This window comes from Taudactylus pleione, unplaced genomic scaffold, assembly GCF_031769625.1.
Source record: "Taudactylus pleione unplaced genomic scaffold, aTauple2 ptg000217l, whole genome shotgun sequence".
Classification (NCBI taxonomy): domain Eukaryota; kingdom Metazoa; phylum Chordata; class Amphibia; order Anura; family Myobatrachidae; genus Taudactylus; species Taudactylus pleione.
The window spans coordinates 5,224,803-5,368,981 of NW_028284619.1; the positions used below are offsets into that span (position 1 = coordinate 5,224,803).

The 144,179-nt window shown below is 43.6% G+C and overlaps 1 protein-coding gene across 1 annotated transcript; it reads right to left on the reverse strand.

Annotated features, from left to right (window-relative positions):
• Positions 1-31,445: 31,445 nt before the first annotated feature.
• On the reverse strand, positions 31,446-93,248 carry LOC148517430 (uncharacterized). The gene is made up of 4 exons (XM_088478714.1): positions 93,124-93,248; positions 84,961-85,027; positions 32,580-32,648; positions 31,446-32,387 (listed from the first exon to the last, which is right to left on the reverse strand). Exons 1-4 carry the CDS (start codon positions 93,246-93,248, stop codon positions 31,833-31,835), a joined length of 816 nt encoding a protein of 271 aa, XP_088334840.1. The 3' UTR covers positions 31,446-31,832.
• Positions 93,249-144,179: the final 50,931 nt, after the last annotated feature.

Here is a 144,179-nt window from a genome sequence, read left to right on the forward strand (position 1 = left end):
TGAGGTTAGGTCAACCACTATTATACTAATGTGTTTGATGGTTCTCGATGTTACCGATGTTTCTGCTATCTTGCGGAATACTCAGGCTGTGATTAAAGGGAGGCGTCATTATATATTGCTGGGTGTCTGAATCTTGTGCTGCGGTTACCATGAGTATGAATTGATTAGCATATTTTCTCAGTGGCTGGGTGTGTGCATTCACTCACTTGTGTTCTTTGCTGAATCAGGCCCTGTGTTCACTAACTTCACATAAGCACTGCGACTCCAAACAGTGTCAGTTTAAAAAGACAGTATAAAATAAACTTTAAAGAATAAATTTGATTCTGTTTTACTTGTACTGTTCTGTGTGCTGTACCACAGTGAGTTTGTTCATGTACAACAAAGTCCTTTGAATCCCAGCATTGGGAGCTGAGCTGTGATTTGAAAAATGGATAACGATCAGTTTAGAAGAAAAGAGCAGGAGCCCCAACCAAAGACTTTTGATGCAGCTGTTGTCATCAGTCATGATGATACTAGTCCTTCAACATCATCTAAAGCCAATGCCCAAGGGCATAAAGGGTTTATGCAAAAAACATAAAATTGCCAATATGCCATTCACCACATGAAGTGGCAAGGAAAGGCTAAGACCTTGGTCTTTATTTATGTGTGGTGGTTCTGCAACTGTCAGTGAGGCATGTTCTTCTGTCTCTTAATTTGATGATGTAAGCGCTTCTCACTCTTGAAGAGGTATCAAAATAATGAAAACCACTAAGGCACAGGAACCACTGTGTGCTCAGAGATGTCACAAATCTCTGAGGAGAGTCTAAGTGTGTCCGTGGGTAGAATGTGTGAGCCTGATCTTTCTAGTACTGTACTCGAAGAGGAGCCTGCTTCCACCATTTTTGCACCCTTTGCAAATGCGGGAATGAGCAGCACAAGACAACATGCTGACATAGAAATTGAGTATGCTGCTGTGGAAGTGCACCAGGATGAGGAGGATATTTCTGTAGCTGATGAGGATGTTGATGATGATGCTGTTGTTGATGAGGATGTTGTTGATGAGGAAGTTATTTGTGTAAATCAGGCACCAGTGGAAAGAGTTGTTGCCCATGATAACAAAAAGCCCATTGTCATGCCTGGGCAAAAAATCCACCTCTTATGTGTGGAATTATTTCTACCCAAATCTGGACAACAATTGTCATGCCATCAGTAAAGCCAGAGAAAGTAAAGGTAGGGACCCTAACCAGCTAGAAAACTCCTCCTTGTTACGTCATCTGCAGTGCATTCATTAAAAGTTTTTACCAAATTCAGAAACCTTAGCTAAAAAACTAACAACAAGCAATTCGGCATCAGCTAGCTCCCTTCTCTCTGCTAGATACAAACACCTGCCATCTCCACCACCAACACCTTCATCAACAATATCCTCAATCACGATTGGAAGTAGTTCGGCATCCAATTTGATAAGGCTAACAGAGTACTCCCCTATGCAGGATTCCTCAGAAGAATCCTTAAACGCTACACCTGCTGCTGCTGGGAGAGTATCTTCAACCCAGAAGGGGACTAGGAAGGCTACTAGCAGTAGTTTTAAAAAAATTTACTTTTAAATGATCCTTTGCAGGAGGGACAAGTATGATATCAGACATCCAGTTGCACAGCCGATCACTGATGCCATAACATCTATACTGGCATTAGATGTGTGTACAATATCCGCCATTAATTCAGTGGGTTATAGACAATAAATTGAGGTCCTTTGTCCCCACTACCAAATCTCAACTAGATTCCACTTCTTTTTATCAACAATTCCCAGTCTGTACAGGGACAATAAAAAAAACATAATTAGTGTCCTCTAAAATGCCACTGTACCCACTATCCACTTTACCATATATATGTGGACAAGCAGAACAGAGCAAACTAAAGATTACATGACTATGACAGCCCACTGGGTGGGTGTATTGCCTTCAGTGGCACCAACAGCAGCAGCATCTAAGAAACAGCAGCTCCTTCAGAGGCAGGCTACTCTGTGTATCATCTGTTTTAAGAGGCATACCACTGACAATCTTTTAGAAAAACTCAGGGAAGTCATTGCAAAATTGCATAACCTGCTTGGAATCTCCTCGGGATTTGTCATTTCTGGCAACACCACCAATATTGTGAGAGCATTATAGCTGGATGAATTCCAATATGTCCCATGTTTTGCTCACACAATCAACTTGGTGATGCAGAATTAAAAAAAAATGACAGGGCAGTGCTGGAGATGCTCTCTGTGGCTCCATAAATGTCTTGACAATTTTGACATTCAGCAGGTGCATGTAGAAGATTGCAGCACCTGCAAGAAATGTTGAATTTGCCCTGCCACCAGCTGAAGCAAGAGGTAGTAACAATGTGGAACTCCACCCTTTATATGCTTCAGCGGATGGAGGAACAGCAAAAAGCCATCCAAAGCTATACAACGACCTAGGAAGAAGAGGTGGAATGTACCTTACTTAAGCTCAGTGGAGAATACTTTCCGTGTTGTGCAAGGTGCTGAAACCCTTCAAAGTAGTCACCTGTGAAGTGAGTTCAGATACTGTCAGCTCGAGTCAGGTGATTCCCCTAATTAGACTGTTAGAAAAGCAGCTTGAGAAACTGAAAGAAGAGCTCAAACAAAGTGATTCCGCTAAGTATGTCGGACTCGTACTGTAGATCAAGTCCTTTATTTGCATCACCAGGATGTAAGGGTTGTAAGGATCTTCCAATCAGATTTAATACATTTTGGCGACTGTGCTTGATCCTAGGTTTAAGTCATACATTGTGTCTTTCTTCCATATGAACACAGATCTGAAGAGATGTATAGAGCTGTTGGTAAGCAAATTGTCAGCTCAAGTAACGTGATGCAGCAATATCTCCTCCTTCAGTTTCTCCAGCAAGTGTGGCTGCCAGGAAAAAACTAAACTTTCCCAATAGACCCACTGGTGATGCAGATGAGTCAACACAACCAAGTATTGACATCTATGTGGGTCTAAAAGAATTGCCTGTAATTAATGAGACCCCTACCATGACTCCATCTGATATGGTCACCATTCAAAGAATGGTTGAGGACTATTTTAATGATAGCATTCAAACAGGCATGTCAGACAGTCCATTTGACTAATGGCATGAAAAAAATGCAATTTGGAGGCCCTTGCACAAACTGGCTTTGTTCTACTTGAGCTGCCCACCCTCTCATATGTATTCAGAAAGAGTTTTCTGTACAGCTGGGAACTTTGTCTGTGATCAACTTAGGAGGCTACTTCTTCAAAATGTGGAAAAGATGATGTTCATCAAAATGAACTACGAATTCCATGAGGAAGACATTTACCACCAATTAGTCCGAAAAATTCAATAGGCACTTGTAATGGTGGATTCCAGCGGCAATTAATTAATATTGTGTTAAGATGATGTACACTACCCACTGATGAGTGAGAAAGGAGGATGATGGCAACAACATCTTGTCTCTGTAGAGCCAGTTTGTGTACATAGAGATCATTGCCAGCAATATCAGCTGTCCATTGGTAGCTTGTTTTATGGAGACCCAAACAAACCAATCACTTCAGCATCCATCTGTCGGAGTTCATTACCGCTAAGAGACTGCACAAACTGCAGGATATTTACAACCCTGCTGAATATTGCTTTCCTCTCCCCGAATTACCAAGTGGTACCGGTTACTATGTGTGCTATATGGAATTCGTATACAAATATTTTCTAAGTGACTAAGGGGCATATTGATTAAACCTAAAAATTCTCTGGAGATAATTAGCTTTAGAACTCGCATGGAGTTCTACCTAATTATAGGTGGAATTCATCATTCCACCTCTCCATAAGTATCTATTCCCGAAAAGCTGTCATTTTTGCGATGACAGCTTTTCGGGAAATAGATACTTTTCCCTGCCTACACTACCTTATCGCATCTGGAAACAGTGCTGCGCATGCGCTGTTACATCTGTAAAACCAGCGCATGCGCAGCACTGCCTACAGATGCGTTAAGTTTGTGTACCCCACCTCCCCCCCGACTTACCTGTCCGCGCAGCAGCCTCCAGCTCCATCCTGCTGGTCTGTCATGTGGTTTCCCAGCAGACCACATGACAGATTAGAAAAAAAAAACTTTTTTTTTTTGTCTAAACTTTCTTGTGCTCTGCTCTGGAGCACACATGTCCGACCAGCATCCGGAGCCTGAGGACGGAGCAGAGCGCCGGAGGGACTCATCGGGGGACCTGCACACGCGGATACAGGTAAGTTTCACCTGCTATTTGCCACCTCACAGTGGCGAATAGTAACTGCATCAAATTCCGAAATTGATAATTTTCGGAATTTGATGAATACCACAATTTCCTCATCCCCATACTAATGTGTGGGGAGTGTGGAAATTAACGCAGGGGAACTTAGCAAGGAGATATCTGTGATATCTCCTGTGCTAAGTGGCTACATGAATACCAAAATAACATTATTTAAGGAAAATGTCCTTAAAAACGTTATTTTAGTGTTGATGAATAGGCCCCTATGCTTGTCCATGGGACTTTCTTGCTAATTATCCAATAGTGATACATGATTATTGTGAACACTTATATTATTATAATGTTTCAGTGTGTATGTCCTATTGACATTTTATGATTATTGATTGTGGATATTAAAATATATTTTATTTTACAAAATCACAGGGCTCCTGCAATGAATGTTGTTTATGGTTTATTGTGAGTTAACCTAGTAACAAAGAAATTTAATATGGTATATTATACACAACCTGTGTGCCATTATACATTTTTCCAGTGTTACAGAAATATGAGCAGCAGCACAGAGCATCTTCTTGCCAGGATGTGCGCAATAAAGTAAAATTATGTTTAATACAAAAATGAGTTGTGTATATTGGTCAGATACATACATATTTACATGGTGCATACTGTGCGTAGAGCAGACTGAGGTAACCTGAGGCACTCCACCATTGACAAACAACTTGCAGCAGGCCCAGAAAACAACATGGATGCTGGGAGTTGTAGTTCAGCCGGAGAGTCACAGGCTGCTTTCCTCTATTGTAAACAGCAAGTCTTGGTCCCATTATCCCCAACAACCTCCCTAAGCACAAAGTAAACATCTGTTTACAGTGTGTACTATTTAGCAGCACCTCCACAAGCAAGACCACAGCATTTCTATTAGATGTATAAAATATACAGCGTATATGGGCTGAATCAATATTCAATGAGGATGTGGCACATAATGGCTGCCCTCACAGTGTGTTAGCGATGGGTGCTCTGCAGGAATCAGTATGTTATACTGCCGGCCGCATGGGTATATTGAGGTTAATAATACTGTAGGAACAAAACCAGGCCCAAATTATGTGATTTTCAGCTGTTTTTATGATTTTTTAGAAATAAATACAGATCCAAAACCAAAGCCAAATCACGCAAGAGCGGTTTTGGCGAAACCAAATCAAAAACATGAAGGCGATACAGATCCAAAACCAAAACATGGAGGTGGCGCGATTCTCTAATATGTGTGTGTGTATATTACTCTTACAAAAACTTTTTATTTCCTCTTTATTTTTATTAATATTTAATTATCTGCACATACAATTATTTGTGTGTTTCTGTTTTCTCCTACCGTAACACTATATAGAAACTGTGTTATCTTTTGCAGAAAAGATTGGATAAGAGAAGATTTTCTAGGTCCAGGGCTGGGCATTGATCTGTCAGTCAGTCAGGATTCAAATAGGGGAGCTACAGCAACTGTTTGAAAAGTGACAGTTGGGAGTTTGGGAGCTGATTGGCTGGAGCACCATTTATCACATGCAACAAGAATTATCACTCATTGTGTATAATAAAACTCATTGATAAATTAAGCCCATAGTTTCTACTATTTTAGATGAGGCACAGGCTCCTCATCATGTGGCAGCAGCCCAGCATATAAACTTCTTAAAAGTTATACACATCTGTGTTTGATTATTTTATACTAGAGCATCCTAGGGGAGTGCCTGACTATTTGTAATTGTGGTACATTTCATATGCATTATGTATAGCAGCGAGTGATTCAGACAAGGATATTCTCATTGCAAAGAGCAACAGAATATGTTAGTGCTACATGTAATGTTAATACATTAATAAATATTACAAATTAGCACAAAAGTAAAAGAAGAGCAGTTTCAGGGGTGCACAGAGACCAATAATTATTTAAAAGAATAAATTCTTTATTGATATGCTTTAAAAAGATATCTTATTGATATCATAAATATGGTGAAATATTAAAAACATAACGTGTGAAATTAAGATAACAAAATAGTGTGTATTAAAATGTATACAACAATTGTGACTACTGTCTTAACATGTTCTTATTACTCATTACCAGTTCTTTAAGCTCAATGGCTTATTTGTAAGTATTAGGTTATCAGTTATGACCATCCCATCTGTTAAGGTACAGTAAGTACACCTCAATTCTTAATGAGACATTTCCCAATTTAATGTATCCAATCCTTGCGGTTATACTGGAGACACATTAAGGTTCCATCAGTGTAGTTATTTTGATACAGTGTTTCAGAATGTTGCATTCATTACTACTTGTCCCATCTCAGTATTACAAAACACCACTAGATGTCACACTGTGTTATTCGGTTTTGTTATCAGACATACAGATAGCTCTGTTAGTAGCTGTTAAAACCCAAAATCTGATCAGTCTGAGAGATTAGGGGATTCTCACCTCTTGTCCCCAATATAGTGGAAATTTTGGGGGATTAGAGTCCACACTAGCTGGAGAAAATTCCTAGTCTGAGATATAGGTTGGTACACAGTTTCTTTTTACCAAACAGAAGGAAAGAGAATAAACTAGTGGGCTGTTATAAGTGTGGACAGTGCAACACCTGTAGATACATCAAACCTACAAAAGAAATTCAAGATCATTATGGTAAGAATGTGAAGATATCACGATACATCAACTGTAGAACCATAGAAGTAATTTATTATTTAATAGGCAGGTGTGGAAAGTATTATGTAGGCATGACGAGCAGACAACTGAGAATCAGGGTAATAGAACACATCAGAAATATCAGAAAAGCAAAATCAGACCAACTGAGATTTAGAAATCTCACAAGTATTGCAAGACACTTTCTCAAAGAACATGATGTAACCCTGATCACCTATCTGCAATTGGTTTACAGAAGATACATCTAGGAATCAGAAGGGGAAACGTAACTAAGAAACTCATCAAAAGAGAAACCAAGTGGATCTTCAGAATGAATGGTGTTGCACCGAATGGAATAAATTAATACAATCAGTTCTCTTATGAAAATATCAATCTAGTTTATGATTTTTTTAGGTTATAGTAACAAACGAGACCTCTATCCTAGGTTGAGAAATTATACAGAAATATTGAAGATTAGGTCATATCTTGGAGATGGACGGAACTATAAACATCTTCAAGTAAAGGACACCATTAAAGACAGGGATCCCAGAAATCCTGGAAGATAAAAAATGTAGATATGTACATAATGAACAATAAAATAACTTTGGAATAATATATGGTGATTTTAAAGCTCTATAAATGTATTTACTATCAACATAAATGTTCCCTTTACATTGACACTAATACCATCCATTTTTTTATGTACCTCTCACCTCACTATTTCTTGAATATCTCTTTCATGTACCCCATCTGTGTCACACCTGTTTGTCTGCCCCTCCCCTTTAGAATGTAAGCTCTTACGAGCAGGGCCCTCTACCCTCTTGTGCTTCTCCTTACTTTACTTTCATTCACTGCTTACTCCCCACTAGGGCACCTAACACTTGGTTGCTTTGCTCTGTTGCTTATCTGGATGTTATGGTCGCTAATGTAGCAATCTATATTATCCTTGTTCTCATCCTGTATTGTATTGTACTTTAAGTCACTGGTCAACCTATTTGTTTATGTACTTTGTAAGGCACTGCAGAACACTTGTGGCACCATATAAATAAATAATAATAATAATAATAATATATTTAGTAGGATAAGATAATACAATTTTACACTGCGGCTGATTACATATAAGCTTTTGATTTTATCACTGTTACTCACATAGGTATTTTATTTATTTTCATTATCCTCAAATATGTTTTTGTTGTTATTATTTGTACTGTAGTTTTGAGTGAGTGATACACTTTTTAGCACAAATATTTTGGATGCACTATATGTTAATATTTTTTATTAATTTGTGGATGATCATCATAAGAAATCATTGTATTAATAATTTAGCACTGTACAATAATGTGTACACATGTACTTTGACACTTTTATTGTGATAAAGGGACTTATTTTCTTTATTAATGAAGGATTAGAAATACTATATAAATAATTGATCAGACATATGATGGATATCATGACATCATATATTTTTATTGATAAGGTGACCAGGATATATGAGGTTTCTCTGTGGCAATGGATAAAAAGTGGAGGATGGAATGTCCATTTCATATTTAAAAATGATAATCCAAATTACTTTTAGTGTACTATTGTATGTGTAATAGATTTGGCCACAATATAAATTAATATCAGGTGATATCTAAGGTCATTGGGATATTAAGATTATAGTAAATAAGGTAGACCAAATGGGAATAATTAATGTAAATATGGTATATACATATTCAGGTAATTTAGTAATCTAACTGTTTAACTATTTCCTCTTAAAAATGATAATATATAACACATATCACGACTGGTTTGAAATAGAGATGAGCGGGTTCGGTTTCACTCGGTTCTTTTTGCCAAAATTTAGCAAGTTCGGATTAGTTCGAATTTATTTTATTGGCTATCCAAAACACGTGATAGCCAATAGCCAATAAAATGCAGTTTTTGAGATCCGAACATATCCGAGTAAATCCGAGTAAAACCGAACCCATACATCTCTAGTTTAAAATAAGGTTAGGAAACAAACAGATAGTAATTATTTATTAACAAAAAAATCTTTATTCTAATGGATGATGTTGGATACAATTTAAGCATTTTTTAATCAATTACATAGTCCAACGGCTCTAGTGGGGATGACATCATTTGAAATTGAATATTGTGAACAATCAGGAAGGAGACTATCCTCTAAATACCAGCGGAAACAAGACATTGGGTTGATGCCTTCAAAAAGCTAAGTGGTGAAACGGCCGTCGGTTGAATAGTGGCCGCTGTCTATGTACTTAAAAAAATTATGTAATATCAGTTGAAATCCTGTTATTATGAATCAATATCAGCTTTAATACTGCCACATGCAGAGGGAAATGTATAGCAATCTGCAAAACTTATGGTAAAATAGAGGGATGTGTTAATATCACAGGACAAGTATATGTGGAGCAGACTGAGCCGCTCGGTGCAATACAGCCGCACAGTAGTAGAATGGCAATACTAAAACACACTTGACTTATAGGACCTACAGTTGCTATTGAAAAGGGATAAGAATACCCATTTAATTGAGAGAGCCACGATGTATGATGTATATTGCGCAGAATATAGCTTTGAGATGGCTGTGTAAAGAGAGACAGTGACTATACCATAAACTACCATGCTGATACTGATATCCAATAATGATTAAACCAATAAAGACACACAGATGAAGCTCGAAATTGGACTATATGCCATGCAGTATAGCTCATGAGAACACACTAGAAGTTCTGATATTGTACATTTGACATGAGGGATTGAGTGATGCTGATTTATACTATCTATGAATGAACGTGTTACATGTGATATAAAAACAAATTTTAATATGCAAACCAATTGAGACAAAACCACAATCCAAGCGGCATACGAATACCTGCTTGTAATCTATTAGTAGCAATTAAATCCCACAAGATAAAAGGACAGAGTCCTGGTAACTAGGGGACCACCAGTACCTGATTCTGTATGATTAAAAGATGGGGGTTTCTTTCTATAAGCTACATAATATGTAAGATAGATAAATCACTGATCAGAAATCGGGTAACAGAGCTATCTGTATGTCTGATAATAAAAACCGAATAACACAGTGTGAGTGTGACATATAGTGGTGTTTTGTAATACAGGTTGAGTCTCCCATATCCAAAATGCTTGGGACCAGGGGTATTTTGGATAACGGAATATTCCATATTTTGGAATATTTGCATAAAATAATGAAATATCCTGGGAATGGGACCCCAATATACACACAGAATGCATTTATGTGTTATATACACCTTATACACATAGCCTGAAGGTCATTTTATACTATATTTTTAATCTTTTTGTGCACCAAAAAAAAATTGTTTAAATACATGAAATTAATTTATGTTTCATATACACACAGCCTGAAGGTTATTTTATACAATAGTTTTAATAATTTGTGCTTTAAACAAAGTTTGTGTACATTAAACCATCAGAAAGCAAAGGTTTCACTTTCTCAGTCATGCTAAAAATATTCCGTATTTCGGAATATTCCGTATTTCAGAATATTTGGATATGGGAGACTCAACCTGTACTGAGATGGGACAAGTAGTAATGAATGTAACATTCTGTAACACTGTATCAAAATAACTACACTTACTCCAGTATAACCACAAGGATTGGATACATAAAATTGTGAAATGTCTCATTAAGAATTGAGGTGTACTTACTGTACCTTAACAGATGGGATGGTCATAACTGATAATCTAATACTTACAAATAAGCCATTGAGCTTAAATAACTGGTAATGAGTAATAAGAACGTGTTAAGATAGAATTCACAATAGTTATATACATTTTAATACACACTATTCTCTTATCTTTATTTCACACTTTATATTTTTAATATCTCACCATATATATGATATCAATGGGATATCTTTTTAAAGCATATTAATAAAGAATTTATTCTTTTAAAGAATTATTGGTCTCTGTGCACCCCTGAAACTGCTCTTCTTTCTCTTTTGTGCTAATTTGGTATGTTCATTCTGAGGTATGGGTAACACCTCTTGCAATAAAACTGATTCTTTGTCTGAAAAATAACAGACGGATACACAGTACAAAATAAATAAAGTATGAAACCAAAGGATAAAGGATAAATATAGAAATACCTAAGTGCTGGTGCACGATTGATCTTGTCTGTGATTAATAAATATTAATTTAGTTGCAATCGTCTCTAATAGAAAATGATACAGTAGTATAAGAATATTTAAATCCAATTTACTGTACTTTGATGATATTATTAACAAGTTCAACCAGTTGAACTAAATCATGTGTTTTTATACAGTATGAAGCTAGTAACTGAAAGGACATACAGTATATAGGTTTTTCATGTGTTTATTCTTCAGTATAGTTACCTTACTCCTGAATGTCTGGGTGCTGTCTGTAAAGTTCTCTTACATTCTCTGTGGAGCAGCTCGCTCCTATTTATAGGGAAAATTTCTAAGCTAGTTTCAGTTTCACTGAAAATGCATTGAAATCAGCCCATTTACGGGAAATCGCAGGGGAATAATATATACAATGGAGACTTCCCCCAGGTGTGTGCACTGCACAGTGTTACGTGATAATGGAGGTAATGCATGCTGTGCAGCCCTATGCCTGCTGGAGCGCCCCCTGACCCATCCGTCTACAGACTGCTGGGGACTGGGCAGGGATCATTTTATAACAACCAAGCTAATCCCGGGTATCCTGGGAATCCTGGTATTGAGTTTTTTCCAATCCCGAATCCTAGGATTGAAACAATGGCCCAGGACTGGCCTCCCTACCTGCAATATTTAAAACATCTGGCTCCCCAAAATACCTGTCCTACTCAGGCCCAGCGACAGGAGGGTACAAAGGTAACCCCGTCCTGGGCCCCCCGAGGTTCAGGGGGCCCCAAGTAGCCAGTCAGCTAAATTAGATCAACAGCATATATAGACTGCGCTGTATGTCCGGCATGGCGAAATTAGATAGAAAAAGTAACAAACATGAAGCCACCAGGGTTAATCTCTCTGGTAACCTGGCCCTTCCCTGGTTGGAGTGCTGTGCACTCCACTGTGGCTGCCTGGCTGGCTGCTCAGTGCGCATGCATCATAGTAATGAATGAAGCCACTGCCGCGTCATTACGTATAACGTTGCACCCACGCTGGCCCTTCTATCCATGTCTCCCTCCTTCCTGCAGTGGCCTCCTAGGAAGGGCATGAGGAGGTAAGCCCAAGCTGACAGCTACTGCACTAGAAGAACCACTCTGTGCTCAGACATTGACTGACGACACCCTCTCCAGCCTAGAGGCAACTGAAGTACTGTCAAAATAGTTTTGTAGCAAGTAGATTTTTACTTTATTTTTATTTAATTCCTGTTCTAATTAAATATGTGTATATATATATATATATATATATATATATATGTGTGTGTGTATATATATATATATATATATATATATATACACAGTGCATCCGGAAAGTATTCATAGTACTTCACTTTTTCCACATATTGTTATGTTACAGCCTTATTCCAAAATGGAATAAATTCATTTTTGTCCTCAAAATTCTACACACTTTACCCCATAATGACAACGTGTACAAAGTTTTTTTCAGATTTTTGCAAATTTAATTTAAAAAAACCCCTAAGAAATCACATGTACATAAGTATTCACAGCCTTTGCCATGAAGCTCAAAATTGAGCTTAGGTGCATCCTGTTTCCACTGATCATCCTTGAGATGTTCCTACAGCTTAATTGGAGTCCACCTGTGGTAAATTTAGTTTATTGGACATGATTTTGAAAGGCATACACCTGTCTATATAAGATCCCACACTTGACAGTGCATGTCAGAGCACAAACCAAGCATGAAGTCCAAGGAATTGTCTGTAGACCTCCGAAACAGGATTGTCTCGAAGCTCAAATCTGGGGAAGGGTACAGAAAAATATCTGCTGCTTTGAAGGTCCCAATGAACACAGTGGCCTCCATCATCTGTAAATGGAAGAAGTTCGGAAACAACAGGACTCTTCCTAGAGTTGGACCGGCTGTCTAAACTGAGCGATCGGGGGAGAAGGGCCCTAGTCAGGGAGGTGACCAAGAACCAGATGATCACTCTGTCAGAGCTACAATATTCCTCTGAGGAGAGAGGAGAACCTTCCAGAAGGACAACCATCTCTGCAGCAATCCACAAATCAGGCCTGTATGGTAGAGTGGCCAGATGGAAGCACATGGCAGCCCACCTGGAGTTTGCCAAAATGCACCTGAAGGACTCTCAGACCATGAGAAACAAAATTCTCTGGTCTGATGAGACAACGATTAAACTCTTTGATGTGAATGCCAGGCGTTATGTTTGGAGGAAACCAGGCACCGCCCATTACCAAGCCAATACCATCCCTACAGTGAAGCATGGTGGTGGCAGCATCATGCTGTGGGGATGTTTTTCAGCAGCAGGAACTGCGAGACTAGTCAGGATAGAGGGAAAGATGAATGCAGCAATTTACAGAGACATCCTGGATAAAAACCTGCTCCAGAGTGCTCTTGACTTCAGACTGGGGCGACGGTTCATCTTTCAGCTGGACAACGACCCTAAGCACACAGCCAAGATATCAAAGGAGTGGTTTCAGGATAACTCTGTGAATGTCCTTGAGTGGCCCAGCCAGAGCCCAGACTTGAATCCAATTGAACATTTCTGGAGAGATCTGAAAATGGCTGTGCACCGACGCTTCCCATCCAACCTGATGGAGCTTGAAAGGTGCTGCAAAGAGGAATGGGCGAAACTGCCCAAAGATAGGTGTGCCAAGCTTGAGGCTGTAATTGCTGCCAAAGGTGCATCAACAAAGTATTGAGCAAAGGCTGTGAATACTTGTGTACATGTGATTTCTCAGTTTTTTTTTTAATTTAATTTGCAAAAAGCCCAAAAAAACTTTTTACATGTTGTAATTATGGGGTATTGTGTGTAGAATTTTGAGGACAAAAATTTTTTTATTCCATTTTGGTATAAGGCTGTAACATAACAAAATGTGGAAAAAGTGAAGCACTGACCACTGAAGCGCTGAAAGTGTGAATACTTTCCGGAAGCACTGTATGTTTGTGTATATATATATATATATATATATATATATATATATATATATATATGGTGTGTGTATATAGTCAATATGTAGATAAAGGGGCACTCACCAGAGCAACTTGCAGGTAAGAGCATGTTTAATGCTTACATATATATTCCAGAGAACGTGTTGACGTTTCGGTCAACCATAAGCTTATTCAAGACCACCAACAACATACTAGTGCAACAAAGTCAGCATAAATCCAGGAAACAGCACCACAAACCTCCTTACCTGAGCCCCCTTAAAGAGCCAACATAACCGCGTGTCACATAACCACATGTCATGTATATATAAAGATATATATATGTGTGCGTGTGTGTATATATATTTACTGTATAAATGGGATGTAGTCAGCATCCCAGTTTACAGGATGCAGACGGTCTCATTACTGGTGCCTGAATCCTGACAGCTGTCAGGATCCCGGCTCCAGAAGACCAACCGCTTGCATCACGAAGGTAAGTATCAGGGGGTTAGGAGAGGGTTAGGTTTAGGGGTTAGGCACTAGTGTTAGGGTTAGGATTAGGCACTAAGGGGTGAGGTTAGGTTTAGGCACCAGGGAGGGAGGGTTATGGAAGGGAGAGGGGGAAAGTTAGCATAACAAACAAGTGTCGGTATGCTGCCCTTTTGGGATGCCAACATTAGGATTCTGACAGCCGAGGACCTGAGTGCCGGCATCCCATACCCAACCCTATTTATGCATATACATAAATCCCAGCATTGTGGCCACTCACCAAAGTCCAAGGTGTAATTCTTCGATAGACTCACCCATACTTATGTCTCTGTAAAGATGTTTCAAATCAAAGCAATAGGGCACAGCATTAAACAAAACAGAGTAAGATCCATCAACCTGCAATCTATGAGAGTCTATCTAATAAATACATCTTGCGGTGTGGGGGTTCAGGATTTTTAGGCGGAGGGGGAGTGGTGTTGGGGTAGGGGGGTTTCATGGGGGAGACCCCCAGAGACATCAGTGTACTGGGCCCTATGATTTCTGTTGCCCAACCCTGGCTCTTTCTACAAACGTGACTTCACACCTCTGGTTGGCTAAACCGAAACCTTTGCTGATTGTCTATTGTATACCCAATCGTACTTGTATTTCAGTATTAGAGCAGTGCCGCAGAGTCGTGATATTTGTAAAGTCCCCTGCATTCCTACAGGATGTTGCCGCCCCACTACTTTCCACCACCTTTTAAATTTTTACCCTAAAAATGACGTGTCATTATTGGCCCAAATAAGCTAGTTAAAAAATAATTTTTTACAGAAAAACAATGGTTATGTGCTACCTTTCTGAGGGTATATAATCACACTCTTACTGGTTACTTAATAATCTTTTAAATCTGTGTAAAATAATATATCACTGTACAATAGACCCACTATAGGTCTAATCTGTAGAATTTAATGTCTAAGATTGTAAAGTCCTTCTGTAATGGCCAATCTAATATTACCAGCCCATCATCCACAAAAGCATTTCCTCTTCAATACGGTTACTTTTTGATTTTTTTCGGTCTTCCTGTAGTGATGAAACATCCACCAAGAACAAGAAAGGAACAAGGAAACAAGAAATCTCAATAGTGAAATTAATGGTGCATACACACGGTCAGATTTGTCAGATGAACGATATCGTTGAACGATGATTGATCTGAACGTTTTGAACGATTTGTCCAACGATTTGTCCAACGATTTGAATGATTCTTCACAAACGATGAACGATATTGGACAAATCTGACAATATTTAAATGAAGAAGAATTCCAATGACAATGATTGGTCCAAACAATTCTTGAGGGGTGTATACTGGGCAGATGTGTGTCATATGGTGGGAGGGGCTTCCAATGAGGGAATAAAAAGGTGGGGGCCACTTTAAAACTTTGCATTTCTTGCTCTGTGGCTAGTTTGGTTCGGTTTATACCAGCTAAATGTCGTTGCATTGCTAATTTCCTCGTTTTGTTTTTGGCTTGCCTTTTACCAAGTGTGTCTATTGTGTTATTCTGACATGGATCCCATTTGGGGTGCAAAGTTGTGGGAACCCCCGTGCAGCCTTAGGACAGTCCCCCAAAGGTAAACTGTGCTATTAAAAGTTTTAAATAAAGCAATGAACACCTCTACAAATTGACGATGGGTGTAAAAGTACAAAGTTTGGGGGTCAATCCGTAAAACTTGCAAAATTGTGTCCAGGGGGCCCCTAAGTATGTCTCATGTTTTTTTAAATTTGCATGTGCAAAAATGCCTCAATGCTATTCTTCACCACTTATTCTAAGATGCTAATTAGTAGCTATTGCCAGCACTTATGTACCTAAAATACCTTCAGCAAGGCAAATCTGGGGGAATCCATACTGATCCCCCATGTCAGTACAGAGCCGGCCCTTGCCAATTTGGTGCCCTAGGCAAAATTTTGACTGGTGCCCCCTACCTCTACACATATATATACAGTATACATATATATATTTACATACATACATATATATATATACATATATACGTACATAGTAATGCCCCTGTAGTAGTGCCCATATACAGTAGTAATACCCCCCATAGCAGTGGCGTAACTAGGGTATTTGGAGTCCAGGGCAAGAAGAAGAACGACGCTCCCCAGTCCCCCAACCCCACAGACAAGACTAAAATATTTGCGCGCCGAAGGCGCAAAGCAAAAAAATGGGCTTGGTCAAATATCATAAAGGGCGTGGCCACTTTATATTGGGCGTGCAAATATGACATGCCACCCATTTCTCGTCATTCTGGGAACATTCCTTTACATATGCACCTTACCTATATGGTGGTTTCTCACAATGTGGAACCTCTGAAGAAATGTATCTTCCATGGGAAGACGGCGTCTTCAGTCGGTATTCACTATTCATGTAGGTCACATCGCCTGAAAGATGCCTGTTTGTGTAGGAATATTAATAAGGTCATCATCATACAACAGAGGTTCACCCAGATGTGTGCCCCCTGTGTCCCTCAGCCACACCATCTCCCCCTGAGTCGTCTGTTAGCACACCATCGCTTCCCCCTCCTGCATCATCTCTCAGTCACGCCATCATCTGCCCACCCCCACATCATCTCTCGGTACTTGCACCCTGACATCAATTACTTTCCAACGTCATTCCCTAATTTCTACGTGGCAATAGAGGGGGAATAAAAACCTGTGGCGAGCGAACAAATTTCTTCTTTTTGTGGACTGTATAGGCATGGTACTGTACTTCCACCATCACTGCACGTCACTCCCAGGTACAAATACTGAAGGGTATCTATACACTACCAGACGCACCCATGCTGATGCCGACGCACCCACGCTGACGCAGACGCACCTACGCTGACACAGAAGCACACACGCTGACACAGACGCACACACGCTGACACAGATACACCCATGCTGACACAGACGCTCACATGCTGACACAGACGCACCCACGCTGACACAGACGCACCCACGCTGACATATACACACACACGCTGACACAGACGCTCACACCCTGACTAGGGGTGAGCGGGTTCGGATTTCTGAAATCCGAACCCCCCCGAGCCCCCCCGATCCGAGTCCGATCCGAATCAGGCTCGACTTTTCCCGCCTGACTCGGATCTGAAATCGAGGCAAAACGTCATCATCCCGCCTTCCGAGTCTCGCGGGTTTTGGATCCTATATAAGGTACCCGCGTCGGCGCCATTTTCTCACTCGGCTGTGGACAGTGAAGAGGGAGGGTGGGAGTTAGGGCTGTGTAGTGTAGTGTAGTGCTGCTGTTGTCCACTACTTCAAAGTCCATAGGGGCTGGCTGTGTTGTGCTGTGCTGCTGTTGTTAATAGGGGCTGTGTCCACTACTTCAAAGTCCATAGGGGCTGGCTGGACTGTGTTGTGCAGTCAGTTCTCCATAGGGGCTGTGTCCACTCCAAAGTCCTGTGCAGTGTCCCAGTCCTAAAGGGGTGCTGTAGTGTTGTCCAGGGGGTGCTCTGTCCATCAGGGGTGCTCCCCCCAAGTGCTAAAAAAATAATATATTTTCTGTGTTTGTGAATTGTGTGCGCAGTAGCCGCACGTGCATCAACAAAGTAGTGCCAAGCGTGCACCTGTGTCATAAGTAAAGGGCCGGCTGGCTTGACCGTTAAGGGTGCTGTAACCCCCGAAAGTACACTCCAGTCCAAACCAAAAAAAAAATTATTTTCTGTGTTTGTGAATTGTGTGCGCAGTAGCCGCACGTGCATCAACAAAGTAGTGCCAAGCGTGCGCCTGTGTCATAAGTAAAGGGCCGGCTGGCTTGACCGTTAAGGGTGCTGTAACCCCCGAAAGTACACTCCAGTCCAAACCAAAAAAAAAATTATTTTCTGTGTTTGTGAATTGTGTGCGCAGTAGCCGCACGTGCATCAACAAAGTAGTGCCAAGCGTGCGCCTGTGTCATAAGTAAAGGGCCGGCTGGCTTGACCGTTAAGGGTGCTGTAACCCCCGAAAGTACACTCCAGTCCAAACCAAAAAAAAAATTATTTTCTGTGTTTGTGAATTGTGTGCGCAGTAGCCGCATGTGCATCAACAAAGTAGTGCCAAGTGTGCGCCTGTGTCATAAGTAAAGGGCCGGCTGGCTTGACCGTTAAAGGGTGCTGTAACCCCCAAAGTACACTCCAGTCCAAACCAAAAAAAAAATTATTTTCTGTGTTTGTGAATTGTGTGCGCAGTAGCCGCACGTGCATCAACAAAGTAGTGCCAAGCGAGCGCCTGTGTCATAAGTAAAGGGCCGGCTGGCTTGACCGTTAAGGGTGCTGTAACCCCCGAAAGACACTCCAGTCCAAACAAAAAAAAAAATTATTTTCTGTGTTTGTGAATTGTGTGCGCAGTAGCCGCACGTGCATCAACAAAGTAGTGCCAAGCGTGCGCCTGTGTCATAAGTAAAGGGCCTGCTGGCTTGACCGTTAAGGGTGCTGTAACCCCCGAAAGTACACTCCAGTCCAAACCAAAAAAAAAATTATTTTCTGTGTTTGTGAATTGTGTGCGCAGTAGCCGCACGTGCATCAACAAAGTAGTGCCAAGCGTGCGCCTGTGTCATAAGTAAAGGGCCGGCTGGCTTGACCGTTAAAGGGTGCTGTAACCCCCAAAGTACACTCCAGTCCAAACCAAAAAAAAAATTATTTTCTGTGTTTGTGAATTGTGTGCGCAGTAGCCGCATGTGCATCAACAAAGTAGAGCCAAGCGTGCGCCTGTGTCATAAGTAAAGGGCCGGCTGGCTTGACCGTTAAAGGGTGCTGTAACCCCCAAAGTACACTCCAGTCCAAACCAAAAAAAAAATTATTTTCTGTGTTTGTGAATTGTGTGCGCAGTAGCTGCACGTGCATCAACAAAGTAGTGCCAAGCGTGCGCCTGTGTCATAAGTAAAGGGCCGGCTGGCTTGACCGTTAAAGGGTGCTGTAACCCCCGAAAGTACACTCCAGTCCAAACCAAAAAAAAAATAATTTTCTGTGTTTGTGAATTGTGTGCGCAGTAGCCGCACGTGCATCAACAAAGTAGTGCCAAGCGTGCGCCTGTGTCATAAGTAAAGGGCCGGCTGGCTTGACCGTTAAAGGGTGCTGTAACCCCCGAAAGTACACTCTAGTCCAAACCAAAAAAAAATAATTTTCTGTGTTTGTGAATTGTGTGCACAGTAGCCGCACGTGCATCAACAAAGTAGTGCCAAGCGTGCGCCTGTGTCATAAGTAAAGGGCCGGCTGGCTTGACCGTTAAGGGTGCTGTAACCCCCGAAAGTACACTCCAGTCCAAACCAAAAAAAAAATTATTTTCTGTGTTTGTGAATTGTGTGCGCAGTAGCCGCACGTGCATCAACAAAGTAGTGCCAAGCGTGCACCTGTGTCATAAGTAAAGGGCCGGCTGGCTTGACCGTTAAGGGTGCTGTAACCCCCGAAAGTACACTCCAGTCCAAACCAAAAAAAAAATTATTTTCTGTGTTTGTGAATTGTGTGCGCAGTAGCCGCATGTGCATCAACAAAGTAGTGCCAAGTGTGCGCCTGTGTCATAAGTAAAGGGCCGGCTGGCTTGACCGTTAAAGGGTGCTGTAACCCCCAAAGTACACTCCAGTCCAAACCAAAAAAAAAATTATTTTCTGTGTTTGTGAATTGTGTGCGCAGTAGCTGCACGTGCATCAACAAAGTAGTGCCAAGCGTGCGCCTGTGTCATAAGTAAAGGGCCGGCTGGCTTGACCGTTAAAGGGTGCTGTAACCCCCGAAAGTACACTCCAGTCCAAACCAAAAAAAAAATAATTTTCTGTGTTTGTGAATTGTGTGCGCAGTAGCCGCACGTGCATCAACAAAGTAGTGCCAAGCGTGCGCCTGTGTCATAAGTAAAGGGCCGGCTGGCTTGACCGTTAAAGGGTGCTGTAACCCCCGAAAGTACACTCTAGTCCAAACCAAAAAAAAATAATTTTCTGTGTTTGTGAATTGTGTGCACAGTAGCCGCACGTGCATCAACAAAGTAGTGCCAAGCGTGCGCCTGTGTCATAAGTAAAGGGCCGGCTGGCTTGACCGTTAAGGGTGCTGTAACCCCCGAAAGTACACTCCAGTCCAAACCAAAAAAATAATTATTTTCTGTGTTTGTGAATTGTGTGCGCAGTAGCCGCACGTGCATCAACAAAGTAGTGCCAAGCGTGCGCCTGTGTCATAAGTAAAGGGCCGGCTGGCTTGACCGTTAAGGGTGCTGTAACCCCCGAAAGTACACTCCAGTCCAAACCAAAAAAAAAATTATTTTCTGTGTTTGTGAATTGTGTGCGCAGTAGCCGCATGTGCATCAACAAAGTAGTGCCAAGTGTGCGCCTGTGTCATAAGTAAAGGGCCGGCTGGCTTGACCGTTAAAGGGTGCTGTAACCCCCAAAGTACACTCCAGTCCAAACCAAAAAAAAAATTATTTTCTGTGTTTGTGAATTGTGTGCGCAGTAGCCGCACGTGCATCAACAAAGTAGTGCCAAGCGAGCGCCTGTGTCATAAGTAAAGGGCCGGCTGGCTTGACCGTTAAGGGTGCTGTAACCCCCAAAAGTACACTCCAGTCCAAACCAAAAAAAAAATTATTTTCTGTGTTTGTGAATTGTGTGCGCAGTAGCCGCACGTGCATCAGCAAAGTAGTGCCAAGCGAGCGCCTGTGTCATAAGTAAAGGGCCGGCTGGCTTGACCGTTAAGGGTGCTGTAACCGCCGAAAGTACACTCTAGTCCAAACCAAAAAAAAATAATTTTCTGTGTTTGTGAATTGTGTGCGCAGTAGCCGCACGTGCATCAACAAAGTAGTGCCAAGCGTGCGCCTGTGTCATAAGTAAAGGGCCGGCTGGCTTGATCGTTAAGGGTGCTGTAACCCCCGAAAGTACACTCCAGTCCAAACCAAAAAAAAAATTATTTTCTGTTTGTGAATTGTGTGCGCAGTAGCCGCACGTGCATCAACAAAGTAGTGCCAAGTGTGCGCCTGTGTCATAAGTAAAGGGCCGGCTGGCTTGACCGTTAAGGGTGCTGTAACCCCCGAAAGACACTCCAGTCCAAACCAAAAAAAAAATTATTTTCTGTGTTTGTGAATTGTGTGCGCAGTAGCCGCACGTGCATCAACAAAGTAGTGCCAAGCGTGCGCCTGTGTCATAAGTAAAGGGCCTGCTGGCTTGACCGTTAAGGGTGCTGTAACCCCCGAAAGTACACTCCAGTCCAAACCAAAAAAAAAATAATTTTCTGTGTTTGTGAATTGTGTGCGCAGTAGCCGCACGTGCATCAACAAAGTAGTGCCAAGCGTGCGCCTGTGTCATAAGTAAAGGGCCGGCTGGCTTGACCGTTAAAGGGTGCTGTAACCCCCGAAAGTACACTCCAGTCCAAACCAAAAAAAAAATTATTTTCTGTGTTTTGCCGCACGTATATATCAAATCGATATAACATAAATGGAGGACCAAACTTCTCCGATAAAAATAAAATAGAGAAAGATCAAGAACCACTTCCTCCTAGTGCTGAAGCTGCTGCCACTAGTCATGACATAGACGATAACATGCCATCAACGTCGTCTGCCAAGGCCGATGCCCAATGTCATAGTAGAGGGCACATACAATCCCAAATGGCAAAGTTCAGGAAAATGACCTTGAAAAAGACATTTAAATCAGCTGAAGAGAAACGTAAACTTGCCAATATGCCATTTACGACACGGAGTGGCAAGGAACGGCTAAGGTCGATCCCTAGTATGTTCATGACTAGTGGTTCAGCTTCACATGACGATGGAAGCCCTCCTCCCACTAAAAAAATCAAAAGAGTTAAGCTGGCAAAAGCACAGCGAAGAACTGTGCTTTCTAAGAAGATATCACAAATCCCCAAGGAGAGTCCAAGTGTGGTGGTGGTTGCGATGCCTGACCTTCCCAGCACTGGACGGGAAGAGGTGGCTCTTTCCACCATTTGCACGCCCCCTGCAAGTGCTGAAAGGAGCACCCACAGTCCACTTGCTGATATGCAAATTGAAGATGTCACTGTTGAAGTACAACAGGATGAGGATACTGGTGTAGCTGGCGCTGAGGAGGAAGTTGGCGAGGAGGATTCTGATGGTGATGTGGTTTGTTTAAATCAGGCTCCGGGGGAGACAGTTGTTGTCCGTGGGATGAAAAAGCCCATCACGGTCATGCCTGGGCAGAAGACCAAACATTCCACCTCTTTGGTCTGGCAATATTTCTATCCAAATCCGGACAACAACTGTCTTGCCATATGTACCATATGTAAAGGTGAAATAAGTAGGGGTAGGGACGTCAACCACCTAGGAACATCCTCCCTTATACGGCACCTGCAGCGCGTTCATAAAAAGTTACTGTCAAGTTCAGAAACTTTGGCTAAGACCGTAAGCAGTCCAGGGACACCTAAATCCCGTTGTCCTGTTGTATCCAAGCGCCTGCAAACCACACCGTCAACTCCCTCCTCGTCAATTTCCTCCTTAGTCAGGATCGGAAGTAGTCCTGCAGGCCATGTCACTGGCATGACTGACTCTCCTATCCGGGATTCCTCTGGAGGATCCTGCATTGCTACGCCTCCTGCTGCCGCTGCTGCTGTTGCTGCTGCTGGGAGTCGTTCATCATCCCAGAGAGGAAGTAGGAACACCACTACTTTTACTAAACAATTGACCCTCCAACAGTCCTTAGCGAGGAGGATGAAGTACAACAGCAGTCATCCTGAAGCAAAACGTATAACTGAGGCCTTGACTGCTATGTTGGTGTTAGACGTGCGTCCGGTATCCGCCATTAGTGCAGTGGGATTTAGACAATTGATGGAGGTAGTGTGTCCCCAGTTCCAAATCCCGTCTAGATTCCACTTCACTAGGCAGGCGGTACCGAGACTGTACAGAAACGTCAGAAAAAGTGTCCTCAGTGTCCTGAAAAATGCCGTTGTACACAATGTCCACTTAACCACGGACATGTGGACAAGTGGAACAGGGCAGACTAAGGACTATATGACTGTGACAGCCCACTGGGTAGATGTATCACCTTACGCAGCAACAGCAGCAGCGTCACCAGTAGCAGCATCTCAGAAACGCCAGCTCGTTACAAGGCAGGCTACGCTGTGTATCACCGGTTTCAGTAAGAGGCACACCGCCGACAACCTCTTAGAGAAACTGAGGGAAATCATCGCCCAGTGGCTTACCCCACTTAGACTCTCCTGGGGATTTGTGATATCTGACAACGCCACCAATATTTTGCAGGCATTACATCTGGGCAAATTCCAGCACGTCCCATGTTTTGCTCACACAATAAACTTGGTGGTGCAGAATTTTCTGAAAAGCGACAGGGGCGTGCAGGAGACGCTTTGGGTGGCCCGAAAAATTTCTGGCCACTTTCGCCATTCAGCGTCTGCGTGCCGAAGACTGGAGCGCCAGCAAACACTCTTGAACCTGCCCCGCCATCACCTGAAGCAAGAGGTTGTGACGCGGTGGAACTCAACCCTCTATATGCTTCAGAGGATGGAGGAGCAGCAAAAGGCCATACAAGCCTATACATCCACCTATGACATAGGCAAAGGAGGGGGTATGCACCTGACTCAAGCGCAGTGGAGAATGATTTCCGTGTTGTGCAAGGTTCTCCAGCCCTTCGAACTTGCCACACGTGAAGTCAGTTCAGACACAGCCAGCTTGAGTCAGGTCATTCCCCTCATCAGGCTTTTGCAGAAGCAGCTGGAGAAAGTGAAGGAGGAGGTAAGACGGAGCGATTCCGCTCGGCATGTGGGACTTGTGGATGAAGCCCTTCATTCGCTTTGCCAGGATTCCAAGGTGGTCAATCTGTTGAAATCAGACCACTACATTTTGGCCACCGTGCTTGATCCTAGGTTTAAAGCCTATGTGGTGTCTCTCTTTCCGGCCGACACAAGCCTGCAGAGGTGCAAAGACCTGCTGGTGAACACACTGTCAGCTGAAGCGGAACGTGACACGTCAACGGCTCCTTCTTCATTTTCTCCCGCAACTGGGGCTGCCAGGAAAAAACTTAGGTATCCTAAGCAACCCGCTGGCGGTGATGCAGGGCAGGCAGGACCAAGTTTGGACATCTGGTCCGGACTGAAGGACCTGGCAACAATTTCTGACATGTCTACTGTCACTGCATATGATACTGTCACCATTGACAGAATGGTGGAGGATTACATCGGTGACAGCATCCAAGTAGGCATGTCAGACAGTCCATACCTGTACTGGCAGGAAAAAGAGGCAATTTGGAGGCCCCTGTACAAGCTGGCTCTATTTTACCTGAGTTGCCCCCCCTCCAGTGTGTACTCCGAAAGAGTGTTTAGTGCAGCCGGGAACCTTGTCAGCGAAAGGCGTAGGAGGTTGCTTCCACAGAATGTGGAGAAGATGATGTTCATCAAAATGAATTATCAGCTCTTCCAGGGAGACCAGCCTCCAGAAGGTACAGAGGGACCTATGGTGGTGGATTCAAGTGGGGACGAGTTAATACTTTGTGAGGATGTGGATGTACACACTGAAGAGGGTGAGGAATCGGTGGATGAGGAGGATGAGGATGACATCTTGCCTCCGTAGAGCCAGTTTGTGCAGGGACACATTAATTGCCAGCTTGTTTTGTGGGGGCCCAAACGAACCAATCATTTCAGCCACAGTTGTGTGGCAGACCCTGGCGCTGAAATGATTGATTTGTTAAAGTGTGCATGTCCTGTTTATACAACATAAGGGTGGGTGGGAGGGCCCAAGGACAATTCCATCTTGCACTTCTTTTTTTTCTTTGCATTATGTACAGTTTGGGGCCTAGTTTTTCTAACTGCCATCCTGTCTGCCACTGCAGTGTCACTCCTAGATGGGTCACGTGTTTGTGCCGCCCACTCGTGTCGCTTAGCATAGTCATCCAGCTACCTCGGTGCAACCTTTTGGACATAAAAACACTATTGTGAGGTGTGAGGTGTTCAGAATAGACTGGAAATGAGTGGAAATTAAGGTTATTGAGGTTAATAATAGCATAGGAGCAGAAAAACCCACAAATTCTGTGATTTTAGCTGTTTTTATGCTTTTTTTCAAAAAAATACAGATCCAAAACACAAAACCCAGAACCCAAAACACGGAAGGGTGGTTTTGGCAAAACCAATCCAGATCCAAAACACGAAGAAAGATCCAGATCCAAAACCAAAACACAAAACACGAAAAGTGGCCGGTGCACACCCCTAACGCTGACACAGACGCACACACGCTGATGTATGCACACACACGCTGACACAGACACACCCACGCTGACACACCCATGCTGACACATATACACACACACTGACACAGACACACCCACGCTGACACATATACACACACTGACACAGACAGACACACGCTGACACAGACGGACCCACGCTGACACAGACACACCCACACTGACACAGACAGACACACGCTGACACAGACGACCCACGCTGACACAGACGCACCCACACTGACACAGACAGACACACGCTGACACTGACGCGCACACGCTGACACATATACACACATGCTGACACATATACACACACGCTGACACAGATGCACACACGCTGACACATATACACACACGCTGACACAGACGCATCCGCGCTGACACATATACACACACGCTGACACATATACACACACGCTGACACAGATGCACACACGCTGACACATATACACACACGCTGACACAGACGCATCCACGCTGACACATATACGCACACATGCTGACAGAGACGCACCCACGCAAATAAATACTACAGATGCAAAAGTCTTCTCAGGCACCTTCCACCCCTGCTGGCACTACACACTGGTACTCACCTGCAGTGCAGCTCCAGAGCGCTGGGGAAGGAGAAGAAGTCACTATCTACAAGTGTCACCCGGCGCCGGTAGCAAGCCCTCAGGAAGGATCAGCAGCATGCAGCAGAATGATAGGAGACCTGCCTTGGAGGTCCTGCGCGCTTTTGCTACAGCTCCCCCTACAGTCAGCTCCAGCACTAGCAGTCTGCTCAAGTCATCTACACACAGTAATTGTCGTCGGTCAGGCAGGGAGCAATGGTTCTGGCGTGCGGGGGGGGGGGGGTAGCGGAGAATGGGCGGTGCGGATATGATGCAGCAGAGCCGTCGGATGCCCCTGGGATTCCTGAGTCGCCCCTAGGCATTTGCTTATAATGCCTATGCCTAGGGCCGACTCTGTGTCAGTATATCTTATGGGGGGTGTCAGGCAGTTTCCACCTAATATGACAGTTTTTGTGGCAAATTTCCAATTTGGCGGGTCCCATTTTTGCTGTAAATGGGGACCAGTGCAATACTATTTAACATGGAAAACCAGCGATGCAGACAAAAAGGACGGGACTTTTCAGAGCTAAGAGGTCTATTTACTAAGCACTTTTTTGGAGACCGAGTGAAAAGTTATAAGGTGCCAGCCAATCAGCTTCCCACTGTCATTTTTCAAACACAGCGATTGACTGGCACCTTATGACTTTTCACTGTGTCTAAAGGTGCCCATCCACTAGACAATTAAGTTGAGCGATTGAATGATAACAATATCGTTATTGTTCAATCATTCATAAATTGTTTGCAAATTGTTTGCAAAAATGTCTAAAACGACCAGCGATGCGTGCTCCCGCTGGTCATTTAGACATGTATCATTGGGCAAACATGCCGGACAACCTGACGATAATGTCAGGGTCAGCATGTTTGCAGATGATTGATGTGCCTACATTGAATGACTGCACGATGTGCATGCACTGAACGACTGCTAGGCACATCACAGACTGACAAACAACTGCACGATTACAATGTTCTAATCGTGCAGTCGTTTTCATGTCTTCTAGTGGATGGGCACCTTAACACTGCGTAGTAAATAGACCCCCTTAAAGACTATGGGTCTCATTCAGACCCGGTCGCAAGCACCGATGCACTCGAAACCGGGACAATGGTTAGCCCTGCGCACGCTCAGCGGCCGCACTGTGCGTGCGCAAGCCCTGGAGCGAGAGAGAAACTCCCTCACTCCGGAGCTCTCTACAAAAGGGGTGGCTGTCGATGTTGATCGACTGCTCACCCCGTTTTGTAGGCGGGCCGGGGCGGTGGTTTCCAAAACGGAGGCGTTCCTTAAGGAACGCCTACCGTTTTGTGGGCAGCCGCACTGACATCATCAGTGATGTCAGTGGGGAGTTTACTGCTCGTTCAGAGCAGGAAGCACCCTGGGGCTTGCAGTTGCCGAGACCCAACCTTAGGGTCTCGTCGCAAGCCCCGATGCCCCGACCAGGAGGCCGCACTAAAAAAAAGGAAGCGGCCGCCCTCAGAGAGAGCGATCGCTTCTTGTGACCGCCTCTGAATGAGGGCCTATGTCCCTGTTTGTGATAATAGTTTAGATGTACGAACGGCAGAGGCTTTATCAGTGTACGTCAAGTGCACTGACAGTGCTTCTCCCCTATGGTCCGTATTCAATAAGTTTCGCACCCATGATACTATTTTGCCTGCCGCACTTTTTGCCTATATCGTGTGTTTTGCAGGCGAAAAAGTATCGCGCGTGCCCTCTTATCCCCGTATTCAATTTGAAAGGACTCAAAATTTGGGACCCGGGGAAACTTAAACAGGTGAAAAGTCTTGTCAGATTTGGGGAAATCAGCCTGACAACCCCCAAAAGATGCACTGACATGGGGGATCACTATGGAAACCCCCGAATATGCCTGCTGAAGGTTTTTGGGGTACTTAAATGTTCTCAATAGGTTGTAATTAGCGTCTTTGCATAAGTGTTGTAGAATAGCATTTAGCTGTTTTTTAAAAAAAAAAAATAACTAGTCCCAGTAAATTGGGGGTACATGAAAATGGGGGGTAGCATATTTAAAAGTTGGTAAAGTGTTTTTTTAAAAAGTTGTGAAAAATGCACCTGCAATCCAAAAAACACCTCGGGCCATACTTGGGGACCCCCCTGGAGTCTATTTCCTAGTTTTTAACTTTGTCCCCCAACTTTGTTTTTTTTGCCCCCAAAATGAAAGTACTATTTTGGGGTGTTCTTAAGTGTTTTTTTTTATTTTTGACACAGTTTACCTTTAGGGGACTGTCTGAAGGCTGCACGAGGGTTCCCGCAATGTTGCAACCCAAAACCCCAATTCTGCTATTCATTGGCGAAACTTTTCCACCCAGTCCATTGCATTGACTTTCTGCCTAGGTGAAAAGTCTTTGAAATTGAATACAGCGAAAAGTTTCCGTCTGGCGAAATGACGTCACCTGCGATACTTTTTTCCCGAAACAGACTTTTTGCCTAAAATTGAATACCTGTCTATGTGTTAATGGTGGTCTGGCTAGTAAAATATATGGGCACTAGTCTGTTCTATGTACTGTCCATTGGTGTCGCTGTTGCTATGGACAGCTACAGCCTGGCAATGCTGTATCTTCAGAGCATGGGACAACTATGCTGATGCGGTGAGGTGTATAGCAGGTAGCGCCATAGGGGTCAGTGCTTTTGCAAATTTTAAACTCAAAAACAATCATACATGGTGAACCCATATCAGCGGCATCATCTAAAAATGCATATACACCTTTGTATAGGATCTGACCACCCAGTTTAATTAAATAGTCCTTATATGTGGTGATGTTTTTATAACTATAAAATGTGGTTTTAATTTTGTAACATTTAATTTTTTTTCTAATTTCAGTTTCCTTCTACTGTTGCTGATTGGCAGAGCATTGCTGCTGATTTCGAAAGGAAATGGGACTTTCCGAACTGCAGTGGTGCCATTGATGGCAAGCATATTAGGATAACCCAACCAAGCAACAGTGGCTTCTTGTACTACAACTACAAGGTCTATTTCAGCATTGTCCTAATGGCGGTTGTTTCCGCAAAGTATGAGTTACTATTTATAGATGTTGGAAAGAACAGCCGAACCTCCGATGGTGGTTCCTTTAAAAATACAACATTTTACAACAGGATGATGAAGAAGACCTTATATCTTCTAACAGCAGATGACTGTTCTTATGGTTTGTCGTATGTGTTTGTTGCCGATGAGGCATTCGCCTTACACGAACATGTACTAAAACCAAATGCCCAACGGACACTGATGCCAGAAAGGCGTATATTGAATTATCGCCTGTCCCGAGAGCAAAGAACAGTGTAGAACGCTTTTGGGATTCTCACCAATCGGTTTAGAGTGTTCCACACGCCAATCAACCTTCGCATCGATAAGATTAATTGGGTCCTCCTGGCATCTTGTGTCCTACATAACTTATTGCTGCGCAAAAGCCAAGGACAACTGAGTCTGTCAACGGGAATTTAAATAGAACCTGGGGTTCACAACTGACCCTCAGTAAATCGCCTTTCGCTTCCCCAGGGTGGCTCAACAGGGGCAAAGGAAATCAGGGAGCGGTACCTTTCATATTTCAACGGTGAAGGTGCCGTTTCCTGGCAGGCAGAGCATTCCTAATGTTGAAAGCTCTTATAATCTAAAATGTACAGTTCCTCAAATTATAAGGAAGTGTTAATTAAAGTCATCTTTGGAACATGTGTTCTTGTCTCGGCCTTTAATAAGTGTTTGTAGGTATTTTGTTTTAACCAAATAATTATAGTAATTGACTGTTTAAACATTTATAATAAAAATATGGACAATACTCTGACCTAAACCTTCTGTTAAACTACATATCCCAGCATGCCTTGCAACAGCTTTATCATGTCCAAATAACAATACTGTTGTAGGCCAAGTTGGTATGTGAGGTCAAACATAAATAACAGCTGTGGGCTGCTTATTGGACACCACTACTCTAGGCGTAGCGACAAAACCTGAACAATGCAGAGTCTGAATTCAAGTGGTATATACCCCTAACCCGCCCAAAGTCTACTTCAATGTTGGTCAAATACCCACTCTGTGGTTTCCTTTTTTAATAAAGTACACGTAGGTTTGAGATGTTTCACTGCCTCCTCTCCCCACCCACAACCAATTTTTTCCCAAAACCATAAATATACCCTGGTGATTGGGGCCTACAATATTGAGTATGTTAACGACAAATACACAGAGATGGCAAAAATACACTATAGTGTGTTTTCAACTAAGGTGTGCAGACAAGGTACTCATTTTTAAAAAGGGCCTGTGGCCCCGGGCCCACGTTGTGTTGTGTACAAATCATTACAAACTGTGAGGGATTACCCAGAGCACACGGTGTCACCATGCTGCAGAGAACCCAAAAAACAACGCAGTTTAATAGGTGCATGGCAAAGCAGCAGGGATGATACTGTCAACAGTGATTGGCTGCTGCAGCGTGCACAGAGCAGCCAATCACTGGTGACAGTATCATCCAATACCGCTGTGTGTGGGTTCCACATCAGTTGTGTTAAATGTACAGTAGATGTGCACCATGCAGTTATTGAAGCTGGGTAGGTCTTGAGAGAGGTGTGTTCCTGGGCCCATCTTCCTCTGTACTCCTCACTTGCACCTACTTTGTGTTTTGGTGTTCTAGTACACACAAATGTCCTGTTTGCAATGGTCCATAACAAATCTCAATTTTTCACAGGGTGTTTTTAACGGTGAAGGTATAGCTAAACATAAAGCTGATAACAGATGAAAAACACCTTGTGCCAAACAAACACTAGGGGTATATTTATAAAGCAGTGAAAAGTGTGAAGAAGTGGACCAGTGGAGAAGTTGCCCATAGCAACCAAGCAGCTACTACCTATTATTTTATAGACTGCATTTGATAAATGCTACTTCAAAGCTGATTGGTTGCTTTGGGAAACTTCTCAACTGGTTCACATCTCCACACGTTTCACTGCTTTATAAATAGAGCACTTAATATTTAGTTATAGATAGTGTACCTTTAATTGAAAAATTAGGTATGTTTTAGGGTATAAGTTTGGTTTTTGGTACAAACCCTTATGCTATTAAAACATCTGCTCCTCTGTGTAGTTTCCTTTTTTACCTCTATGCTCTGTTTTGTGAGATCTGGTTCACCTTATTTTTGGCAAAATTTGACATTTTAAATAAAAGTTTACAAAAAACATTTTTAGAAAATATGTTAAAAATAAACACAGACACCCATTGTTGAAATTTTTAGAATTTTTTATATAAATTTTGGTTTTGAAATACCAGGGGAATACTGGACAGGATCTTCTGGGTTGTGCCAAGCCAATGAGTGTCTTCAAAATAAAGAATACTCAGATCGGAGCAACAAGGCATCATCAGCTTCTGAAGAAGTATTGCAGGGCCCATACACAAATGCACACATAAATGGGTAAAGCAGAAGATACAACAGATTACCGAACAGTGGCTGCAGAAGTCACAACGAAATATGGAATGCCAAACATTCAAAAATCAAGGGCAAAAATGAGGTGAAGAAAGTCCAACTTTATGAGACTATTAACAAGTGATCCACATCCTGATGAAAGAGAATGAGAAATCGGGCAAAAAATATTTTTAAAAGCATGCTAGCAAAAACCGAGTCTAAAAAAATTAGGTCTCAAATAAATCATCATGGGCAAGGGTGGATAATGCACTCCCCAAAGCTGAGTGAATGCCATTCAAGAAAGGCCCATGGAGGTTGGTTGGTGATGTAGGGGTTCCCGATGCAGAACATGGATAATATTGTTGAGGAGGAATTTGGGGATTTCGGCGCATGGTGGTGACATGTTCTGTGATCCGTGGAAGCACTTTGCACGGGTATGTATGGGGTTAACTTCATGGTTTCGTCCACCTTATCCTCCATACCATGACAGACAACTTCATACATAAGCCTTCTGCAAAGATTCTGGGTTCTGGGCTTCATTTTCCTCAATTCATTGCCCATGTTGAGAACAAAAACGGTTAAATCATCCAAATTTGTGTGAACAACCTCCTCCACATGTCTTAAAAATGTATCTGCCTGAACCAGTCTGGAACTTGAGGCTTGAGATGCCTTGCCTGCTGACCTCCGCTTCTTGGCGGCTGGCTGGGAAGGTGGTGATGGCAGTGCCTCGACGGTGCTCTCCTCAAGTTCCAATAGCTCACTGGTCGGATGGCAAGGATCCACTTCCTCCGTCGGAAGAAACTAGGAGAGAAACAAATGTTAATTATCTAATACATTTTTAAAAAAAGGCCAATCATTACTCCCCTGCAGGAAGAAAAAAATTCAGAAAGCAATGATCTACATTTCAACTGGTGACTACATGACTACATCCCATGTGTAAACTCTAAATTTCCTCTAAAAAAAAGTTTTTTAGAAAATGGTAAATGTACTTACAGACTCCTGAGTCTCCGGTACTTCCACAGGACGATCATCCTCCACGTCCTCATCCAGTGAGCTAATAGACTGACGAAAAACAGCATGTCATAGCACCATAAAGTTGGTTTTCCATAACATTCCAGGTTTTCTCTAACAAGCCAGGTTTACTATAACAAGCCAGGTTTTCTCTAACAAGCCAGGCTTACTATCACATGCCAGGTTTTCTATAACAAGCCAGGCTTACTATCACATGCCAGGTTTTCTATAACAAGCCAGGTTTACTATCACATGCCAGGTTTTCTATAACATGACAGGTTTTCTATCACATGCCACGTTCTCTATAATATGCCAGGTTTTGTATCACATGCCAGGTTTTCTATAATTATCCAGGTTTTCTATAATTATCCAGGTTTACTAATAACATGACAGAGAAAACCTGGCATGTGATAGAAAACCTGTCATGTTATAGTAAACCTGGCTTCTAATAGAAAACCTGGATAGTTATAGAATACCTGGCATGTGATAGAAAACTTGGCATTTTATAGAGAACGTGGCATGTAATAGTAAACCTGGCTTGTTATAGTAAACCTGGCTTGTAATAGAAAACCTGGCTAGTTCTAGAAAACCTGCATGTGATAGAAAACCTGGCATGTGATAGAAAATCTGTAATGTTATAGTAAACCTGGCTTGTAACAGAAAACCTGGCTAGTTATAGAAAACCTGGCATGTGATAGAAAACCTAACTAGCCATACTAAAATATGGCAGGTTTGCAACACATGCTAGGTGTTTGTTGTTCACCATATATCCCCCCCCCAATGCTGGTGGCCCAAACACCACATGCCCGTTTCATGTTTGCTACCCACCACCTCTCTCCCCCCTACCCTGCTGGTGGCCCCAACTCAACAGATGGCCATTTAATTTTTTATGCCCCCCAGAGGTGTGACCCCCCCTGCTGGTGAGAACCCCACTGGTGGCCCCAACACATCAAGTGGCCATTTTTTTTAATGTCCACCGCTGGTGTCTCCCCCCCCATGGTGCCCCCCCCCGCTGGTAGTCCAAAGACATCAGATGGTTTTTTTTTTAAAGGCCTCTGCTGGTGCCCCCCCCAGCTGGTTGCTCCAACTGAAATTATGTGTTTTTTTTTAAATGGGCCCACGCTGGTGTCCCCCCCTGCTGGTTGCCCCAACTGAAATGATGTGCATTTTTTATTTAAAGGGCCCCCACTGGTGCCCCCCCCCCCCGCACTGGTTGCCCCGACTCAAATGATGTGCATTTTTTATTTAATGGGCCCCCGCTGGTGCCACCCCCTGCTGGTTGCCCCAACTCAAATGATGTGCATTTTTTAATTAATGGCCCCCGCTGGTACCACCCCCCCCCTGCCGGTTGCCCCAACTTAAATAGTGTGTTTTTTTTTTAAACGGGCCCCCGCTGGTGATCCCCCACCCGCTGGTTGCCCCAATTCAAATGATGTGCATTTTTTTATTAATGGGCCCCCGCTGGTGCCCCCCCCAGCTGGTTGCCCCAACTCAAATGATGTGCATTTTTTATTAATGGGCCCCCACTGGTGCCACCGCCCCTGGTGGTTAGCGCAAACTCAAATGATGTGTTTTTTTTTAAAATGGGCCCAAGCTGGTGCCTACCCCCCTGCTGGTTGCCCCGACTCAAATGATGTGCATTTTTTTTATGGGCCCCCACTGGTGCCCCCCCCTTAGGCCCATTTGGACCTGGCGGCTGAAAAAAAAAACAACTTACCTTTAGGGAAGTGTCAGGTGCCTGCTGAGCTGCAACTCCTAATTCTCTGGTCTCAGCGGCGCGTCTTTCAGAAAATGGAAGCCGGGGAGTGGCTACCTAGACTAAATCTGTCATCGTTGAAATCGTTTAATGTGAATGATTTGAACAATTTGAATGATAAATGATGAACGATGAACGAAATCTGACAAATCTGACTGCAAACACATTAGATGTCAGATCTCGTTATCTGACAAACGGGAACGCGCATCGTTCATCGTTCATTGTTGCCCACATGTCAGATTTTTCTTTCAGATATGAATCATTGAACGATTTTTAAAATCGTTATCCTTCAAATCTGAAAACTAATCTGACCGTGTGTAATGTGTACGCACCACAAGTTTATATATAAAAGGGTGACCTGTCTTCCTACTGCTTCCTACCAACGCATTTCAGCTCCTTAGAGCCTATTTCTAAGTGTAATGGGCTATTTAATACAAGGTTTTATTTATCCCCTTACTGGTCATCTATTGGTGGATACGTTCGGGGAGTGACCTTCACAATTAATCATCCAGTCATATAATTCCAGTCTGCACAGTTTATCCTTAATATACCTTTCAAATACTAAAATTGCACTCCAATGAATTAATAATCCAACATTAAAACTTCTTATACCTTGGAAGAAACCTTATTAGTGTTTCAAGGCGGTTGTAATAAGTCCTGCCATTTCCGGTTTGTTTAGCCAGAAATACATCATCAGGACCTTACCCCTCATTTCCTTGACACATGATTTCAGATCCGTCCTGTTTCTTGGAACGCATCACTCTACTTGTACCATCCCTGCAGAAGTACGTAATTCTACTTTAGGCGGGGCCGGATTATAGACAGGGTGACGGGTGGTCATCCTGGTGCCCCCACACATAGAGGGCTCCATACACGATCCCCCTAATGAACCATTTTTTTTTCTTTTAACAGAGCCGCCTACCACGTTCCAGCTATTAAGCTCCGCCACTCCCATCATTTGGCTCCGCCCCCTCTTAAAAAAACCTGTGAATCGTGCTGGTACAACTCTCACAGACAGGAGATTTTTAGAAAATAGTCCTGACTCCTGACACCATAGGACACTTCCCATCCTTTTATAGCTCTCATCATTGCTGGTTTCATCCTATATGTCTACAAACACAGGTATGATTAGGGCTGGACTGGGACTAAAAATAGGCCCTGGCATTTAACCCACACAGGCCCACCTCAGCATATGGCTCCTTTTCCTTCTTAGTCTATGCTCAACCTAATATAATTAATATTAGAACATACAAGTGTACATAATTCTCTCTATGAAAAATATACACATCACGCCCATTGTGCAGTGGTTTCAAACTCTAGACCACATATGCCATTTGCACCATGGTAAAGATAACCATCACTTTTCTTAATCCCACTATATTAAAATACACAACGCTCCAAGCAAGAGATTTGAACACCAAACCTCCTTTTTACATAATCCATACCTCCCAACGTTAGTCTAGCAAAAGGGTGAACACTTGGCATGCCTCCAAACTTAGAGGGTGTGGTCTCACAGCTAAGGGGCGTAGCCTTGCAGGAAATGTGAGCCATGTCTGCGTTTGTGTAATGTAGGGACATGCCCATTGCTCCAGGAGCTGCTGGGCCCCAGAATCCCAGCATCTATTCACCACATGCTCTGAGAGCGGCCCATTATTGGGATGCAGGGACAGCCAATATCGGGTCAGTTGGGAGGAATGCATGATCAGACACTGAACTTACGAGCTATCAGTAATAGTGTAACATATGTGTAGCTTTTCAATAACAACTTTAACCACCCCCACACCTGTCCACCCTGTATTTCAAATACACAATGCTTAGCATGACGTGCAGGGAACTTGAATTCTAACTAAATGTAATCTACATAGATCTGCTTAACTGTAGTGATCTAAACTAACAATTAAAACCAGTTTACACATAGCTGGAATTACTAAGATTGCTACACAGGAGTAAATAGTTCAAGTGTTAAGTGTCTGACTGTGATAGATGAGGCACACTGAGCACTGGGTGTTTTTATCACACACACTTCCCCCCGACAAGCAGTGTGTCACGACCAGAGTGCTGCAATTACTGCATTTGATATGTATATATATATATATATATATATATATGCACATATCTATGATATCGTTGGTTTTTTGTGGATATCTATCTATATATATATATATATATATATATATATACATAACACAGCTCAGCCACCCTCTCTGCCCACAGTGCCTGCCTCGGCAGGTTACACTTACTTTTTCATACAGGTAATGCTGCTTCTCTTGACGCCTGGTCCAAGGGCGGTGCGCTGGGCAATGCGGATGGCGGGCCGGCGGCTGGTCTGGAAGCAGAGCCTTGAGGTCTCTCACGGCTCTGCTCCGCAAAGGCCCATGGGAGGAGTGGCCGCAGTTGGGCATGCGCAGCATGCCCTCCAGCGGCATCTTGTCTCCTACTGTAGCCAATAGCCAGAATGAGCTTCTGTGCAGAAGCTCATTCTGACCTGGCTCACAGTCAGTCAGTGAGTCAGCTGACTGGCTGACTACTGTACTGCCTGATTGGAGGTGATCTCCGATCGCAGCAGCAATGGGAGGGGGTGAGGCAGCGTCACAAAGGGGGTGAGGGCAGCATGACGGAAGGTTGGGGGAGAGGCAGCAGCAGAGCCCTGGAATGCCCCAAGGCATTTCAGTCCCCCTAGGCATTTGCTTAGAATGCCTATGCCTAGGACCGGCTCTGAGGGTTAGCATAACAAACAAGTGTCGGTATGCTGCCCTTTTGGGATGCCAACATCAGGATTCTGACAGCCGAGATTTGAGCGCCGGTATCCCCTACCCAACCCTATTTATTCATATACATAAATCCCAGCATTGTGGACACTCACCAAATTCTAAGGTATAATTATTTGATAGACTCACCCATACTTATGTCTCTGTCAAGATGTGTCAAATCAAAGCAATAGGGCACAGTATTAAAAAAAAACAGTAAGATCCATCAACCTGCAATCTATGAGAGTCTATCTAATAAATACATCTTGCGGTGTGGGGGTTCAGGAATTTTATTCAGAGGGAGGTAGTGTTGGGGTAGGGGGGTTTCATGGGGGCCCCCCAGGAGACATCAGTGTACAGGGCCCCATGATTTATGTTGCCACCCTACTACTTTCCACCACCTTTTACATTTTTAACTCAAAAATGACGTGTCATTATTGGCCCAAATAAGCTAGTTAAATAATTATTTTTTATAGAAAAACAATGGTTATGTGCTACCTTTCTGAGGGTATAAATTCACACTCTTACTGTTTACTTAATAAATCTTTCAATCCATGTAAAATAATATATCACTGTATAATAGACCCACTATAGGTCTAATCTGTAGAATTTAATGTCTAAAATTGTAAAGTCCTTCTGTAATGGCCAATCTAATATCACCAGCCCATCATCCACAAAAGCATCTCCTCTTCAATACGGTTACTTTCTGATTTTTTTCGGTCTTCCCGTAGTGATGAAACATCCACCAAGAACATATGTGAAGGGAAACAAGAAATCTCAATAGTGAAACTAAGGGCCTGATTCAGAGCGGCTCGCTGTTTGTGAGTGCACACTCTGAATCAGGGCAGGGATTTATTTATTTTTTTCGGCCTCCAGGCCATTCGCTAAGCTGTGAGTGACCCCCCACAGCTTTTGAGAGCGGTCTGGCGATGCTCGTGATTATCACGACCATCGGGCTTGCGAGGAGACCCTGTGGTAGGATCTCAGCTCTCGCAAGCCCGAGTGGACTTCCTGCTCTAATAGAGCAGGAAGTCCACTACTGACATCACGAGTGATGTCAGTAGGGCCTCCCACAAACGCCAGGCATTCCTAAGGGATGCCACTCCCCCTCCCCGCCTACAAAACAGGGCAAGTTGTCAATCAACATCGACAGCCACCCCATCTTGTAGCGAGGCTCATTGTGACGGAGCTGCTGTCACAGTACGGGTCTCGCGCATACGCATGCCGGAGGAGGCGCATGCGTAGTCGGAGACCATCGACCCACTTGCGAGTGGGTCTGAATCAGGCCCTAAGTTTATTACTTATAAAAGTGGATAAAAGATTAAAAAAGCACCTGAATATTGTGTAGCGTACCACATAGGTGTAAATGGTACACCAACTACAGCTCATGACAAAAAAACAGGTATCTCCTGAGAATGGAAGTCCACCATAGATGTCCATATATTATGGGTGACCTGTCCTCCGTCTGCTTCCTACCAACACATTTAAGCTCCTTGAAGCCTATTTCTAAGTGTAATGGGCTATTTAATACAAGGTTTTATTTATCTCCTTACTGGTCATCTATTGGTGGATACGTTCGGGGAGTGACCTTCACAATTAACCATCCAGTCATATAATTTCAGTCTGCAGTTTATCCTTAATATACCTTTCAAGTACTAAAATTGCACTCCAATGAATTAATAATCCAACATTAAAACTTCTTATACCTTGGAAGAAACCTTATTAGTGTTTCAAGGCGGTTGTAATAAGTCCTGCCATTTCCGGTTTGTTTAGCCAGAAATACATCATCAGGACCTTACCCCTCATTTCCTTGACACATGATTTCAGATCCGTCCTGTTTCTTGGAACGCATCACTCTACTTGTACCATCCCTGCAGAAGTACGTAATTCTACTTTAGGCGGGGCCGGATTATAGACAGGGTGACGGGTGGTCATCCTGGTGCCCCCACACATAGAGGGCTCCATACACGATCCCCCTGATGAACCATTTTTTTTTCTTTTAACGGAGCCGCCTACTGCGGCCAGCGATTAAGCCCCTCCCCTCCCATCATTTGGCTCCGCCCCCTCTAAAAAGACCCGTGAATCATGCTGGTACAACTCTCACAGACAGGAGATTTTAGAAATAGTCCTGACTCCTGACACCATAGGACACTTCTTATCAAACAGAAGCTCTGTGGCAGCTGCTATTCTTATTCCTTTTATAGCTCTCATCATTGCTGGTTTCATCCTATATGTCTACAAACACAGGTATGATCAGGGCCGGACTGGGACTAAAAACAGGCCCTGGCATTTAACCCACACAGGCCCACCTCAGCATCAGCATATGGCTCCTTCTCCTTCTTAGTCTATGCTCTTACTAATATAATTAATATTAGAACATACAAGTGTACATAATTCTCTTTATGAAAAATACACACATCGCGCTCATCGTACAGTGTTTTCAAACTCTAGACCACATATGCCATTTGCACCATGGTAAAGATAACCATCACTTTTCTTAATCCCACTATATTAAAATACACAATGCTCCAAGCAAGGGATTTGAACACCAAATCTCCTTTACCATAATCCATACCTCCCAACGTTAGTCTAGCAAAAGGGTGAACACTTGGCGCGCCTCCAAACTTAGGGGGTGTGGTCTCACTGCTAAGGGGCGTGGCCTTGCAGGAAATGTGAGCCATGTCTGCGTTTTTGTTACATTGGGGCATGCCCATGGCTCCAGGAGCTGCTGGGCCCCAGAGTCCCTCTCTCCTATGAATAGATGCCGAGCACATGTGCTCGGCATCTATTCACCACATGCTCTGAGAGTGGCCCATTATTGGGATGCTGGGACAGCCAATATCGGGTCAGTTGGGAGGAATGCATAATCAGACACAGAACTATATGAGCTATCAGTAATAGTGTAACATATGTGTAGCCTTCAATATCAACTTTAACCACCCCCCCACCTGTCCACCCTGTATTTGAAATACACAATGCTTAGCATGCCGTGCAGGGAACTTGAATTCTAACTAAATGTAATCTACATAGATCTGCTTAACTGTAGTGATCTAAACTAACAATTAAAACCAGTTTACACATAGCTGGAATTACTAAGATTGCTACACAGGAGTAAATAGTTCAAGTGTTACGTGTCTGACTGTGATAGATGAGGCACACTGAGCACTGGGTGTTTTTATCACACACACTTCCCCCCGACAAGCAGTGTCAGTGACACTTTAAATTAGAATTATCACAAAACTCTTTTCAGTAACACCTGAATAGCATTGTCTTTTTTTTTTATAGGGGGTACATTCAGGGGTGTAACTAGGTATATGAAGGCTCCATAGCAAAAGTTTGTAAGGGCCCCTATGTATCACCCAATGGGGAAAAATGGATATAACACATGTAACTTTGACAAGAAAGTTGGACCCCCTTAACCCCTGGGCCCCATAGGAGCTGCACCCCTTCGAACTATGGTAGTTACGCCCATGGGTACATTACTATGTGGTGCTTTTCAAAGCATTTGGCAGTTTTGACCAATGGATTTACAGGGGCAATAATGTTAAATACAAAACATGCGTGGTTTTGTATTTTATATGGGATGTAGTCAGTATCCCGTCACACGAAAAGCCAAAAGTTTATATAATGGCACCGAAATCCCGACAGCACGATCCTGGCTCCAGAATACCGACCGCCGGCATCACAAAGCAAATATCAGGGGGTTAGGGGAGGGGTAGGGTTAGGCACTAAGTGGAGAGGGTTAGGTTTAGGGTGTGGGGAGCGAGAGGTTAGGGTTAGGCAGTAGGGGAGAAGTTAGGGACTGGGAAGGGAGGGTTAGGGTAGGGAGAGGGTTAGCATACCGAACAATAAGTGTAGGTATGCTACCCCTGTCAGGATGTCGTCATTGGGAGTCTGACAGTTGGGATCCCAAGCACTGGCATCCCATTCCCAACCGTTTTAAATTGAGTAAGATAATACTATATATATATGTGTTTACTAGCAATTTTACCCGTGCTATCACTGTAGAATAATATCCTGCACAGATCTACACCAAGAAAGTATCACCTTAAAAAGTACAAAATATAGAACAATGGTCAGTACAGAGAGAATTGCGCTTTGATCCACAATAGTCCCCTAGTCTCACCTAAGATTTCAATGTTTCACAGCTTTTTTTAATGTTCTCAAACACCTGACATGTTCATTAATTTTTATATGATAATACAGCTGTGCTAAAATTTACATATTAAAAATAAAAATATGAAGAAATAAGGAAAAAGTTTGCCACCCCCCAAAAAAATTCACTATATGATCATTTTGTATATATTTTCTTCTATTTTTCCATTTTACAACTCTTATGTAAATTGTGACCCTCAATAGTATTGTCACCCTCAAGAGTATTCTGGTTAGTAATCACCTTCCTCAATGTAATCTGTCCCATTATCAGCTCATCGCACCAGGGCACTTAACATGGCACAATATTTACAGTATGCCTAATGCAACCTCAGACTAATACCTTGCCAGCATGGCCTGTGGTGTTCAGGGAGGAATGCAGGCTAATATTATCTTATACATCTTTCTTCAATTATTGCTTTTTAGTTGCCACTGGGCTCTCACAGTGCATGCAGCATCAGGTCCGGGAGCTGGTGGACATCCCGTCTCTACTCTGACTAGGGGAAGATGTACTAAGCTCTGAAAAGTGATAAAGTGGAGAGTGATAAACTTTCAGCCACTCAGCTTCCAACTGTCAAATCACAGGCTGTGTTTGAAAAATGACAGTTGGAAGCTGATTGGCTGGTGGTTTATCACTATCCACTTTATCACTTTTCAGAGCTTAGTACATCTGGCCCTAGATCAACATTACAGGTACAGTAGCATGGTGGTGTTATTTTACAGTGTTAGACTGGCAACTTGCCTCCGTGGATGCCACAGCCAATGAGAGTCTGTCTGACTCTCATTGGCTGCTAAAATAATCACACCGCCACCAGGTAGTATGAGCTTGAGTTTGTTAATGTGTAGTGTGGCAGGGGGGGTTCTGGATACTCAGAAACCTCCTCCCCATGCATGCCTGACAACGGCGGCTACTCGTGCCAGTCCGCGGTTGTATGATATGATGTCATGACACAGCCACATCATTCAGAAACTTTGCTCCCAAGCAAATCCCCCTGAGTCAGGTCTTGTTGTCAGTCAGCCAGGGCTCTTGCTGGACCGGCCCATGAGGCCATCATCCCTTCTGGCATTTGCCAGAACTGCCAGATGGCCAGCCCGACCCTAGGTATGATCCTTATTACAGTCTGTAATCAACGCAACCGCTGCAGAAATAGGGGCAAAATATAGTATTTGAAACAAGTCTGCTTTAACATAAAATTGCTTGTAAAGCCTTAGAAAATACATCTAATTTTTTAACAGATTTCTTTTTTCTTTTATATGATTATATTTTTATTTAAAAAACATTGTATAGAAAACAACAGATTTGAATAGACAATTAAATAATTACATATTTCCATGATTTTTCCATGAACTATATTAAATAGACCCATCTAGTATAATTTGCAAATACACTTCACTGTATCGATTATGTCTATGGATGGATACACTGTTTATCAGTGTGTAACTAGTGTATCCCGAATGTGCTGGAATGGAAGAGCCATCTTTCTTCACAAAGAAATGCAGAAATACCAATCCCAATAACACATTATCTTCCAGCAGCAGTGTTATTACATCTCCATTGGTTGGAAGAACATATGTATGTGCATCTCCATAAGGAAGACTCTTCCACCACAGCAAATTCCAGTATATATATATATATATATATATATTAGGGGTGTGCACCGGCCACTTTTCGTGTTTTGTGTTTTGGTTTTGGATCTGGATCTTTCTTCGTGTTTTGGATCTGGATTGGTTTTGCCAAAACCACCCTTCCGTGTTTTGGGTTCTGGGTTTTGTGTTTTGGATCTGTATTTTTTTGAAAAAAAGCATAAAAACAGCTAAAATCACAGAATTTGTAGGATTTTCTGCTCCTATGCTATTATTAACCTCAATAACCTTAATTTCCACTCATTTCCAGTCTATTCTGAATACCTCACACCTCACAATAGTGTTTTTATGTCCAAAAGGTTGCACCGAGGTAGCTGGATGACTATGCTAAGTGACACGAGTGGGCGGCACAAACACGTGACCCATCTAGGCGTGAAACTGCAGTGGCAGACAGGATGGCATTGAAAAACTAGGCCCCAAACTGTACATAATGCAAAGAAAAAAAAGAGGTGCAAGATGGAATTGTCCTTGGGCCCTCCCACCCACCCTTATGTTGTATAAACAGGACATGCACACTTTAACAAACCAATCATTTCAGCGCCAGGGTCTGCCACACAACTGTGGCTGAAATGATTGGTTCGTTTGGGCCCCCACAAAACAAGCTGGCAATTTATCTGTCCCTGCACAAACTGGCTCTATGGAGGCAAGATGTCATCCTCATCCTCCTCATCCACCGATTCCTCACCCTCTTCAGTGTGTACATCCTCATCCTCACAGAGTATTAATTCGTCCCTGCTGGAACCACAGGTCCCTCTGTACGTTCTGGAGGCTGGTCTCCCTGGAAGAGTTGATAATTCATTTTATGAACATCATCTTCTCCACATTTTGTGGAAGCAACCTCCTACGCCTTTCGCTGACAAGGTTCCCGGCTGCACTAAACACTCTTTCGGAGTACACACTGGAGGGGGGGCAACTCAGGTAAAATAGAGCCAGTTTGTACAGGGACCTCCAAATTGCTTCTTTTTCCTGCCAGTACAGGTACGGACTGTCTGACATGCCTACTTGGATGCTGTCACCGATGTAATCCTTTAACAGACAGACGCACGCTTGTCGCTGCTGCTTTGAGGATGCAAGTGTGGCTACAGCCCACACAATTCACAAAGACAGAAAAAAGAAGAAGAATATTTTTATTGTTTGTGTAGCACACTTTGAGGGTGTCACCACCCTTTAACAGACAGACGCACGCTTGTCGCTGCTGCTTTAAGGATGCAGGTGCGGCTACAGCCCACACAATTCACAAAGACAGAAAAAAGAACAAAATTTTAATTGTTTGTGTAGCACACTTTGAGGGTGTCACCACCCTTTAACAGACAGACGCACGCTTGTCGCTGCTGCTTTGAGGATGCAGGTGGAATCTAGACGGGATTTGGAACCGAGGACACACTACCTCCATCAATTGTCTAAATCCCACTGCACTAATGTCGGATACCGGACGCACGTCTAACACCAACATAGCAGTCAAGGCCTCAGTTATACGTTTTGCTTCAGGATGACTGCTGTCGTACTTCATCCTCATCGCTAGGGACTGTTGGAGGGTCAATTGTTTAGTAAAAGTAGTGATGTTCCTACTTCCTCTCTGGGATGATGAACAACTCCCAGCAGCAGCAACAGCACTAGGAGGAAGTGGTTCTTGATCTTTCCCTATTTTATTTTTATCGGAGAAAGTTTGGTCCTCCATTTATGTTATATTGATATATATACGTGCGGCTAAAGCGCACACAAACACAGAAAATATTTTTTTATTTTTGCTGGAGAGTAGTGCACTTTGTGGGTTACACCACCCTTTAAGAAATGAGCCAGCCGGCTCTTTACTTATGGGACACAGGCGCACGCTTGGCGCTGCTCCTTTGTTGATGCACGTGCAGCCACAGTGCACACAAGTCACAAACACAGAAAATATATATTTTTTTGGTTTGGAGTGTACTTTGGGGGTTACAGAACCCTTTAACGGTCAAGCCAGCCGGCCCTTTACTTATGACACAGGCACACGCTTGGCACTACTTTGTTGATGCACGTGCGGCTACTGCGCACACAATTCACAAACACAGAAAATAATTTTTTTTTTGGTTTGGACTGGAGTGTACTTTCGGGGGTTACAGCACCCTTTAACGGTCTAGCCAGCCGGCCCTTTACTTATGACACAGGCGCACGCTTGGCACTACTTTGTTGATGCACGTGCGGCTACTGCGCACACAATTTACAAACACAGAAAATAATTTTTTTTTTGGTTTGGACTGGAGTGTACTTTGGGGGTTACAGCACCCTTTAACGGTCAAGCCAGCCGGCCCTTTACTTATGACACAGGCGCACGCTTGGCACTACTTTGTTGATGCACGTGCGGCTACTGCGCACACAATTCACAAACACAGAAAATAATTATTTTTTTGGTTTGGACTGGAGTGTACTTTCGGGGGTTACAGCACCCTTAACGGTCAAGCCAGCCGGCCCTTTACTTATGACACAGGCGCACGCTTGGCACTACTTTGTTGATGCACGTGCGGCTACTGCGCACACAATTCACAAACACAGAAAATAATTTTTTTTTGGTTTGGACTGGAGTGTACTTTCGGGGGTTACAGCACCCTTTAACGGTCAAGCCAGCCGGCCCTTTACTTATGACACAGGCGCACGCTTGGCACTACTTTGTTGATGCACGTGCGGCTACTGCGCACACAATTCACAAACACAGAAAATATATTATTTTTTTAGCACTTGGGGGGAGCACCCCTGATGGACAGAGCACCCCCTGGACAACACTACAGCACCCCTTTAGGACTGGGACACTGCACAGGACTTTGGAGTGGACACAGCCCCTATGGAGAACTGACTGCACAACACAGTCCAGCCAGCCCCTATGGACTTTGAAGTAGTGGACACAGCCCCTATTAACAACAGCAGCACAGCACAACACAGCCAGCCCCTATGGACTTTGAAGTAGTGGACAACAGCAGCACTACACTACACTACACTACACAGCACTAACTCCCACCCTCCCTCTTCACTGTCCACAGCCGAGTGAGAAAATGGCGCCGACGCGGGTACCTTATATAGGATCCAAAACCCGCGAGACTCGGAAGGCGGGATGATGACGTTTTGCCTCGATGTCAGATCCGAGTCAGGCGGGAAAAGTCGAGCCTGACTCGGATCGGACTCGGATCGGGGGGGCTCGGGGGGGTTCGGATTTCAGAAATCCGAACCCGCTCACCCCTAATATATATATATATATATATATATATATATATATATTATATATATATATATATATATATCACAGGGGCTCTGCACTCACAATAATAACTAACAATAATAATAATAATACACATAATGAAAAGTGGGGTATGTGTATTATTATTACCATTGTTAGTTATTATGGTGAGTGCTGAGCCCCTGTGATTTCTATTTAAACAATGTGGTCACATACCATGTTGCACCCCAAATCTAGGAATGGTGAGTGCCGTGGATTAGTGCTTATATATATATATATATATATTTTAGGGGGGTATTTAAGGGGTATTTTGAATGTGTGTCATTTGTTGTATGTGGTCGTGACAACGGGGTTGTATCCCCGAAACATGTGTTGACTTTATAATACACGGATTTTTGCACGTATTAAGTCTCTGAGTGCCGTTCTTTCTGCTGGAGTTGCTGCATGATACATCATTGAACTGTGCACCGGAGCCATTCAACCCATTGGAGGGAGTGCCGGCAGTTGGTGGACTTTTAATAAATATATATATATATATATATATATTAGGGGTGTGCACCGGCCACTTTTCGTGTTTTGTGTTTTGGTTTTGGATCTGGATCTTTCTTCGTGTTTTGGATCTGGATTGGTTTTGCCAAAACCACCCTTCCGTGTTTTGGGTTCTGGGTTTTGTGTTTTGGATCTGTATTTTTTTTTAAAAAAGCATAAAAACAGCTAAAATCACAGAATTTGTAGGTTTTTCTGCTCCTATGCTATTATTAACCTCAATAACCTTAATTTCCACTCATTTCCAGTCTATTCTGAACACCTCACACCTCACAATAGTGTTTTTATGTCCAAAACGTTGCACCGAGGTAGCTGGATGACTATGCTAAGCGACACGAGTGGGCGGCACAAACACGTGACCCATCTAGGCGTGAAACTGCAGTGGCAGACAGGATGGCAGTTTGAAAAACTAGGCCCCAAACTGTACATAATGCAAAGAAAAAAAAGAGGTGCAAGATGGAATTGTCCTTGGGCCCTCCCACCCACCCTTATGTTGTATAAACAGGACATGCACACTTTAACAAACCAATCATTTCAGCGCCAGGGTCTGCCACACAACTGTGGCTGAAATGATTGGTTCGTTTGGGCCCCCACAAAACAAGCTGGCAATTAATGTGTCCCTGCACAAACTGGCTCTATGGAGGCAAGATGTCATCCTCATCCTCCTCATCCACCGATTCCTCACCCTCTTCAGTGTGTACATCCTCATCCTCACAAAGTATTAACTCGTCCCCACTTGAATCCACCACCACAGGTCCCTCTGTACCTTCTGGAGGCTGGTCTCCCTGGAAGAGCTGATAATTCATTTTGATGAACATCATCTTCTCCACATTCTGTGGAAGCAACCTCCTACGCCTTTCGCTGACAAGGTTCCCGGCTGCACTAAACACTCTTTCGGAGTACACACTGGAGGGGGGGCAACTCAGGTAAAATAGAGCCAGTTTGTACAGGGGCCTCCAAATTGCCTCTTTTTCCTGCCAGTACAGGTATGGACTGTCTGCCATGCCTACTTGGATGCTGTCACCGATGTAATCCTCCACCATTCTGTCAATGGTGACAGTATCATATGCAGTGACAGTAGACATGTCAGAAATTGTTGCCAGGTCCTTCAGTCCGGACCAGATGTCCAAACTTGGTCCTGCCTGTCCTGCATCACCGCCAGCGGGTTGCTTAGGATACCTAAGTTTTTTCCTGGCAGCCCCAGTTGCAGGAGAAAATGAAGAAGGAGCTGTTGACGTGTCACGTTCCGCTTCAGCTGACAGTGTGTTCACCAGCAGGTCTTTGCACCTCTGCAGGCTTGTGTCGGCCGGAAAGAGAGACACCACATAGGCTTTAAACCTAGGATCGAGCACGGTGGCCAAAATGTAGTGGTCTGATTTCAACAGATTGACCACCCTGGAATCCTGGCAAAGCGAATGAAGGGCTTCATCCACAAGTCCCACATGCCGAGCGGAATCGCTCCGTCTTAGCTCCTCCTTCACTTTCTCCAGCTGCTTCTGCAAAAGCCTGATGAGGGGAATGACCTGACTCAAGCTGGCAGTGTCTGAACTGACTTCACGTGTGGCAAGTTCGAAGGGCTGGAGAACCTTGCACAACACGGAAATCATTCTCCACTGCGCTTGAGTCAGGTGCATACCCCCTCCTTTGCCTATGTCATAGGTGGATGTATAGGCTTGTATGGCCTTTTGCTGCTCCTCCATCCTCTGAAGCATATAGAGGGTTGAGTTCCACCGTGTCACAACCTCTTGCTTCAGGTGATGGCGGGGCAGGTTCAAGAGTGTTTGCTGGCGCTCCAGTCTTCGGCACGCAGTCGCTGAATGGCGAAAGTGGCCAGAAATTTTTCGGGCCACCCAAAGCGTCTCCTGCACGCCCCTGTCGCTTTTCAGAAAATTCTGCACCACCAAGTTTATTGTGTGAGCAAAACATGGGACGTGCTGGAATTTGCCCAGATGTAATGCCCGCACAATATTGGTGGCGTTGTCAGATATCACAAATCCCCAGGAGAGTCTAAGTGGGGTAAGCCACTGGGCGATGATTTCCCTCAGTTTCTCTAAGAGGTTGTCGGCGGTGTGCCTCTTACTGAAACCGGTGATACACAGCGTAGCCTGCCTTGTAACGAGCTGGCGTTTCTGAGATGCTGCTACTGGTGACGCTGCTGCTGTTGCTGCGTAAGGTGATACATCTACCCAGTGGGCTGTCACAGTCATATAGTCCTTAGTCTGCCCTGTTCCACTTGTCCACATGTCCGTGGTTAAGTGGACATTGTGTACAACGGCATTTTTCAGGACACTGAGGACACTTTTTCTGACGTTTCTGTACAGTCTCGGTATCGCCTGCCTAGTGAAGTGGAATCTAGACGGTATTTGGAACCGGGGACACACTACCTCCATCAATTGTCTAAATCCCACTGCACTAATGGCGGATACCGGACGCACGTCTAACACCAACATAGCAGTCAAGGCCTCAGTTATACGTTTTGCTTCAGGATGACTGCTGTCGTACTTCATCCTCCTCGCTAAGGACTGTTGGAGGGTCAATTGTTTAGTAAAAGTAGTGGTGTTCCTACTTCCTCTCTGGGATGATGAACGACTCCCAGCAGCAGCAACAGCAGCAGCGGCAGCAGTAGGCGTAGCAATGCAGGATCCTCCAGAGGAATCCCGGATAGGAGAGTCAGTCATGCCAGTGACATGGCCTGCAGGACTACTTCCGATCCTGACTAAGGAGGAAATTGACGAGGAGGGAGTTGACGGTGTGGTTTGCAGGCGCTTGGATACAACAGGACAACGGGATTTAGGTGTCCCTGGACTGCTTACGGTCTTAGCCAAAGTTTCTGAACTTGACAGTAACTTTTTATGAACGCGCTGCAGGTGCCGTATAAGGGAGGATGTTCCTAGGTGGTTGACGTCCCTACCCCTACTTATTTCACCTTTACATATGGTACATATGGCAAGACAGTTGTTGTCCGGATTTGGATAGAAATATTGCCAGACCAAAGAGGTGGAATGTTTGGTCTTCTGCCCAGGCATGACCGTGATGGGCTTTTTCATCCCACGGACAACAACTGTCTCCCCCGGAGCCTGATTTAAACAAACCACATCACCATCAGAATCCTCCTCGCCAACTTCCTCCTCAGCGCCAGCTACACCAGTATCCTCATCCTGTTGTACTTCAACAGTGACATCTTCAATTTGCATATCAGCAAGTGGACTGTGGGTGCTCCTTTCAGCACTTGCAGGGGGCATGCAAATGGTGGAAAGAGCCACCTCTTCCCGTCCAGTGCTGGGAAGGTCAGGCATCGCAACCACCACCACACTTGGACTCTCCTTGGGGATTTGTGATATCTTCTTAGAAAGCACAGTTCTTCGCTGTGCTTTTGCCAGCTTAACTCTTTTGATTTTTTTAGTGGGAGGAGGGCTTCCATCGTCATGTGAAGCTGAACCACTAGTCATGAACATACTAGGGATCGACCTTAGCCGTTCCTTGCCACTCCGTGTCGTAAATGGCATATTGGCAAGTTTACGTTTCTCTTCAGCTGATTTAAATGTCTTTTTCAAGGTCATTTTCCTGAACTTTGCCATTTGGGATTGTATGTGCCCTCTACTATGACATTGGGCATCGGCCTTGGCAGACGACGTTGATGGCATGTTATCGTCTATGTCATGACTAGTGGCAGCAGCTTCAGCACTAGGAGGAAGTGGTTCTTGATCTTTCTCTATTTTATTTTTATCGGAGAAAGTTTGGTCCTCCATTTATGTTATATCGATTTGATATATACGTGCGGCTAAACACAGAAAATAATTTTTTTTTTGGTTTGGACTGGAGTGTACTTTGTGGGTTACAGCACCCTTTAACGGTCAAGCCAGCCGGCCCTTTACTTATGACACAGGCGCACTCTTGGCACTACTTTGTTGATGCACGTGCGGCTACTGCGCACACAATTCACAAACACAGAAAATAATTTTTTTTTGGTTTGGCCTGGAGTGTACTTTCGGGGGTTACAGCACCCTTTAACGGTCAAGCCAGCCGGCCCTTTACTTATGACACAGGCGCACGCTTGGCACTACTTTGTTGATGCACGTGCGGCTACTGCGCACACAATTCACAAACACAGAAAATAATTTTTTTTTTGGTTTGGACTGGAGTGTACTTTCGGGGGTTACAGCACCCTTAACGGTCAAGCCAGCCGGCCCTTTACTTATGACACAGGCGCACGCTTGGCACTACTTTGTTGATGCACGTGCGGCTACTGCGCACACAATTCACAAACACAGAAAATAATTTTTTTTTTGGTTTGGACTGGAGTGTACTTGGGGGTTACAGCACCCTTTAACGGTCAAGCCAGCCGGCCCTTTACTTATGACACAGGCGCACGCTTGGCACTACTTTGTTGATGCACGTGCGACTACTGCGCACACAATTCACAAACACAGAAAATAATATTTTTTTTGGTTTGGACTGGAGTGTACTTTCGGGGGTTACAGCACCCTTAACGGTCAAGCCAGCCGGCCCTTTACTTATGACACAGGCGCACGCTTGGCACTACTTTGTTGATGCACGTGCGGCTACTGCGCACACAATTCACAAACACAGAAAATAATTTTTTTTTGGTTTGGACTGGAGTGTACTTTCGGGGGTTACAGCACCCTTAACGGTCAAGCCAGCCGGCCCTTTACTTATGACACAGGCGCACGCTTGGCACTACTTTGTTGATGCACGTGCGGCTACTGCGCACACAATTCACAAACACAGAAAATAATTTTTTTTTTGGTTTGGACTGGAGTGTACTTTCGGGGGTTACAGCACCCTTAACGGTCAAGCCAGCCGGCCCTTTACTTATGACACAGGCGCACGCTTGGCACTACTTTGTTGATGCACGTGCGGCTACTGCGCACACAATTCACAAACACAGAAAATAATTTTTTTTTTGGTTTGGACTGGAGTGTACTTTCGGGGGTTACAGCACCCTTAACGGTCAAGCCAGCCGGCCCTTTACTTATGACACAGGCGCACGCTTGGCACTACTTTGTTGATGCACGTGCGGCTACTGCGCACACAATTCACAAACACAGAAAATAATTTTTTTTTTGGTTTGGACTGGAGTGTACTTGGGGGTTACAGCACCCTTTAACGGTCAAGCCAGCCGGCCCTTTACTTATGACACAGGCGCACGCTTGGCACTACTTTGTTGATGCACGTGCGACTACTGCGCACACAATTCACAAACACAGAAAATAATATTTTTTTTGGTTTGGACTGGAGTGTACTTTCGGGGGTTACAGCACCCTTAACGGTCAAGCCAGCCGGCCCTTTACTTATGACACAGGCGCACGCTTGGCACTACTTTGTTGATGCACGTGCGGCTACTGCGCACACAATTCACAAACACAGAAAATAATTTTTTTTTGGTTTGGACTGGAGTGTACTTTCGGGGGTTACAGCACCCTTAACGGTCAAGCCAGCCGGCCCTTTACTTATGACACAGGCGCACGCTTGGCACTACTTTGTTGATGCACGTGCGGCTACTGCGCACACAATTCACAAACACAGAAAATAATTTTTTTTTTGGTTTGGACTGGAGTGTACTTTCGGGGGTTACAGCACCCTTAACGGTCAAGCCAGCCGGCCCTTTACTTATGACACAGGCGCACTCTTGGCACTACTTTGTTGATGCACGTGCGGCTACTGCGCACACAATTCACAAACACAGAAAATAATTTTTTTTTGGTTAGGACTGGAGTGTACTTTCGGGGGTTACAGCACCCTTTAACGGTCAAGCCAGCCGGCCCTTTACTTATGACACAGGCGCACGCTTGGCACTACTTTGTTGATGCACGTGCGGCTACTGCGCACACAATTCACAAACACAGAAAATAATTTTTTTTTTGGTTTGGACTGGAGTGTACTTTCGGGGGTTACAGCACCCTTAACGGTCAAGCCAGCCGGCCCTTTACTTATGACACAGGCGCACGCTTGGCACTACTTTGTTGATGCACGTGCGGCTACTGCGCACACAATTCACAAACACAGAAAATAATTTTTTTTTTGGTTTGGACTGGAGTGTACTTGGGGGTTACAGCACCCTTTAACGGTCAAGCCAGCCGGCCCTTTACTTATGACACAGGCGCACGCTTGGCACTACTTTGTTGATGCACGTGCGACTACTGCGCACACAATTCACAAACACAGAAAATAATATTTTTTTTGGTTTGGACTGGAGTGTACTTTCGGGGGTTACAGCACCCTTAACGGTCAAGCCAGCCGGCCCTTTACTTATGACACAGGCGCACGCTTGGCACTACTTTGTTGATGCACGTGCGGCTACTGCGCACACAATTCACAAACACAGAAAATAATTTTTTTTTTGGTTTGGACTGGAGTGTACTTTCGGGGGTTACAGCACCCTTAACGGTCAAGCCAGCCGGCCCTTTACTTATGACACAGGCGCACGCTTGGCACTACTTTGTTGATGCACGTGCGACTACTGCGCACACAATTCACAAACACAGAAAATAATATTTTTTTTGGTTTGGACTGGAGTGTACTTTCGGGGGTTACAGCACCCTTAACGGTCAAGCCAGCCGGCCCTTTACTTATGACACAGGCGCACGCTTGGCACTACTTTGTTGATGCACGTGCGGCTACTGCGCACACAATTCACAAACACAGAAAATAATTTTTTTTTGGTTTGGACTGGAGTGTACTTTCGGGGGTTACAGCACCCTTAACGGTCAAGCCAGCCGGCCCTTTACTTATGACACAGGCGCACGCTTGGCACTACTTTGTTGATGCACGTGCGGCTACTGCGCACACAATTCACAAACACAGAAAATAATTTTTTTTTTGGTTTGGACTGGAGTGTACTTTCGGGGGTTACAGCACCCTTAACGGTCAAGCCAGCCGGCCCTTTACTTATGACACAGGCGCACTCTTGGCACTACTTTGTTGATGCACGTGCGGCTACTGCGCACACAATTCACAAACACAGAAAATAATTTTTTTTTGGTTAGGACTGGAGTGTACTTTCGGGGGTTACAGCACCCTTTAACGGTCAAGCCAGCCGGCCCTTTACTTATGACACAGGCGCACGCTTGGCACTACTTTGTTGATGCACGTGCGGCTACTGCGCACACAATTCACAAACACAGAAAATAATTTTTTTTTTGGTTTGGACTGGAGTGTACTTTCGGGGGTTACAGCACCCTTAACGGTCAAGCCAGCCGGCCCTTTACTTATGACACAGGCGCACGCTTGGCACTACTTTGTTGATGCACGTGCGGCTACTGCGCACACAATTCACAAACACAGAAAATAATTTTTTTTTTGGTTTGGACTGGAGTGTACTTGGGGGTTACAGCACCCTTTAACGGTCAAGCCAGCCGGCCCTTTACTTATGACACAGGCGCACGCTTGGCACTACTTTGTTGATGCACGTGCGACTACTGCGCACACAATTCACAAACACAGAAAATAATATTTTTTTTGGTTTGGACTGGAGTGTACTTTCGGGGGTTACAGCACCCTTAACGGTCAAGCCAGCCGGCCCTTTACTTATGACACAGGCGCACGCTTGGCACTACTTTGTTGATGCACGTGCGGCTACTGCGCACACAATTCACAAACACAGAAAATAATTTTTTTTTTGGTTTGGACTGGAGTGTACTTTCGGGGGTTACAGCACCCTTAACGGTCAAGCCAGCCGGCCCTTTACTTATGACACAGGCGCACGCTTGGCACTACTTTGTTGATGCACGTGCGACTACTGCGCACACAATTCACAAACACAGAAAATAATATTTTTTTTGGTTTGGACTGGAGTGTACTTTCGGGGGTTACAGCACCCTTAACGGTCAAGCCAGCCGGCCCTTTACTTATGACACAGGCGCACGCTTGGCACTACTTTGTTGATGCACGTGCGGCTACTGCGCACACAATTCACAAACACAGAAAATAATTTTTTTTTTGGTTTGGACTGGAGTGTACTTTCGGGGGTTACAGCACCCTTAACGGTCAAGCCAGCCGGCCCTTTACTTATGACACAGGCGCACGCTTGGCACTACTTTGTTGATGCACGTGCGGCTACTGCGCACACAATTCACAAACACAGAAAATAATTTTTTTTTTGGTTTGGACTGGAGTGTACTTTCGGGGGTTACAGCACCCTTAACGGTCAAGCCAGCCGGCCCTTTACTTATGACACAGGCGCACGCTTGGCACTACTTTGTTGATGCACGTGCGGCTACTGCGCACACAATTCACAAACACAGAAAATATATTATTTTTTTAGCACTTGGGGGGAGCACCCCTGATGGACAGAGCACCCCCTGGACAACACTACAGCACTCCTTTAGGACTGGGACACTGCACAGGACTTTGGAGTGGACACAGCCCCTATGGAGAACTGACTGCACAACACAGTCCAGCCAGCCCCTATGGACTTTGAAGTAGTGGACACAGCCCCTATTAACAACAGCAGCACAGCACAACACAGCCAGCCCCTATGGACTTTGAAGTAGTGGACAACAGCAGCACTACACTACACTACACTACACAGCCCTAACTCCCACCCTCCCTCTTCACTGTCCACAGCCGAGTGAGAAAATGGCGCCGACGTGTGTACCTTATATAGGATCCAAAACCCGCGAGACTCGGAAGGCGGGAAGATGACGTTTTGCCTCGATTTCAGATCCGAGTCAGGCGGGAAAAGTCGAGCCTGACTCGGATCGGACTCGGATCGGGGGGGCTCGGGGGGGTTCGGATTTCAGAAATCCGAACCCGCTCACCCCTAATATATATATACACAAAATCAATACCACACAAACAAGTAGGTATATAAGGGCACTCACCACATGTTCAAATCCAACAGCATATTTTATTGATGCAGCTAAGCGAAAAAAGTAGGTTGCAAATAGAGTCACCAACGTTTCGGTCTACACAGAGACCATTGTCAAGGCGATGCACTCCATTAGTCAACAAAGGCAACCAGGTCCACAGAGGAACTACTAGCAACAAACGTCCATACAGCCGTCCAGTGGATACAGAAAGCAGTCTCCCTTCCGAAAGCACAATTCCTTTGTGTTTTACGTAACACCAGCGATATAAACACTGCTGACCAACAAATAACTGATATGCGGGAAAGATTCTGCAGACGTGGATATGATGTGGATTTACTGGATGTGAATATTGTAAAAGCTAAACAAACTTTCATCGACAGCCAGCGGGTACAGACTGTGACCACCAGGAAAGATTCTAGAATGATTTTCTCTACCCGTTTCAGTGATAAATCAAACATTATTCGTAAATACCTCAATAGGAGATGGCCGATTCTTACCACTGATAATGACCTTAAAATGAAACATTTACCACCGCCTATGCTTGCATTTCGGAGGAATCCAAATTTAAAACAATTGTTGTTACGACCTATGTCCTCACCACATGTTACTAAAGGTACCGATTGGTTACTTCAACAAAAACCGGGATGCGTAAGTTGCAGAAGTTGTTTAACATGCAGGAGCCTTATGACAGGACCTACGTTCCCTCATCCTCACACTAGAAAGGACATTAAGATCCGATACCGGTTACATTGTCAGCTGGAGTATGTGATCTATGTACTTACATGTCCATGTAGTTTATATTACGTTGGACTTACAAGTCGTACATTTAGGGAGAGAATGGCCAATCATAGGTCATCCATCCGTTCAGCATTACAGACACGTGTGACGGATAAACCTGTGGCCCGTCATTTTTTGAATGAGGAACACCAAATATCTATGCTGCGATGTCGGATTATCGATTGGGTTCCCCCACTGCCGAGAGGGGGAGATCGTATTAAACTCTTGCATCAGAAGGATAGTCGCTGGATCCACTTTTTGATACTGTGGCACCTAAGGGGCTTAACGAAATAAATCCATTATCTGTATTTTTGCCTTAAATTATTAGGGTAGTGCTTCATGTAGATTTGGTGTGATGCTTTCTTAGAATTTATTTCTTCAAATATATTGTTTTTCAATTTTTTCAAAAGATTAATATTAAATTTTTTGTTTTTTATTTATTTTTTTATTTTTACTTTTATATTTTGTTTATGAGCCATATTGGTATTGGTTTCATTTCTTTAAATTTATATGTATTTATAAAGTGACATTGTGTTTTTTTGCTGTTAAGTGCTTTATAATATTCTTCAAGTATAATATATGAAAAAATATTGAGCAGCTATTTTGTAGATGAAACAGAATGGTTTGTTAGTCCTATATGTGGTACCTAGGGTCCTCCGTTGAATCCATAGCCCCTATATATACATGAGCAGTGTTGCCGATTAGTTTCCCCTCAGTGTGGTTATGTTTGGTTGGTTGCCATGGTAACTCTCTCTCAGGTCGCGCACGCGCTCCACCGTGGATCCCATGGGCTGGGCGTGTGTGGCCGGGTAGTGTTTACTGATCACACGTGCTGACCACGTGACCTACCAGGAATGGTGCGTCATCGAGGTGCGCGATGGCTGGACGGATACATGCAGCGCTGTGGTCACGCCAGGAGTGGTGTTGCCGCGACGCGCGCGTACTGATTCCACAGGTGAAGATGCACCACCAGGTGTAATGCTGAGGTGAGTGGCATACATATGCTGCTAAGCTTGCTATGCAATCATGCTAATTAGTGGGTGTATTTAATGGGGGCCCTGGGAGACTGCTTTCTGTATCCACTGGACGGCTGTATGGACGTTTGTTGCTAGTAGTTCCTCTGTGGACCTGGTTGCTTTTGTTGACTAATGGATTGCATCGCCTTGACAATGGTCTCTGTGTAGACCGAAACGTTGGTGACTCTATTTGCAACCTACTTTTTTCGCTTAGCTGCATCAATAAAATATGCTATTGGATTTGAACATGTGGTGAGTGCCCTTATATACCTACTTGTTTGTGTGGTATTGATTTTGTATATTCTTGGAAAGAGATGTCCAAAAGGAGCACCCAAGCTAAACACTACTTAACATAGTGGATTGGATGTGAGTGCAGGAATTCCCCTTTATCCTATATATATACTAGGGATGTGCAGGCTCGGATAGGTTCGAGTTTGCACGTGGAGTTCGGATTTTTCCCTCCAAAAAAACGGAACTCAGAAAGAGGCAAAACGTCATCTTACATATACACCTTATACACACAGCCTAAAGGTTATTTTATACAATATTTTCAATAATTTTGTGGCTCAAAAAAAGGTTGTGTACATACATGACATTTTTTTATGTTTGATATACACCTTATACACACAGCCTATAGGTCATTTTATACTTTATTTTCAATAATTTTGTGCATTAAACAAAGTTTGTGTACATTGAACGATCAAACATCAAAGGTTTCACTATCTCAGTCATGCAAAAAATATTCCATATTGTGGAATAATCCATATTTCGGAATATTTGGATATGGGAGACTCAACCTGTATATATATATATATATATATATATATATATATATATATATATATATATATATTATATAAGAAAAATATATATAAAGGCAGATTTTGACGAATAACCCAAAGACACCCATCTGAATTCCACTTGCACAACAGGTGAAAGTCCGTTTAACCACTTGCCTGGCATGGTCGTATCAGATACGAACATACCAGACTGGGCTTTCCCTGACATGGTCGTATCTGATACGACCAGTCAGGAAAGCTCTGTGGGCGGCTGCTGGAAAGTAAGTTTCTAGCAGCCGCCAATCACAGAGGGACCTCCTGGTCCCTCTGCACACTGTCCCTCCCCGTGGGCTGGCCGATCACTTCTAGCAGTGATCGGACAGCCCAGCGCCGGCACACCCACCCCCGACAGCAGCCCGGCTGCTGCTGATAGGGCAGAGAAGGCAGCACTGAGAGCGCTGTCCTTCTCTCCCTCCTCCGGAGCTAGCAGCAGCCCGACGGCTGATGGCAGAGCAGAGCAGCCGCCGGGCAGAGAAGGACAGTGCTATCAGCGCTGTCCTTCTCTCTCTCTCTCTCTCTCTCCACCCCCGCTAGCAGCACCCCGGCGGCTGCAAACTAGACAGAGCAGCCGCCGGGCAAATAGAAGGTAGCGCTTTCAGCGCTGACCTTTTCTCTGCCCCCTTCCTATCCCAACGCCCTATTAGCGGCTCCCCAGCAGCTGCAAACAGTAGAGGGAGCAGCCGCTGGCCAAAGAGCCAACCCCTCCTCTCCCCCCCATTTTTGCAAGCCTCACCCCATGTATAAACAGCAAACCCGTATATGTGTTTATATGTATATATAAAATGTGTGTGTATATATATAAATATATATATATACACACACATGTGATCTATACACATGGATATATACAAATACTGTGTTTGTACAGTATATATATATATATATATATATATATATATATATATATATATATATATATATATATTAGGGGTGTGCACCGGCCACTTTTCGTGTTTTGTGTTTTGGTTTTGGATCTGGATCTTTCTTCGTGTTTTAGATCTGGATTGGTTTTGCCAAAACCACCCTTCCGTGTTTTGGGTTCTGGGTTTTGTGTTTTGGATCTGTATTTTTTTTTAAAAAAGCATAAAAACAGCTAAAATCACAGAATGTGTTGGTTTTTCTGCTCCTATGCTATTATTAACCTCAATAACCTTAATTTCCACTAATTTCCAGTCTATTCTGAACACCTCACACCTCACAATAGTGTTTTTATGTCCAAAAGGTTGCACCGAGGTAGCTGGATGACTATGCTAAGCGACACGAGTGGGCGGCACAAACACGTGATCCATCTAGGAGTGATACTGCAGTGGCAGACAGGATGGCAGTTTGAAAAACTAGGCCCCAAACTGTACATAATGCATAGAAAAAAAAGAGGTGCAAGATGGAATTGTCCTTGGGCCCTCCCACCCACCCTTATGTTGTATAAACAGGACATGCACACTTTAACAAAGCAATCATTTCAGCGCCAGGGTCTGCCACACAATTGTGGCTGAAATGATTGGTTCGTTTGGGCCCCCACAAAACAAGCTGGCAATTAATCTGTCCCTGCACAAACTGGCTCTACGGAGGCAAGATGTTGTCCTCATCCTCCTCATCCACCGATTCCTCACCCTCTTCAGTGTTGTGTACATCCTCATCCTCACAGAGTATTAACTCGTCCCCACTGGAATTCACCACCACAGGTCCCTCTGTACGTTCTGGAGGCTGGTCTCCCTGGAAGAGTTGATAATTCATTTTGATGAACATCATCTTCTCCACATTTTGTGGAAGCAACCTCCTACGCCTTTCGCTGACAAGGTTCCCGGCTGCACTAAACACTCTTTCGGAGTACACACTGGAGGGGGGGCAACTAAGGTAAAATAGAGCCAGTTTGTACAGGGGACTCCAAATTGCCTCTTTTTCCTGCCAGTACAGGTATGGACTGTCTGGCATGCCTACTTGGATGCTGTCACAGATGTAATCCTCCACCATTCTGTCAATGGTGACAGTATCATATGTAGTGACAGTAGACATGTCAGAAATTGTTGCCAGGTCCTTCAGTCCAGACCAGATGTCCAAACTTGGTCCTGCCTGCCCTGCATCACCGCCAGCGGGTTGCTTAGGATACCTAAGTTTTTTCCTGGCAGCCCCAGTTGCGGGAGAAAATGAAGAAGGAGCTGTTGATGTGTCATGTTCTGCTTCAGCTGACAGTGTTTTCACCAGCAGGTCTTTGCACCTCTGCAGGCTTGTGTCGACCGGAAAGAGAGACACCACATAGGCTTTAAACCTAGGATCGAGCACGGTGGCCAAAATGTAGTGGTCTGATTTCAACAGATTGACCACCCTGGAATCCTGGCAAAGCGAATGAAGGGCTTCATCCACAAGTCCCACATGCCGAGCGGAATCGCTCCGTCTTAGCTCCTCCTTCACTTTCTCCAGCTGCTTCTACAAAAGCCTGATGAGGGGAATGACCTGACTCAAGCTGGCAGTGTCTGAACTGACTTCACGTGTGGCAAGTTCGAAGGGCTGGAGAACCTTGCACAACACGGAAATCATTCTCCACTGCGCTTGAGTCAGGTGCATACCCCCTCCTTTGCCTATGTCATAGGTGGATGTATAGGCTTGAATGGCCTTTTGCTGCTCCTCCATCCTCTGAAGCATATAGAGGGTTGAGTTCCACCGCATCACAACCTCTTGCTTCAGGTGATGGTGGGGCAGGTTCAAGAGTGTTTGCTTGCGCTCAAGTCTTTTTGTGATGCAGTCGCTGAATGGCGAAAGTGGCCAGAAATTTTTTGGGCCACCCAAAGCGTCTCCTGCACGCCCCTGTCGCTTTTCAGAAAATTCTGCACCACCAAGTTTATTGTGTGAGCAAAACATGGAACGTGCTGGAATTTGCCCAGATGTAATGCCCGCACAATATTGGTGGCGTTGTCAGATATCACAAATCCCCAGGAGAGTCTAAGTGGGGTAAACCACTGGGCGATGATTTCCCTCAGTTTCTCTAAGAGGTTGTCGGCGGTGTGCCTCTTACTGAAACCGGTGATACACAGCGTAGCCTGCCTTGGAAAGAGCTGGCGTTTCTGAGATGCTGCTACTGGTGACGCTGCTGCTGTTGCTGCGTAAGGTGATACATCTACCCAGTGGGCTGTCACAGTCATATAGTCCTTAGTCTGCCCTGTTCCACTTGTCCACATGTCCGTGGTTAAGTGGACATTGGGTACAACGGCATTTTTCAGGACACTGAGGACACTTTTTCTGACGTTTCTGTACAGTCTCGGTATCGCCTGCCTAGTGAAGTGGAATCTAGACGGGATTTGGAACCGGGGACACACTACCTCCATCAATTGTCTAAATCTCACTGCACTAATGGCGGATACCGGACGCACGTCTAACACCAACATAGCAGTCAAGGCCTCAGTTATACGTTTTGCTTCAGGATGACTGCTGTCGTACTTCATCCTCCTCGCTAAGGACTGTTGGAGGGTCAATTGTTTAGTAAAAGTAGTGGTGTTCCTACTTCCTCTCTGGGATGATGAATGACTCTCAGCAGCAGCAACAGCAGCAGTGGCAGCAGGAGGCGTAGCAATGCAGGATCCTAGGGAGGAATCCCGAATAGGAGAGTCAGTCATGTCAGTGACATGGCCTGCAGGACTACTTCTGATCCTGACTAAGGAGGAAATTGATGAGGAGGGAGTTGACGGTGTGGTTTGCAGGCGCTTGGATACAACAGGACAACGGGATTTAGGTGTCCCTGGACTGCTTATGGTCTTAGCCAAAGTTTCTGAACTTGACAGTAACTTTTTATGAACGCGCTGCAGGTGCCGTATAAGGGAGGATGTTCCTAGGTGGTTATCGTCCCTACCCCTACTTATTTCACCTTTACATATGGTACATATGGCAAGACAGTTGTTGTCCGGATTTGGATAGAAATATTGCCAGATCAAAGAGGTGGAATGTTTGGTCTTCTGCCCAGGCAGGATCGTGATGGGCTTTTTCATCCCACGGACAACAACTGTCTCCCCCGGAGCCTGATTTAAACAAACCACATCACCATCAGAATCCTCCTCGCCAACTTCCTCCTCAGCGCCAGCTACACCAGTATCCTCATCCTGTTGTACTTCAACAGTGACATCTTCAATTTGCATATCAGCAAGTGGACTGTGGGTGCTCCTTTCAGCACTTGCAGGGGGCGTGCAAATGGTGGAAAGAGCCACCTCTTCCCGTCCAGTGCTGGGAAGGTCAGGCATCGCAACCACCACCACACTTGGACTCTCCTTGGGGACTTGTGATATCTTCTTAGAACGCACAGTTCTTCACTGTGCTTTTGCCAGCTTAACTCTTTTGATTTTTTTAGTGGGAGGAGGGCTTCCATCGTCATGTGAAGCTGAACCACTAGTCATGAACATAGGGAAAGACCTTAGCCGTTCCTTGCCACTCCGTGTCGTAAATGGCATATTGGCAAGTTTACGTTTCTCTTCAGATGATTTAAATGTTTTTTTCAAGGTCATTTTCCTGAACTTTGTCATTTGGGATTGTATGTGACCTCTACTATGACATTGGGCATCGGCCTTGGTGGACGACGTTGATGGCATGTTATCGTCTATGTCATGACTAGTGGCAGCAGCTTCAGCACTAGGAGGAAGTGGTTCTTGATCTTTCCCTATTTTAATTTTATCGGAGAAAGTTTGGTCCTCCATTTATGTTATATTGATATATATGTGCGGCAAAGGCGCACACAAACACAGAAAATAATTGTTTAATTTTCATGGAGACTAGTGCACTTTGTGGGTTACACCACCCTTTAAGAAATGAGCCAGCCGGCCCTTTACTTATGGGACACAGGCGCACGCTTGACGCTGCTCCTTTGTTGATGCACGTGCAGCCACAGTGCACACAATTCACAAACACAGAAAATAATTTTTTATTTTGTTTGGAGTGCCCTTTGGGGGTTACAGCACCCTTTAGCAGTCAATCCAGCCGGCCCTTTATTTATGGGACACAGGCGCACGCTTGGCACTACTTTGTTGATGCACGTGCGGCTACTGCGCACACAATTCACAAACACAAAAAAATATATTTTTTTATTTTGTTTGGAGTGCCCTTTGGGGGTTACAGCACCCTTTAGCAGTCAATCCAGCCAGCCCTTTATTTATGGGACACAGGCGCACGCTTGGCACTACTTTGTTGATGCACATACAGCTACTGCGCACACAATTCACAAACACAAAAAAATATATTTTTTTATTTTGTTTGGAGTGCCCTTTGGGGGTTACAGCACCCTTTAGCGGTCAATCCAGCCGGCCCTTTATTTATGGGACACAGGCGCACGCTTGGCACTACTTTGATGATGCACGTGCGGCTACTGCGCACACAATTCACAAACACAAAAAAAAATATTTTTTTATTTTGTTTGGAGTGCCCTTTGGGGGTTACAGCACCCTTTAGTGGTCAATCTAGCCGGCCCTTTATTTATGGGACACAGGCGCACGCTTGGCACTACTTTGTTGATGCACGTGCGGCTAATGCGCACACAATTCACAAACACAAAAAAATATATTTTTTTATTTTGTTTGGAGTGCTCTTTGGGGGTTACAGCACCCTTTAGCGGTCAATCCAACTGGCCCTTTATTTATGGGACACAGGCACACGCTTGGTGCTGCTACTTTGCTGATGCACGTGCGGCTACTGCGCACACAATTCACAAACACAAAAAAATATATTTTTTTATTTTGTTTGGAGTGCCCTTTGGGGGTTACAGCACCCTTTAACGGACAAGCCAGCCAGCCTTTTACTTATGGGACACAGGCGCACGCTTGGCGCTGCTCCTTTGTTGATGCACGTGCAGCCACAGTGCACACAATTCACAAACACAGAAAAAAAATATATTTTTTTTGCACTTGGGGGGAGCACCCCTGATGGATAGAGCACCCCCTGGACAACACTACAGCACCCCTTTAGGACTGGGACACTGCACAGGACTTTGGAGTGGACACAGCCCCTATGGACAACTGACTGCACAACACAGTCCAGCCAGCCCCTATGGACTTTGAAGTAGTGGACACATCCCCTATGGACAACAGCAGCACAGCACAGCACAGCACAGCACAACACTACACTGCACTACACTACACTACACTACACAGCCCAGCCAGCCCTAACTCCCATCCTCCCTCTTCACTGTCCACAGCCGAGTGAGAAAATGGCACCGACGCGGGTACCTTATATAGGATCCAAAACCCGCAAGACCCGGAAGGCGGGATGATGACGTTTTGCCTCGATTTCAGATCCGAGTCAGGCGGGAAAAGTCGTGCCTGACTCGGATCGGCCTCGGATTGGGGGGCTTGGAGGGGTTCGGATTTCAGAAATCCGAACCCGCTCACCCCTAATAATATATATATATATATATATATATATATATATGTGTATGCGCGCATATATACCATATATATATATATATATATATATATATATATAGTGTGTGTGTGGAGCCCCCCAACCGATGTCAAACAATCGATTGTTTCTATCGATGGCTGAACCAATCGGCCGTCGATGGTACAGCTGTAAATGACCAGAACTACAGTATACCATAAAAAAATAAAAAAATTTTGGTATATGGTGTTTAAAAAAAAAAATAATGAGTTGAAATAGTTTTAAAAAGATGTTCTTGACCTAATTCAATCATAGAAAAAACGACAATTTCGAGCGGTTTTTGGAAAAAAAATTTGTCAGTTAAGTGGTTAACCAATATATATCGTAGCAACAGAATGTCCCATACACATATCACAGCATTGGCCACTGTAGTATTGTATTCCGGCGTCTTCCCAGTAATTACCTGAATCCAATCGGGAAGTATCTAAAAACAAGACAGATGAATGCAGGAGCGCCACATCGTGCATCAACAAGATAAAAATTATTGGCAAGTAAAAGCAAGCAGAGCGTGCGTACCACAACAAGCGGTTAACCACTGCGGAGTATGACAGCAGAGTAATAGAATGGTGCTCCCGGCCGGTGTCCTGAATATCTCCAGGACCTCTTCACCAGAGCACTAACCACAGAAAGACAGATCACCAGGCCACGCCCCTATGCATTTTGTAACTAGGTACGCACATCTGTATTTTTTTTTAAATAAAGCATAAAAACAGCTAATATCACAGAATTTGTGGGTTTTTCTGCTCCTATGCTATTATTAACCTCAATAACCTTAATTTCCACTCATTTCCAGTCTATTCTGAACACCTCACACCTCACAATAGTGTTTTTATATCCAAAAGGTTGCACCGAGGTAGCTGGATGACTATGCTAAGAGATACGAGTGGGCGGCACAAACACGTGGTCCATCTAGGAGTGACACTGCAGTGGCAGACAGGATGGCAGTTTGAAAAACTAGGCCCCAAACAGTACATAATTCAAAGAAAAAAAAGAGGTGCAAGATGGAATTGTCCTTGGGCCCTCCCACCCACCCTTATGTTGTATAAACAGGACATGCACACTTTAACAAACCAAACATTTCAGCACCAGGGTCTGCCACACGACTGTGGCTGAAATGATTGGTTCGTTTGGGCCCCCACAAAACAAGCTGGCAATTAATCTGTCCCTGCACAAACTGGCTCTACGGAGGCAAGATGTCGTCCTCATCCTCCTCATCCTCCGATTCCTCACCCTCTTCAGTGTTGTGTACATCCTCATCCTCACAGAGTATTAATTCGTCACCGCTGGAATCCACAACCACAGGTCCCTCTGTACGTTCTGGAGGCTGGTCTCCATGGAAGAGTTGATCATTCATTTTATGAACATCATCTTTTCCACATTTTGTGGAAGCAACCTTCTACGCCTTTCGCTGGCAAGGTTCCCGGCTGCACTAAACACTCTTTCGGAGTACACACTGGAGGGGGGGCAACTCAGGTAAAATAGAGCCAGTTTGTACAGGGACCTCCAAATTGCTTCTTTTTCCAGCCAGTACAGGTACGGACTGTCTGACATGCCTACTTGGATGCTGTCACCGATGTAATCCTTTAACAGACAGACGCACGCTTGTCGCTGCTGCTTTAAGGATGCAGGTGCGGCTACAGCTCACACATTTCACAAAGACAGAAAAAAAAAGAAGAATTTTTTTATTGTTTGTGGAGCGCACTTTTAGGGTTACCCCATCCTTTAACAGACAGACGCACGCTTGTCGCTGCTGCTTTGAGGATGCAAGTGCGGCTACCGCCCACACAATTCACAAAGACAGAAAAAAAAAGAAGAATTTTTTTATTGTTTGTGGAGCGCACTTTGCGGGTTACACCACCCTTTAACAGACAGACGCACGCTTGTCGCTGCTGCTTTAAGGATGCAGGTGCGGCTACAGCCCACACATTCAACAAAGACAGAAAAAAAAGAAGAATATTTTTATTGTTTGTGGAGCGCACTTTGAGGGTTACACCACCCTTTTACAAAAAGAGAAGAGGAAGAGGAAATGTCTTCGAATGGTGCACTGAGCTAGTGTATATCTTAAAACTTAACTTTTATTGGTAAGTAATAATAAAGTTCTAATATCTTATCAAAACAAAATAGCGAAAATAAATATAAAATACAGATAGAGAATGTGAATAGAAATAAAGATGTGACTTAAAACATTATGTTCTAAAAAGAACATGTAGAGCAGCGCTTCTACCAAATTTTACAATTTATTGGTGTTGTTATGAATATCAATGGGGTGTGTATATTTAATTGTATATGTATATAGTGTTCTCACACTCCAATATATCACCACACAAATAGAAATAGAAATCCCTGTTATTGATATTGGTTCTCCATATACTATCCTGTTAGTCAGGGACTCTTATTCATCTGGTAGTGTCCCATATACCCTTATACAGGGTTATAATAGGGACATCAAATCACATTTTATGACCTCAATCAACTCTGTGGTTTTCTGCATGCAATATCCTTGCCCAGGTTCTATATAGGTTTTTATATTCCTAATAACGTCATTCACATATAGTAATTTTATTGTCCTTCTTAGATAACCCTTATGGCAGGTCTCAGGGTATTAGGTGTTTATTATTCTTATCAAGTCCGCTGTTATGAACCTAGGTATTATATCATGTTCCTGCTGAAGTTTTGTGGAGGTATATGTATTGTCAATAAAGTCATTCATATATCAACCAATTCATGGTATTTTTCCTAGGTGATTCTTATAGCAGGTATACCCAATAGTAGGTATGATGTATTTTCAATATCCCTCTATTGTTGGCTCGTATAAATATTATCAGTTTCAAAAAAAAGTGTAACTGGTTTATGGTAATGCGATATCAAGTCTATTATTAAACACCTAATGGTTCAATATTGCCGCAGTGATTCTTTAGAAATGCTTGTGTCATTAGAGTCACTAAGGTGTTAAAATATTATTATTAACACCTAAAATATATTCAGATCAACCTTATATCTCAGTAAGTATAATCGAATAACATAATATATTTATTTGTTATATACTTAATGTAATGGCCCTCTGTTGTAGTATATATTCTGTTAGATTTTATCCAAAAGCTTCTGGGAGAGATATGCAAATCACTCAACTATACAGTATTACATATAAGCTGCGCCCTCATCAGGTGTTGTAGAGGTTACAGCCATTGTATAATCATATAAAGTGTAACTCTCCGCTTATAAGCGGGCTAACTTCAACTGGTATAAGGGATCTATCCAGATTCAAAGTACGGATAGTACAATCAGCAGGTATAAATAACATAACAACAACACATTATCATATTCATAAGTGGTAGACAGCGCCGCGTGACCGACGCAGCGTTTCGCTAAGGAGCTTTTTCAAGGTAAGCCGAGCTGACTAACAGACTTCCCTTAAATACCTACAAACATATCATGCCACCAATCAGGTATCTGGTGCGTCCATATACACCAATCATAACCACCTATGCTCACTAGTTCCGCCTCCCTCCCTAGATTGACATAATGCCCACGTGTCCTGGGGCTAATGACGTCATCATGAGGAATCCTAATAGAACTAGGATACATGGATACAGTCTAAGTCTAGAGTAATCAAACTCCGAATCACATTCACATGCGTTCCCATCGATTAAGAAACTGCGTGATACGCAGCACTATATGAGAAGTCAATGATATATATAGATGTAATATTGTAACATCTACTTTATAGCCCACATGAATAACAATAGATTCATATAGATCCCTTAGGTCACATGATCGCTATAAATACTCGAGTTTATCCAGGATTTATAATAGATAACAGATAAGGAAATGAAATCCAGGCTGGATAATAATAATCGAGCACCTATACAAAAGATGCTCACTATATAATCATAGATTCTAAATTAACAGTAATAAACAGTAATTGCAGAATTTGTGGTTCCAAAGTTCCACAATGTTACTACACCCAATATGGATATAAATTAAAATAAACAATGTGTGAAAAATAAAAAAATATATTTAATAATCTGTATTGAAATAATAAAAAATATTCACAATTATAATATGTGAAAAATACAATAATACATGGTGATTAATGTCAAAAAATGCTATAATAATATTAAAATATAACACATAAATTGGTGATAAGTGAATATGATTTATTTATTGTCCTCAATAAAGTGGATTAAAATAAATGAATAATAAAAAGTGACATTTGTCTAAATTAAAAAATGTGAAATGTACTCGATACAGAATAAGTGAATAAAAAATATAGGTATGTGACATTATTGAAAAAATTATTATTACAAAACAAAAATAATTTTTTAGATAAAAATATGTGATAGTGATATTTTATTAATATTCAATTAAGTGAGAAAAATGCTAGAATTAAATAAAATAAAATAAATGAAATGAAAATAATTATAAAATAAAATAGATTAATTGAACACACAATATGTGCAAAAAAATGTAAACATTTTTGAAAAAATGTGAAAAAACCCAACTAAAAAAAGTGTGCAATAGGATGTGACTATATTGAAGTACTATATCTATAATTTTCAATAATTTTGTAAATCAGAAAAAAGATTATACATATAACATGGCTAGAAAACCCTACATAATAATGCCATGTATCTAGTGTAATAATTATTGTAAATAATCCTTTAGATATTCCCACAGAAGATAAAAATACAAAAGAGAGCATAGATACTTTCAATTTGGACCTTCATTAGGATCATAAAAACAAAAAGATGTGCTCTAGTGAATAAATCATACAAAATATCAGTGAAAAACATAACTGAATACTCCATATCTTTGTGCCTAATATCAACTGCAAAAAGACCATTATAATAGAATGTTAGATGACATAAATGGCCTTTTAAATGTTCCTAAGAGAGAGAGATTTATATATGATTAACCCAAAAAGGACACATAACTATTCTCTTCATTTAAACCTTTCGGTGTCAGGGTATCCATAAGAAAGATGAATTTAGTCTCCTGTTGTAGGAGTTCACGGTCCACATCACCACCTCTGATATTCAAATTAATCTTCTTCATCCCAAAGGCTGTTAGGCCCTTCGGGTTGCTTTCATGGTATTTGAAAAAATGCCTAGCCACCGGTGTTAAGGATTTAAACATCCGTCTGTCTCTTTCCACATTCCTTATACTCCCTATATGTTCAAGGAGTCTTTTCTTAAGAGGCCTCTTAGTCTTACCGATGTAGTTCTTACCACATGGACATTGTAAATTGTAAATAATTCCTGTTGAATCACAGTTGATATGTTCCTTGATGTGCCAGGTTTTATTATATCTGTCTCGAAAACTTGTAGTGGTGACCATAATTGAGCAAGCTTTACAAGTGCCACATTTTCTAGATCCTTTTTTCAAAAATAATTGTTTTTTCGGACATTCTAGATGGCTTTGGACTAAGATATCTCTAAGGTTTTTAGATCGTCTCCAGCTCATCTGGATTCTATCTCCAATTATCTTTACTAGATCTTGATCAGTATGTAATACATGGAGATGCTTGTGTAGTATTTCTTGAATGTTTCTCCATTCATGACAAAAACTCCCAATGAATCTTACGCATTCCTCTTCTTTTACTTTCTTCTTTGGAATTAGGAGTTGTTCTCTCGTGTTCATCTTGGTATCCTTATATGCATTTCTGATCATTCTTCCACTATATCCTCGAGCTTTCAACCTAGTACTTAGTTGCTGTGACCATGCTTGGAAAGTGTGTTCTTCAGAACAGTTACGTTTCATGCGTAAGAATTCTCCTTTTGGTAATCCTCTCAATACAGGTGGAAAATGTGAGCTCTTGTTGTGTAAAATACTATTCGTGGAGGTTTTCTTGCGGAAAAGGTCTGAGGAGATATGTCCATCCTTTTCAATTGTCAGTGTGACATCAAGAAAATTAATCCGCTGTTTACTTGCTTCAAAGGTGAGTTTCAGGTTGAGAATATTAGAATTAAGTTGAAATAGAAATTTTTCAAAGAGTTGTATATCACCCTCCCAGATTATAAGGAGATCATCAATATATCTCAACCATAATAAAATATGGTCGGTATAGAGATCATTCTGATCGTTAAAAACATGTTCTCTCTCCCACCACCCCAGGTATAGGTTAGCATATGTAGGGGCAGACTCTCACATCTTGCTCAATGAATTTAATAAATATATTAATCAAACATGACAAAATACTTCTGAATAAATATTCACAAGAAATTTCCATACTGAGTACTAAATTGAAGAATTTTGAAAATCTTGACAGGTTCCAAAAAACATATGACAAATATAGACTGGAAGTAGAAAAAATTGAACAATAAATTATTAATAGAAAGAGATCTAAATTACAAAGAGACAAAAATGACTTTTTGTCCAATACGGTCTATAGATGGAGTCATATAAGAAAAAGAACACCAGAAGGTAGATCTAACTATACCACTTCAGATCTAGACTCTTCTGAGAATGAATCCACCGGTGAACGATCCTTTTCACACAGACGACAGAGGGATTTTTTAGGGGTGACTCCCAGAGAAACCCGGGACAATATAGGATTAAGTTCAAGAAAACCAGAAGGGCAAAGAAAAAGAGGATTTCGAGAATGGGGGGAAGAACCCGGGACCATCGCCGATACAGGAAATAGAAGAAGACACGCTAAGAATTATAAATTTAACAAGCAGAGACCTCACACCATCACAAATTGAAATCCTTAATAAAGGATTATCCTTTTCACCTACAACATCGTTTAATAGGTTTCAATTTGAAAAAGATGTTAATCTCTTTGCTAGAAAATTGTTGCTAAAAAAATTCTTCATGACTAAAGGGAAACATGTGGCATCTGCCACCGAAGCCCTCTCGCAAGAAGATCTACATGCAATCTCTATTCTGGAAGAATTGGAAGAGGAATCTTTACAACAATCTATCAATCTAGATAGTACTCCAATTCCACAAGAACTCCTGGCTGTTCCATCGAGTCCCCTAAAGAAAAAGTCCTCATTTATGCCAGACATGTCTATTTGTCCACCAGTGAAGGTTTTCATTGATTTGGTGAGTAAAGACTTAGACTCTTTGCAGAATAATAGAACAAGAATTAAGGATTATGATAGCAACTTGAACAGAGGAGAGAGACAGGTTCTAAAAGAGATGCAGGAATGGCATGATACAATCATTAAGCCTTCGGATAAAGGGGGAAATATCGTCCTATGGCCTCGGGATAAATATTTGAAAGAACTTAACCGACAATTGGAGGATAAATCCTGCTATAAAAAAATGGTCTTCAACCCCACGAGAGATTTTTTATAAGCATATAATATCATTACAGAAGGGGCTAAGGATAGTGGAATCATAACAAAAAAGGATTATGATTTCCTCAAAACGGAGAACCCTAAAATTCCTACTCTATATTTACTGCCTAAAATCCACAAAAATGAGACTGACCCACCCGGTAGACCCATTGTCTCTGGAATGGGCAGTTTAACTGAAAATGCAAGTAAATTTTTGGACCATCATCTCAGGAAGTATGTCCTACAATTACCATCTTATATAAGGGATACCCCTGATGTACTAAGCAAGATTCAAGATATATTCTTGAATACTGACTCCTGGCTCATTACCTGTGATGTAGAGAGTCTCTACACGAGCATTAACCATGAATATGGAATCCAGGCTGTAGAGTATTTCTTGAGCATGAATAGTAGTAGTGAATTTAACTGTTTCCTCATCTCACTTCTGCGATTTGTTCTCACAAAAAATTATTTTGTTTGCAATGACAACTTCTATCTCCAGGTACGGGGGACTGCAATGGGGACTACGTCTGCCCCTACATATGCTAACCTATACCTGGGGTGGTGGGAGAGAGAACATGTTTTTAACGATCAGAATGATCTCTATACCGACCATATTTTATTATGGTTGAGATATATTGATGATCTCCTTATAATCTGGGAGGGTGATATACAACTCTTTGAAAAATTTCTATTTCAACTTAATTCTAATATTCTCAACCTGAAACTCACCTTTGAAGCAAGTAAACAGCGGATTAATTTTCTTGATGTAACACTGACAATTGAAAAGGATGGACATATCTCCTCAGACCTATTCCGCAAGAAAACCTCCATGAATAGTATTTTACACAACAAGAGCTCACATTTTCCACCTGTATTGAGAGGATTACCAAAACGAGAATTCTTACGCATGAAACGTAACTGTTCTGAAGAACACACTTTCCAAGCACGGTCACAGCAACTAAGTACTAGGTTGAAAGCTCGAGGATATAGTGGAAGAATGATCAGAAAAGCATATAAGGATACCAAGATGTACACGAGAGAACAACTCCTAATTCCAAAGAAGAAAGTAAAAGAAGAGGAATGCGTAAGATTCATTGGGAGTTTTTGTCATGAATGGAGAAACATTCAAGAAATACTACACAAGCATCTCCATGTATTACATACTGATCAAGATCTAGTAAAGATAATTGGAGATAGAATCCAGATGAGCTGGAGACGATCTAAAAACCTTAGAGATATCTTAGTCCGAAGCCATCTAGAATGTCCGAAAAAACAATTATTTTTGAAAAAAGGATCTAGAAAATGTGGCACTTGTAAAGCTTGCTCAATTATGGTCACCACTACAAGTTTTCGAGACAGATATAATAAAACCTGGCACATCAAGGAACATATCAACTGTGATTCAACAGGAATTATTTACAATTTACAATGTCCATGTGGTAAGAACTACATCGGTAAGACTAAGAGGCCTCTTAAGAAAAGACTCCTTGAACATATAGGGAGTATAAGGAATGTGGAAAGAGACAGACGGATGTTTAAATCCTTAACACCGGTGGCTAGGCATTTTTTCAAATACCATGAAAGCAACCCGAAGGGCCTAACAGCCTTTGGGATGAAGAAGATTAATTTGAATATCAGAGGTGGTGATGTGGACCGTGAACTCCTACAACAGGAGACTAAATTCATCTTTCTTATGGATACCCTGACACCGAAAGGTTTAAATGAAGAGAATAGTTATGTGTCCTTTTTGGGTTAATCATATATAAATCTCTCTCTCTTAGGAACATTTAAAAGGCCATTTATGTCATCTAACATTCTATTATAATGGTCTTTTTGCAGTTGATATTAGGCACAAAGATATGGAGTATTCAGTTATGTTTTTCACTGATATTTTGTATGATTTATTCACTAGAGCACATCTTTTTGTTTTTATGATCCTAATGAAGGTCCAAATTGAAAGTATCTATGCTCTCTTTTGTATTTTTATCTTCTGTGGGAATATCTAAAGAATTATTTACAATAATTATTACACTAGATACATGGCATTATTATGTAGGGTTTTCTAGCCATGTTATATGTATAATCTTTTTTCTGATTTACAAAATTATTGAAAATTATAGATATAGTACTTCAATATAGTCACATCCTATTGCACACTTTTTTTAGTTGGGTTTTTTCACATTTTTTCAAAAATTTTTACATTTTTTTGCACATATTGTGTGTTCAATTAATCTATTTTATTTTATAATTATTTTCATTTCATTTATTTTATTTTATTTAATTCTAGCATTTTTCTCACTTAATTGAATATTAATAAAATATCACTATCACATATTTTTATCTAAAAAATTATTTTTGTTTTGTAATAATAATTTTTTCAATAATGTCACATACCTATATTTTTTATTCACTTATTCTGTATCGAGTACATTTCACATTTTTTAATTTAGACAAATGTCACTTTTTATTATTCATTTATTTTAATCCACTTTATTGAGGACAATAAATAAATCATATTCACTTATCACCAATTTATGTGTTATATTTTAATATTATTATAGCATTTTTTGACATTAATCACCATGTATTATTGTATTTTTCATATATTATAATTGTGAATATTTTTTATTATTTCAATACAGATTATTAAATATATTTTTTTATTTTTCACACATTGTTTATTTTAATTTATATCCATATTGGGTGTAGTAACATTGTGGAACTTTGGAACCACAAATTCTGCAATTACTGTTTATTACTGTTAATTTAGAATCTATGATTATATAGTGAGCATCTTTTGTATAGGTGCTCGATTATTATTATCCAGCCTGGATTTCATTTCCTTATCTGTTATCTATTATAAATCCTGGATAAACTCGAGTATTTATAGCGATCATGTGACCTAAGGGATCTATATGAATCTATTGTTATTCATGTGGGCTATAAAGTAGATGTTACAATATTACATCTATATATATCATTGACTTCTCATATAGTGCTGCGTATCACGTAGTTTCTTAATCGATGGGAACGCATGTGAATGTGATTCGGAGTTTGATTACTCTAGACTTAGACTGTATCCATGTATCCTAGTTCTATTAGGATTCCTCATGATGACGTCATTAGCCCCAGGACACGTGGGCATTATGTCAATCTAGGGAGGGAGGCGGAACTAGTGAGCATAGGTGGTTATGATTGGTGTATATGGATGCACCAGATATCTGATTGGTGGCATGATATGTTTGTAGGTATTTAAGGGAAGTCTGTTAGTCAGCTCGGCTTACCTTGAAAAAGCTCCTTAGCGAAACGCTGCGTCGGTCACGCGGCGCTGTCTACAACTTATGAATATGATAATGTGTTGTTGTTATGTTATTTATACCTGCTGATTGTACTATCCGTACTTTGAATCTGGATAGATCCCTTATACCAGTTGAAGTTAGCCCGCTTATAAGCGGAGAGTTACACTTTATATGATTATACAATGGCTGTAACCTCTACAACACCTGATGAGGGCGCAGCTTATATGTAATACTGTATAGTTGAGTGATTTGCATATCTCTCCCAGAAGCTTTTGGATAAATTCTAACAGAATATATACTACAACAGAGGGCCATTACATTAAGTATATAACAAATAAATATATTATGTTATTCGATTATACTTACTGAGATATAAGGTTGATCTGAATATATTTAAGGTGTTAATAATAATATTTTAACACCTTAGTGACTCTAATGACACAAGCATTTCTAAAGAATCACTGCGGCAATATTGAACCACACTTGGGTGTTTAATAATAGACTTGATATCGCATTACCATAAACCAGTTACACTTTTTTTTGAAACTGATAATATTTATACGAGCCAACAATAGAGGGATATTGAAAATACATCATACCTACTATTGGGTATACCTGCTATAAGAACCACCTAGGAAAAATACCATGAATTGGTTGATATATGAATGACTTTATTGACAATACATATACCTCCACAAAACTTCAGCAGGAACATTATATAATACCTAGGTTCATAACAGCGGACTTGATAAGAATAATAAACACCTAATACCCTGAGACCTGCCATAAGGGTTACCTAAGAAGGACAATAAAATTACTATATGTGAATGACGTTATTAAGAATATAAAAACCTATATAGAACCTGGGCAAGGATATTGCATGCAGAAAACCACAGAGTTGATTGAGGTCATAAAATGTGATTTGATGTCCCTATTATAACCCTGTATAAGGGTATATGGGACACTACCAGATGAATAAGAGTCTCTGACTAACAGGATAGTATATGGAGAACCAATATCAATAACAGGGATTTCTATTTCTATTTGTGTGGTGATATATTGGAGTGTGAGAACACTATATACATATACAATTAAATATACACACCCCATTGATATTCATAACAACACCAATAAATTGTAAAATTTGGTAGAAGCGCTGCTCTACATGTTCTTTTTAGAACATAATGTTTTAAGTCACATCTTTATTTCTATTCACATTCTCTATCTGTATTTTATATTTATTTTTGCTATTTTGTTTTGATAAGATATTAGAACTTTATTATTACTTACCAATAAAAGTTAAGTTTTAAGATATACACTAGCTCAGTGCACCATTCGAAGACATTTCCTCTTCCTCTTCTCTTTTTGTAATTTCAATTTCATGTCTATGGTAGCACCCCCTTGACTACATTACTATTTTAAGGGGTTATTGTTATCCCCAAAATTTTGGGAGACATATATCCTGTGCGACTGTAAAATCTATATTACACCACCCTTTAACAGAGAGACGCACGCTTGTCGCTGCTGCTTTAAGGATGCAGGTGCGGCTACAGCCCACACATTTCACAAAGACAGAAAAAAAAGAAGAATATTTTTATTGTTTGTGGAGCGCACTTTGAGGGTTACACCACCCTTTAACAGACAGACGCGCGCTTGTCGCTGCTGCTTTGAGGATGCAGGTGGAATCTAGACGGGATTTGGAACGGGGGACACACTACCTCCATCAATTGTCTAAATCCCACTGCACTAATGGCGGATACCGGACGCACGTCTAACACCAACATAGCAGTCAAGGCCTCAGTTATACGTTTTGATTCAGGATGACTGCTGTCGTACTTCATCCTCATCGCTAGGGACTGTTGGAGGGTCAATTGTTTAGTAAAAGTAGTGGTGTTCCTACTTCCTCTCTGGGATGATGAACAACTCCCAGCAGTAGCAACAGCACTAGGAGGAAGTGGTTCTTGATCTTTCCCTATTTTATTTTTATCGGAGAAAGTTTGGTCCTCCATTTATGTTATATTGATATATACGTGCGGCTAAGGCGCACACAAACAGAAAATATTTTTTTTATTTTTGCTGGAGAGTAGTGCACTTTGTGGGTTACACCACCCTTTAAGAAATGAGCCAGCCAGCTCTTTACTTATGGGATACAGGCGCACGCTTGGCGCTGCTCCTTTGTTGATGCACGTGCAGCCACAGTGCACACAATTCACAAACACAGAAAATATTTTTTTTTTTGGTTTGGACTGGAGTGTACTTTGGGGGTTACAGCACCCTTTAACGTTCAAGCCAGCCGGCCCTTTACTTATGACACAGGCGCACGCTTGGCACTACTTTGTTGATGCACGTGCGGCTACTGCGCACACAATTCACAAACACAGAAAATATTTTTTTATTTGGTTTGGACTGGAGTGTACTTTGGGGGTTACAGCACCCTTTAATGGTCAAGCCAGCCGGCCCTTTACTTATGACACAGGCGCACGCTTGGCACTACTTTGTTGATGCACGTGCGGCTACTGCGCACACAATTCACAAACACAGAAAAAATATTATTTTTTTAGCACTTGGGGGGAGCACCCCTGATGGACAGAGCACCCCCTGGACAACACTACAGCACCCCTTTAGGACAGGGACACTGCACAGGACTTTGGAGTGGACACAGCCCCTATGGAGAACTGACTGCACAACACAGTCCAGCCAGCCCCTATGGACTTTGAAGTAGTGGACACAGCCCCTATTAACAACAGCAGCACAGCACAACACAGCCAGCCCCTATGGACTTTGAAGTAGTGGACACAGCCCCTATGGACAACAGCAGCACAGTGCAGCACAGCACAGCACAACACTACTCTGCACTACACTACACTACACTACACTACACAGCCCAGCCAGCCCTAACTCCCACCCTCCCTCTTCACTGTCCACAGCCGATTGAGAAAATGGCGCCGACGCGGGTACTTTATATAGGATCCAAAACCCGCGAGACCCGGAAGACGGAATGATGACGTTTTGCCTCGATTTCAGATCCGAGTCAGGCGGGAAAAGTCGAGCCTGACTCGGATCGGCCTCGGATCGGGGGGGCTCGGGGGGGTTCGGATTTCAGAAATCCGAACCCACTCACCCCTAATATATATATATATATATATATATATACAGAAGTAAAGAAAGCAGCACTCGATGCAGACTTGTACAAGAAAAGATTGAAGCACTGTGTGAAATCGTCGTTTCGGAATTTAATCCGTCATCAGGAAATACAACAAGTATATGGAACATAAGAGACACTCACCTATATAGCCCTACACCAAAAAGATAGTGTCAGGTGCCACTCGCACAGCTCCGGGACCACCGCCACTTCCTGGTCTGACGTCACATCCGGACACGTGTAACTGACGTCCCTGCATCCGAGCGTCACCACGGAAACGTGGGTGTGGACTCCGGGGCTGGCTACAGCGGTTACCATGGAAAATATAAACAAAGAAACATGTAAATACTGATCATATCACCTAGTCAAATCCAATATCATGAATAACTACAATAACAATGTATCGAATAGGACAGCTAGTGTTGTCAGTATAATATAATAGACATATCTAGGTAATTAAAGGAAAAGAGCTAATAGGATAAAGGAGGCTGTGGTAAAAATGAAACAAAACAATGTAAGGGGTGCAAGAGGTATATAAGTAAGAATCTAGTCAATTTAAAGGAAGACATTATAAGGTAAAGAATCATTGAGACCTCTTGGTCTCACAGTGTCCAATATGTGGATCCATTGGGTCTCCAATTGTAATAGTTTCCGTCCTCGATCGCCACCATGTATTGTGTTTGGAACTTGATCGATGATAATATAGTTTAATGCAGATAGATTATGCTTTGCTGCTACAAAGTGTTTAGCGACTGGTTGGTCTATTTCTTTATTATTCAATGCTGCTCTTATAGCTGATCTGTCTTGACACATCCGCTATTTGAAAGCCCGAATTGTTTTCCCTACGTAGTATAGCCCACAAGGGCATTTGATGACATACACCACATAGGTACTACTACATGTAAGAGGGTATCGTATATGATACTTAGCTCCAGAGTGAGGATGATGAAAGAACTTTGTGGCTATTAGACTGCAAGTTGTGCAGCCTAAGCACTTATAACAGCCTCCAGGTTTTTGTTGAATATTGGATAATCTTCTATTGGAGATATCGGTCTGAACAATCCATTCCCGTATGTTACATCCTCTAGAGTAGCACGACATGGTACTCATATGTTTAAGGCTCTTCAAATCCTTGTCCTGTGCTGTTATCGGCCACAGGGATTTTGAAAGTTTCGTGATGGATTCATCTGCTGTAGAATACAGTACCTGTGGACCCAGTGTATCCGATCATCCATCTTATGTGAAGGTTTACAGGATTTCTTTAAAGAATCGCTTCTTGGTATAGCATCAACTTTCTGTTTAGCCTCCTCAAGGATATGGGAAGAGTATCCCTACTTTGGAATTTATTGACCATAGTCTGCATATTTATTTCCATTTCTTCAGGATTACTTGTCAATCTTTTCACGCGCAGTAATTGTAAAAAGGAAAAAAACACTTTTCAATGCTGGAGGGTGATGACTTTGAGCCGCTCATATAGTATTGCGGTCGGTGGGTTTGGTATATATACCTGAATTTAGTTGGCCATCTTTGATGTCAGTGTCGACATCCAGTTAATGTAATTTGGTCAAGCTCATCTCGAAGGTGAATTTAATTGGACAATCTAGTGCATTTATCTTATTCATATGCTGTATAAAGGAATCTTGTGACCCAGTCCATAGCAGCAGAACGTCATCTATATATCATGTATAGAAAAGTATATTTGGGGACATTTCTGTGGAAAGAAAAAGCTCATGTTCTATCTTGAACATAAACGCATTAGCATACGAGGGTGTGACCCCATACAAGGTTGGATGAAAAAAATCCCAAAATTTGGAGATGTTAGTATAGAGGGAATCTCAGGCCGAGATAATCGGCCTCCCCGGAGGCCGATTATCTCGGCCCAAGATTCCCTCTACACAAACATCTCCAAATTTTGGGATTTTTTCATCCAACATTGTATCCAAGTGGAACCCACGTATTTCCAAGATACTACTGCTCTATTAAACAAACTCTCCACCAAATACTTGGCTCTGTTCGCTTAATATCACTAGCCTCTATACCAGTATACCACATAGTGCTGGATTAGAGGCTACACAGAAACTGTAGGAATCCAACAACATTTATGCTGGTCCACCTATTGAGTTTTTTGTGAAGTTACTTGAACTGACTCTTACATGCAATTTCTTTCTATTCAATGGTGAGTTTTTTCTGCAACGTACGGGGTGTGCGATGGGGTCGCACATCGCACCCTCATACGCTAATGCGTTTATGTTCAAGATAGAACATGAGCTTTTTCTTTCCTCAGAAATGTCCCCAAATATACTTTTCTATACACAATATATAGATGACGTTCTGCTGCTATGGGCTGGGTCACAAGATTACAGCATACGTATGAATAAGATCAATGCACTAGATTGTCAAATTAAATTCACCTTCGAGATGAGCTTGACCAAATTACATTACCTGGATGTCGACATTAACATTAAGGATGGCCAACTTATTACAGGTATATATACCAAACCCACCGACCTCAATACTATACTAGCAGCCCGAAGTCATCACCCTCCAGCATTGAAAAGGGGTTTACCCTTTTCACAATTACTGCGAGTGAAAAGATTGACAAGCAATCCTGAAGAAATGGAAATAAATATGCAGACTATGGTCAATAAATTCCAAAGTAGGGGATACTCTTCCCATATCCTTGAGGAGGCTAAACAGAAAGTTGATGCTATACCAAGAAGCAATTCTTTAAATAAATCCTGTAAGCCTTCACGTAAGATGGATGATCAGATACACTGGGTCCACAGGTACCGTATTCTACAGCAGATGAATCCATCACCAAACTTTCAAAATCCTTGTGGCCGATAACAGCACAGGACAAGGATTTGAAGAGCCTCAAACATATGAGTACCATGTCGTGCTACTCTAGAGGATGTAACATACGGGAATGGGTTGTTCGGACCAATATCTCCAATAGAAGATTATCCAATATTCAACAAAAACCTGGAGGCTGTTATAAGTGTTTAGGCTGCACAACTTGCAGTCTAATAGCCACAAAGTTCTTTCATCATCCTCACTCTGGAGCTAAGTATCATATACGATACCCTCTTACATGTAGTAGCACCTATGTGGTGTATCTCATCAAATGCCCTTGTGGGCTATACTACGTAGGGAAAACAATTCAGACTTTCAAGGAGCGGATGTGTCAAGACAGATCAGCTATAAGAGCAGCATTGAATAATAAAGAAATAGACCAACCAATCGCTAAACACTTTGTAGCAACAAAGCATAATCTATCTGCATTAAACTATATTATCATCGATCAAGTTCCAAACACAATACATGGTGGCGATCGAGGACAGAAACTATTACAATTGGAGATCCAATGGATCCACAAATTGGACACTGTGAGACCGAGAGGTCTCAATGATTGTTTACCTTATAATGTCTTCCTTTAAATTGACTAGATTATTTATATACCTCTTGCACTACTTACATTGTTTTGTTTCATTTTTACCACAGCCTCCTTTATCCAATTACCTAGATATGTCTATTATATTGTACTGACAACACTAGCTGTCCTATTCGATACATTATTATTGTAGATATTCATGATATTGGATTCGACTAGGTGATATGATCAGGATTAGTTCCTGTACTTATGTGCCCATTTCAGTATTTACATGTTTCTTTATTTATTTTTTCCATGGTAACCACTGTAGCCAGCCCCGGAGTCCACACCCACGTTTCCGTGGTGACGCTCGGATGCAGAGACGTTAGTTACATGTGTCCGGATGTGACGTCAGACCAGGAAGTGGCGGGGGTCCTGGGGCTGTGTGAGCGGCACCTGACACTATCTTCTTGGTGGAGGGCTATATAGGTGAGTGTCTCTTATGTTTCATATACTTGTTGTATTTCCTGATGATGGATTAAATTCCGAAACGTCGATTTCACACAGTGCTTCAATCTTTTTTTATACAAGTCTGCATCGAGTGCCGCTTTCTATACTTGCATATTTTTCTCACACAGAGCTTGGCGCCGCGGCAGTTGTTATACATGTGACTGGTTTGAATGCCTGCTAATTGACTTATGCTATATATATATATATATATATATATATATTCATTCAACTTTTATTGATAGCGGCCCCCATAGACCTTAATCATACTTGCCAATAATCAGTACCCTCTTTCTGGGATGGAGCTGATTGTCGGCTAACAGCGGGGGGCGTGCTCAGCCATGATATCACATTTGGGGGCAGAGATGGGGCGGTGCCGCGTGATTGCGTCATCGTAGCCCCGTCCCTTCTTTACAATGCTATTATTTCCGGCACTGTGAAGCAGGGGGTGGGGCCATGATGACGCGATTCAGTGAGAATCCGTCACCGGCCCCCGCTGCGGGTTTTTTTTTAGTTTATTCTGGGGGGGAGGTCAGCAGGGTAGCTGGCTGCCGGGAGGCTTGCCTGCCTTTCCGGGGCCCAGGAGTGGCACCCGAAAATCGGGAGGGTAGGCAAGCCTGACCTTAATACGGCCCTAAATTCCTGTAATGTGTTCCATTACCTGGAACGCAAGCCGCTAGGGGATATTATCTATACAAGCACCCTCTATTTAGATAGTAGGGATAAAACGTATTGAATTGAAAGTGTTTCCAGTGCATAAAGTGTCTAAAACTTATCTAACATCAATAGTTTATATTACATCTAAAACGGGTAATCCATAAAAAAATACTTTAAAATATGGGCTAAAATCTCAGTTACTAAAAAGGGGAATCTGTCAGATATCTCAAATATAATGTATATACCATAGGATGGTGTACAAAACCTTTAAAATATATTGAATATTATATAAGAACAAAAATTATAAAATCACGATATACATCTTTGGACATTTCATGTGCACACAACAATAAAAGTGATATACTGTATAAATGATTATTACAAGAACCACTTCAGTTCGAAGTCTGCATTAAAGCCATTGGGTCCCAAGGTTCTCATTGCAAAGATAGCTTTCATTTCTGCCTTTGCTAAATGACTATCTATATTCTTTTTTTTCCAATTCTTTTCTACTAATTTAATGCCCATTACTTATTTGATATATTGGACCGATCTCTGGTGGTATTCTTTAAAATGATTGGACAGAGACTGTTTTTCAAATCCCTTTTTATTGGTGCTCAGATGTTCTGACCACCTATCCTTGAGAGATCTATAAATAAGTCCAATATATTGCAACCCACATTGGCATTCTATTAAATAGACACAATTATGCTGTTGCTTGTTATAAAATTGGTTATATTTAAATTCTGACCAGTAGAGGTAGAAGAAAATTGTTCTGTTTTACTTGTTCGTCCTTGGAGACTTCTACACACAATATATACACCTGTGAAAGCATTTTATTTTAATCTTCCTTCTCTCTTGGGGGGTCTCATACTTTTGACCAATCAATTTTTCATTCTATTCATTAAGGGGGTTGTCCAAGGGGTTCTGAATCTAGTCCCAACATTTTTACCTTAAAATAGGAGATTTGCACAACTTTTCACCTGCTCAGAGGTGTTGAAAACTTTTCGCAAAGTTTATGCTATGTAGAATCCGCACGTACAAAAAACGCAACTAATAGACAGGCCGATAAATATATTTTCGCACGATGAACCGTTTTTCGCCAAAGAGCGGCTTATCGCAGCTAATAGGATATGGCCCTATATTGTTTAATATTCACTACAACACTCTCTGCATTGTACATTCTTCATTTTAGTCTTTTATTAGCTGGATAAAACCATGTCCACAGTTCCTTGGTCTCTCATATTTTTTTGCAGCAAATACACCTTTATTTAGTTTATTATTATTATCCCCTCAATTTGATGTCTCTTCATTGGGCAGCATGGTGGCACAAAGGTTAACTTTGCTGCCTCACAATGCTGGGGTAAGGGTCTTGATTCCAACCAGGGTCCTATATGTGTAGAGTTTGTATGTTCTCTTTATTTTAGCATAGATTCTCTGGTTTCCATCCACAATTCAAAAACATACTTTTAGGTTAACTGGTTTCCAAAAAAATTTAATCCTAGTGTGTATGTATGTGATTGGGAAAACAGATTGTAAGATCCAATAGGCAGTGACTAATATGAATGATCATGGAGTCTATCCATGGCATATTTCAAAACTATTACTGTGCTATCTACATAACATTTGATTCTGGGGCAGACCTTGTGCTAAAGAGGATAATCTTCATTGCACATGTGCCAGATCTGGCAGCGCTGTTACATCAGTTCCTGTCCATCTCCCGCTGCCTCTGATCCTGGTAGGAGCACCGAGTGGGGGGAGCGGGTACTAACTGTGAGGTCCTATTACATGGCTTTACATTATTTGTGTCATTAATGATTCATTTAAGAGTTTATTAAACAATGTTAAAATGGGTATGTAAAAAACAAGACAAGTTTAAAATACCAGTCTCGAATGTAACATTTTAATATAAAATAAAAGAACAGCAACAGATAGGTTTTAACATTGTTTAATAATCTGTTTTATATATATATATATATATATATATATATGAATCCAAGGTTTGGCACTCCAGTAAACCAGATGTGATTACTGCTGGTGCCCTCACTGGAACAGATAAAGAGTACAGAGTTGCGGCACTCGAGGCTTCAATAATTAAGACACAAAATCAGGCTGTTTGCGTAATCAACGTTTCAGTTACACCAACCGTCATCAGGAAAATACTGAAATCAAACTTACACATACCTTTATACAGCTACACACCACGTGCAACCGGATCTCCGGGAACAGGGACTGCACACCCGCCCGGTGTCTGCTTTGGATGACGTCATCACCCCCTTACTGTTTCACCATCACCATAACTACCAAGTAAGCAAAGCTCTGTAAGACATATGGAAAAATCAAGCACTGGCAAGAGCTATAGAGAGAAAAAACTGTCAAAACATACTAATGATATGACACATTAGAACAACCTCAGAAATTAAATTAGTGTAAACTGCTTATGACTATATAAGCAGAATGAAAACACAGTATATACAATATGTTAGTGTTAATATTAGAAATGAACCTCTATATACCCCTGCCTGTACCTTCTAAAATCCTTCCTATAAACCTCTAAGGATGACTCTAATTTGCGTACTCAGTCACACCATAAATAAAGACTTAGACGTGGAATCTGTGGTTCCAAAGCATAAGTGATATTCAGGTAAAAGTTCAGTCAGTTACACGCTATGATCTGTGTACAATAAGCGCAAATAAATCATAAAGTCACAAGGTACAGTTGATATACATATGCATGATTAAACTTCAAAATACAATGAGAGACACAGAGAGAGAGACAGAGAGAGAGACAGAGAGACACAGAGGAACAGGCAGATCAAACTACAATGATAGAGATATCAATGTCTGCTGAGAGCACATGTCCAAGATGGCTGGTGATGGTGTGTGTGTGTGGGGGGGTTTGGGAATGATACATGCCCTATTGTCCAAACCGTAACTCTGTAAATCATATATCCATTAATGATCACAATTATAATAATTACAATATACCTATCTGACCCACCAAAACTGGGTAGAATTATAACTATAACCACAAGACTAGCAATTCACAACTTCCATTGAATCAAACACATGATTCAATGGGGAAACATGGAGCACATGGAATTTCCTTTGTTCACCCCACATGGAGGTAGCCATCTTTAACAAACTGCAGACTATTCTTCCACACGATAATTACTTCTGACCATTCAAAGCTGTTATTAATTCAACTTCCATAATATAACACTGATACTAGCCTATGATTACATTCATGAGTATACAACACATACCAAGCCTATCTCTCCCAAGCAGTGATAGTGTTCAAGCACATGGGAAGGCCCTAACACAGCTCACCAGAGGATCTCAAACAATTATATCAACCAGCATCAATCATTACAAATATTACAAAAACTCCATAATCAATCCCTTTCCTGCATGCTGCTAAAACAACCAGTATGAACAGACTATTGTACACTACAGTGTAGATGATAATATTACAGACTACATCACATTTTATAATCCACTGTATGCTAACACAGACTTATGAATTCCCTTACCAAACTACAAACTTATTACAAACAATCTAGATAAGCTAATAACAGGTTAACACAAAACTTGCTACAGATACCCAAATAGACTAACTACTGTACAGTTTAACAACAATATACTTAGCCATGTTCCCGATTGAACAGAGTCCCATTGTTTTGGTTGTCTTGTGAGAGAGAGCACCTCTCTCCTCCAATTCCCTGCTCCAAGTGTGTCTGCTGGCCTGTGTGTTCTCAGAATGCCATACTCCTCCCCTCACCTGTGAAACTCCTATCCCAACAGTGTGATACAAATGCTAAACAGGTCACAGATCAGCCTCCAAAAGCTTGTTGTCTCCTTATTCCCCCCTGCATGCATAACTAAGCTGCTAACATTTTACAAGGTACATTTTGGTGTTTTAACTCTCTACGGTCCATAAGTTGAGAATGCATGTTGCGATCTTCACCCCGATGATACCGGAAAGCTGTTGAGAAAGGGTAGGTCAGTTCAATACCAAACACTATTTACTTATCATGTATAAATCCTTAGATATCAAATAGTCTTTATTTAATAATTACTGAATAAACCTTGACTAGGGAACCTTTTATGTAAGTGTGCACATTATGTTTTGTGTACTATGTGATTTTGACAAAATGGCGCTGTGTGCCCTATTTCTAAGATGGAGTCTTGTCGCCATTCCCAAGATGGCGTTGCGCAAATCCTGTCTGCCAATCATCCGGCTTCGACATTAGACAAAACAGGCATATGAAATACTTCCATTAAGACCTTGTGGATGTATTACATTTAATCCTGCTATCCAGCGTGTTTCACAGTGCAATAATTTACTAGCGTGATCCCCTCCCTGCAACTGAGGTGGAATAAAATCAATCATTCTATAGAGCAAGCTGGACAGTGGGTGATTAAACTCGGAAAAGTGACGTGCTACAGGCTGCTCGCTAGAGCCTGTAAGTAACGTGTTCTGAACAGCCGATCTATGAGTGGAAATATGCAACTTAAACTTCGTTCCAGTTTTTCCAATATAGCTTAGGCCGCACGGACAGCTGATCTGATAGACTACATAACTAGAGTTACAATTTAATTGTAATTTAATGTTGAACAGTTTACCGCTATGGGGATGGTGGAACACATCTCCAACAAATAAGTATTGGCATGTTACGCACGAGAATTTAATGCAACCCAGTTTTTTAGGTAGAAAATTAACTTCCTTAGGGGCTTTATGAAATTTAGAAATGTCTGTCTTAACTAGAATATCCTTTAAGTTATGTCCACGTGAGTAATAGGGCATTAGTTGAGTATTAGTTAAGATGTGAATTATCATCAGTCTCAATTAGGGGCCAGTGTCGTTTTGATATTCTATTGATGACTGGGGAGACAACATTATATCTGTTAACCCAAGGGAACTTGGGCTTAATAGAATTATTTGTATTCTTCTTGGAGAGGAGTTCATTCCTATCCATAGCTAGAACCCTTTGTTTAGTGTTGTTTAACTGTATCCAACTGTAGCCTCTAAAATCAGTTCAGACCTCTGACAACCTTCTAGGGTGATAGCTTTGAGCTTGGAGAAGCATATTTCTATCAGTAGGTTTCGAAATACATAGTAGTAGTGATTTTATGGTGATTTTAACAGCCAAGAAATGAATCTCCCTTCTATCCATACTGAAAGTAAACTTAATAGTACAGTTACTCTGGTTATGTGACTCAATGAAAGTATACAATAGAGTTTCCTCACCCTGCCAAATGATTTTTAAATCATCTATATACCGAGCATAGAATAATCTGGGAAGAATTCAGTGGATCGCCAAAAAATAGGTAATTCTCTATAGCAAACATAACTATATTAGCATAAACTGGAGCAGCACTCGAACCCATTGCGCATCCTCTTACTTCTAGGAAATACTGTGTATCGTACATAAAAAAATGTATTAGTCAGTATCAGTTCAAATAATCATAAGAAGATATCAATTAATGCAGGTGAAAATGAAGTTCTAGAAGACAAAATTTACCCACATATTGGAGGCCAAAGTCGTGTGGTATAGATGTGTAGAGATTAACTACATCAACGCTGGTCAACCAGTTCTCATCTGGGACTGTATTGATATTTCCTAGTCTCTTCAATAAGGTAATGGTATCCAATAGAAATGTCGGTTCCTTCTGGATAAACGGTTGTAATTGTGCATCCAGATATATTGCGGTTGGCTGTAAGAGAGAGCCTCTAGCCAACACTATTGGGTGTCCAGGCGGAGTTCAATGCCCTTATGGACCTTTGGTGTAGTGTAGAAGATCGGCATAATAGGGAACTCAGGTACTAGCATATTCATTAATTTATCTGTCATGCAATTCAGATAACCGCTTGTTGTAAAATTAATTTCAGCTTCATCTTACAGGATGCAGTGGGGTCCCCTTGTAATTTTATATAAACCCCCTTATCTGCCTGTTGTCGTTCAGCTTCTATCTTATAATCCTTAAGATCTTGGAGAACAATTTTGCCTCCTTTATCCGCGCTATGTATAAAAAGGTTGCTGTTATTAGATAACGCTTGCAAAGCCTGCCGTTCCAAGGGGGTAAGGTTTGGTGGTAATATAGAGTCAGAGGTACTGTAGGTAATTACCCAATGGATTGTCTGGATCATTTCCTGGGTTGTTCTTATTGGGGTCTGTAGCTGACTTGCTGGAGTGTAACTAGGGGAGACTCTGGACTTTGCTTATCTCCCGGACCAAACACCTGGTGGTGTGTCCGATGACCAGATGCACACCAGGACCCATGTCCCTGGGAAGTGGCAGCTGTCTGTGTATGGGATATAAATGACTAAGGCTCCAGAACACCCCCTCCAGTACAGAGAATAATTACCTTAGTCGATCACGACAGCTGCCCTCTGTATTTCCCTGCCGACTTGTTACTGGATGCACGCTTTCTCCTGATACTCTGGCACTTTCGGTTCTGGGTCAAGTGATCATGGCTTAGACGTCTGACATGGATATATGGGTAAAGATAGTATTAGTTGCAAGGGCAGGCTAAAAGGGATAAAATTATCTGTATATAGTCTCCAACGCATTTCAGCCTGGCTGGTATTCTTCTGGGAATGTAATTACATTATGATCCTAGATAGGTATATATAAAGATAGGTCTTTAGGATGGTTGGTTGTATGCAAATTGATGCTTATTGATTGGCTGTAAATCCATTTAGGTTAATTGGTGGAATTGCTCTATCAATCATTCCCATGGGAGGATCATATGTAAATTGCTGATCATTGATTGGCAGTAAGTCCATTCAGGTGTAGTGATTGAAATTTTTCTGCTAGTCATTCCCATGTGTTTATATGTTGCATATTCTGAATGGTCACAATGATTCAAAGGGTTTATAATGTTAAAAATAATGATCTTACTGCACTCTAATAATAAATTTATATGTGGGGCTCTTCATATGATTATATCTCAGTTATCTCCTAAACACTAAACATAGATCATATTGTACTTTACTCTGATAATTAGTTATTTTGCTAGATGTGAACGTGGGGCTCTTCATAGGATTATATTTAATTTGTCCCCTAACCACTAAACTGAGTGTATGTCAGCAATGTTGATCGGTGACCGGTGGTACAGAGAGACATCGCTTCTGTGCATAATATTAGAGATTATATAGCTATGTTTGCATTTGTCTTCACAGGAGGGTGAGTGACGGTAATCCCCTGCGAGGTGTGATCATACTATTATATTGTGCTATGGTCAATTCATCTGGTGAGATTAGAAGTATAAATAGCAGTGGGTCTGTTTGCTACAGGTGATGCAACAAAGCCGATGTATATGTTGGTATGTAATAGTATAAAGATATGGTGATTATCTCCTATCTGTTCTTATTGGTGTTAATTATCCTTGCGATATTTGTCACCCTATGTGTTACTGGCAAATCAATATCACATTTGTTGTGTTCTCCTGGATCTATTGGTTAATTGATGTGACTTCAAGTCACGTATGTTACGGTTGTGTTTTTCAAGATATCTTTTATATCAGACTGTATATCACATACTTTCTATATCTTTATAGAGTGGATGATCGGTAAACTCTCTAATATGTTAATTTTATTTAATTTAGTTCTTCTTATGGATTGTGGTAATATTCTTCAGAAAATCCAGTAGGTTTTCTTTGACAAGTAAAATCAGTTACTATTTTTGCCAGTTGGTTTTTACTTTTTTCAGATAATGGATTTGGTCTCATTATCCTAAATTAAACCCTCTTATGGCAAATTACTGCAGTTCATAAATCCATCTCAGTTCTGTTTTTTTAAATTTTATGGTTAAAAGCCCCCCCTCTCCAATTGGCTGTGACTGTTTGTATGGCTAGGAACTTTAGGCATCTTGGGTCACTATTGTGTTATTCCTTAAAATGTTTGGAAAGGTTGCGTTCCTCTAATCCTCTTTTAATGTTCCTGATGTGTTCACTGATCCGTATCTTAATTGATATTACAGCTCTTCCACTGTATTGTGTCTGGCATGCACATTCTAGGAGATGAATTACCCCCTTACTGTTGCTTACCATTCTCTCCCTTATATTGTATGATTTCTGTGTGTTTTATAATTTGAATGTCATAGTGGGGTTCGTACTATGGAACCTTGTGCTTGTACAGACCTGACATGTGCCACAATGGTAGAATTTATTTGTAGGGTTATTTGTTCTGGTTTGTTTCAGTTGTCTGAGAGGTATATGGTTTTGCAGTAATTTCGATCTAAGATCTGGGGCTTTTCTATAAACCAACTTTGGTCTTGTTGGTAAATGATCGGCTAACACATCAACAACATCAAAAAAGGCATTACGACACATAGTGTTCCCCAGCACCTTTTAGAAGCACATGATAAGAATCCCACATGACTTAAATTTATGGGAATCCAAAAAGTCAAAACTACTGTAACTGGAGGGGGCCAAATATTGTGAAGGAGCTAAAGAAGCAATAAAGCAAATGGATCTTCCTATTAAAAACCCTTAAAACATATGGCTTAAATATCGACATTGAATTGAGTGTATTTTTAGAATAACATTTATAAAATCATATTTTATATCTATTGACACATATACATAATTGTTATCCTATTCATATCTACATTTTAAAATATTTAAAAATATTTTAATATATTTTGTGTACATTAATACCAACAATTACCATGTTCACTAATTGTTACAATTTAACAGCACTTGACACAGTAGTAGCCAGGAAATATGCTGAGAGAATTCATGAAGCCTATATGACGTTTCCTATAGAGTTCTAATCAGTTTCTTTCCTTTCTTAAATATATAATGACCAGCTGATTAGATATAACTGAGTAGGGTAGAGGGTAAATTTACTAAAGTGAGAGATTTTAGAAGTGAGTTTTAGAAGTGATGTTGCCCATATCAACCAATCAGATTATACTTAACATTTAACTAGTACCTTCTAGAACATAATAGCTAGAATCTGATTGGTTGCTATGGGCAACATCTCTTCTAAAACTCACTTCTAAAAACTCTCACTTTAGTAAATTTACCCCATAGTGTCAATTTTAATTGTTATACCAATAAAGTTTTTAGAAAAAGAAACAATGAAGCCAGAGATAAAAGGACCGCCTAGGACAATCAACGTCATCCTTGAAAAAGTACATAACGGTACGAAATGTGTTTGATATTGACCTGTGTTACCCCAATCTACTCTCCCCTTAAAAGCAGAATGTTACTGATTCCCCAAAAGGAGAGGTACAGAGCAACCAAGCAGAAGGGATAGAGAGAGAAAGCCACTGCAGAAACACCACAAAACTGCTGATTACAGACACCGGAGGTACCACTTTAGGGTAAGACTAGGGACATTAGCTATGTTTTCCCGCAACCACCCGATTACCTATGGACATCTCTACTCCAAACCATATGATCAAAAAAAGAGCTAAAAATTATTGGTGTATGAGGAGAAGCTTTTTCCTAATAGGAACATGATTTTAATAGAATTATATCGTGGCACATATAGACACATACAAGGACTCAATTACATTTTGTTTTCTCTGGCTAATATTATTTGAGCACCTCTCTTCGCGCAATCACTGCAATTATTTACTTAGTATTTCATCTACCAATAATAAGGTAGACAGAGCTCTTGCTCTGAATCAGGGCCAGTCTTTTTTTTTTTACAACGGCCTCCTGACCGCTCGCATAGCTGTGGGTGACCACCCACAGCTATAGCAAGCGGCCAGGAAGATGGTCGCGATGGTCAAGACCATTGCGACCATTGGGCTTGCGACGAGACCCTTGTGGTAGGGTCTCATTGCCGCAAGCCCCAGAGAGATGTCGGCTCTAACAGAGCCGAAATCTCTCCCACTGACATCACTCGTGATGTCAGTGGGGCCGGCCCCAAATGGAGGCGTTCACATGGGAACGCCTCCGTTTGGGCAGCCACTCCCCTGGCCTGCCCACCAAAGGGGGTGTGCTGTCACTCAACATCGACAGCACGCCCCCTTTGGTACGAGACCCGGAGCGACGGATTGCCCGTCGCTATCCGGGTCTCGCGCATGCACACAACGGAGCTGGCTCCATCGTGCGCATGCGCTCTGGGCCACCATCGATCCGGTTGCGAGCGCTCAGCGCTTGCAACTGGGTCTGAATCAGGCCCAGTGTTTCTTGGGGATATGTTTTATCTGCTTGGCTTGTCTGTTAAACTGGGTAATGATATAAACCTCCTCTTGATTGTGTCTTTATATGTTATATGTCAAGATCTTCTACTGTGAGATCTCTTACAGTTCCCTAAAGCCGTTTGGGGGAGGGGAGGGCGGTGGGTGGAGGCGGCTTGCACTCCCAGGGATTGGGCCATGTCACCTTTGTTTTCTGGGAGTGCTAGGGCCAGGGTCTGTGTCTTCCAATGCAAACTTCCTGACCCTGACTGAGCAGTTCCATTGCCCATTCTGAGTAAGCTTACTCAAATAGGTGATTATATCAGCCATCACGATAGTGGTCGCAATTGTGATCCAATCCTGTGTCTTTAGCTACAGCATGCAGATCACAGATACTGGCAAGAGGCATCTATTTCCTACAAAAGCCTCCTGCTCATGTATGTACAGTGCCAGAGGGATCCCTCTTCACAACACAGACTCTGAAACCTGTAATCTTTTTTGGAGTTTGATAAATGTCATCACCTATCCCAGTGTATGGGGACAGAGGACTGATCGGGAGTGAAAAGTATGCAGGATATATCCATGATATCCACTGCATTATATATGTAATGCATAGTCCAAATACTGTATTACTACATAAGTAGGTGAAAATTATCATGTAGGAATTAAGTATTTTTTGTTGATTTTGCTACAGTGTGCTGGAGGGCAAATCCCTTTTTTCTGTGTTCAGTGTAAACCCCGCCCTTTACAAGCACCTGTGGTATGTCATTAAGCTGATATGAGCAACCACCATATTTTTTGTTTGAAGTCCGCACACATTCAGGTGGACTAGCAGAGAGAGGGAGGTGCAGTGCAGGGAGAGTCCCGATGCAATAGGTATTGGCGGCTGACAAAAGGAGCTCCAGCCGCGTCTCGATCCTGGCCTCTAGCCACACAAACTAGAGCCAATTTCTCTGTTTCTCCTCATCCAAGGTAATAAGGTAAGTGGTATAATGCTGTATATATAATGTGGGTCCGCAGACAATCCGCTGACGCGTTTCGCTCCTCAAAATAGGGGCTTTATCAATAAAAAAAATCCCTTAGCAAAAAAGACCCAATACTCACCTCTATCCTCACGCTGGTCTCCACAGAATCCAGGGGGATCTTTGCAAAAAAAAAGATGACCCGAGCCATATACCTACACTAGAGGTGTATGTGTGTGACCACATACACAACTAACTGGCTCCTGACTATTCAGTGAGAACTGTCAGGAGCCGTCAGCCAATCTGCAGCTGCTCTACAGTTAGCGGCTGCTGATTGGCTCTGGCTCCTGACAGTTCCCACGTGAGCTGGTCAGTGTGTCAGGAGCTGGAAGTAAATCAGCAGCCGCAAACTGTAGAGCAGCTTCTGATTGGCTTCTGGTTCCTGACAGTTCTCACCGTTCAGTCGGGAGCCGGTTAGCGGTGTATGTGGTCACACACATACACCGCTAAAGTAAGTATATGGATTGCATACTCATTTTTTTTTTTGCAAAGACCCCACTGGATGCTGCAGAGACCATCGCAAGGATGGAGGTGAGTGTTGGATCTGTTTTGCAGGTAGTCCAAAGTGATTTCTACATGGGACAAGGGGACAGAAACATATGGCAGCAGGTAAGTATGTGTGAATGGGATAGGTGTATGTAATAAACTTTTACTGTATACGGTTGGTGTGTCCTGTCTTTCTTTGACTATTTATTTTACAGTGGAGGTACGAGTGCTGGCTGCCTGCTGGCACTTGTAGTTCCACAACACATTATTACCCCCGTACCTACAGCCCAGGGGTGCAGAGAAGAGCCCCGGGCTTTAGTCCAAACCTGGGGTTTAAGGAGAGGGGGGACCCCTTTTTGGGTGGTTCCCACCTCCCCTTAGACCCCCGACTTTGGCTGACCAGCTTGGGTTGCGAATGCTTTGGCCATGGAGCCCCAGTGATAAGGTCTCCTGGCTGTGGCATTACACCCTTGTCGGATTGGGTCTAGTGCTCGTTTTAAATATAGGGGGACCCCTACACAATTTTTTCCCCTATATTTAATTCCAGGACTGGCCCTGCAGCCTGGTGCTGGTTCCTAAATTACAGTGGAACCCAACTCATTTTGTTTCCCTGAATTTTTGGAACCAGAACTGGCTGACAAGTTCGGGGCTCTGAGGTTCTGGTTTTGTTGTGGGCCTAGGGTGGTAAAAGGAGCAGACACTGAAGCAGATTTAAAAATAAACGTGGAGTTTTTAATGAGTGGCTTAACAGACATGAATGTGACAAAACAAAAAGTCCGGGTATATAGCACTAAAGTGCACTTGGGAAATTGTAGTGAAGCAATGGGAAAAAGTCCAGGTAGTGATAACAGAAGGTAGTCCAGTATTCCAGGATTTGTGAGGCTGAAATGAATTGCAGGCTGAAGTGAATTGCAGGCTGAAGTGAGTTGCAAGCTGAGGTGAATGGCAGACTGAAGTGAGTTGCAGGCTAAAGTGAATTGCAGGCTGAAATGAATTGCAGGCTGAGAAATAATGTCCAGGGAAAATGCAAGTGGAGGCAAGGTGCAGGGTAACAGCTGACACAGGCACTCAAGCAAGGGAGAGGCAATGGAGGAGGCAGGAGACAACGGGCCTGGAACAGGCAGGGTGAAGCAGGCTAGGTAATGATCCCAACAGACAGGTGAATGAGCACAGGAACTCTCTCTCAGCTCTCGCTGAGAAACACGTTGCACTGGAAATGAGAGGAATCTCGGCACTCCCTTACCCAGTGCCGCAGTGTCACAGGCCAGAGAGAGCATGTGACACACCAGGATAGGGCGACTAGGTCACATGACCGGAGGCAAGATGGTGGCGCCCATGCCAGAGTGCAACGGAAGCACCACCAGGCCTAACCAGACCAGAGTGACAGTATGCCTGCACAGGACTATGTGCAGCCAGTGCACCCCACCAGATACCAGCGCCACCGCCAGACGCCCCTCACCATAGCGTCCTTACAGTAATACCTGCCGGCCGGCATGCTGAGAAACCCTGGTTGTGACAGGGGCTGGTTATGCTTTTGGGGGGGACCCTACGTAATTTTTTTTACATTGAACCCATTTTTTACAGGTACAACACACAAGCAGCTAACACATATCTCACTGATATGTGCAGGCTGCTTGCTTGGGAGAGTCACTGCACCCTCGGTTGAGTAATCTCCTTCAAAACTTGCTACTCGGGGGAGAATCTCGATCTGCTTCACCATCGGCTATCTCACTCTCAACTAAACTCACTTCTTTGTAATTTTGTGATTTTAGGAGCCTCAAATCACCCAAGTTCCAGCGATGCTAATCGAGTTGAAAAAAAAAAAACTCGACCAGACTCGATTCTTAGTAAATTTACCTCAAAGTGTTTAGCAGTGGTAACTCAGGAGGTGGGGCTGCAGCACAGTCTAATATTCAAATAGATTAGCCACACCAACTGTCACTCCAAATGCTCCCAAACATCATTGGCAGTTGGTGTGGCTCTCCTATTTCAATATAGGACTGTGCTGCAGCCCCACCTCTGAAGCCGCCACTCGACCCAGACAATGAGTTTATAGTTGGACATGTTGCTTTATCAATCACCTCAATCTACAGGAAATCCCTGAATAGTGGGTGCTATCGAAGTGATAATAATGGAACATTATGCAAGAGGTACAGGATAAGATTCTTTATATATATTTTCAGCAAGCATCATAAATCAGCAATGACATCAGCAGCTATCATCACAGCGGCAGCATGCTTTGGGCTTCAGAATTCAATGCCTAATCATCTCATTACATTGGTTGCCTAGCTCATTACAATATTCATAAGCATACAGTGTCACCCGGTGATTGTCCCTCTTGATCTACTGTACATCTATGAGAATTTAAAGTGACATTCCCTAATTGCTCCTATGCAAATGTCCAGGGTTGCAACTCAATGTCCACAGATCCAGAGTCTTCTTAGATTCCGAAAAATGTCCCAGTCTTTCAGCTAACATCATGCCAACTTTCTTCTGGACCTCTTAACATGGTATCAAAGACCGACATCAGCTAGTAACAGATGCATGTCTTTATCTATAGCCTGCAATCTTCAGGAAGCATCTGGATTACACGCAGCAAACCATGAAACTCTTTCTGAATTTAAATTACAGTCTGGTCAGCCATTTTAAGGAGAATATGGAAATATAATTAATATGTATAGATGAGCGGGTCCGGTTCCCTGAGAACTGGACCCACCTGAACTTCGGGGATCCGAGGCAGATACGAGTTGGCTCGGGTTTTCCTGCCTGACTCGGATCTGAAAATGAGGCAAAACATCATGATTCCGCTGTCGGATTCTCGCAGGTTATGGATTCTATAAAGGTCCCATATTTCGCCGACATTTTGCATTCCGGCTGTGGAGAGTAAAGAGAGAGGGAGCTTGGAGCTGTGCTGTGCTGTTGTTATTGTCAATACTTAATACTTGTTACTGTGATGCTGTTGTCTATAGAGGGGCTGTCATTGTCCTGTCCATAGAGGCTGGCTGGCTGTCTTTGTCCTGTCCTTAGGGGCTGGCTGTCTGTCATTGTCCTGTCCATAGGGGCTGGCTGGCTGTAGTGCTGTGTTGTCCAGGGGGTGCTCTGTCCTTCAGGGGTGCTCTTCACCAACCCCCAGTGTGAAAAAAATATAAAAAATTAGTGCTAGCTTTAGCTTAGCCACACTTGACATCAGTGCAGGGGTGATGTGCTGCTGTCTTTTTTCAGGGGTTCACCCCAGTGTTAAAAAAAACAAACAAAAAAAACACATTTTTTTGTGTGGCGTGTTAGCCACACCTGTCATCGGCGTAGGTGCACAGGAGTGCTGTGCTGCTATCTGTCAAGGGGCTGCTGGCCCAAAAATATATATATATATATATTTTTTGTGCGTGTCAGCCACACCTGCATGTCACTGTCATCGGCGTAACTGCGCAGGGGTGCTGTGCTCCTGTCTGTCGAGGGGCTGCTGCCCAAAATATTAAATAAACCATTTTTTTGTGTGCATGTCAGCCACACCTGCCTGTCACTGTCATTGGCATATCTGCGCAGAGGTGCTGTGCTTCTGTCTGTCGAGGGACTGCTGCCCAAAATAATAGCTGAAAAATGTCTTTGTGTGTTTCAGCCACACCTGGCTGTCACTGTCATCGGCATATCTGCGCAGGGGTGCTGTGCTCCTGTCTGTCAAGGGGCTGCTGCCAAAAATAATAAATAAACCATTTTTTTGTGTGTGTGTCAGCCACACCTGGCTTTCACTGTCATTGGCATATCTGCGCAGGGGTGCTGTGCTTCTGTCTGTCAAGGGGCTGCATGAATATTGCAATGAAAACTTTTCTTTTTAAGTTATTGGGTTGCAAAAGTTTTTTTTTTAATCTTAAGCATAGCAAAAATGTTATCCTAACAGCTTATAAAGTTATATGCTCTAAAATACTAAAGCCTATATTTATTTACAAACCTATATAGAGTGGACATCTTAAATTCTAAAACTGGTCTATTCAAAAACATAAACAAAAGCAAAGATTATAAGTCTAGTGTGTTATAGTGTGTTATTATGATGTTAGAATGTAGAAGGCCAAAAATTGGGTGGACCACACATGGCTGATTGATCAACCATGGTGACTGGATTAGTGTCATAAGGAAGAGGAGGCTGCAAACTGGATGTCATGTTATGAGTTGGCCATATGGGGTATGTTGCTGTTAATGGATCAGGCTGGTTATCAGTGGACACATTATTTATTACAGTTGTTGTTATTTTGGGTTGCCATCTCCTGAAGGGTGTTTACCAACAGACAGAAAATACTATCAGCTCTGGCATAGACACTTCCTGAGGAACAGAGCTCTGTTCTCTAGAGGGAAGCCAAATAGGTGGGAGACCCTGTTCCTACATCTGAAGCTCTTCTCTCTCCACATCATCTATTATAGATGAAAAAAAAATATCATCGGGGACATCTAGCTCCTCTTTCAGTACCCTGCTCACCATTTTTGGACAGGAAGTCAAGGATGGATGGTTTGGAAGAAGATGGCCTAGCAACAAATGGGGATGGTCATTATCAAGACCTGGTCCCCCCAGTGGGTGTAGTCTGGGTGGTAGTGGTTGGCATGCAGGCAGTGGAATAACAAAGGCCTCCATGTTGTCTGTGCTCACTATTCCATATTTCACTTTGTGATTCAGGTAGGAATAAAGTTGGTTACAGAACACAGAATCACTGGATGCCTTAGTGCATTCAGTCCAGATACGATCCATGAATTCCTAGAAAGATTCCGGACAGAAGAATCCTTTGCTTGTGATAATCTTTGGTAATTCCTGGCAAAGGTGGGTGTTATAGCCAGAAACTTTGAAGGCTATAACTTTGAACTGCTTTATAGAAAACATGTGAATGAAACCTTTCCACACTGCAGAACATGATGGAGAAATCCCTTGAAGTTCAGCACCTAGAGCATCTTTTTTCATGTTCTCTGAGGCCTCTCCTGACTGTGAAGAAAGATTCTCCACACTATAGTCTTCCATTGTGACTTTTAATGTTGATTTCAATGTTGTCCACTGGCTGAGATCCATCTCATCTGAGGGTTAGGTGACTCTTATGTTTAGCTGTGATATCAGTCTTTCTTTTGGCAGAATTTGCACAATCTTGGGGGCACCATGATGAATCAGACAGATCCTCCACTGTAAAAATCTGATCTGGTGTTGTATCTATTTCTATTAAACCTTTGTGTATGAGTTTAGTCATCTGTAGCTTGTGGTGGAGCTCTTTTTATGCTTTCTCAATGATCTCCAGACACAATGTAAATCTTAAACCTTAAACTGAAATGTTGCATTTAATGCTCTGTTCTGCTTGTTCACATATCTAAGTAATATGGTTAAGTGGACAGTGGGAACAATGGCAATTTGAAGGCCACTAACTAACTCTGTATTTTATAATATCCCTGTACAGGTTGGGAAATTCCTTTACAGAACTGAGGGTTTGCAAAGGATTATTTAAGTCAATTGTTTATTTATTTTTGGAAAGCAGGCTTCCTGGTCCCCTTCTGGGATGAAAAAAATCCACTCCCAGCAAGCAGGCATGGCACTCAAGAAAGAATTCCCAAGAAAAACACAATGTAAGACTTAAACCTTAAATCTGAAATGTTGCATTTGATGCTCTGTTCCACTTGTTCACATATCTGATATGATTAAGTGGACAGTGGGAACAATGGCAGTTTGAACTAAGGCCACTAAAACTAACTCTAATCCAAAGGTTTATTTAAATCAATTGTTTTTGGAAGCACTTTTCCTTGTCCCCTTCTGGGAGGAAAATCCACTCCTAGCCACAGAAGCAGGCGCAGGATTCTCAAGAAAGACACAACATAAGGCCTAAATCAGGGGTAGCCAACCTTGGTCCTCGAGAGCTACTAACAGTTCATGTTTTCAGACCACCTAGCTGGTGCAGAGGTGTATTCATTACTCATCAATACATTTAGAAAGATCCACAGGTGGAGTTAATTATTTCAGTTATTATTCTGTGAGGAGACCTGGAAAACATGCACTGTTGGTAGCTCTCAGGGTTGACTACCCCTGCCTTAAATCATAGATCTTACGCTTGAGGACACTAACTAACTCTGTATTTTTAATGTCCCTGTACAGGTTCTGAATGCCTTTACAGAAGGTTTGCAAAGGATTATTTAAGTCAATTGTTTATTTGTTTTTGGAAAGCACTCTTCGTGGTCCCCTTCTGGGATGAAAAATCCACTCCCAGCAGTAGCAGCAGCAGCCATGCTCAAGGATTATTCTGTGGCAAGGACTGATGTGAATGTATAAATTTTTTTTGTAAATGCCTCCTCCCCTCCCCTTATCCCTCATAAATTTTCTTCGGAATTAAAAAATGAAATTAAATTTACTACCAATCATTGATCAACCCTTCCTGTCCCTGCCCTGCCTTCCGCTACATACATACTCCAACTCCCTCAGGCCTCTCTTGAATAATAAAAGTGTTTCCTGATGTGCCATGTTTGAAGTTGAACTGCCATGTGTTTGTGACGCTCACTGCTGCAGCATAGCTTAGTCAGCCAGCTAGCTTGGAGCAAATTTTGGACCTAAACAATATGGTGAGCTGTGAGGTGGTCAAAATTGACTGGAAACGAGTGGAAATAAATATTATTGAGGTTGATAATACTGTAGGACCAAAAAAAGGCCAATTTTATGTGATTTTAGCTGTTTTTATGATTTTTTGAGAAAAAATCCATTTCCAAAACCAAAACCGAAAAACAAAACACGCAGGTGAGGTTTTGGCAAAACCCATCCAGATACAAAACCAGGGGTGATCCAGATCCAACACCAAAACCAAAACAGGGGGGTCAGTGCACATCTCTATTAATATGAGCTTTTAAATACTTTATACTCTTCTTCTTGTACAGATGCAATTGCTATTCCAGCTTTTACATTGACCAATCACACAAGCCTTGTATTACTTGACTAATTAATAGATGCTTTATAAGTCAAATACCATAAGACTGCTTCTATCTTTATCTATGCATGCAATCAAGTAAACAAGTTTTATGTAAGCCTTTAGGCCATCAACAAATTATGTAAGAAATGTGAGGACTGACATTCGCCCATTTTATAAGATTTAATACATATTTATTTCTATAATGTGCATTTTTTATGTGCAAATAAACAAAAAACAGTGCTGGCTGAAAACATATAAAAGATTATCTCTTTTATACTGTGTTAGCATTAAAGGTATTTTTATTACTATCTATTTCAACCCAAAATTATGTGCAAAAAAAGACATGAATATAAAATTCAGATAATGTTTAAAAACATCCACCTCTAATGTTCCTTATATGGCTTACTGGATTTAGGACCTCCTCCTATGTAGTAAGTAGCAATATTCACCATTAATGTTACATTTCCCAAACTCCATAAGCACTTAGGCCCTGATTCAGAGCCGGACACTCTGAAAGAGCGCTCACTCTGAATCAGGGCCTGCCTTTTTTTTTTTGTTGTGGCCTCCTGGCCACTCACTAAGCTGTGGGTGACCACCTACAGCTTTAGCGAGCGACCATTGGGGCTTGCGAAGAGACCCTTGTGGTAGGGTCTCGTCCATCGCAAGCCTCAGTGAGCTTCCAGTTCTAATAGAGTTGGAAGCTCACTACTGAGGCCACCCCCAAACGGCAAGCGTTCCATCGGGAACGCCTCCGTTTGGCCAGCCACCTCCACTGCCCGCCTCCAAAACGGGGTGAGCTGTCAATCATAATCGACAGCTGCCCCGTTTTGGTGCAAGACCTGTAGTGACGGAGCGCCCGTCGCTGGCCGGGTATCGTGCATGCGCACGCCAGAGCCGACTCCGGCGTGCGCATGCGGAGTGGGGGACCATTGACCCGCTTGCGAGCACTGTGTGCCCGTGAGCAGGTCTGAATCAGGCCCTTAGTCTTTATATATAGGTGCTCTAGGGGTGTCCATAGGTGATGAGCCGCAATCAGATTATCCGGAGAAATAAAGGTATGTGATTTCCATCCTGCATGATTATTACACTCAAATCTGCATTCACCCTCATGCGAAATAATCTGTGTATTATAAATTTATGGGATGTTATAATGTGCTTGTAATTGGTCTTACTTGCTCTGTGGATATTCTTGAGGGTAATATAGTTTATTGAGCATGTGTTTACTTAACAGAGTGCAATTTATCTGCTTTGATCAGCTGACCAATAGAGGCCAGCTGTAGTTTGCCATAACCAGACAAACAATTTCTTTAGAACTACAAGGGTCAGCTGTGACCCTTGGGTCAGCTGCATGTGGAAAGATATAAAGTGTGGCAAGTATTACGTGTGATATGCATAACAGTTAATAAAACAGTTGAACAAACTTTGACCAAAATTTGAGACCAGATTAAATCAACTCAATTTATTACAGCTCTATGTGTTTAATGAACATGGTTTGGACTACGACATGCACTAACAAAACTCTTAAAGCAATGTATTGAAATGATAAGAGCTGAGTTGATTACATTTTCAGAATTAACTGCAATAGTAACAAATTACGATCTGGATATTGTGCCTATTATGGAGTCATATCCTGGATACTCTCATCAGCTGGAACTTGGTGATCTGGTCGTGAGTATATCCTCCACATCTACCCCATCTGTGTCACACCTGTTTGTCTGCCCTACCCTTTTAGAATGTAAGCTCTTGCGAGCAGGACCCTCTACCCTCTTGTGCTTCTCCCTTCTTTACTTTCATCTACTTCTTACTCTCCACTAGGGCACCTAACACTTGGTTGCTTAAGCTCTGCTTCTTATGTGGGTGTTATGGTCGCTAATGTGGCAATATATATAATCCATGTCTTTGTCCTGTATTGTATTGTACTGTAAGTATTTTGTCATCTATTTGTTTTCATACATTGTAAGGCGCTGCGGAACACTTGTGGCGCCATATAAATAAATGATAATAAAATAATAATAATAATAAAATAATGGTCCAAGTAGGTATCCGTGAGTAAGAATCAGCAGTCCATATATAAATCCAAGGTGGTGTAAGTAAAAGCTCAACGCGTTTCCCTGGGTAGATATAACCCCAGCTTCCTCAGGAACATAAATGAACAATGTCCTGGTGGTCTGTATAAATACTCTTTGGATAATTACACCTGGTTAACACCTGGGTGTATTCAGTGATTAAACAAAACCATCATTAAAAAATACTTATAGTTTTTTAATGATAGGCAATCCTATATGTCTAAATATAAATACAGCATGTCACAATATATTTTGCTAAAAAATATGTTTAAATCGAGGGAGAGAGGAGAGATTTATGAATACCTTCTAAGTGAATGCTGATCATGTGTCCCACTTTAATCACATGATCTGTAAGGTCACACGTGCGGAAATATCTGAGATGGAGCTGACGTGGGTCCCGTCTCTGTGTGTCAGTTGGTTTCTCTGAGCCAATGATCGCTCTCTTGGAGGAACCACCCACCCAGCTGTACACTCACACAGATTGTAACATAATAGTAAGCATGGCAATCACACGCTGGTGTACCGGCAGGTCATAGAGCCGGCATGGAGGGCAGGGCCGAAATTAGGATATCTGTCACCCGGTGCAAGGTAGCATTTTGCGCCCCCTCCATTCCCGTACCTGGATTTTGTCCTTGCTCCTCCATAAGGCAGTGCACTATTCAAGCGTCCCTGTAATGCCTATTACCAAAGTGTCACATATTTGCCTGACACCATTTTATGCCCCACAGTAAGGCTTCTAATTACTTTAAAATTACCTGCTCATTGTCAGGGGTTTTATGCTCATTGCCAGGGGGTTACATACTCGTTGCCAGGGGGTTTCATGGGCGAAGATGCAGCTTTCAGTGTCTTCTCCCGGCACTTACACTGGCCTAACAGACGCTAGAGGTCCAGTAAGGACCTCTAGCATCTGTCTCCTCCTTGGAAGCGGCCATTTTTGGATGGCCATTTTCTGACTCTCCAGCCCCCAAGCCACCGTAAGTCATCCCTTTTTCACCCCCTGCATTCCGGCACCCGGTGCACGTGCACCTCTAGCCCCCCCCCCTAGTTGCGGCCCTGTGGAGGGCCTAGCTGAGCAGTCCCTCACCCCTGCTACGCGGCGGTCCTATCAGAATGCGAGGACTGAGTGGGAGTCTTACCTCCAGCACCATAGACATAGAGGTGAGAGCAAGCATTGCTCGATGCTCTTTTATTTGGGGTCTCTACGTCTCCGGTCGGTATCGGGCGGTTGTCTCACGGATTCTGGCTGGTATTTCCTTCCTTTCACGTTTAAAAGGGTATCCCAACCTTACTAAGAGCTTTCTAATTGTTAAGGCTCTGAAAGGTTGGGCACGTTCCGTCCCCCATCCGGCCGATAGCAGGCGCCCGATCGATATGCCACTATTGCTTAAATTATTGGCGGCAGTCCCTGCTGTTTCTGATTTCGAGGTTCGCCTTTTCATTTGGCGTTTTCCATGGCTTTCCATGGGGCTTTTCGAGTATCGGAGCTAGTTGCTCCAGCTAAATTAGTGTTGCCCCCCATGCTCCACTCCGACGTATGTATTGAGGAGAGTGCAGTGTTGTGCAGAATTGGGCATTCTAAAACTGACCAAATGGGTCATGGCCGTTGGGTCTCTCTGAAGGCCTGCGCTGATGGGCATATTTGTCCAGTTTCCCTGGCCAACCTGTACTTTGATTTGCGACCACCATTTATTCTGGATGGTGCATGGTTAATTCATGCTGATGGTTTGCCACTTACCAAATACCAGTTTGGTTTCATTTTGAGGCGCGGTTTGCTCCATATTGGGCTCTCCCCGGGCAAATTCGGTACTCATTCATTCTGGATAGGTGCCGCCACGTCTGCTGCGGCAGCGGGTTTGTCGGTACCAGAGATCATGGACCTTGGACGGTGGAAATCGGCTTGTTATAAGCGCTACGTTAGGCCGGTTGCTGATGGTTGAAGTTTTGTTTTACTTGTGCTTAAATGTCTGCATTGTGTTTTGATTATCTGCATGTTTGTCTTGTAATTTTGTCTTGTCAATTTTGTCTTGTCGTTTGTCTCCCCTGTCCATCCTACTTGGGTAATACTCGCCACTTTCCACAGTGGGGGTCTTGAGGGATTTTTATTTTCCCTGACTAGACGGACTTAATTTGGCCCAACCATACAGTCCCACAGCAGGATTTTGTTTTTACCTCTTGCCGAGTTATTTCCTGATCTTCCATCCCCCCCCCCCTTTTATCCTTGTTTTTCCCCTTTTGTTCTCTACTGTTGTTAGGTTCAATACTAAAATTAAAGTTCTTAATTAAAATTACAATTTATAACTTCAAATTTCAGTTTTAAAATGTATTATTTTGCAATGACCAATATAAACGCTGTTTTTTGTGCTTGCCTAAACTTATACATTTTTTATTTTAGTTTCGAACTTAATATAACTACCATTAGTGGCTCTTTCAAATATATATATAACAAGAACGAACACCCAATATCAATGTTTAGTGGATCTTTCAAATATATATATATATATAAATTATATATATATATATTATATATATATATATAACAAGAACGAACACCCAATATTAATGTTCTCTCTACTTTCTCTCCCATATTCCATTATAGGTGTGATATTCGATGTTAACGATGTGCGGATTCTGGGTCATTCTTTTGTAATTTGGGCGGCCCGCTCTGCCGCGGCCGGGGAGCGGCTGCATTGTCCTTTCTCAGCTAAGATTCGTTGGCTGGGTTTTAGAGGTCTCCATTGGGAGTTTCTTAAACCCAAGTTATTAGCGGCTGCGCGGCAGTTTGGTGTCCCCAAAGTGCTAGTACTCCATCTAGGTGGGAATGACCTTGGCTCTAGGATAGCTCTTGACTTACGTCTTAACATCGTGTCAGACCTCGAACTCATAATGGATGCATGGCCGTCCTGTTCCATACTATGGTCCTGCATTATTCCTAGGCAGCAGTGGCGTGGTGCCCGTTGCCCGAGAGCTTTAGACGAGGCTAGAAAGAAGATTAATGCCGCTGTAGCTAAATTTGTGCTGGCTCATGGTGGTTTTGTTTGCGAAGCATCCTTTGATCCGCTTCTGTGATAAGCATCTCCATAGGCATGATGGGGTGCATTTGACAGAGGAGGGTTTGGTCCTGTTTGTAGGCAGCTTATTTGCTAATATAATTCAGGTAGTGTAGTTTTGTATGGTGGCAGGCTCCATTTCTATTTGGTAGAAACTGGCATTGGCATGAAAGTACGGCTTATCATCAGCCCGGGTGCAGTTGGTGCATTGGGTGCACTCACCTTCTAGTAATTGTGAAGTACTGTACTACCTCTACGGGGGCAGTATGGCCATCTACGGATGGTATAGTGATAGTAAAAGGTTTGTGCTTTGTACCTTGGCGTTAGGTTTTTGCATACACTGAGCCGATACTGCCCGCAATGCAGTGTTTGGTTGTTTAGTTTGCATTGCTGGGCTGCTCTGTGTAGGGGCCGTCCTTTCTAGCCAGCATACAATAATTTAAATACAAAAATTTTAATAAATTAAGTTTCTTTAAATAAATAGCTGACATTTTTAATTCCATTTCTGTCTCTGTGTGTTTATTTTTAGATAAGTTTTGGTTATGTATGATGATCACACACCTCAGACATTACTAGGTTTATTCTTTTTCCAGGTGCTTATTAACTGATATCCCTGGGTATGGTCCTGTCTCATTAAGCCAGGACCCACATTCATGTGTAAAATGTATGCAAGCTTGAGCCAAAGGTGGCAGACCAATATAATTTATCTGAGAATCAGTGTAGGGACTGGCCAGATGGGAATGACCATGAAGCGGTGGTCAGCTTAACAAATGATTGCAATATTTTGGAACCAACATTCCCTGTATTCAGAGGAGTTGCAGTTTGAAAAGCATGTGAGTGCCGAGTTTGTATGATATATATATATTTATAAAATTGTTTTTTTTTTTTCTTCTCACACATACTTAAAATTAAAATTCACCACATATTAAAAACATATTTTCATTGAAATCTTCACGGAAAGTGGAATGGGCATTTTATTTGTTTCTAGAGCCAGTAGTGTTTTCTATTCCTTTCAGTCTCTGACAACAGGCATGAAATAACTGTATGGATGATATTATCAATCACTCTCTCCAGCAGCACAGTCTGGATCGGAATCTAGGCAGGGTTCCTGAAGCGGGAGATGGCCGGAAACTGAAGCAGCAGCACGGCAGCAGACAGACATCCTTAAGTGCAAGGTGTGTCCCAGAATCAAATATAACTGAAATAGCACAGTAATAGTTTTGAAATTTGCTGCGATAACATGCAGCATATTGCAACTCTTACCACATTTTATTTTTACTAAATATACCCCTATATCCTTCACAAACAATTTGTTTTCACTTGTTTGGTGGAGGTTAGACAATGGAAGAAAATGTCTGATTGTTTAATATAGTTTTTAGCGCAGATTTGGACATCTGTAAATAACCCTGTTATCTCTTTATGGCAGGGGTCAGGGAACTTTTCTACCTTTTACCTCAAAATATATTTAGATATGGCGTCATTACCCCCTTGATTTGAAAGGAAGGAAATCATATAGTAGTGCCCCCATATAATGCCCCTGTAGTAGTGCACCCATAGTTATGCCCCTGTAGTAGTGCCCCCATATAATGCCCCCATAGTTATGCCTCTGTAGTAGTGCCCCCATATAGTGCCCCTGTAGTAATGCCCCTGTAGTGCCACTTGTACAAAAAAAAAAAAACACCTTAATCCCTGCTCCTGCATCCGCCGCCGTCCTGTCCATCAAGCTGCTCCTCTGAACTATGGGAGAGACGTCATGACATCTCTCCCATAGTGCGCATGGAGAGAGGCAGAAGCTGGAGTTCAGAAGAGAACTCCAGCCTCCGGCTAACGCGGCGCTGCAGGGAAGGAGCTGGGCGCCCGCTGGTAATAACATCTCAGCGGGCGTCCGGCTTAGAGCCTCCCTGTGGCACAGCCGGGCATGCATATGAATCATTCTATATAGAATGATTCATATGCATGCCCGACTGTCTGTCCATTACCCCCAGGAATTTAATTTTTACCCTATGTGGGATAATTTACCCCTGTTCCCTGACCACTGCTTTATGGTTTCATTTTATCTTTATTTTATCACAATTTCCTTCCTGAAGTGAGAAGAAAATTGTAGAATCTTGTTAATATGCTTAACATGCACAGGCCTGCAGTGGCGTAACTAGTGTATGGCCGCCAGGGCACGTGTCCTGGGCGCCGTGGGGCCGGCAGCACGGGGGGGATGCCACCGGCCACGGTGCTGGCCCGGCCTAGTTACCCAGTGTAGTGCTGACCGCCAGGGGCGTTTCTAGAGAGGATGGGGCCCATGTACAATCTCTGACACTGGCCCCCTCCTCTCTGTCCAGTGGCTGGCAGCGCACTGAGCTGTGCGCTGCCAGCTCCGGAGTTATAGACTCTGGGCACTAGAGTGTGCCCAGAGTCTATAGAGTATGCGCTGGTCACCGGGAAAATGGCCATGGTGGCCATTTTCCCTCTACTGCGCATGCATAAAATACGGGTAAATGGCCGCGGCAGCCATTTTCCAGTCATTCTTACAGCACCGGACCACCGCACCTACGTGGGACTCCGGAGAGGTAAGTAATACTATGAATACAGGGTGTGCGGTGCGGGACCCTGCACACCCTGCACCCATTATAGATGCGGCCCTGCTGACCTCGGGCTGTGTGTTTACACATTACCACCGGCCATAAAAAATTGAGGTTAGCCATGGAAACTGATCAGAATCCAGCACAAAGTCTGGCAGTCCAGATTCAGGCACTAACCCAGAAGGTCCAAGAACTGTCCATCCAAATTGAGCAGACACGGATTGGACCCTGTAATATCAAGATTCTTGAGCCCAAATTAAATCTGCCTGAATGCTTTTCGGGGAATTGCATGAACTTTATGAATTTTAAGGAAAGCTGCAAGCTTTACTTCAAACTCAGGCCTCAATCGTCAGGTTCTGAGGTCCAGCGATTTGGGATAATTATTTCCCTCCTGCAGGAGGATCCACAGACTTGGGCATTCGGTCTGCCCTCCACTTTTACAGTCCTTCAGACCGTAGATGGGATGCAATCGGGAAACCGGCTGTCTTAATCCCGACAGCCGGCTTCCTGACTGCTTTATCCCGGGGAGGGTTAAATGACAGGCGTCTATATCTAGACGCCTGTCATTTTCCCGATGCCGGGAGACAGGCGCCCGGTATCCCGATCAAAGGGATGCCGGGCGCCACAAGCGGACAGCCGTGCGGGGGGGGGATGGGTTAGGTTTAGGGCACCCGGGGAGGACTTAGGGTTAGGCACCCTCCGGGAGGGTTAGGCTAGGGGGAGGGAGGGTTAGACACCCCCGGGGGAGACTTAGGGTTAGGCACCCCTGGGGGGGACTTAGGGTTAGGCACCCCCGGGTGGGACTTAGGTTTAGACAGCGGGGAAGGGGGGGTTAGGGTTAGGCACTTACAGGGGGGATTAGGTTTAGGCACTTGGCAGGGAGGTTAGGGTAAGGCACCCCTAAGGAGGGTTAGGGGGTTAGGTTAGGTTAGTATTTACTTACCTACGGACGTTTCGGGATTTCCAGCGCTGTCGGGCTTCTGCTGCCGGGATCTTTGCTTCTGTCGGCCTGCCGCGGACGGGATTCGAACTGCCGGCCAGAGGGACGGCGGTATTTCATACAGATTCCCCGTAGACTCCTTTTTCATTACTCTTCGACCATTATACGAGGACTCAGATAAGGCAGCTCTGGCAGAAGCTAGCCTTTGGTCTCTGAGACAGGAGAACCGGGTAGTGGAGGATTACTGCACAGAGTTCTGGAAATGGGCCATGGACACTGAGTGGAATGACCCCGCTCTGCGAAGCCAATTCTGTTTGGGTCTGTTGGATAAGATTAAAGACCTCCTGGTTCAATATTCCCCCACAGGTACCTTGGATGAATTAATGGGTCTATCCATACGCATTGACCGACGTCTCCAGGAGCGCAGGCTGGAGAGGAGTCTATCATCTCAAGCTTCCCATTCTCTGCCTTGGAATCCTTCTATGGTACAGGAGGAACTGATGCAGTTGGGAGCTTACTGTCTTCCTGTTGAGGAGAAATGGAGTAGACATACTCTAGGGCAGGCCTGGCCAACCTGTGGCTCTCCAGCTGTTGTGAAACTACATGTCCCAGTATCCCCTGCAACTGTTTTAGCATACCCTAATAATAAAACTGTGGAAAGGCATGCTGGGACTTGTAGTTTCCCAACAGCTGGAGAGCCACAGGTTGGCCAGGCCTGCAATAGGGCTTTGCTTGTATTACGGAGCAAAAGGACATATGGTTCCGCTCTGTCCTGTCAAATAGGGAAAAGGCATGGTCTTGATGGTAGTGGAGAGTTACTGTACATCTAGGCCTTGCATCTATCTCTCCTAGGAATATTGGCCCTCATTCAGAGCCGCTCGCTAGCGGCCGTACGCTCATTCCGAGCGATGTTCGCACATCTGCGCATGCGTACGGTTTTTAGTACGCATGCGCGAACCAGTCAGTGCGGCCGAAAATCATTTGTACGCTATATAACGAGTGCCTGCTATTTTGAGTGACAGAATGAGGCGTATGTGGGTGGTAACAGGGGAAGGTGCTTGAAAACGGGGAGTGGAGATCCGAACGCAGGCGTGCTTAAAAGTCAAAACGGGCGTTTTTAGGGTGTGCATAATTAAAACAGCAGCGTCATCGACCACGTCACTTGGTTATTTTATAGCCAGAACTGCTCGCAAGATTGTGGTAGGAAAAACCAACCACAAGAATAGCGAGCAGTTCATACGCTGTACGATGTACTCGATTAATCTAATAAATAGCGGACATGACGTATGGTGCGAGCGGCCAGGGGGCGTTTTTATCAAATAAACGACTGTAAGTTTTGCTCGCTCGTTCAGACTTAGAGGTGTGAACAGACTGAAATTTGCGAACGGATCATTTGAATTGCCACCCCTTGTTTTTGAACGAATGACCGCAAATAGCGAACGGCTCTGAATCAGGCCCATTGTCCTATTCCCCACTTTGCTCAAGTCCTCTGTTGGTCAAGTTTCAGTCTAAGGGGGTCATTCAGACCCACTCGCAAATGGCAGTACGCTCGCAAGTGGGTCGATGTTCCCCACTGCGCATGCGCACGACCGAGGGAGCTCCATCGTGCGCATGCGCGAGACCCGGACTGCGACAGCCAAGCTGTCGCTCCGGGTCTCGCACCAAAGGGGGCGTGCTGTCGATGGTGACTGACAGCACGCCCCCTTTTGTGGGCGTGCCGGGGGCGTGCCTGCCAGACGGAGGCGTTCCCATGTGAACGCCTACCGTCTGAAGCCGTCCCCACTGACATCACTAGTGATGTCAGTGGGAGTGATTTTGGCTCTGATAGAGCCAAAATCACTCCAGGGCTTGTGGCTGGGAAACCCTACCGCAGGGTTTCCGTCGCAAGTACGATGGTTACGATGGTCAAGACCATCGCGACCATCTTTTTGGATGCTCGTATATGCTGTGGGTGGTGACCCACAGCTATATGAGCATCCAGGAGGGCCCTCCATTTTAATGGAGGAGGGCCCTGATTCAGAGCGAGCGCTCTGGTCAGAGCGTCCGGCTCTGAATCAGGCCCTAAGTCATTAGATGCTCCTATCCTGAGGGAAAGATTTTTTGAGGACTTTCCAGACAAACTGGGGTCTAGGGGTTCCTTAACCCCTTGTCAAGGGGGAGGGTACTGTTAGGATCTGCAGTTTCCAGCCTGAGGCACAGCATTAATTACTGCCTGTCTGTGTGTACAGCATCAGGTGCACACACATTGATTCTCCTGTCTGAACACAGCCCAGGTGCTCAATAATCTGTCATTATGGATACTTGCTCTGGTTGGGCTCTGTTTCTGTAAATTCCAGCCAGCCCTGCACTCCTTGCCGGTGATAGAAGTTTTTTCGTACTTCCGGTTTCCAGTCTCCTGCGTGTCAGTCGAGCTCCTGAGTCTGTCTCGCTGTGTTTCTTGTGTGCCATTTATTCCATTCAGGTGGCTACACTTACATCTCATCCATGTGTGCTGCTTGTACCATCTGGGCAGCACGGAGCACTTCCTACCCCAGAAGCGTCTGTCACCATCCAGTGCCAGTACCATCCCAGCAGAACTGGTAGCTACTCGGTGTTCCAGGTGTGCAATCTAGCACACCATCTCCAGTGTCATTCTGGCGGCGCTGGTAGCAGCTCTGCATTCCAGGTGCACAATCTGGCGCACCGTCACCGGTGTCATCCCAGCGACACGGGTAGCAACTCTGCATTCCAGGGGCGCAAATCAGCACACCATCGCCAGTGTCATCCCGGCAGCACTGGTAGCAACTCTGCGTTCCAGGTGCGCTATTAAGCACACCGTCGCCAGTGTCATCTCGGAGGCACTGGTAGCAGCTCCACGTTCTTGTTGCATATCTCACCTGAGACTCATCAGCCCAAAGACTGCAACGGTCCGGGGGCCCCAGGTCACAATCAGCCCTCAAGGTTACTGCCACAGCCCAAAGGCTGCTACACACCAGTAGTCCATTGGCCACGACTATAAAGGCCACAATCAGCCCCTCAAGGCTGCTCCAACAGCCCAAAGGCTGCTTCACATCACCAGTCCCTTGGTCATGATTATAAAGGCCACAACCAGCCCTCAAGGCTGCTCCTACAGCCCACAGGCTGCATCTCACCTCCAAGCCTCGTGGCCACAATTAGTCCGTGCAAAATCCACCCTCAAGACTGGCACTATTTCTGACCAGACTACAATCAGTCTCTAACATATTGCATAGGGGGTACCACTACTGGGGACACTGCATGGGTGGGACTACTACTGGGGGCACTATATAAGGGGCACTGCATAGGAAGGACCACTACTGGGGGCACTGCATAGGAGGGACTGTATAAGGGGCACTGCATTAAGGTGCATAGTGAAAAGTGATGAGAAAGGGGTGTGTCATGTTGACACGCCCATTTTTAAGTAACCATGCCCTTTTTACAGCACACGCACATAGGGGGGGGGGCTCCATTTTTAAATTTGCCCTGGGCTCCAAATACCCTAGTTACGCCTCTGCAGGTCTGCCATATCATGTCACTTAAATTCCTTCAATAGCAACTTTTATCCCACACTTTACAAACATTCAGAATGCTTTAGCTCACAGTTGCTGATTGTAACACTTCATACAAGATCTTATCTAGTCTGATGCCTTGTTACAGAGTCCTGGATATTGTCATTATATATTACAGCTGCATTAATTGTGCAGTAACCACATGTATACGACCAGGAACAAACACATTGGGTGATGACTGGCAACAGAGGTAGCAACCCTGCAGCAGGTGGTACACTGAACTGTGGAGATTAACCTCGCTTCGGAGAAGCACGGCTGATCTCCATGAACTTCACTGAAATAGACCTTTAGCACAAGATCTGCCCCGGATTGACATATCATTTAAATAGCGCGGTAATAGTGTCAAAATATGCCTCGATAACATGTACATTTTTTACAAAATAGACCCCTTAGTCATTCATATTAGCCCCTGCCCATTGGAGCTTACAATCTATATTTCCAATCACATGAACATACACACTAGGATTATTTTTTTTCTGAAGCCAATTAACCTATGATTTTGAATTGTGGATAGAGGCCCTGATTCAAAGCCGGACACTCTGGCAGAGCGCTCGCTCTGAATCAGGGATGTCCCTCTTAGTTTTTACCGCCCGCATAGCTGTGGGTGACCACCCACAGCTATAGCGAGCAGCCAAAAAGATGGTCGCGATGGTCAAGACCATCGTGACCATCGGGCTTGCGACGAGACCCCTGCGGTAGGGTCTCATTGCCGCTAGCCCTGGAGTGCTTTTGGCTTGTGGTGTCAGTGGGGCCAGCCCCAGACGGTAGGCGTTCCCATGGGAACGCCTCCGTCTGGGCAGCCACGCCCTCGGCACACCCACCAAAGGGGGCGTGCTGTCACTCAACATCGACAACACACCCCCTGTGGTGCGAGACCCATAGTGATGGCTTGGCCGTCGTTATTCGGGTCTCGGGCATGCGCACGACGGAGCCGCCTCCGTCGTGCGCATGCGCACTTGGCCAACATCGACCCGCTTGCTAGCGCTCAGCGATCGCGAGCGGGTCTGAATTAGGCCCAGAAACCAAACTACACATAGGAAGCTAGAGATGAGCAGTTTGGTTTTGCTGAAAACCGAACACACCCAAACTTTGGGGTTCCAAGTTGAACAGATTCTCGGCTCGGATTAATTATGGAGTTCCAAGTAGAACCGAATCCGGGGTCAGGTATCCCGCAAGTTCGGATCTCAGATCTAAAAACCGGATCTCGGGTTTTGGATTTCTTTTAGCTGATTTTAGCATAAAGAGATCCAAACTAAAACCGAACCCAAACCAAACACAAGAGTCTACGCACAGCTCTAAAGGAAACCTGTGCTAATCCAGAAAGAACATACAAACTCCACACATATAGGGCACTGGTTGGAATAAATCCCATTACTCCAAGAGGCATTAAATTGTAGGGATAGAAATCAGGTCACATTTTGCAGCAATAAATATGAGAGACCAAACAACTCTGGACATGATTTTATCCAGCTAATAAAATGCTAAAGTGTAAAATGTACAGTTTGCTTTAAATATATTGTGACCTCCTTGCTTGCTATTTCCCATAAATGGGCTGATTTCAATGCATTTTTTAAATGTCAGAGTGAAAGTGAAACTAGTTTAGGAATTTTCCCTATAAATAGGAGTGAGCTGCTTTTGTCTACTAGGAATGTAACAGAACTCTACAGACAGCATCCAGACATTCAGGAGCCAGGTAACTACACTGGGGAACTAACAAAGGGAAAACCTTTTATATTTTCTTTCAGATACTAACACATGATTTAATGCAACTGGTTGTGTTTAATATCTTAAAAGTACATTAAATAAGAACATTGAATTGAAATATCCTAATACTATTGTGACATTTTCTATTAGAGATAATGATCCCTACTAAACCAATATTTATTTATGTACTAACATTATATACATATTAGGGGTGAGCGGGTTCGGATTTCTGAAATCCGAACCCCCCCGAGCCCCCCCGATCCGAGTCCGATCCGAATCAGGCTCGACTTTTCCCGCCTGACTCGGATCTGAAATCGAGGCAAAACGTCATCATCCCGCCTTCCGAGTCTCGCGGGTTTTGGATCCTATATAAGGTACCCGCGTCGGCGCCATTTTCTCACTCGGCTGTGGACAGTGAAGAGGGAGGGTGGGAGTTAGGGCTGTGTAGTGTAGTGTAGTGCTGCTGTTGTCCACTACTTCAAAGTCCTTAGGGGCTGGCTGTGTTGTGCTGTGCTGCTGTTGTTAATAGGGGCTGTGTCCACTACTTCAAAGTCCATAGGGGCTGGCTGGACTGTGTTGTGCAGTCAGTTCTCCATAGGGGCTGTGTCCACTACAAAGTCCTGTGCAGTGTCCCAGTCCTAAAGGGGTGCTGTAGTGTTGTCCAGGGGGTGCTCTGTCCATCAGGGGTGCTCCCCCCAAGTGCTAAAAAAATAATATATTTTCTGTGTTTGTGAATTGTGTGCGCAGTAGCCGCACGTGCATCAACAAAGTAGTGCCAAGCGTGCGCCTGTGTCATAAGTAAAGGGCCGGCTGGCTTGACCGTTAAGGGTGCTGTAACCCCCGAAAGTACACTCCAGTCCAAAGCAAAAAAAAAATTATTTTCTGTGTTTGTGAATTGTGTGTGCAGTAGCCGCACGTGCATCAACAAAGTAGTGCCAAGCGTGCGCCTGTGTCATAAGTAAAGGGCCGGCTGGCTTGACCGTTAAGGGTGCTGTAACCCCCGAAAGTACACTCCAGTCCAAACCAAAAAAAAAATTATTTTCTGTGTTTGTGAATTGTGTGCGCAGTAGCCGCATGTGCATCAACAAAGTAGTGCCAAGCGTGCGCCTGTGTCATAAGTAAAGGGCCGGCTGGCTTGACCGTTAAAGGGTGCTGTAACCCCCAAAGTACACTCCAGTCCAAACCAAAAAAAAAATTATTTTCTGTGTTTGTGAATTGTGTGCGCAGTAGCCGCACGTGCATCAACAAAGTAGTGCCAAGCGTGCGCCTGTGTCATAAGTAAAGGGCCGGCTGGCTTGACCGTTAAGGGTGCTGTAACCCCCGAAAGTACACTCCAGTCCAAACCAAAAAAAAAATTATTTTCTGTGTTTGTGAATTGTGTGCGCAGTAGCCGCACGTGCATCAACAAAGTAGTGCCAAGCGTGCGCCTGTGTCATAAGTAAAGGGCCGGCTGGCTTGACCGTTAAAGGGTGCTGTAACCCCCAAAGTACACTCCAGTCCAAACCAAAAAAAAAATTATTTTCTGTGTTTGTGAATTGTGTGCGCAGTAGCCGCACGTGCATCAACAAAGTAGTGCCAAGTGTGCGCCTGTGTCATAAGTAAAGGGCCGGCTGGCATGACCGTTAAAGGGTGCTGTAACCCCCGAAAGTACAGTCCAGTCCAAATCAAAAAAAAAATTATTTTCTGTGTTTGTGAATTGTGTGCGCAGTAGCCGCACGTGCATCAACAAAGTAGTGCCAAGCGTGCGCCTGTGTCATAAGTAAAGGGCCGGCTGGCTTGACCGTTAAGGGTGCTGTAACCCCCGAAAGTACACTCCAGTCCAAACCAAAAAAAAAATTATTTTCTGTGTTTGTGAATTGTGTGCGCAGTAGCCGCACGTGCATCAACAAAGTAGTGCCAAGCGTGCGCCTGTGTCATAAGTAAAGGGCCGGCTGGCTTGACCGTTAAGGGTGCTGTAACCCCCGAAAGTACACTCCAGTCCAAACCAAAAAAAAAATTATTTTCTGTGTTTGTGAATTGTGTGCGCAGTAGCCGCATGTGCATCAACAAAGTAGTGCCAAGCGTGCACCTGTGTCATAAGTAAAGGGCCGGCTGGCTTGACCGTTAAAGGGTGCTGTAACCCCCAAAGTACACTCCAGTCCAAACCAAAAAAAAAATTATTTTCTGTGTTTGTGAATTGTGTGCGCAGTAGCCGCATGTGCATCAACAAAGTAGTGCCAAGCGTGCGCCTGTGTCATAAGTAAAGGGCCGGCTGGCTTGACCGTTAAAGGGTGCTGTAACCCCCAAAGTACACTCCAGTCCAAACCAAAAAAAAAATTATTTTCTGTGTTTGTGAATTGTGTGCGCAGTAGCCGCACGTGCATCAACAAAGTAGTGCCAAGCGTGCGCCTGTGTCATAAGTAAAGGGCCGGCTGGCTTGACCGTTAAAGGGTGCTGTAACCCCCAAAGTACACTCCAGTCCAAACCAAAAAAAAAATTATTTTCTGTGTTTGTGAATTGTGTGCGCAGTAGCCGCACGTGCATCAACAAAGTAGTGCCAAGTGTGCGCCTGTGTCATAAGTAAAGGGCCGGCTGGCTTGACAGTTAAAGGGTGCTGTAACCCCCGAAAGTACAGTCCAGTCCAAATCAAAAAAAAAATTATTTTCTGTGTTTGTGAATTGTGTGCGCAGTAGCCGCACGTGCATCAACAAAGTAGTGCCAAGCGTGCGCCTGTGTCATAAGTAAAGGGCCGGCTGGCTTGACCGTTAAGGGTGCTGTAACCCCCGAAAGTACACTCCAGTCCAAACCAAAAAAAAAATTATTTTCTGTGTTTGTGAATTGTGTGCGCAGTAGCCGCACGTGCATCAACAAAGTAGTGCCAAGCGTGCGCCTGTGTCATAAGTAAAGGGCCGGCTGGCTTGACCGTTAAGGGTGCTGTAACCCCCGAAAGTACACTCCAGTCCAAACCAAAAAAAAAATTATTTTCTGTGTTTGTGAATTGTGTGCGCAGTAGCCGCACGTGCATCAACAAAGTAGTGCCAAGCGTGCGCCTGTGTCATAAGTAAAGGGCCGGCTGGCAAGACCGTTAAAGGGTGCTGTAACCCCCGAAAGTACACTCCAGTCCAAACCAAAAAAAAAATTATTTTCTGTGTTTGTGAATTGTGTGCGCAGTAGCCGCACGTGCATCAACAAAGTAGTGCCAAGTGTGCGCCTGTGTCATAAGTAAAGGGCCGGCTGGCTTGACCGTTAAAGGGTTCTGTAACCCCCAAAGTACACTCCAAACCAAAAAAATATATATTTTCTGTGTTTGTGACTTGTGTGCACTGTGGCTGCACGTGCATCAACAAAGGAGCAGCGCCAAGCGTGCGCCTGTGTCCCATAAGTAAAGAGCCGGCTGGCTCATTTCTTAAAGGGTGGCGTAACCCACAAAGTGCACTACTCTCCAGCAAAAATAAAAAAATATTTTCTGTGTTTGTGTGCGCTTTAGCCGCACGTATATATATCAATATAACATAAATGGAGGACCAAACTTTCTCCGATAAAAATAAAATAGGGAAAGATCAAGAACCACTTCCTCCTAGTGCTGTTGCTGCTGCTGGGAGTTGTTCATCATCCCAGAGAGGAAGTAGGAACATCACTACTTTTACTAAACAATTGACCCTCCAACAGTCCCTAGCGATGAGGATGAAGTACGACAGCAGTCATCCTGAAGCAAAACGTATAACTGAGGCCTTGACTGCTATGTTGGTGTTAGACGTGCGTCCGGTATCCGACATTAGTGCAGTGGGATTTAGACAATTGATGGAGGTAGTGTGTCCTCGGTTCCAAATCCCGTCTAGATTCCACCTGCATCCGCAAAGCAGCAGCGACAAGCGTGCGTCTGTCTGTTAAAGGGTGGTGACACCCTCAAAGTGTGCTACACAAACAATTAAAATATTGTTCTTTTTTTTTCTGTCTTTGTGAATTGTGTGGGCTGTAGCCGCACCTGCATCCTTAAAGCAGCAGCGACAAGCGTGTGTCTGTCTGTTAAAGGGTGGTGTAACTCTCAAAGTGCTCCAAAAAATAAAAAACTATTTTTTTAATGTGTTTGTGACTTGTGTGCGATGTAGCCGCACTTGCATCCTCAAAGCAGCAGCGACAAGCGTGCGTCTGTCTGTTAAAGGGTGGTGACACCCTCAAAGTGTGCTACACAAACAATAAAAATATTCTTCTTCTTTTTTCTGTCTTTGTGAATTGTGTGGGCTGTAGCCGCACCTGCATCCTTAAAGCAGCAGCGACAAGCGTGCGTCTGTCTGTTAAAGGGTGGTGACACCCTCAAAGTGTGCTACACAAACAATTAAAATATTGTTCTTTTTTCTGTCTTTGTGAATTGTGTGGGGTGTAGCCGCACCTGCATCCTTAAAGCAGCAGCGACTAGCGTGCGTCTGTCTGTTAAAGGGTGGTGACACCCTCAAAGTGTGCTACACAAACAATTAAAATATTGTTCTTTTTTTTTGGTCTTTGTGAAATGTGTGGGCTGTAGCCGCACCTGCATCCTTAAAGCAGCAGCGACAAGCGTGCGTCTGTCTGTTAAAGGGTGGTGACACCCTCAAAGTGTGCTACACAAACAATAAAAATATTCTTCTTCTTTTTTCTGTCTATGTGAATTGTGTGGGCTGTAGCCGCACCTGCATCCTTAAAGCAGCAGCGACAAGCGTGCGTCTGTCTGTTAAAGGATGGTGACACCCTCAAAGTGTTCTACACAAACAATTAAAATATTGTTCTTTTTTTTTCGGTCTTTGTGAAATGTGTGGGCTGTAGCCGCACCTGCATCCTTAAAGCAGCAGCGACAAGCGTGCGTCTGTCTGTTAAAGGGTGGTGTAACTCTCAAAGTGCTCCAAAAAATAAAAAACTATTTTTTTAATGTGTTTGTGACTTGTGTGCGATGTAGCCGCACTTGCATCCTCAAAGCAGCAGCGACAAGCGTGCGTCTGTCTGTTAAAGGGTGGTGACACCCTCAAAGTGTGCTACACAAACAATAAAAAAATTCTTCTTCTTTTTCTGTCTTTGTGAATTGTGTGGGCTGTAGCCGCACCTGCATCCTTAAAGCAGCAGCGACAAGCGTGCGTCTGTCTGTTAAAGGGTGGTGACACCCTCAAAGTGTGCTACACAAACAATTAAAATATTGTTCTTTTTTTTTCTGTCTTTGTGAATTGTGTGGGCTGTAGCCGCACCTGCATCCTTAAAGCAGCAGCGACAAGCGTGCGTCTGTCTGTTAAAGGGTGGTGTAACTCTCAAAGTGCTCCAAAAAATAAAAAACTATTTTTTTAATGTGTTTGTGACTTGTGTGCAATGTAGCCGCACTTGCATCCTCAAAGCAGCAGCGACAAGCGTGCGTCTGTCTGTTAAAGGGTGGTGACACCCTCAAAGTGTGCTACACAAACAATAAAAATATTCATCTTCTTTTTTCTGTCTATGTGAATTGTGTGGGCTGTAGCCGCACCTGCATCCTTAAAGCAGCAGTGACAAGCGTGCGTCTGTCTGTTAAAGGGTGGTGACACCCTCAAAGTGTGCTACACAAACAATAAAAATATTCTTCTTCTTTTTTCTGTCTATGTGAATTGTGTGGGCTGTAGCCGCACCTGCATCCTTAAAGCAGCAGCGACAAGCATGCGTCTGTCTGTTAAAGGGTGGTGACACCTCAAAGTGTTCTACACAAACAATTAAAATATTGTTCTTTTTTTTCGGTCTTTGTGAAATGTGTTGGCTGTAGCCGCACCTGCATCCTTAAATCAGCAGCGACAAGCGTGCGTCTGTCTGTTAAAGGGTGGTGTAACTCTCAAAGTGCTCCAAAAAATAAAAAACTATTTTTTTAATGTGTTTGTGACTTGTGTGCGATGTAGCCGCACTTGCATCCTCAAAGCAGCAGCGACAAGCGTGCGTCTGTCTGTTAAAGGGTGGTGACACCCTCAAAGTGTGCTACACAAACAATAAAAATATTCTTCTTCTTTTTTCTGTCTTTGTGAATTGTGTGGGCTGTAGCCGCACCTGCATCCTTAAAGCAGCAGCGACAAGCGTGCGTCTGTCTGTTAAAGGGTGGTGACACCCTCAAAGTGTGCTACACAAACAATTAAAATATTGTTCTTTTTTTTTCGGTCTTTGTGAAATGTGTGGGCTGTAGCCGCACTTGCATCCTCAAAGCAGCAGCGACAAGCTTGCGTCTGTCTGTTAAAGGGTGGTGTAACCCTCAAAGTGTGCTCCACAAACAATAAAAATATTCTTTTTTTTTTTCTGTCTTTGTGAATTGTGTGGGCTGTAGCCGCACTTGAATCCTCAAAGCAGCAGCGACAAGCGTGTGCGTCTGTCTGTTAAAGGATTACATCGGTGACAGCATCCAAGTAGGCATGTCAGACAGTCCGTACCTGTACTGGCAGGAAAAAGAAGCAATTTGGAGGTCCCTGTACAAACTGGCTCTATTTTACCTGAGTTGCCCCCCCTCCAGTGTGTACTCCGAAAGAGTGTTTAGTGCAGCCGGGAACCTTGTCAGCGAAAGGCGTAGGAGGTTGCTTCCACAAAATGTGGAGAAGATGATGTTCATAAAATGAATTATCAACTCTTCCAGGGAGACCAGCCTCCAGAACGTACAGAGGGACCTGTGGTTCCAGCAGGGACGAATTAATACTCTGTGAGGATGAGGATGTACACACTGAAGAGGGTGAGGAATCGGTGGATGAGGAGGATGAGGATGACATCTTGCCTCCGTAGAGCCAGTTTGTGCAGGGACAGATAAATTGCCAGCTTGTTTTGTGGGGGCCCAAACGAACCAATCATTTCAGCCACAGTTGTGTGGCAGACCCTGGCGCTGAAATGATTGGTTTGTTAAAGTGTGCATGTCCTGTTTATACAACATAAGGGTGGGTGGGAGGGCCCAAGGACAATTCCATCTTGCACCTCTTTTTTTTCTTTGCATTATGTACAGTTTGGGGCCTAGTTTTTCAATGCCATCCTGTCTGCCACTGCAGTGTCACGCCTAGATGGGTCACGTGTTTGTGCCGCCCACTCGTGTCGCTTAGCATAGTCATCCAGCTACCTCGGTGCAACCTTTTGGACATAAAAACACTATTGTGAGGTGTGAGGTATTCAGAATAGACTGGAAATGAGTGGAAATTAAGGTTATTGAGGTTAATAATAGCATAGGAGCAGAAAAACCTACAAATTCTGTGATTTTAGCTGTTTTTATGCTTTTTTTCAAAAAAATACAGATCCAAAACACAAAACCCAGAACCCAAAACACGGAAGGGTGGTTTTGGCAAAACCAATCCAGATCCAAAACACGAAGAAAGATCCAGATCCAAAACCAAAACACAAAACACGAAAAGTGGCCGGTGCACACCCCTAATACATATAGTGCCAGGATATTCTGTTATGCTTTGCAGTTGGGAATATCCTTGTCTAAATCACTCACCGCTATACATAATGTATATGAAAAGTAGCACAACTACAAATTGTCTGGTACTTACCTAGGATACTCTAATATAAATAATCAAACACAGATGTGCATACTTTTAAAGAAGTCAATATATGTTGGCTGCTCCACTTTTAAAGAAGTCTGTGCCTCCTCCAAGAATAGAAACTATATGAGAAAAATAATGAGGCACTGTCTAGCACATAAAATATGTATCAAATTATTATTCAAAAAGCTAATAAACTTCCCAGTGGTTGCCAAACTTTTTTGAATCACGGCACCCTAGAGTATCAAAATTGTTTTCAAGGCACCCCTAAGCCAAAAATTGTTATTGAGAAATTCAGAAAAAAATTTAGTGAAGTAGTAAAGTGAAGTAAATTGTGCTGACCTGTCATCCCTATGTTCAGTTATGTGGTGGTGGACAGGTTTGTGCTTCTGTTTGTCCACATATTTACAATACATTGACCAGAAAGAATTTGATTTTGTGCTGGACCACCAACCTGAGGCACCCCTGCAAGTGTCCCGAGGCACCCCAGGGTGCCACAGCACACAGTTTGGGAACCACTGCCTTAACCACTTAACTGACATTTTACTTTCACCAAAATCACTCAGAAATTTTAATTTTTTAAATTTAATTAAGTAAAAAAATTGTTTTAAAAAATATATTTAAATATTTTATTTAAAAAAAAATATACCTAGGGGATGTTCCACCCCCCAAAAAAGCCCCTACCCCCCAGTGTCAATGGTCCCCCAGTTTAGTCCCCCCTCCCCATGTGTCACTAAATATTGACATTTTTATTTTTAAAATCCCCCCGCCCATGCAAATAAATATTGTTATTGGGTGGCATAACCCCCTCCCCATGGCCTAGTCCCACCCAGCAGAGATCAGCATTTTTGTGCCTGGAGGGGAAATTGTTCCCATCCTCTCACTTTTATTTTAGGCACATGCACCACAGACCACCGCATCACTGCAGGAGGGTCCGGGGATTCAGAGGAGATCTGTTCTGCCCAGTTTTGAATTGCTGGCAAAACTGCTGCTTACTAAATGTATCCCTTAAGGTTTTTCGGAAGGGAAAAGCAACTCTCACATTTACATTGTCTTTATTTACAAATAACATAATGATGTATTATGTATGTTGTATAAAACATGTATTTACAAGTAGAATAATTTTTCCCAAAAAATATTTATTGAATGCAACATAAGAATCATAAGAATAATTTCATATAATAAGTGCAAACATAACACAATTCAATAAGCAATGTAATCAGAAAACAGTATCAACAGTGCATTTTTCATATATTAAGAGGGGATATGTTCAGTATCCCGGGCGCAGGGGATCCTGGGACTTAGAATACCGGCACTGGAATACTGACACCTGTCACAATCCTGGTGACGACATCCTGACCGACGGCATCCCAAAGCTAAGTAGTGTAATTACGGGAAGAATTACTGTAGGTTTAGGGTTTAGGATTAGGCACTAGGGGGAGGGTTAGGCACTAAGGGGGGAGGATTTGGTTTAGGATGCGGGGATGGTTAGGTTAATGGTGGGTACACACTGGCCGATATATTGGCCGATCAATTGATCGGCCAATATATCGTGCCCCCGTCGGCCAGTGTGTACAGACGATGGGCAGGATGTATTATAGATCGAGTCTGCCGGAGGTGCGGGATGCAGACTGGCAGACTCGATCTCTATTACATCCTGCCCGATTTGTCTGTGAACGACGTCATTCACAGACATATCGCATTGGCTGTGCTGCACAGCCGATGAACAGATATGTCTGCAGATATATCTGTCCATCGGCAAGTGTGTACGGGCGATCAGCCGATAGTCCGTACACACACAGCGGCAGCCGCGAGGAGGGGCCCACCGGGACACACTGCAGTATCAGATGATGGCCGTTCAGTGTATATGAACGACCATCATCTGCAGATATATCTGCAGATCACTCGATCTGCAGATATATATTTTAGGTGTGAACCCACCTTTAGGCACCAGTGGGGGAGTTTAGGTTTAGGCATCGGGAAGAGAGGGTAGGGGAAGGGTTAGGATGTCGGTATCCAAACCCTGTTGGCAAGCCGACGTCAGGATTTTGACTGCCGGGATGCCGGTACCCATCTCATTAGGAGGAGGTAGGAAAACAGTTAAGAGGGGAAAAAGCAGACAGGGGGAAGGGTTGTTATATGGAGGGGACAGTGAGAGGAATTAGCAGATGAGTTCAGGAGGTCACTGGAGGTAATTCTGAAAAGCCTTAGTAAATACAAGCAAATTAAATATCAAGGGGGCTTGGTTATTGTGTGAGGTCCAGGAGTTCACACTTTGTGGAAGAAAGCAAAGGAGTTCATCAGAATGCTTGCAATGTATTCCATTTGATATACAGTATGTGCCATAATCTGTTACAGATTTAGGCAATGATGGGGGGGGGCAGTGGGTGCTTCCAGGAGGCAGCACTCTTAATATGGCAAAGTAATTTGTAGGTGTGTTTAGGACGGTCTGGGATAGGGAAGAGTATGTACTTCGGATAATGATAAATTTGAATATTAAGGATCTGGGAAGCTACTATAGGCTGATGAGTAGTGTACCTTCCAAAAAGACTGAAGCTTGGGGCAACTCCACCATAATAAATGTATTAATATACAGAGCAGAGTCACACACATATACAGTATTTCAATACTCATCTTTGCAAACATACTTACAATCCAGCATTGCACGGATCTCAGCCGTCTCTCTGCAGGTGATAAATATGTGGCAACAATGTGTATGAATGTGAGAAAACTGGGTTGAGGTGTGAATGAATGTGTTGCCAGAGTTGCTCACTATTCAGAGTCCAGCCTTTTCATTGTGGATGCTATAAACAGATGGATTTCCTGCACTTAGTACAGGGTAAGTGTAAGTGCCGATTATGGTGATGAAGGTGCTCATGCAAAGGAGCGTTGGGGTCGGTGTGTATGCAAAGATGCGTATGACAGAATATGAATGTTTATCCCATTAGAATACTGGGCCTGATTCAGATCCGTTTGCTTGGCTGTGATCACTCGCTGCCAGGCGATTGTTGCAAACTGCGCATGCGTATAAGTCACAGTGCGCGTGCGCCAGCCAGACATTGCGATCGGGAGTCGTGCGCTCGTAGCACAAAGGCTGAGCGCTACTATGAGTGACAGATAGTGCCATTTGTGGGTGGTAACGGGAAGGTGCTTGTGAACAGAGGAGTGGTGCTGCGAACGCAGGCGTGTCTGGGTGTTAAAACAGAGTTTTGGGGGTGTGCAGAATTAGCATGGAAGCGTCATTGTACACGTCACCTGGTTGTATTTTGGCCAGCACTGATCGCAGTGCTTGCGGTGGGGTAGGATCTCCCGCAAGCGCTGCGTGCAGCTCTGATGACTCTCGATGGTTCTGATTAATCACACACTTCCTGGAGATGACGTGTGCTAAAGAAAAGTGGGTGTCTTTATACCGGCGTGCGATCACTCTGCCGTCGCTCTCTAAGACATAGAGGGCGTCCTTACACCAGACAGTGCGATCGCGGCATTTGCATACCCGGCCCCTTTTGTATGCGAGTGGTCGTGGCTTAGCGTCCGGGTCTGAATCAGGCCCACTGTTTGCAATCTGTTTGCAGCGGCCGTCTGGAGTTTAGTTCCCATTATGTACAACTCAGAATAAAGCTCACATATTGCTGTCTAAAATATAAATGACAATCAGAAAATTGCTAGAGGTTGAATATAGCCCCATCCTACACAAATTTCTATAATGAACATTTTTTAGGGATGTTAATTTGAGAAATGTTTTGCTGACTATGGGCCTGATTCAGAGCCGTTCGCAATTTGCGGACGTTCGTTCAGGAAAAGGGGGTGGCTATTCAAATGAACCGTTTGCTCTTTGCGGTCTGTTGACGCCTCCATGTCTGAGCGAGCGAACAAAACCTGCGGCCGCTATTTTGTAAAAAACGCCCCCTGGCCACCCGCATCATACGTCATGTCCGCTATTTAATAGATTAATCGAGTACATTGAACAGCGTATGAACTGCTCGCTATTCTTGTTGCTGGTTTTACCTACCACAATCTTGCGAGCAGTTCTGGCTATAAAATAACCAAGTGACGTCGTCGATGACGCTGCTGTTTTAATTATGCACACCCTAAAAACGCCCGTTTTGACCTTTAAGCATGCCTGCGTTCGGATCTCCACTGCCCGTTTTCAAGCACCTTCCCCTGTTACCACCCACTAACGCCTCATCCTGTCACTCAAAATAGCAGGCACTCGGTATATAGCGAACAAATGATTTCTGGCCGCACTGACTGGTTCGCGCATGCGTATTAAAATCCGTACGCATGCGCAGATGTGAAAACATCGCTCCGAACAAGCAAACGGCCGCTTACGAGCGGCTCTGAATCAGGCCCGGTGACCACTCCATCAGTTAGCTCATAATCAGGGTAACTGAGGAAATATTGTTACTGATAAAGAGAGTGCAATAGGCTGCAGAGAGGAAAAAAAGAGAGATTTTTTGAGTTTTAAAATGAAAACTTTGCACCCCAAAGGGATAAATAGGGACTGTTCTGTGGGCCTGATTCAGAGCCGCTCGTAAGCGGGCGCTCGCTCGCTCCGAGCGATGGTCTCACATCTGCGCATGTGTATGGGTCGTAATTAGGGATGTGCGCCGGACCATTTTTGCCGGATTTGGATTTGGATTTGGTTCTAATTCGTCGTCCGGCTTTGGATTTGGATTTGGATTTGCCAAACTGCGGTGACTGGCTTTGGATTTGGATTTGGATTTGGATTTTTTTACAAAAATTGACAAAAAAAGCTAAAATCACATAAATTGGTCTTTTTTTTCTTCCTAGAGTATTATTAACCTCAATAACATTAATTTCCAGTCAATTTAGACCATATCACAGCTTATAATATTGTTTTCAACATTATTGGCCAAAGGTTGCAGTGAGCTGACTGGTTACTAAGCGACAAAGCAGCGGCACAACGACACAGACACCACAGTATAAAGCACATCTATGACACATTGCCACACAGCAGTGGCAGAAATGAAAAGTAGTGCACCCACCCAGTGGGGTACGGCCAGCAGAGTCACAGTACTTGTTTACAAAGTGGGCTACGGCCCTAGGAGTCACAGTGCACAATCTTATTAGCATTACACCGCACATAGGGCCTGATTCACATTACACCATAAAGTAGTGTCTCTTATTTATGTTACGACACACAGTAGTGCCCCTTTTACACAATGCCCACAGTAGTGACCCTTTTACACAATGCCCACAGTAGCGGTGTCCCTTACACAATGTCCCCCAGCAGTGGTGCCCCCTATGCAGTCCCCTTAGTAGTACGGTCCACTATGCAGTGCCCCCAGTTGAATGCTCCCCAGTAGTATGCCCCCCATTAGCAGGCCCCCCCAGTAGTATGTCCCCCATTAGCAGGCCCCCCCAGTAGTATGCCCCCCATTAGCATGCCACCCAGTAGTATGCCCCCCCAGTAGTATGGCTCCCCCAGTAGTAGGCTGCCCCAGTAGCAGGCCCCCCCAGTAGTAGGCTGCTCCAGTAGTAGCCCCCCCTGTAGTATGGGCCCCCCCTGTAGTATGGCCCCCCCTGTAGTAGGCCCCCCCAGTAGTATGGCCCCCCCAGTAGCAGACCCCCCCCCAGTAGTATAGCCCCCCCCAGTAGCAGGCCCCTCTGTAGTATGGCCCCCCCAGTAGTATTGCCTCCCCCAGTAGCAGACCCCCCCCCAGTAGTGCAGACCCCCCCCCCAGTAGTATAGCCCCCCCAGTAGCAGGCCCCTCTGTAGTATGGCCCCCCCAGTAGTATAGCCCCCCCCCAGTAGCAGACCCCCCCAGTAGTGCAGACCCCCCCCCCCAGTAGCGCCCCCGGACCTTTGACAAGTAAAAAAATAAAAAAAATAAAACTTACCTGTATCCCCGCTCCCGCGCCGTCCGCTCTGTCACACGCTGAGGAGGGAGCCGGAAGACGGAGCTCATGTGTGAGCTCCAGCCGGCTCCCTCCGTGCAGCAGCCAATGAGAGTCTGTGTGACTCTCATTGGCTGCTGTAACAAACACACAGCTGCCGCTGGCGGCTGTGTGTCTGTGTCTGTGTAGGGCAGAGCGCTATCACTGCGCTCTGCCCTACACGCGAGGAGACCTGATGTCGGATTCTCTAGTGAGAATCCGACATCAGGCGGCCGCCGTTCGGCCCCGAACGGGGATCCGAGTCAGGCGGTGAACACCCGAACAGGGTTCGGGTGGACTCGGATCCCCAATGTTCGGAGCGGTTCGGATTCCACAGAATCCGAACCGCTCATCTCTAGTCGTAATGTGCATGCGCCAACCAGTCAGTGCGGTCGGAAATCGTGTGCTCGCAAAATAGCGAATGCCTGCTAATTTGAGTGACAGAATGAGGCGTTTGTGGGTGGTAACAGGGGAAGGTGCTTGAAAACGGGGAGTGGCGATCCGAACGCAGGCGTGCCAAAAGGTCAAAACGGGCGTTTTAAGGGTGTGCATAATTAACAAAGCAGCGTCATCGACCACGTCACTTGGTTGTCTTTTAGCCAGAACTGCTCGCATGATTGCGGTAGGAAAACGCTACCACAAGAATAGCGAGCAGTTCATACGCCTTTCGATGTACTCAATTAATCAAATAAATAGCGGAGATGACGTATGATACGAGCGGCCAAGGGGCGTCTTTATAAAATAGCGAGCGCATGTTTCGGACGCTCGTTCAGACATGGAGGCGTCAACAGACCGCAAAGAGCGAGCACTCAATTTAAATAGCCAGCCCCTTTTTTCTGAATGAGCGAGCGCAAATAGCGTCCGGCTCTGAATGAGGTCCTGTGTTTCAATTGATATAAAATGCAGTAAAATGCTTTTTGTATGTTGCAATTGTATTTTTACTAATTTTACATTGTTGTATGAATATTTTATTCTGTTCTAAATAGGTAAACTCTCTCCTGAATATTATGCTACAAACAGAGGGCCTGATTCAGCTAGGAACGCACAGGTGCAGACGCACGCAATCGGTCAATGTGTTCGCTCTATGCATGCGTATGCATCGCAGTACGTTTGCGTGAACTGGGCGGTGCGATAACTTATTCGTATGCAGGGAGTCCGCAGCCCCAGGGACAAGTGACTGACAGGAAGTGCCATTTGTGGGTGGTGACGGGGAAGTGGTCGGGCAAACGCTGGCGTGCCTCTGCATTTGGACAGCATTTCAGGGGCGTGCATACAGTATATATCTCCTTGCAGCAGCGGACACAGCCTGAGGTCTAGTTGCACACAGGAAGTCTCGATATGTCTGCGGGAGGGTCAGGTCAACCACTATTGTGCGTATGGGTCAGATGGTTCTTGATGTTACCAATGTTTCCGCTGTCTTGCCAGGTATAGAGGATGCAAGTACAGGGAAGTGGGTGGTATTATGTAGGAGATGCAATCGGAAAACCGAATGTCTTAATCCCGACAGCCGGCTTCCCGATTGCTTTATCCCGGCGTGGGATAAATGACCGGCGTCTATATCTAGATGCCTGTCATTTACCCGACGCCGGGAGACCGGCGCCCGGCATCCCGATCGAAGGGATGCCGGGCGCCGCCAGCGGACAGCCTCGTGGGGGAGGGTTAGGTTTAGGGAACCCGGGAGGGATTTAGGGTTAGGCACCCCCCCTGGAGGGTTAGGGCCAGGCTAGGGGGAGGGAGGGTTAGGGTTAGGCACCCCCGGTGGGGACTTAGGGGTAGGCACCCCCCGGGGGACTTAGGTTTAGGCACTTAGAGGGGGGATTAGGGTTAGGCACTTGTGGGGGAGGTTAGGGTTAGGCACCCCTAAGGAGGGTTAGGGGGTTAGGTTAGGTTAGTAGATACTTACCTATCCACGATCGGGATTTCCAGCGCTGTCGGGCTTCCGCTGCCGGGATCTCTGCTTTTGTCGGCCAGGCGCTGACAGGATTCGAACTGTCGGCCACAGGGCCGCCGGTATTTCATACTGATTCCTTATGTAGTGCTGGGCGTCTGAATATTCTGCTCTGATTGCCGTGCATCAGCATTCATTAGCATATTCTCACAGTGGCCGAGTGCGTGCGTCTGCATCCGTGTATTTCTTGCTGAATCAGGCCCTGAGTGCATTAGAAAATCTTAAAACTGAAGAATCTTAGTCATTTTTAAGGTAAACTGATTATGTTACATTATATGGTGTTATTGTTGTTGAATTACTATGTTGTTTTGGAGCAGTACTTTTTGTTGCACTCTATCTTTTTAACTCAGTATTTTTATGACGAACCAGTAGACTCTTAAAGTGTGGCCACAGGGATTATGTTATATAAAAATGGAGCTTTGTGATTGGCTATTTGCCAGACACAAACTGAGGCTATAAGGACCTCATTCAGAGCCGTTCACAAAATGTGAGCGCTCGCTCTGAATGAGGGCAGCTGCATGTAAAAAATGTTCTGGCCTCCTGGCCGCGATGGTCAAGACCATCTTGACCATTGGGACTTGCGACGAGACCCTTGAGGTAGGGTCTCGGCTGCCGCAAGCCCCAGAGAGCTTTCGGCTCTAATAGAGCCGGAAGCTCTCCCACTGACATCACTGGTGATGTCAGTGGGGCCGCCCACAAACGGCAAGCGTTCGCTTGGGAACGCCTCCATTTGTGAAACCACCTCCCGCCACGCCTACAAAACGGGGCGAGTTGTCGATCAACATCGACAGCCGCCCCTTTTTTTAGTGAGCCCCGGAGCGAGAAAATTTCTCTCTCGCTCTAAGGCTTGCCCACTGCGCGTGCGCGCAGCCACACACCGACCTGTTTGCGAGCGCTCAGGCGCTTGCGAGCAGGTCTGAATGAGACCCATAATGCCTATCCGACAAATAGATGGGTTGCCTTGGCAAAGCGGTTAGCAGAGAAACGTACAGTTTCTGCTATGCAGTGCTGTACCCACTGTCTACCCTATTATGTTATACAGTCACAGTTGCACAGACAGATGAACTTAATTTACTCAAGCAAATTAACATAACAAATGTTGATTAAAATATTTATTTAAGACTAATACATTTTATAATGAACAAATTTACACCTTGAACTATTTAAGCATTTAGGATTAAAATAAAAACAAGAAAAACAAACAGTGTGCAGGTCTGACTTACATATTAAATTAACCTAATGTACATATGCCAGATGCTTTATGGATGTAACCCAGCTCTTTCCAAGGGACAATCACCAGGGGCTGGCTGAGGGGGCAACTTTTAGCCTGGGGGGGCAAGTCCTGGCCCATAAACAACACCTTATCCTTAAATAGAGATTGCGAGGTCTCGCGTGCAGACCGACCGCGAGAGCGTGTCCTAATTAGAGATGTGCGCCAACCCCCGTGTTTTGGTTTTGGATCTGGATCTCCCCTGGTTTTGGATCTGGATTGGTTTTGCCAAAACCTCACCTCCGTGTTTTGTTTTTGGACGCAGCCAAGCCCATACCCTCTGCGAGGGTCCCTGGTGAACACCGCCGGCACATTAGACTCCAATACGGGTTGCATCCATTTGCCATCCAAGAGTTGTGACAGATTGCTCTGGCCATAAAAAATATGGACGCTGCTGGTCAGACTCAAGTGGCAGACCCCAGTCTGGGCCTTATGAATGTGGTGAAGAGATTTGAGATGACACAAGCAGGTTTATTACAATATTTGGCTGACTGTTTTACCATGGCTTCTCAGTCTCAGAGACATTTTTCAGACTCTGTTAACCCCTGCATACCTCCAGTCTCTTCTGAAGAATTTCCTGGTAATCAACTAAATAACTCTGTTAAAGGGACCACTACTCACAATTGCTCACAGATCTCCCAGTCACCAAGTAAATTGAATCCTGCACGTCTTGGAATACTTAAGCAAATGTTGGAGCAGCTGCAAAAGCTTTTAGTCAACATTATCCAGATTCTACCGGAATTAATTTCTTCTGATTCTGATAAAACCCCAACTCAGTATAATAAAACCAAGGAGTTTGCGGACTTAGGAGCTTTAAAGACTTTGGTCTCCTCCTCTGTATAGAAAAGGGAAAAGTATCAGAGTTTTCCACGGCCCAAGCTGTCAGAAGCTGAACGTCAGCGGCGTAAGGAATTTCAACTTTGTCTTTACTGTGGGGGTCCTGATCATTTTATAAAAGACTGTTCTCTCTGCAAATCAAGGTAGGGTGACGAGTCTCAGTGTCACAGCATTAATGCCAACAAACTATCTAGGTTGTCACCTTCAGTTCCAGTTTCCACTACAAGGAGGGAGATGAAGCTGCCCAAAAAAGAACTCCAGTGCAAGATTGGGGTCCACTGACAAGAACACCCTATTCCAGGTTTGGAAATCAAAAGAGAGTGTTCAGATCTCCCAAAATCAGTGAGAAGTCTGTTCTTGCAGTCTCAGGAGGAGTACCCGATATTCAAACTCCAGAACGAGTATCAATATTCAAACTCCAGAAGGAGTATCCAATGTTCAGTCCTCAGCAGGAATATCCGATGCTTCAGTCCAAGCAGTGATATTCGATGTTCCAGCGCCAGCAGGGGTATCCAATACTTTAACTCCAATAAAGATATCCGATGCTCAGACTCCAGAAGGAGTATTTGATGTTCAGACCCCAGCAGGGGTATCTGATGTTCTACCTGTAAGCAAGGTGTCCAATATTCCAACCAAAATGGGGGTATCCAATATTCCAGCTGCAATAGAGGGATTCGATGTTCCAGCCCCAGTAGGGGTATCCGATTTTTTAACTCCAACAAGGGCATCCGATGTTCTAGTACAAGCAGGGGTATCCAATGGTTCGGTTCCAGCAGGGGAATCACAGTGCCATGGATACAGACATGGATTCCTGTTTGCCACTTCCAGAGAGCATCACCATGTGGACTACTAGTAAGGTCCAGACTCAGAAAGGGTCATCTAAGATTCCTGTTCCTTCAAGTTTGAGTGTGTCCGGTCTTAATCCAGTCTTGACCTGAACGATTCTTGCCATTTTAAGTGTCTCCAATCCCAATCCGGTTCTACCTATTCAGCCAAGAGAGATACCTTAGTCTCCTGGTTCCAGAAAGGACTTAGAGTTCTCAAAGATCAATTTATTACATGCTGTAGTGGGCCCTTCACCTGATTCGACCGTCCAGGTTATTTTGATGGAGATTTAGATCGGTTTTACGCCTTGGCACGCCAATATATTTCCGATGTTGATTCCAGATTGTTGCCTTCACTTACTCCTGCCAGTGTGGTAAAATATTTCCTTTTGGTCTTTAGGGGTAAAGCTTTGGACAAGGGCAAGTAGAGACCAAGTATCCCATTTTAGAAGATCTCTCAGCTTTCACTGAAGTGGTACTGCAAAGGTTTGCTCCAAAAGCCTCAAGATCAGCACAAGGTCCAAAGCCTGCGGTATTGAGACTTGGGGTCACTTCCTTGGCCCCTCTCCATGAAGGCTCCTCTGGGTACCCTGGTTCTTTGGATTCATCATCCACTTCTGGTGCTATTTCCAAGAAAAAAAATGTGATTCTGACTCTAGACTTGGATTCTGATCCTGTAGCGGACAAAGCACCTTTCCCTGGAGGTCCTATGTTTAGAAAGGAAGTTTTCATTGAACCAGAGATTCCGTCTCTTCCAGGTGGATCAAGATGTACCCAAAAGGGCAAGAAGAATCGCCGTAAGCATTAATTGTTACATGTTTTCTGCTTCTCCAATGAAGAGTTGTGTTGGTCTTCAGAGAGCTATTCAAGTTTTTTATTTTTTCTAAAATCATAGGGGTGTCCGGAGACCACCCATTAGGAGGGGGGTAATGTCACACTCTGCACAAATTGTGTGACTTACCTTGCCATTTGCTGCAGGTCAGGATTTCTGGCTGTCCTTGTTCGAGCACCATGCACTGACATCACCATCATGCACTATGGGCCTGATTCAGAGCCGCTTGTAAGCGGCCGTTCGCTCGTTCGGACCGATGTTTTCACATCTGCGCATGCGTACGGTTTTTAATACGCATGCGCGAACCAGTCAGTGTGGCCAGAAATCATTTGTTCGCTATATAGCGAGTGCCTGCTATTTTGAGTGACAGGATGAGGCGTATGTGGGTGGTAACAGGGGAAGGTGCTTGAAAACGGGGAGTGGAGATCCGAACGCAGGCGTGCTTAAAAGTCAAAACGGGCGTTTTTAGGGTGTGCATAATTAAAACAGCAGCGTCATCGACCACGTCACTTGGTTATTTTATAGCCAGAACTGCTCGCAAGATTGTGGTAGGAAAAACCAGCCACAAGCATAGCGAGAAGTTCATACGCTGTTCGATGTACCCGATTAATCTATTAAATAGCGGACATGACGTATGATGCGAGTGGCCAGGGGGCGTTTTTTACAAAATAGCGGCCGCAGGTTTTGTTCGCTCGTTCAGACATGGAGGCGTCAACAGACTGCAAAGAGCGAACGGTTCATTTAAATAGCCACCCCTTTTCCTGAACGAACGTACGCAAATAGCGAACGGCTCTGAATCAGGCCCTATGTCAGCTGCTAGCATTCTTCCAGTGGGAGTGCTACTGCCTCAGCTGACCTCAGCAGCCTATCAGGGACTGGCAGCAGATTCATATCCCCTGTGAGAACTCCCACTGGTGCCAGAGCAAAGAGTTACTTCCCAGTGTTAGTTCTATTCTGTGGCTCCTTTGTGCAGAATACCATCATTGCCATCTGGCTCAATATCTACAGTTCCTGTGTCTTGATTTGTGTGCTGCTGTATTCCAGTTTAGGAATCACAAGCTGTTCCAGTGAACTTACTAAGCAAACATCAGTTTCAGTCTATTATCCAGCTCAGTGAAATCGACAGCTGCACTGATTAGAGGATTCCTGCAATCAGCCTCTGCAAGTCTGTTCTTGACCCTGGCTTTGTTTCTGACCTGCTCCTGTCTAATCCCTGGTACTGCGTTTGGTAATCTGGTTTGACCTTCTCTATCCTCTGCGACCTGCACACGTTTGCTCCCTGGTACCTTGTTGTCCGTTTGGTTCTGACCCAGCCTGTTCACTACACTGAAAGTCTTCTCTGCTCAATCCAGAGTTCACCAGCACCTGTATAGGGGAACCTATTCTGAGGGCCGTGACCTGTGTGTCGGACACAACCAAGCCCATACCCTCTGGTGTCAGAAGGGAGGGAGCTGGGAGGTACCCGATTGGATCCCTCCCAGGGGGCATCATGAAAAGACGCCGATAGGCTAACGATGGCATTGCCCATCAGGTCCAAGCACTGGAATGTATTACATTACAGGGCTTAATACATCTTAGAATTGCTATAAGACTCAGCATTTTCAGAGGTTGTACAGCCTTTTTGACCTTCGTACATCCCACCTACTGTACCACAGAGGCTAGGCTAGTACACAGTAAAATTACTCAACGTGACAACCCAAGTAGAATAATTTGGCACATTTATATGAGGGGATAAGAGGTCAGGGGTCCAGGGAAAAGCTGTGTAGAATATAGCTATTAGCATACAAATAACAGGGGAGTTCACACAGTAAAGAATCAGTAGCAAACAAGTAGAAAATAAGTACCACTATGCAAACTACATTAAATCAGACACAAAATGAGATAGTAATAATATGGAGTACTTTCTTATCAATAATATACACTTCTTAACTTAGCTGCTATGGCACCTCTTTGGCTATTAATAAATATAAAATGTAATTTCTCAATTACAGTACTTCAACATGTTATACTCTGAATATGCACAGTACCTTTCCCATAAGCATATATAATGAAAAATTTGAATTTATTATTATGCAACAGACCATAAATACCCCAACTGATCATTTACTTATAGGTAAACAGTTCTTTTCATTGTACTCTTTTCCTAGGTGGTCACTGGGCCTGATTCAGAGCCGGACGCTCTGAATCAGGGCCGTCCTTATCTTTTTTAAGAGCGGCCTCCTGGCCGCTCGCATAGCTGTGGGTGACCACCCACAGCTATAGCGAGCGGCCAAAAAGATGGTCGCGATGGTCAAGACCATCGCGACCATCGGGCTTGCGACGAGACCCTTGTGGTAGGGTCTCGTTGCCGCAAGCCCTGGAGTGCTTTCGGCTCTATCAGAGCCAAGAGCACTACCACTGACATAATTTGTGATGTCAGTGGGGCCGGCTCCAGACGGTAGGCGTTCCCATGGAAATGCCTCGATCTGGGCAGCCACTCCCCCGGCACGCCCACCAAAGGGGGAGTGCTGTCACTCACCATCGACAGCACGCCCCCTTTGTAGCGAGACCCGGAGCGATGGCTTGGCCATCGCTATCTGGGTCTCGTGCATGCGCATGACGGAGCCGGCTCCCTCGTGCGCATGTGCACTGGGCTTACATCGACCTTCTTGCGAGCGTTCAGCGCTCGTAAGCGGGTCTGAATCTGGCCCACTGTCCGATTACCTGCATGTATTTTAAACCACAAAAGGGCAAAAGTTAGCATCTAATGCTGGTCATCCTGAATTCACAGAAAACAGAAGCTTCAGCTCTCTAATAATTAATATAATATAATATTAATATATCTCAGTCCTTATAGCACAAGTGTGTATCTTCAGCACTCTAGCAGTAATTATATCTCAGTCCTGAGTGCGTTATTATCCAGCTGATAGCGTCATATTTATCTCTATGGGTCTCCTTGCAGAGATTAGCAACCTCAGGGCCTGATTCAGAACCTGAACAAACCATATTGCAATGCAAGGGGTGTAAATACATACATTTTTTTACATGTGGGGTAAATACTTGCTGCTTTTGCATGTAGCCCATAAATACTGCACAGCTTTATTATTACTCTACAATTTAGATTTAGTTTGGAAACACTCCTCCCAAATCTAAATCTCTCTACACATTTTAAATCTGCCCCACCTGCAGAGCAGCATGGTTTCACCAAGATGATTAGTTGAGAGAGATATCTCACTCTATTCTCAAATCTGAATCAGGCCCTCAGTCTCTTTGTATATAGCAATAGTATAATGTAGCTCAACTTACAGCTGGACGTCAACCTTCTTAGGTCAGGACACTGCCATGCTCCACATATTCTTTGAAGTCCCCAGTGCTGCCACGCTGCCTGCACAATGACTCTCTCTCCCACTGCCGAAACTCAGCTACACTATACACAGAGGTTACTTAGTAGCCAGGGACCGACTGGGGGGCTCAGCATCCCTGGCAGTCCACCCTAATGCACGCCTGCAAAAGGGGCATGGCCTTGCCACAAAAGGGCATGGCCACGTGCCACTGTTTTCAGTGTCAGAGACTATGGCCCTCATTCAGAGCCGTACGCTCTGAGCAGAGCGCACGCTCTGAATGAGGGCCGGCCTCCATTTTCATGGAGCGTCCTCCTGGACGCTCGTATAGCTGTGGGTCACCACCCACAGGCTATACGAGCGTGCATTGTGATGGTCGCGATGGTCGAGACCATCGCGACCATCGAATTTGCGAGCCGGAGCCTGCGGTTGAGGTTTTCAACCGCAAGCTCCGGAGTGATTTTGGCTCTATCAGAGCCAAAATCACTCCCACTGACATCACTAGTGATGTCAGTGGGCCGGCTTCTGATGGGAGGCGTTCCCGTGGGAACGCCCCCGTCAGGGAGGCACGCCCCCCGGCACGCCCACCAAAGGGGGCGTGCTGTCAATCAACATTGACAGCACGCCCCCTTTGATCGGACACAACGAGCGAAGGACTTTCCTTCGCTCGTCGCGTCTGGCGCATGCGCACGACGGAGCTCCCTCCGTCGTGCGCATGCTCAGTCCATAACATCGACCCACTTGCGAGCGGACAGCCGCTCGCGAGTGGGTCTGAATCAGGCCCTATGTGCGGTGGTATCCCCCCGTCATCTGCACCCAGAAACTAATTTCACAGAGGAGATTTGTTCTGTTCCTGCATAAAAACAATTGGTAGTGTTTTGTAAAGGGATTGAAAAAAAAATAGCATATTATTTTTCAGTGTCAGCTACTGTGTGAACCTACTGTACGCTTAAGTTGCATGTAATGTCTTTTTGTCCAAGTGACACAGATCTTAAGAGATGCAAAGAGTTCCTTGCGAGCAAGTTGTCATTTCAAGTGGCACATGGCACAATAACGTCTCCTGCTTCAGCTTCTCCTGCAAATGCTGCTGCTAGGAAAAAACTGACCTTTTCCAAGAGACCCACTGGTAACAATCATACCAGTGGGTCAATGCACCAGAGTGAAACATTATGACATCTGGTCAGGCTTAAAATTATTTCCCAAAATCATTGCTACCTTTATCGTGACTCAATCTGATACACTAAGCATAATTTGAATGGTGGAAGATTATTTTGATGACAATATATAAATTAGCATGTTACACATTGCTGGGAGGAAAAAGAAGCAAATAAAGCCCCTTGTAGAAACTAGCTTTGGTTTAGTTAAGTTGTGCACTCTCCAGTGTATACTCAGACAGAGTGTTCAGCAAAGCCAGGACCCTTTGTAAGTGATTGGCATAGGAGGCTACTTGCAAAAAAACTGAAGACCTTTGCCACCAATTACGACAAAGGGGGTCATTCAGACCTGCTCGCGAGCGGCAGGACGCTTGCAAGCCGGTCGATGTTCCCCCACTGCGCACGCGCACGACGGAGGGAGCTCCGTCGTGCGCATGCGCGAGACCCGGCGAGCGACGGGCTCTCCATCGCTCCGGGTCTCGCACCAAAGGGGGCGTGCTGTCGTTGTTGATTGACAGCACGCCCCCTTTGGTGGGCGTGCCGGGGGCGTGCCTGCCAGATGGAGGCGTTCCCATGGGAACGCCTACCGTCTGAGTCCGGCCCCACTGACATCACTAGTGAAATCAGTGGGAGTGATTTTGGCTCTGATAGAGCCAAAATCACTCCTGGGCTTGCGGCAGCGAGACCCTACCACAGGGTCTCCGTCGCAAGCCCGCTGGTCGCGATGGTCAAGACCATCGCGACCATCATCATGGACGCTTGCATATGCTGTGGGTGGTCACCGACAGCTATGCGAGCGGCCAGGAGGCCGCTCCATTTTCAGGGAGGAGGGCCCTGATTCAGAGCGAGCGCTCTGGTCAGAGCGTTCAGCTCTGAATCAGGCCCATAGTACAGAGACTTCTGTGGGGATAGGATAATATTGTGTGATGATGAAATTAAGAACAGTGATGAAGGTGAGAATGATAATGACATCTTCCAACTGTGAATATGATTAACAACACTGTTAGCCACCTTAAGGGGATGATTCAGAGCCATTCGCAATTTGCGGACGTTCATTCAGAAACGGGGGGTGGCTATTCAAAAGAACCGTTCGCTCTTTGCGGTCTGTTGACACCTCCATGTCTGAACGAGCGAACAAAACCTGCGACCGCTATTTTGTAAAAAACGCACCATGGCCGCTCGCATCATACGTCATGTTTAATAGATTAATCGAGTACATCGAACAGCGTATGAACTGCTCGTTGTTCTTGTGGCTGGTTTTTCCTACCACAATCTTGCGAGCAATTCTGGCTATAGAACAACCAGGTGACGTGGTCAATGTCGGTGCTGTTTTAATTATGCACACCCTAAAAACGCCCGTTTTGACCTTTAAGCACGCCTGCGTTCTGATTTCCACTCCCCGTTTTCAAGCACCTTCCCCTGTTACCACCCACTAACGCCTCATCCTGTCACTCAAAATAGCAGGCACTCAGTATATAGCGAACAAATGATTTCAGGCCGCACTGACTGGTTCGCGCATGCGTATTATAAACCGTACGCATGCGCAGAAGTGCGAACATCGCTTGGAACAAGCGTACTGCCGCTTACGAGCTGCTCTGAATCAGGCCCTAAGCTCACTGGTAGCTTGGTTTGTGGGGGGGAATCCAAACAAACCAAGCACTACAGCCACATCAGTCCTTGTCACTGAAGCGCTTGGATTTTTAAATTGTGCATGTTCTTTTTGATATAGAACAAAGGGCCTGATTCTGACCCGCTCGCGAGCGCTGGACGCTCACAAGCGGGTCGATGGTGCCTAATTGCGCATGCGCACCACGGAGGGAGCTCCGTCGTGCGCATGCGCAAGACCCGGCGAGCGACGGGGAATCCGTCGCTCGGGGTCTCGCACCAAAGGGGGCGTGCTGTCGATGGTGAGTGACAGCACGCCCCCTAACGTCTGAGTCCGGCCCCATTGACATCAGTAGTGATGTCAGTGGGAGTGATTTTGGCTCTGATAGAGCCAAAATCACTCCAGGGCTTGCGGCAGCGAGACCCTACCGCAGGCGAGTATCCATGAAGCCGCTCCAAAATGAGGTAGGAGGGCCCTGATTCAGAGTGAGCGCTCTGGTCAGAGCGTCTGGCTCTGAATCAGGCCCATAATTCCAATGACAATTCAATTGTGCACCACTTTTCATTGTGGGCTTTGCCAAGTTTGTGTGCATTTGAAAGGCAGTGTATATTAGTGAACTTTACTGGGCGTTCATGTTCTTTTTTTGTCTTGCAATGACATCCAGCTTCTCATCAGGCATATAAAGCTTGTTTCTTGCAGCTTTTCCATAAATACAGAGTAGCATCATCAAATCATATAATCTTCATATCATATAATCATTTTATTATCTTATCATGGTATCCTGTAATTTCATCTAATTTTATCATATTATCTTATCTTGTTATTAATTTCTTCCTAGTCTTATATTATCAAGTCATTTTTTAATATAATGTTACAATAATACCTAGAATCACTTATATTGTCCTGACTCCTGGTGTATGTGATTTGCTGCTTGGAGAACTTTGCAATTGCATTTGTAGACTCACAATTGGATTCTTTTTTTTTTTATAAATAGTTTGTTCCATGTCTCCAGTTAAATTTACTTTATAATTATGACTGTTAGTAATAAATTAATTAATGCTTTACATGGCTTCCACTATATAAATACTCCACCTCCATTTCCCTATGCTCTCCTTGGGCCTCTTATCTAGTTTTTGATTAATGAAAACATTCTATGGGGTCATATAGTTTATAAACTACCATCCTGTCTGCCGCTGCTCTGCTGCAATGTTTCATAGATGTGCTATACTCTTTTAAATGGCCATGTGTTTATGCCTCTGCTCTTTCACTTAGTTTAGCCAGCCTTTGACCAGTATGGGTGAAAACAATATTGTGAGCTATGAGGTGGTCAAAATTGGCTGGAAATGACTGGAAATGCATGTTTTTGATGTTAATAATACTGTTGGAACAAATAGGTCTAAGTAATACGATTTTAGCTGTTTTTATCAATTCCAAAAAATTCTAAATCAAAACAGAAACAAAACACTTGAGGGTGGTTTTACCAAAAGTAAAATATTTAAGAGTGGTTTTGCCAACACCAAACCAAAACATGGGGGTCTGCACACATCTCTAGTTTGAAGGAAGATAAATACATAGAGACCCTGTAAATATTTGTGCTGATAGTCTTCATCATCTAATCATACATATGCACCAGTCTCTGGCACCTGCATCAGTTACACCTACCTACAAGCTTGTAAGCAGGTACCTGCAGGTCTGCATCTGACCGCATTCCTTCCCACCCATATTCCACCTCTCTGTTTGCAAGCCTCGATACGATTACATTGCATTTGACTCTGCATTATCGCATTTCCATGCACTAATTTTCTCAGCAATTATACAAGATTTACTAAGCAAGTGGATGTACATGCAACTCTACATCAGCACCATAGAGAGAATGAGACTTAAGTCCTTCTCTCGCTAAGCAAACAATTAAACTTTGGCTAATTCCTGTAGCAGGGCTGTCAAAAAAGGTGGAGTCAACAAAGAATCAAGGTCATGTTTTTAACATTGTCTCACCTTCTAGTGCATGCTAGGGGTGAAGGAATGGGAATTTTTCCTGATATAATGCCATTCACGGCCAGATTAAGGTCTGTGGGGACCCCTGGGCAATAAACGTGGAGGGGCCCATATCAAAAAAAGTTATATATATGCACTCACCAGTCTCATAAAAAGAGTCCTTTATTAGATATACAGCATGGCAGGATTACAGCATATCTACATTTCGGTCCAAACCTGGACCTTTGTCAAGATACACATATGAGTGCTGCTAACTCATATAAATACCCTATGTCCACCTCAAAAACCATCCCCATTACTTAGTGGACACCACGCCCCAATTAAAAAATCTCCAACACCCATTGGAATGAATAACCTAACTAGCTGAAACTACATATATAAAAAATGCTAATCCATTTACTTACATACAGTCAGTGGCGGACTGGGCCCGGGGGGCAGGGTGCCATCTGCCCCCCGGGCCGGTACAATGCTAGTATTCCACGGCCGCCTGGCTGTGGGAGTACTGTAAGGCAGTCGCAGATGGTTCTTCAGCTCCGACGGGCGGCTGGCCAGCTACACTTCTAGATAGAGCTGACTAGTTGCAGAGGCTAATCAAAAATCGCTGCCCCCATAGTAAGCTACAAAGAAATGGCCATTGTCAACCAATGGGGAACAGGTTTCCTTTCCCAGGAACCCTGGAGGCTGAAAAGTGTAAAAAGGGGGTGGGGCTTACCGGAGAGTCTGTCAGTGAAGAGGAGCTAAATAAGAAGTTTGATGGCACCCAGGGAGGAGAGAGACAGAGAGGGCAGAGGTGAGAAGTGATCCAGTGTACAGGAGATCCTGTGCTTCCTGTCTTTTCTACCCTTTTAGAAACCAGGTAAGTGGAGGGTGGAGCTTATATACAGTGTATGTGTCTCTCAATCTCTCCCATCTATCTATCTATCTATCTATCTATCTATCTCATATCTATCTATCTCTCTATCTATCCATCTACATATCTATCTATCTAATATCTATCTATCTCTCTATATCATATCTATCTATCTTATCTATCTATCTCATATCTATCTCTCTATCTCACTATCTATCTATCTATCTATCTATCTATCTATCTATATTTAATCTTGTATACAAATTATATCAGTGTGGCATAAACTTTGCAAGGGGGGTTTTCATTCTTTATAATATTCATTGTCAGAATTAAATCAAGCGCGATGCTGAATAGCCCTGGGATTGAGCTCCTGGAGCTATTCAATTCAGCGCGCTGTTAAGTCGGAGAAATCCGGTTCTCACAACTTAAGCTGGGTGTTTAGTCGTGAGAACCGGCATTCACCGACTAAAAGTGCCAGCCGCGTGGCTGTTAGCGCCGCGCTAAGCTGGCAAACAGCCGTGTGGCCGGCAGTTTTATCGGATTTCTCCTCGCATCCCCAGGGGGGTGCAAGAAGAAATCCTTTTGCCCGACCAAACATCGCGTTGAATTGAATAGCTTCAGGGGCTCCCTCCCGGGGCTATTCAACATCGCTTTGAATTGAATTCCCCTGCGTGTGTGGACTTAATGTGTCTGTATGTACAGTATATGTGTTCAAACTAGGTACTTTTAGCAGGACACTACGTCCTGCCCGTTTTGTTAACTATGAAATGCTCCCTGCCCGTTTTGTGATTGATGAATTTTGCCCCGCTTTGTCTGGGTCAGAGACTCACAATAGATGGTATTTATTTATAGCTCTTTGTCATAACAATTTTACCATCATATACTTAATTGGCTATTTAAACCACACACACATTACGGAAACCATTGTTGTCACACCCAT

Coding starts and splice junctions, on each gene's coding strand:
- LOC148517430 (XM_088478714.1), bottom strand. CDS start 93,248: ATGGCTGATATAATCACCTATTTGAGTAAGCTTACTCAGAATGGGCAA. Junction 85,028..93,123: donor AGCACTCCCAGAAAACAAAG/GTGACATGGCCC, acceptor CATCCAAAGCAG/ACACCGGGCGGGTGTGCAGT. Junction 32,388..32,579: donor TACCGGAGACTCAGGAGTCT/GTAAGTACATTT, acceptor TTTCTCTCCTAG/TTTCTTCCGACGGAGGAAGT.